This window comes from Lepidochelys olivacea (assembly GCF_965140295.1).
Source record: "Lepidochelys olivacea isolate rLepOli2 genome assembly, chromosome: 22".
NCBI lineage: Eukaryota > Metazoa > Chordata > Testudines > Cheloniidae > Lepidochelys > Lepidochelys olivacea.
Window position 1 is genome coordinate 15,743,209 of NC_140432.1, and position 122,351 is coordinate 15,865,559.

A 122,351-nucleotide genomic window follows, 5' to 3' on the forward strand; every position below is an offset into this window, starting at 1 on the left:
GAGGAAACTGAGGCACAGCACAGGGAAGTGACTTGCCAAAGGTCACCTGGCCAGGCAGTGGCAGAGCCAGGAATGGACCCCAGGAGTCCTGGCTCATTAGCCACTAGAGCATACTGTGGGGGAGCTGTTCAAGGCAGGACAGCCTCAGCTTTGGGGTTGAGGCTAACAGCCTTTCAGCCCATTTTCATCTCCCAGCTCCCCATAGACTGATCCCTGACTTGTTGTCACAGGAGCCACATTGCAGCTACGAGAGCCGAGTCAAACACGGGCTGGGCACAGAAAGTGACAGGGTGGTGCCCAGGAGCAAGGGAGCCACCAGTCTGGGGGAGCCGTGCCCTGTGGGGGCTCCTGGGACAGGCAGTTTTTGCTGGGTAATCACGGCCTTGCACAGCTCTGGCAGTGATCAAAGGCTCCTCCAGCCACATGGGCTCAGGCGCATTCTCCCTACCCGTACAGGCCTAAGAACAACTTTCCCACAGCCGCTGCACTGCACAGGATTCAACAGCTGCATGCGAGGCTTTGTGCTTTGGCTGAAGAGGGTGGCGGGGCGGGTGGGGGAGGGGACGAGGGCCAAAGGGGCTTTCCACAGAGCCATTGTGCTTGGCCGTTTCCAATCTGGAATCCGGGTGTTGCTGAATGAGCGTGAAAAGGAGAGATTCAGCCAATCTGGCATTGCTTTCCAGGCTGCCTCGACCCAGGGGCGGGCACCTTTAACAGGGAGACAAAGATGGGCAGCTTCACCACGATGCTGTGATGTAACACAGGAGCTTTATGATGTCATCTTGCATCACTCTGGGTGTACGGACAGGCCCTCGGAAGAGCAAACTCATCTGATTCTGCTTTGACACCCCCCCTCCCCCCCAGATAAATTCTGGACTCCTTCCTTCTGATTTTAAAAAGGACCAAGGGCTAACTCAGCCCTTTGCACGTGTCCAATGCACAGTTATTGCGTAGCGTCTGTCCTGGCCCACAGAGACTCCTCTATGCCCAGAGAGGCAGCAAGAGGCAAATTTCAACCCTGGCCTCTCAACACGATCCTACCTATCAAACTGGTAGGCAGATGCCCAGGTACCCCGCTGAAGTGGGCAAGAACCTGTCTGCAATCCAATGGCTGGGACAGTGTCAGGCAGTGGGAGTTAAGTGCTTAAATATCTCTGAAGATCTGGGCCAATGGACTTCGCAGATCTAAACAAGTGCATCTCTGCTGATGTCCGTGTGTCCAGAGAAATTGGCCAAGAGCTTTGGAGGACACTTAAGTTTAGTCCTATCCATAGGGGTAAGAGACAAGGCACTGTGGTTTTGAAGAACTTCCCACTGACCGCCAACATATCATTGTTAAATCAAACGCTTCCAGGGTCACTCAAGTCCCAAACGTTGGTCTCAGTAACAGAGGGAAGAGAATTTGGTTTCCGCCTACCCCAGTGGGGTCTGGATTTCATCTGGGACCTCAAGGCGTCCCTGTTATACAGATAGATAGTGATGGAGAGGAATGAGTTAGGGTGTAACAAGGATTAAGAAAGGGGAAAGAGGTTGATTATCAGGAGAAATGACCCAGCAAAGAGGTCTAATAGGTAGTGGGACAGTCCCCCAAGAGAAGAGGTCAGAATGTAACACACTGGCTTTGTGTTCCTTATCCCCTCTATCAATAGAGGATAACAGCCTACTACTGCTACCACAGCTAGCCCTTTACCTCTGGTGGTAGAGACAGTGCTGGGGATCCTGCTGATGACCCATGGCGGGAGGTGGTCATTACAGATGCCCCAACATTCAGGACATTTAAAACCGGACTGGGCGAACCACTGGCAATGGGGTTCTTAATCTGGAGGTTGCAAACAAGTTGTTGGGGATCATGACTACCACCCTTCTCACACTGCTAGATGGTAGCAGGGTCCCAGCTTGATGGGATGAACCCCAGTGTGGAAAATCAGATGTACATATCTTAAAGAAACAAGCCTACATTAGGCTCAGCTGGATAACCAGGGCACCCCAATGGGTTTTTTCCATCTCGGATGCCTAGGAGCCAGCTGCTACAAACTTTCCCTCTCCATTTGTAACCCCAAACCGGCTGAGCCATCCAAGCTGCAATTTTTCAGGCTAAATTGGAATTAAATCCCCAGTAACAGAGTTATAAGCACTTGAAAAACGGACTGTTTCCAGACCCAGTAAAGCATTTCCTCTAAGTTTCCAGTTACAGGGCTATTTATGAGGCTCGAGAGCAACCTGGAGACATGGGATTGATGTTATTTACTTATAGCAGAGACATGATAACTGTCTGCAGCTAAGTGCCGCGTGTGAAGGGGAGGAATGATTTAAGGTGGCGCACGGTGAGTATTAAGGAGCCGTGGGATGAAGTTAGGAAAAACTGGCTGGATAACAGGGAAAGCAGCGAGATCTGCTCAGCTGTAGGATGGTCTCAATGGAAGCCTCATTGCTTGGATTGTTTACTGTTTCAAATCGTGGCTGTGTTGAAGCAGCTTCACTGCAGATGCAGGCCCCATTGTGGCAGGTGCTGCCCAGACATATCAGGAGAAAGATTCCTCACCCCGGCAGCTTAAGTAGACAAGATGGACAGAGGATGGGAGAGGAGAAAACGACCCAAAATCTCAAAAACCAAAGCCTCTCGACTAGCAAAAGTTCAGCAGGAAACCATCCTGTATGGGCCCTTCTGCTGTCCGGTTCCTGCAGCAGTCTGGCAGCGTAGGGGCTGGGGGTTGCAACCAGACAGACTGATCTGTTTATTTGCAGCAGGCTAAGGTGCAGAGTCAAAACTGACAGGGCAACAATAAAAGAGGTGTCTGCAAATAGCCAAGGGAGAGCTGTCCTCTGGGCTGGGAACACAAGCCAGCTTAGGGGGGCTGGACAGACAACCCTGCATCTTCCCAGCCAAATCTGCAGCCACAACTCCACCGTTCACTTGGGGGGAAGGGGTCCCAGAACCAGAGCAAACCAGCTGCTGTGCTGAGGAGACTGCAAGGGAAGGACCATGCCTGGTTTTCCTGCTTGGAGGGAAAGCAGCGGCCGGGGGCCCTGGTAAAGCGCAGGCACCTTTGTGTCATTAAAGGGGTCCAGAAATACCCCCCCCCATCCCCCAGCGCTGGTCATTGTCTCCCTGGGACAGCTCCTCCCCCGCCCCCGCGTGGTGCCCCCAGCCCCGCTGGAGGGATTGAGCAGGGGGGGGCTGGAGATATGGGCTGGCTCGGTGCAGCCGGTGGCCCCTGCTTGGACCAGCTCCCAGTCCAGCCCCCTCCTCCCTCCCCCCTGACGTCAGCCCCTGGGCTTCTCCAAACCCGCCGAGCCGCCCGCTCCTCACTCTGCGGCTGCGGAACATGGCTCGGAGCGGGGCGGCGGGGCGCCCGGGGCTGCTGCTCGCCTGCGGGCTCCTGCTCTGGGGCGCCACAGGTGAGCCGGAGCGGGGCGCGCACCCACAGGGCTGCGGGCCGCGGCCTCGACCCGCCGGCAGATCGGACCCTCCGGCGGCGGCGGCGGCGGGGCGAGGGGGTTCGGGGGGGCGGGCGCTCGTGGCCCCAGCCCCCCCCGGGGCTTCGGGGACAGGTTTGCTGGGGGGGGGCAGTGCTTGTGTTCCCGAGGCGCGGTGCGCGGAGCTGGGTGGGCTTGTGTGCGGGGGTTGGGGGGGGTTTTGGGGGGGTAGCCGTGCGGTGCCCCCGGCCCCCCCCCCGTTGGTGAAGAGGGGGGCGCGGGGCAGTTTGCGGCGAGGATGCTGCGCCCCGCTGGCTTAGCTCCGACTCTTTGTGCCTTGGACCCGGGCGGGGGGGGGGCGTTTTGGGGGGGCGGGCTGTGTGTCTGAGACCAGTTCAGCTTGGGAGTTTCCACGTGCGCTGGGCTCGTGTCGAGAAGCTGATCCGAACCCAGCCAGCCCCCTGCCCCCCGGGTTGCCAACTCCCCCACCCCGGATTGCAGCACAAGGCTGGTGCATTCAGGTCCTCCTCGCACCGCTCCTTGATCCGGAGGGGTCAGCGCAGGGCGCGGCTCTGTGTCGGGGTGGTTGGGGGGGTCGGGTGGAAATTGACCTCTCCCCTGCGACAGCTTGGGTAGAGCGGTAAGTGCCTCTGGCAGCCCGGTTTTGCTCCATTGGGGTCAGTTTCCAGGGTGTGGGCCGATTCGCCCAGGTCTTCCCCCTCCCCCCGGAGCGGAGCTGGTTTGAGGGGCATCTGGGCAAAGCAGGGCTTAGGGGGCTGGGGAGCCAGCCCCTCACAGCTTTGCGCTCCTTGTAAAGTGAAGCTCAGGAAGGGGATTGTGCACCCAGAGCAGCTGTCGGGGAAAGGGGCTAGGAGCAGAGTGACCCTGGGGCGAGAGAGTGGAAGCCCTTGCCTCTTGGCTTTTGGGCACTGGACCGAACTGATAAATGGAGGGTTTCTGCCTATGCCTAGCGGGAGCCAGTTTCAGCTGGAGTTCAGGGGTGGTATGTGTCTCCCCTAATCTAGGGCCAAAGGAGACATGGGGGGTTGCAAATCACATTTCTATCTGAAAACTCCAGCCTGGTTTAAACAGGGAGCTATAGTGGACTAATAAAAGGTGTGATTTGATAGTGATTGAATTAATCAGGTGCGACTCTGGATGCTCATATCGGTTTGAACCTGATTTAGAGTAGTTTAGCTGTAAAGGGACAGGTTCAGGCTCAACCAAGAGAACCCGTTTGAAACCAATATGAGCAGTTTTCAAACTGATGTAGATTAAGCCAGGACACTTTCTATCTGAAGACAAGTCTTCAGTGCTTAACAGGGAGAGAGGAAAAACAATCGTGTTGCCCCTTTGGCCTGAGTGGGTAGCCAAAAACCTTGGGTTTGGGTCTTCCAGTTAGGAGGAGAAACTGATGAGCGAGTCAGGGATCTTTGATTCAACTCTGTTTATTTGCAAAGAATGGACAAAGTCCTGTTTCCCTGAACACAGCAACAATCAAACAGGAGACAGTTTCTTTGCTCACAGTTCCAAGCCCCTCATCCTTCCTGTACTCTGCCCAAAAGCTCAGTCTCTTGGCTTTTCGCAGAGCCACATTCCCGGTGCTTGGTCTGACTGTGCCAGGTGCTTCCTAGCTGTCTTTTATCTCAGCTTCTCTGGTCTTTTCTGCTATTTCTTCCCCAGACACAAACTTTCACGAAACAATAGCTAGCAAAATCCCTCTGCCCAAATGTGCCTTGGGTGCCTTTGATTTGGGTGGTGACAAGACTGTGTTTTGGATGGAGGCTGTGATTGTTTCAGTGACCTGGTCACATAAAGGCGCTTAATGCCAGTCTAGAACAATATTCTTGCAGTTACTTGTCCACCTTATATAGAGTTATTTTCACTGCTTCACATGTATGGTCATTTTCTCCCTTAGCCTCCGCTCCTCTGTGAGTGGTTATAAACCACCACTCAGGACATACTGTTTAAAGGCACCTCTTCTCGGATACATGCATTTCTTAACAATGAACCAATTTAAAAAAAAATCCAGTTAACGGTGTCCCTTTTAAAGTGTGCATTTCAAACGGCTTCCACACAGCACTGCTGGCATGCAGCCACCTCTGGGGTGGGGTATGGCAGCTATACAGCACAATAAGAGAGGAAACTTTAGCCAAGGAGATGAGAGCTAACCTGTGCTCTTATGAAATGATGGGGGGTCTTAATGGCCATGCAGACTAGACAAAGCTTGTGATTATTTCTGAAGGGTGTTTAGGAGACCCCACACGCAAAATTGCATGGTGTCTGCTTCAGAAGGAGGGTTCGGTCCAGTCCTGCTGGGATTCAAATTGCTGGTGCCAAAGAACCCAGGAGTTTCACACAAAGGTTTAGGCAGCCAACCCATCACTTCCATATAGACTGATCTCTTACCCAGCTACTGTGACCTCCTGAGCTTTCCTGTTAGGGTCACTGACACGTCGGAGCTGGCAGGGGGCGCGATGCCGTTTCCCCAAACACAGAAAGAGACGTGCTGGTTTAGGGCAGCGGGGGAATCCCTGTCGTTAGATGGAGAGAAGAATTTGCAGGCTCTTCCCATATGGCAAACGGGACCCTCGTCCCTGAAGCTGTGCTGTAAAATACTTCCCAAGCTTTGGATTCCTGTCTGCCGCAGCAGCACCTTGAATTCCGCTGCCTGCCCCAAATCCCCCTCGTATGATGGGGAAGGGCTGGAACTCTTCTGCTGGTGCTGCTGGGGGGGTCAGCAGAGAGAGATGGTACAAAGGAAACGTGCCAGGGCTAGGCTTTTCTTTTTCAGGGTGGTCTTGCCGTGGCCACCCAGACAACGAATCTGCGGGGACAGGGAAGCAGCTTCCTCTTTTGTCTTTCTCTTGCTGCCGACCTCCTCCTTGCAAACCTGGTGCCTTGAAACTCCAGCGCCAGGGTGGGCATGGGCGTGGCTGCCGCCACCAGGGCGTTGAGCTGCGTGCGCTGAGCTGGTGGCATGCACAGGGCCGAAATGTTGGAGCTGTGCTCTGGCCCCCTGCCCCAGCCGACACACGCGTCTCCCCTAGTTCTAGGCAGCCAAGCGCAGGGCTGCCAAATACCAGGCGCGTACCAGGCTTGGGGCAGAGACCTCGCCATACACAGCATGTGCTGCCCAGACAGGGCTCCTGGAGTGGGGGGCAGAGCACGGAGATAATCGGGGGCTCGTATTTTGGATAGGGCAGGAGCGGTAAGCAGTTCAGTCTGGAGATGGGGCAAGGGGGTGGAATGGAATAAGGGCAACTTCTTTTTATCATTCGCCCCCTTTTCCAGATGGTCCTGAGGTGTCTCTGACCCCTTCTGGGGCTGGAGGCACCCAGCAAAGCCTTGAGAGTGAGGTCAGAGCCGAGGCCACTAACGCAGCCACCTGGGGCAAGTTGCTTCTTTTCTCCATATGCCTGCTATCCCCACCTGTAAAACAGGGGGTTTCTCCCCTTCCCAGGAGAGTGGCTCATGCCAGCCCAGTGCTCTGGGGGTGTAGAGCACTAGCCATGATCCTGCTGGGCTCCTGCAATTGTTTGTTTACCCAGCTTGCCAAAGCAAGCAACCCCGGCCCGAAGAGCTTCCAGCCTCAGGCTCATGGAAAGGGGAGCTGTGTGAGCCAACACGAGGGCCATGGGGGTGGGGGGTGGCAGGTGGGCAGCGGAGGCTGTGGTGGGCCGGAGCATGGCGAATCTGTATTGATTCCCATCCAGGGCTGGTCGGGTCTATTGGGAGCTGGCCATGGCTTTCCCTTCTATGGAGTTTTCACCGGAGCCTTGTGTTTCTCTTGGCCTTTCTCACTTGTTCTTTTTTTATCCTCTCTCCTTGCTGGTTGTTTTTTTGTTAGCCTGTGTATGTTTGTGTATTTTTTCCCATTCCATTCACAGCTGCCTCCTCTCCCATCAGCCAGAGCTCAGCAGTTCCCACTGGGCCGGCTTGCCCCGTCCCCGGGTCAGCACTCAGCTGAGAGACGATCTCCTCCCCAGGTTGTGTCCGGGTATTCTGTTATCCAGCCCACGCTCTGGGCTCCATAGAGACAGTTAGCCGGGTCTGTGAAGTCCTGTCCCTTTGGCCTGGCCAAGTTTACATCCCGTCTTGCTCCCAGGCAAGCTAAATGTAGATAATCAAGGCACAGCCTCATGAACTCGCCTTGTGATTCAGGGTTTCCCAGGCTGCATTCTGCTCCCATGAGCCTGTGTGAAACCCCACCGCCAGCCCCCAAGCCATCGGAGCTGCACCTCTGCACGTCGTGGCTAGTCGGTCACCCAAAGCAGTGCAAGGGCTGGGAACCGGATAGGGAGCCTTTCCCCAGTTCAGAGCCATTACTGTCTCGCAGCCATTCAGTGGCTTGAGCAGAGTGATCGGATGGGTCCTGGTCCGGTCCTTGATGGGCAGTATCTGCTGCACTTTGTTGCCACCAGGCTGAGGACAGAACAAGCGGCAGAGACAGGCTGGGGGCACCCTTTCAGGTCAGGGCAGGGGCATGTTCCTCGAGGGGTAAGGTTGCCCGGCTGTGCCCCATGCGATATCCCATCTTCCCCCAGCATTGAATGCTGCTGCAGTGCCTTGGACACCTCTCCAGAACCCCCAGTACAGGCTCTCCAGGCCTGCAGCTGGAAGAACCCCAGCCCTTGTGTGGCTTGTTGCCGTTGCATGTGCATTCGGAGAGTTTGCAGGGCCCCTGCAGATTTAAAGGGCTGACACCGGAATGGGGGCGCGGGGGAAAGGGGGTGTGAACTGGAACTTGCAGTAGGGGTGGAACTAGTTGATTCAAGGGAGTGGGAGTCAGGATGCCAAACTTCTCCTGACTCCCGGTGTGGGGCAAAACGCTTCTCCTCCCTGCACCCTCCTCTGAGCAACGGGGCACAGCGATCCTGCCCCCCCTGTGTGAGATCCTGGGCTGGGCCACGCGGAGTGTTAAGGGCAGTGATCCGACAAGTAGCATGAAAGTACCAGCAGCTGCTTCATAGCAGCAACAGGAGCACTTTGGAAACCTCCGCTCCCACATCTGGCCACAGGCCCCCAGCGCACCCTGCTCTCCCAGGCCTGGAACTGTTGCGGAGTTGTTGTTTTTAAATGACCCAGGTGAGGAGGCCCAGCTAGGGTGTGGGGGCAGGGCTGGCGCCCATCAATCAGGGCTTTGGTTGATGAATATTTTTGTGGGCGAGCCTGGCCACTGGGAAGTGTTTCAGGACTCCTGTAAGTGCAAGGCTGGCTCCAAGCATCAAGCTGACCCCCCTGCCGGCCCACCTCAGCCCCGCTGGAGGGGGTAGGGCTCTGCAGGAGGAGGGGAGGAGGGGTACTTTTTCCTCCTGAAGTGTAAAAGGCCGATCTTTGTTCGTGTGCAGTGCTGGCTCCAGGCCAGAAGTTCGAGAGCCAGCTTGGAAGGCGCAGGAGCTAACCGCTCTCTTGCAATAGAAAGCTGTAAATCTGCAGGGCTCTCTTTGAAACCCTGCCAGGCAGCTGGGAGAAAAGGGTGCAACGTGCTTGCTGGGTCTGAGGCTTGATAGCGCTGCTGGTGAGCAGCTGACAGGCCATTTCCTGGGGGTTCTCTGCCTCTTGCCCATGCTGGTCCCATGTGTTTTGTGCAGGATCCATCTGGGAGGGGCTGGGAGCTCCCCATGCTCCTGCCCTGCTCCCTACTGCACCCTGAGCTGGGAGAAGCTGGGACTGGGGCAGCTGGGGGACAGGGTGTCCTGTGCATGGTGAAGGGCGAATGAGATTGGTTCCTTGCTGCTCAGAGGGTCCAGGGCATTCTCTGGTGACTGACATTATCGGTGCAGCTTTGAGGGGGAGGAGCCACCTCCCCTGGACCATACCCTTGGCTGACTGAGAGCCTCCCCTAGGGTCTGCTGGTGGCCTCCTTGGCCCGATGCCTGCTGGCTTCTCTTGCCCTCTCTCTGCTGGGGGAGGGGATGGGAGTGGGGGTGGGTTTTGGGAAATTACTGTTCCGTTGTGGGGGTGGCCTGAATCCCAGACCCCTTGGTGCAGGAGCCATTCCCACCCCCTTGTTCTCTGCCATGGGCCGGTGGAGCCTGTCGGGCACGAGTCCACACTCGGGGCTGCCGGGCACCAGGAGCCATGCTCCCGTCGTGCCAGTCCCCAGTCTGGTTTGTGGCCCCACTGGCCAAGCCATGATGGCTGCTGCCCCTCACTGCCCACAAAGCCTTTCTCTAGGGCTCCTTTCCTGGGCTCTCCCTGCGCTGCCTCCAGAGGTGGCTAACAGCAAACAGCTGTGCGTCTGGCCCTGCCCCCATGGCTCCGACTCCTGCCCTTGCCCCTCCACCGAGCCTGCGGGGCCCTGCTCTGGTTATGCCGCGCCCACCCTTACTGGCCTCTTCCCCAGGACTGGGGACCTTCCTCCCAAGAGGGATCCCAAGGATGGCTCCATGCAGGCTGCCGGCTGCCTTCGCCACGGCGGTGGGGGGCTGTGAGCCCCTGTTGGCGCCCTGCCCAGGCTGCGGCAGAGCCAGCATGGGGCCTTTGAATGTGCCGCTCTCCCAGGGCAGGGCCTGCAGGCCCGAGGCACGAAGGGCCAGAAGGGCCCAGTGCCCGCTGTGCTCAGAGCCCCGTAGGTCTCATCTTTAGGACTGGAAAATGCTCAGCTGATGCCTGGCAGCCTTAGGCGTGAGATGAGTCACAACCTAGGCAAGCTTGCCCCATGGGTGGCTGTGAGGGGAGCTCTGGGGCCGTTTAGCCCTTGGGCTCTCTGCTGAGTTGTGTGCTCGAGTCTTGGGGCCTCTTGTCCCACTGGGACCTGCCCTAAGACTCACCAGGCCGCTGTGGGTCTTGAGTAAGCCCCCCTCCTTCCCCGTGCCTCCAAGGCGGGGGAGTCAGGATCTCCAATCCCCAGCCGCCTTCCATTGTGTGCCTGACTCTTCAAAGCAGGGAGAGCTTGGCTTAGTGCAAACAAAGCCAGCTTTGCCTGCTTGGGTCCTCTCCCTTGCCAGCCCCCTCCAGGCAGATGCCCCAGCCTGCCCATTAGCCCATTCTCCACCACCGCTGCTCCAAATCCCTCTCCCCGCTGAGCGTGGACCCCAAAAGTAAGGAGACACCAGGCTGGTCCAGCTGAGTGGCCCTCAGTTACAGTGAAGCCATGCCCAGCGTCTCTCCAGCCTGAGGGGTGTGTGTGGGAGGGGCAGGGCGGTTAGACTGGCTGATGGATCCTCTCTGTCTGCTGGGGGTTTGGAGCGGGGAGCTTCCCTTTCTCTATGGGCGTGGGGGCGGGGTCTGCTGTGAGAAAGGTCTCTCTGTTCCCTGGGCTGCCCCGGCCATGCCCTCTGCCCTGCGCACAAAGTTCTCTGGGCTCCTCAGCACTGTTCCCTCAATGCAATCACTGTATCCCAAGGCTCCCGCTCTGGTGGTCAGGGCCTGGCTCCTCCTCCCCACAGCCCAGGCCTAGAGTCTGCCCCACACAGGGCCCTGGGCCCCTCCCCACCAACAGAAGGGATCAAAGCTGTGATGAATCCTAGGTAGGGGGTGGGACTGTCAACCTGAGTCAGGGAGCTGCTGAGCGAAGAGGTGGGGAGGCAGCGGGGTACATCCAGAGGTATCGGGGGAGATCCCCCACATGCTCCAGAGTCTTCCCCTGAGCCTGCCCTCCCCGCCATAAAGTCTCTCACCGTGGTGTTCAGCCTCTCTCTGTGCCCCGGGGGAGCTGGGGAGGATCCAGGGCAGTGGGCTCTCCGAGGTGCCGGCAGTGGGGTGCGGCACGTGTGCCAAGGCGCCAACAAAAGGAACGTTCTTTGCCTCATGGCGGGTGGCAGATTCCGGGCATTCTTGGGCTCTGAGCTCATGGCACTGGCTGGACTTCTCATCCGTGCCAGAGCTTGGGGGCTGGGGGGGGGGGCAGAGGCAGCTGTCTCTCTCTCTCTCTCTCAGCCTTTGGCCAGCAGCACCAGCTGGGTCTGCTCCTTCCCGCTTCCCCCAGCGTCCCTTCTTTGTGTGTTAGGCGGCGGTGCCTGGCACAGTGGCAGAGCCTGTAGCCCATCTCTGCCCAGGAGATCTGGACTTGGGCCCACCTCTCCCCACTGGGGTTTTGCAGCAGGCTGCCCTGACATGGATGGAGTCTCCTCAGGCTGCCGTCCCAGCCAACTGCTCTCGCAAAGGTGCAGGACCTGTGGCTTGAGGCGCTCATCCCCCCTGGTCCCCTGCTGGCCTCAGGGAGGGGCATGACCATGGGCAGCAGGTAAATGGGCTGTCTCTTTGCAGAAAGCAGCTCCATCCGGTCCATCAACCCCTCCCCCCACAGCTCTGGGGCACGGTCAGTCTCTTAGGCTTCCTCTGCAGCTCGTTAATGATTCCCTTCGTTTGCTAACCTCAGCTCATTACCTGCCCTCACTGCTTAATGTGCACTCAGCATGCACGGCCCCTTCCTATTCCAGATCAGTGCATTTCCATGCCTACGGTGGTGGGTTGGGGGCTCTGGTTTAGCAGCAGGAGTGCCCCCAACCCAGCAGTGGGCTCATCCCGGCTCCATGGGAGATGGGGGTCGCTAACAACCAGACTGCCCCAGAATCCGGGCAGGATCACTCCCCGTATCTCCCCGTTCGCCACCATTGGGCTGTCTGAAGTGACAGAGCCTCCCCTCTTCCCTTGGAAGCAGGAGAGATCTTGCTCTTGGGATTACTCCCATGGCTCCTGTTCCTTCCTGCAGTCCCTCTCCTGTGTGGCATGCTCGCTCTCTGGCTGGTTGCCTCCTCTGCCCTCCAGGGCTCAGCTAGCTGTCCTGGGCCGAATCCAGCCCTGCTGTCAGGCCCATTGAGTTCTCTGTCTGCGCCTTGGAATGGCTGGGCTGGGGGTCAGTGCCAGGGCCTCTCACGCTGGGCTGAACCCCCTTGTTTACATGCGGGGTTTGTTTACCGTCCCCAGGCCTGTCAGTTCGGGAAGCATCTCTGCTCCCCAGCTCCTGCCAGCGCCGGGTCGATAAGCCATTACATTTTCTCCAAAGCTCTGGAGCCCGGCCAGCCACTCCATTACCGCTGTGAGGCTGGGAACACGTGCCGAGGAACCCAGTCCCCGGCCCGCCACCTTGCCAGCATCCTTCATCCCCCATGCTCTGGTGCCATCTGTCAAGGTGCTGGGCCTTGGTCAGGCTGCTTTCAGAGCAGTACCAAGCGGCCTGAGCCATCAGGATTGGCCCCATTTTGCAGATGACGATCTGAGGAATACAGAGATTCGGACTTGCCAAGGTCACACAGGGCTGGTCCTGGCAAAGGCAGGGTGCAGAATCCCAGGGCAGGAGGGCTGGGGCAGCTCCCCCAATCCCCATTGGCCGCTCAGTTGTATTAATTTAGAGGGATTAAATGGGCTAAAACTGTTAATGTAACGCAGTTGCTGTCCAGTGGTAGACGAGGTTCGGGGGTTGGTATCCAGAGATCTCAGTGCCATGGCAAAGCCCCCATTAAAAACTCGTCCAACCTCTTATTAAAGATAAAGAAAAGAAGGAAAAACGGTGGCAGCCTTTGAAATGTAGGGTAGTGAGTGAGGTTTCATTGTAACAACAGCCCTGGCTTCTTTTCCTTCTAGCTGGGGAGTGTTTACAAGGAAGCCCCTGGGTCTGACAGTCCCTTGGCTCGTGCCAAAGGTGGCGATAACTGGCCTTTGCGGGGAAAGAGAAGCTGGGCTGGAGCTGCCATTGTTTCTGCTGCTGTTAAAGTCTGACCCTGTTTATTCTCAGGTGGAGCATGGGGCAGTATGATGGAGAAGCTTGTGCCAGCTGTTCTTTGTCTTTTTCCCCACAAGTCTCTTCCCTTAAGGCCCCGCAAAGGCAGTGATGGGTGGAATAGCCCATCCCCTCATTATCTGGCCATCGCTGATGCCTGATATAGGACACACCAATTTTGGGTTGTTAATTTCTCCCTTGCCCCTCCAGCATGGGCTGAGGGTGCATTCCCATGGGTTGCCCCAGGCTGCCTGCCTTTCGCCCCCATTTGTTTGGCAGCTGTAGAAAGTCGAGAAAGAGAAAGACCCACTCGGGGGCTTTGAAACTCCTGCCAGACTGGGGTGGGGTGGGGGAGGAACTTGCCAGTCCCAGGGGATAGGGTGGGGAAGCAGGGCAAGGCCTTGCAGCCAACTACACAGCCTGGGCACAAAGCCGTATGCCGGGCAACAGGCCCAGTTGCCTCGCAGGTTTTTAGTATGTTAGAAGAGAAGAGCAGCCAGACTGGGTCATCCCAGTGGTCCGTCTAGCCCAGGATCCTGTCTTCCGGCAGTGGCCAAAGCCAGGTCCTTCAGAGGGAATGAACAGAGCAGGGCAACTCTCAAGTGATCCATCCCCTGTCGTCCCCTCCCAGCTTCAGGCAGTCAGAGGCTGAGGGACACCCAGAGCATGGGGTTGCATCCCTGACCATCCTGGCTAAGAGCCATTGATGGACCCTATCCGCCATGGACTTATCTACTTCTTTTTTGAACCCTGTTATACTTTTGCCCTCACAGCATCCCTTGGCAATGAATTCCACAGGCTAAGTGTGTGTTGTGCGAAGAAGAATGTCCTTTTGTTTGTTTTAAACCTGCCACCTATGAATTTCATTGGGTGACCCCTGCTTCTTGTGGTGCGTAGGAGGAAAGAATGCCTCCTTACTCACTTCTCCACACCAGTCACGATTTTATAGACCTCTGTCATAGCCCTTCTTAGTCGTCTCCTTTGCAAGCTGAACGGTCCCACTCTTTTTAATCTCTCCACACACGGAAGCTGTTCCATATCCTTAATTATTTTTGTTGCCCTTCTCTGTACGTTTTCCAATTCTAATAGATCTTTTTTGAGATGGGGTGACCAGAACTGTACGCAGTATTCAAGGTGTGGGCGTACCATGGATTTAGATGATATTTTCTGTTTTATTGTCTATCCCTTTCCTAATGGTTCCTCACATTCTGTTTGCTTTTTTGACTGCTGCTGCACATTGAGTGGATGTTTTCAGAGAACTATCCGCATTGACGCTAAGATCTCTTTCTTGTGTGGTAACAGCTAACTTAGACCCCACCATTTTGTATGTGTAGTTGGGATTGTTTTCCAACGTGCATTACTCTGCATTTATCAACATTGAATTTCATCTGCCATTTTCTTGCCCAGTCATCCAGTTTTGTGAGATCCCTTTGTAACTCTTTGCAGTCTACTTTGGACTTAACTAACTTGCGTAATTTTGTTTTGTTTTCAAGTTTCGCCACCTCACTGTTTACCCCCTTTTCCAGCTCAGTTATGAATACGTTGAACAGCACTGGTCCTGATATAGATCCCTGGGGGACATCACTATTGACCTCTCTCCATTCTGAAAACTGACCATTTATTCGTACCCTTTGTTTTCTGTCTTTTAACTAGTTACTGATCAATGAGAGGACCTTCCTTCTTATCCCATAACAACTTACTTTGCTTAAGAGCCTTTGGTGAGGGACCTTGTCAAGAGCTTTCTGAAAATCCAAGTATACTATATCCATTGGATCAGTCTTGTCCAGATGCTTGCTGACTCCCTCAAAGTATTTTAGTAGATTGGTGAAGCGTGATTTCCCTTTACAAAAGCCATGCTGACTCTTCCCCAACAAATTGGGTTCATCTATGTGTCTAGAAATTCTGTTCTTTACTATAGTTTCAACCAGTTTGCCTGGTAATGAAGTTGGGCTTATCGGCCTGTAATTGCGAGGATCGCCTCTGGAGCCCTTTTAAAAATTGGTGTCACATTAGCTGTCCTCCAGTCATCTGGTGCAGAGGTTGATTAAAGCAATAGGTTACATACCACAGTTAGTAGTTCTGCAATTTCATCTTTGATTTCTTTCAGAACTCTGGGGTGAATACCATCTAATCCTGGGAATTTACTGCTGTCGTTTAGTCCCTAGCACCAGGCTCAGAGGGGGAGCACCAATGGGTATGAGGGGGCTGCATTCCCCCCTAATGCCAGGGTAGGTGTTGGAGACAGAGGGTGAAGAGGCTGTACTGCCCCCAACAGCCCAGGGCCCTAGTGCCAGGCTGGTGGGTGACTAGGGCAGCCCCCACACTTGTGCTGTCTGAGCTGGCTGTCCCCCTGGCCTGTGCCCTCTGCTGTGGACATAATGCCCCATTCATGCTTGCCCTTTCCCTGAGCTCTCTGGATCCCGTGGGCAGCAGGGGGCTGGTGACATCAGGATTCAGTCACCCCCCACTCTGGCCGCAGAGACCCAGTCATTGTGCCGCTTGCTTGAGTCACCAGGAGCTCCCTGACTCGGTTTCCTTCTCGCTGCTTTTCACCAGCGGGGAGGAGGTCAGGGGGCCTGGGACTGCTGTCACACTGGGGCATTGCCCCCCCCAAAGGGCCATGCTGCGGTCTCTGACGGGCTTTCGTCCCTCCCACAATCCTGCTGTGTTGCATAGGGCACCCCGGCATGAGCTGTAACCCTATGGCACTGCATGGAGCTGTGCTGGTACCCCTTGCCCCACAGGGCGGTGCCAGCGAAGGGGAGAACATGGCCTCAGCTGAGACTTCAAATCTGCCAGCAGCGCAGAGGCTGCCGGGGAGGAGAAGGTAGCTCTTGTGTCTGCAGCCCTGAGACTGCGTGAGGAGGCAGCTGGAAAGGGAGCAGAGCAGAGAGAGGGGTTTAAATACCAGAAGCAGAGCCGGTGCTGGGCATAAACCCATGACACAATTTCTTAGGGCCCCAAGCAGCTCAAGGGGGCCCCTTATCTGCTTTTTTAGAATGTGTTATGGGGGGGCCCCCAAATATTCCTGCCTAGGGCCCCCAGAGGGCTAGCACTACCTCTGAAAGGGCAGGTCGGTTTTGTAGGTGGTTCCTGAAATGATGGGGGGAAATACAGTGAAGTGGAACTGCTGCTCTTAGAACATAACGGAAGAATGGCCACCCTGGGTCAGACCAATGGTCCATCCAAGATCCTGACTGGTGACAGTGGCCAATGCCAAGTGCTTCAGAGGGAATGAACAGAACAGTGCAATTATTGAGTGATCCACCCCAGTCGTCCAGTCCCAACTTCTAGCAGTCAGAGGCTTTGGGATACCCAGAGCATGGCCATCTTGGCTAATAGCCATTGATGGACTTACCCTCCAGGCGCTTATCTAATTCTTTTTTTTGAACCCCATTATAATTTTGGCCATCACACATCCCCTGCAATGCGTTCCACAGGTTGACTGTGCATGGCATGAAGAATCATAGGACTGGAAGGGACCTTGAGAGGTCATCTAGACCAGTCCCCTGCACTCATGGCAGGACTAAGTATTATCTAGACCATCCCTGACAGGTGTTTGTCCAACCTGCTCTTAAAAGCCTTCAATGATGGAGATTCCACAACCTCCCTAGGCAATTTATTCCAGTGCTTAACCACTCTGACAGTTAGGACGTTTTTCCCTAATGTCCAACCTAAACCTCATTTCCTGCAATTTAAGCCCATTGCTTCTTGTTCTATCTTCAGAGGTTAAGGAGAACAATTTTTCTCCCTCATCCTTGAGATAACCCTTTATGTACTTGAAAACTGTTATGTGCCTTCTCAGTCTTCTCTTTTCCAGACTAAACAAACCCAATTTTTTCAATCTTCCCTCATGTGTCATGGTTTCTAGACCTTTAATAATTTTTGTTGCTCTTCTCTGGACTATCTCCAATTTGTCCATATCGTTCCTGAAATGTGGTGCCCAGAACTGGACACAATACTTCAGTTGAGGCCTAATCAGCGCAGAGTAGAGTGGAAGAATTACTTCTCGTGTCTTGCTTACAACACTCCTACTAATACATTCCAGAATGGTGTTTGCTTTCCCCCTCAAAGTGTTACACTGTTGACTCATATTTAGCTTGTGGTCCACTATGACCCCCAGATCCCTTTCCACAGTACTCCTTCCTAGGCAGTCATTTCCCATTTTGTATGTTTACAACTGATTGTTCCTTCCTAAGTGGAGTACTTTGCATTTGTCCTTATTGAATTTCATCCTATTTACTTCAGACCATTTCTCCAGATCATTTTGAATTATAATCCTATCCTCCAAAGCACTTGCAACCCCTCCCAGCTTGGTATCGTCCACAAACTTTATAAATGTACTCTCTATGCCATTATCTAAATCCTTGATGAAGATATTAAACAGAACCGGACCCAGAACTGATCCCTGCGGGACCCCACTCATTATGCCTTCCAGCATGACTGTGAACCACTGATAACTACTCTCTGGGAACAGTTTTCCATCCAGTTATGCACCCACCTTATAGTAACTCCATCTAGGTTGCATTTCCCTAGTTTGTTTATGAGAAGGTCATGCAAGACAGTATCAAAAGCTTTACTAAAGTCAAGATATACCATGTCTACTGCTTCCCCCCTATCCACAAGGCTTGTTACCCTGTCAAAGAAAGCTATTATGTTTGTTTGACACTATTTGTTCTTGACAAACCTATGCTGACGGTTACTGATCACCTTATTATCATCTAGATGTTTGCAAATTGGTTGCTTAAATATTTGCTCCATTATCTTTCCAGGTGCTGAAGTTAAGAAGTATTTCCTTGTGTGCGCTTTAAACCTGCTGCCTATTCATTTCATTGGTGACCCCTGGTTCGTGTGTTATGTGAAGGAGTAAAGACCCCTTCCCTAGTCACTCGCTCCGTCATGATTTCACAGACCTCTGTCATATCCCCACTTAGTCCTCCCTATTCCAAGCTCAACAGTTCCAGTCTTTTTATTGGTTTCAGAGTAACAGCCGTGTTAGTCTGTATTCGCAAAAGGAAAAGGAGTACTTGTGGCACCTTAGAGACTAACCAATTTATTTGAGCATGAGCTTTCGTGAGCTACTTCTCTCTCCTTATCAGAAAGCTGTTCCAGACCCCTCATCATTTTGTTGCCCTTCTCTGTGCCTTTGCCAGTTCTAATAGATCTGGTTGGAGATGGGGTGACCAGAACTGCTACTAGCCTTTAATGGACCTAACCTCCAAGAGTGGTGGCTTCCTCTTTGTGACTTGGACCTCCAGCCAGGTCACAGTGGTCCTGGGTAGCAAGGTCTTTTAGGGCTAACTGTCCCAAGCAGGCCAGTCTCCATTGCCTGCTCTGTGAGACTTGCCCAGGGGCTGGCATGGGAACCCAGGCTCACCCTCTACTCCAAGGTCCAGCTCTGGGACCCTCCGATCAACAGCCAAGGTCTGAACTGTTCTGTCCCTGGCTGCTTTTTCCCCTGAGCCTTTCCTACCTCTCTGGCTCCCCCCCAGTTCTGGATTTTCCAGCCCAAACTCCCTCCTGGCAAGGAGTCACTGCAGGCTAGTTTCCTTTGTAGCACCAAACACCCCTTCCTTCCCTCAGCAAATGACTGCAAACTATTTCCCTATAGACCCCAGCTGCATTCAGCTCCTGGGCTTTATACAGGCCCCTCCTGTCCCTGTTCCTGTCCAGCTGAACCTCCTCCCTAATTAATCCCTGCTTCCTGGCTGCTCCTCCAGATGCAGCCTGGGCCATTAATTGGCCCAGCTAGCCACCTTAACCCCTTCAGGCCTTGTGCGGAGCAGACACCTCAAATCATCTTCACACCCTCAAGCCTATAAGCCTTGGGGGTGGGTTAGTGCAGCTGCCTCCTGCCCTGCATTTGCCTGAGCAGGGCCGGCAGGGCATCCCTCTCTTGTTCTGCTTCACCCACTAGGAGACCCAGATTATCCTGGTCCTCCACAGCACCCGAAACTTTTCCCTTTGGTACTCTGGTTCTCCATCATCTATTGGCAGGGCCTGGTCCGTGGCTACTCGTTTCTCCTGTAGCACCTTCACTTGCCCCACAGGATCCCACAGCCCCCTTTCCCTCAGGGCCTGAGTTCCTACCATAGCTTGCTTCGCTTCAGTGGCAGTTCCTATGTTCCTCTGGGCCCCCTCCGTCCTAAGCATTTTATCTTCCAACTCCTACCACCCTCTTCTGGGTGCCTGGTTGACCACCTGCCGGGTCCACAGTCATCCCCACCCCGTCTACCCTGACAGTCTCCTGCATGCTCCAGTCCCCAGACACCCCCCTTCTTTTTTTCCCAATCTCACTGTGGCCCATGCCTTCCCCTTTGCTACCCCTTAAGAGGGCAGGGCCTTTTTATAGGGCCAACTTCACGGCACCCAAACCAGCCCCTTGTCCTTGCCTTGTCAATAGCCTGTGCTTCGCCCTTGTCTATTCCTGTCACAGTTCATACATGGGCATCTCCTTCTTAGGGGCCCCCGCTGACCCCAGGCAACACACGCCTGTCCCTTCCCTGTTCTACACACACGTTGGACTCTTTGGGGTTTCTTGTCTCCTTGCCTTCCGAATAAGGCTTCTCTCCCCTATACAGGCAGGGCTAGTCATGTCCTTCGCCCGCAGGTACAGCGCTTCCCGGCCCCAGGACCCTGTCCAATCTCCCTCTCTGTGCCCTTTGCTAATCTCTTTCCATGGGAGCTTAAATCAATACAGCTGCTGTTCAGCCAGCCGTGTGTCCAATAAGCATTGGCCTGGGCCTCTCACTCTCTCTGCGAGTTCTCCAGCACCTGCCTGCTCTTTGTCAGCCCCTTCCACAGGGGTGGCGACTTCGGGGCCCAGGCTTGGAGGATGCATACTATAGCTCCATTGTCTCCTCCCAACGTCTCCGACCCCTCCCTCAGGGTGTGTGATCTCTGCTGATCTGCCTGGAGAGATGTCGCCTTCACGTCCCAGACCCCTGTGGAGCAGGCTCTAGGAGAAGAGGTATTTCCAGGGAGCCAGGTGGCCTTTTGTCCAGCCCTGTTTGTTCAGCTCTCCTCTCTGGGGGCAGCTGGCAGAGCACACGCAGTCCTGGACAGGTGGGATCTGGCAGCTAGCGTGACCGGGGAGAGATCCTGCTGAGGGACAAGCGGTGCTGGGACGCTCAGGATGGGAGCTGGCACCGCTGGTCTGTAATGCTCCTGGGTTGTCTGCCCTTAGACACAACCTCCAAAGCCACTTGGCTAAGCCACTGCCCCATATCTGGGCTAGATCCTGCACTGATGGCCCTGTGGGGCGAAATGGCTGCCAGGTGCAGGGGTGGGGAGGGGTTCCTTGCCCTGTTATCCGCGGTTTCCTTCAGTACTCAGGAGGGGCCTGGCCCCATTTCCAGGAGCCCCAGGGGCAAGTGTTCCCTGGGGCCCTTCCTACTGACCCCCTCCCCAGCTGGGAAGAGAGTGAGACAGGATTAGGTGGCTCTGGGGGGCAGAGAGGCGGCTGGTCTGGGAGCTCTATCCAGCCTCCCGTCCCCTTCCACAGATCAGGATGAAGCCCAGCGGGAGATGGGGGCAGGGGGAGACCTGCAGGGGGATTATCTGCGGCTTCATGACCCCCACGCTCTCCTGTCCCAGTCCTCTAGGGGGGCACAGGACGATGAAACCCCCTGCCCTGGACCAGAGCATTAGGATCCTGTGGTTTGATGCTGGTGATGTGGTGCGGGACATGAGGGCCTGGCATGGGAGGTGCCAAAGGCAGGGGGCACAGCCCCGGGCAGGAGACTCGGGTTTGCTCTTAGCAGGTTTCGCTCCAAGCAGGTGCGATTTCAAAGACCTTGTTCTCGCTCTTCAATTAGGAGCCATTGGAGGTGGCCCCCTCTACGTCCCCTCCACTGTGACCCCATCCCCTGCTATAAATCCTGGCTGGGCCCCCTGGTGGCATCCCTTGTTCTGTGACCCCAGCCCCCAGGGTGTAGCCCCCGGGTGTGTCCCCTGTACTGTGGCACTTGGGGACCTCTGGCCCTAAGACGCGTCTCTGGCACTCTTCATAACCGGCAACCCCCACACACACCCTGGCTGCGTTCCCTTGGCTCTCCCCCGGCCCTGTGACCCCATATCCCCCTTGCTGAGTCCCAACCCCCACATATGAACTCCCGAGGCTGTGGCCAGGGCACCCTGGAACCCCTGCATTCAGAGCAGCCGCCGTGCGTAGCTCCCCCTCTGGAAACGTGAGTGGCCGGGCTGGGACAAAGGTCCCTTGTGTTGGGGCCAGTGCAGGACAAGGCGCTTCCTGTCTAGAGCTGCATGGCAAGATTTGGAAACCACTTCCTGTGCCAGGCGCGTGGCCAGCACCGGAGGGGCGGGTGGTGTTCCAGAGGGGGGCGCTCGCCTCTTGCCGTAACTGCCCCATGACCACTCCTCCGCTCAGCACCACAGCCCACTCCCAGCTGGGATCCCGCCTGGTGCAGCCCCTCCCAGCTGGGATCCAGCCCGTGGCTGATGGGGGGGGGTGCAATCTCACGGAGGGTATTGCTGGCATTTGGGGGTCCCCTCGCTAAAGAACGTGGGTCACTCCCTGCAGCAGGGCTCAGGATGACTCCTCATGCCAGGGGAAAGCAGACTGGTCCAAAGCGGTGAATCACTGAGTATCTCCTGCCTGCAGCCCTCTCGTCTCTGCTCCTGGGGGTGGAGGCTCTGAACTGGGGGGCTTTGGAGACAGGGTGTGACCTGTGGACAAGCCCTCTGGGGCCACGCCTGCCCGTCTCTCGCCTGTGGGGGGCCCGTGGCTGGCTGAATCCTCGTGGCCACCAGCCTGCCAGACACCCAGTTTTGAGAGATGTGCCTCGGTCGGTTCTGGGAAGCTGAGCAAGCTGGCGACCTGGGCGCCGTGCTGTGGGGGAGGCTCGGCACTGCCTCCCCCCGCCTCCCGTGTCGGGGGCTGCTGTTGGCGTGACTCATGGGCCGGGTTCTGCAGCAGCATCGCTGGCTCATCCTGGTTGCGTTGGCTGTCATCATCCATCACTGGCTGGGAGCACCAGCTCGGCCCTGCTGGGGAAGAGTCCCACGTGCAGCCCTAGTCGCTGCCTGGGAGGGGCAGCTGGGCTTAGACTGGACCCACGGGTGCCATGGGGCTTCTTCCCAGTGAGGGGTGAGCTGGTGGCTGCATCGTGGGAAGCTGGAGCCTCAGAAATCTCTCCGGAGCCCCCCATAGACGTTCTGAGGACCCAATTGTTTGGAGGTGCAGGGGGCTCCCTCTCTGCTCCCCATGGTCGCTGTCCTCACTCATATCAGGTGCCCTTCATGACCCTTTGCAATGTGGGGTGACCCCCACTCTGGGCACCCTGGCTGTGTGGGGCAGGCTGGGCTGATTCCTGGTGCTGTGCCCACCCTCTCCAAGCTTCTTCCCTGACCCTCCCACCCCCCAGGGGAGCCCTCTCATCTCTTGTTAATTGCAGGGCTTGGCGCTGTGCAGACCCTGAGGTTCTCCCTGCCCTGCAAAGGCCATGGACGGGAGAGGGGGCTCTGTTTGCTGGGCAGATTAATCAGACAAGCTGAGGTCCTGCAAGCAACAGATGGCACAGATCACAGCCACTTCCCCGGCAGATCAGAGTCAGTGCTGGGGAAGGCTGAGGCAGGATTGGCTGTGGGCATCCACCGGTTCCTCAGACTGTATCTGGTCCTTGCCCAGACCCCTAGCATAACACCCCCTCCCTGCCATCCTCTACCTATGCCCTGCCTAGCCCCCTGCTTTGCCCCCAGGGGAAGCCGGTAGAATTTCCTTGGTAGTGCAGCTGGGAACCAGGACCCCTGGGTGCAGGCTGTGAGGCAGAGAGGGGGCGTAGGTTCACAGTTGGAGGTGGAGGAGCCGGGACGCCTGGGTTCTGTTCCCCGTTCCAGAAGGGTGAAATCTAGGGGCTAGTACAGGAGATGGGGAATCAGGACTCCTGGGTTTTACTCTTGGCCCTGCCAGTGATCACCTGCTTGTCTTTGGGTGAGTCCCTTCCCCACACTGTGTGCCTCAGTGTCCCCGAAGGGGAGCAGGGTTAATGGTCCATATACCTAGGGCAGAGGGGCGAACAAGGGGTTCCAGCCCTGCTTACATGGGGGGTAGATTGGTGATTCCTCTGCCGGTTGCTCCATGAGCAGCCAGGGCCACAGTGGCTTAGACGCAACCATTCTGCCCCCTCCATCATAGGTGGGATGCAGCAGCCTCCCTCCACCATGGCCCACGCTAGGCCGGGCACGACCCCCTCTGCTGTGGCAGGCGCTGCCTCCTGCCAGTCTCAGCCCCCTGAGCTGATGGGTGCCATCTCAACCGGGAGCCCCCCTCTTCATGGCCAGAGCCCGGGCCCCTCGCTCCCCAGGCCTGAGGCAGTGGTGGCCCGAGTGATCCTCCACCTGCCGGGGCCGGATGAAGCTGCGGATGTGACCAGGAGGCCAGGATTTCCCCCACGGGGGGTGTGTGTCATGATCCCGGATGCCCTGCATGCCCCCCGTCCCCACTGCCAGCCAGGCCACCTCAGTCCTAGCTGATGTCCTAACAAAGGGGCTGCGGCCGCCGACTCGTGCTCAGCCAAGCACAACATCCTGCCCCAGAAGTGAAGTCATCCCAGAACATGGGGGGAAACTGGGGGCGGGGGGGGAGGAGCAAGGCAGCCAGGGCACCCACCCCCCCCATATAACTGTCCCCCTTGTGCTGCTCATTGCCTAATCCCCACCTGTGCTGCTCTAATCGGCATCTGGAAAGTGACTTACTGGGCTCAGCTGCCTTCCCTGTGCTGGGGGTTGGGGGGCAGAGGGGGAGCTGCTTTTTGCACCCACCCTCCTGTGGGACCATTCTCCTGACTCGATCAGTGCTGGGGGCGGGGGGACACCCAGCTGCAGGGGGCAGAGAGAGTATCATGGAGGGTCGGAGCTCAGATTCCAGGCCCCATTCAGCCATGGGCCCCTCTGGCTGGGGAGACTATGGAGGGGGGCCACCTGTGCCATTGGGAAAGCGACCGAGCCCTTCCAGATTTGTCCCACCCAGCCCCAGACAGCTGTGCTCCCCCTGGCCTCAGCTGGGTCCCTCGTGGGGAAAGGCCTGTGCCCCAGCCCGCTCCCCCAGCAGCCAGGCCCTGCAGCCAGGGCTGGATCGGAGCCAGCGCCCCTGAGAGGGGAAGGAAGCAGAGTGTTCCCCACACTCTGTGATGAGTTTAGTGGCCTCAGCTGCTATTGTCTTGACCACAAAGGTGTTCAGCTGCTTGGGGAGAGGCAGGGCTGAGATGGCCCAGCTGGGGTTAACAAGCTCTCGCTGGGTAAGTAGTGACCCCCACCACCCCACGCCCACCCGCTTGGGCAGGGCCGGGGCGACAAATGGGAATGGGAGGGGGTTGGGGACGTGGCTGCACATGGCAGGGTAGCTGGATGGTAGCAGTGACTGCTGCCTAATGGGAACCAGCTGGGGCGGTGTGCGGAGAGTAACCAGGAGCAGAGCAGGTCTAGCAGCTGGGAGTAGGGAGGATGGTATGGTGGGGGTGGGGGGTGCCTGGGAAGTGTGGGGCTGTGCTGGCTTGCAGGGGTGGGGTCCTGGGTTGGTTTGGGGTCAAACAGGGCTGGTAAGGTTTGTACGGTGCTTGGAAATTGCGCCCCGCTCTGGCACTCAGCTAGCATTCTCCTCCTGGGGCGCCCCCAGGGGTGCTGAGCTCACTCCAGGGCACTGGCAGGCAGGCCAGTGTTCGCACAGGGATCTCGCAAACAGGAGCCACGCCGCTGTGGGCAGTGGGGTCTGTGCGCCAGGCCATGGCATGGTGCCCCCAAGAGTGCCAGAGCATGGTGGGGGGAGCAGATGAGGCAGCTCCTGGGGGCAGGTTTGTCCCTTGTTGCTCTTTGCTGGGGGGCTTCAACTCCCCCCATCTCACCTGAGGGGCCAATTTTGCTGTTTGGCCCCAATGGCATGCAGAGTCTTGTCTGTCTCTGGGGGCGGGGAGGGGGGAAGGGGATCCGTTCTCCTGCCCCCCCCTTGCCTCAAGCACAGTGTTTGTGGGGCATCCCCCCCCCTCACCTTGTGCCCTGTCTCAGCAGGTGGGGCCAGCAAGGTGGAGGTCTCCCTGCTGGAGGTGGTGGAGGTGGAGTTGGGCCAGACAGCCAGGATCCCATGCAACTTCTCCCTCCCTGAGGCGAGCGACTACGCCTACATCAACTGGTTCTATGTGAGTACCAGCGCCCGGGGTGGGGGACTGACGGGGCAGGATCGGGGGCCCCCAGCGGGAAAGGTCAGGGGGGACAGCGATGGGGCAGAAGCAGGGGACACTGGAAGATGTAGGTGGGGGGCAGAAAGGAGGGACTCCCATGGGAGGGTTTTAGGGGAATAAGAGCAGCTTGGTTGCTAGCCTGGCAAAGGCTGGCGGTGGGGGGTCCTAGTCAGAGCGAGAGGGTCTTGCCCCCTCTCCCCGCCTGGCCCCTGGAGGAGATCCCTCCCCACACGCCAGTGTCCCAGCCACCTTGGCGCTGTGCTAACAAAAGCCTCCACCGCCACCCAGTGGCACAAAGCGGGCCCAGCAGCTGATGGGTCCTGGGCTGGAGTGGCGAGTCCCTCTAGTTCTCGTTCCCCTCTTTAGATCGACAAACGCAGCCGGACGAAGATCTACTACATGGTCCGTGGCCAGGTCTTTGAGGTGGACACGGAGTACAAGGGCCGGGTGGCCATGGAGGATGACTTTACCCTCACCATCAGCAGGGTGACCCTGCAGGACGCCAGGACCTTTGTGTGCCAGGTCGGGGCGGGCAGCTTAGGGGTGGGCGAGAACCGGACCAAGCTCCATATTTACAGTGAGTGCCACTGGGCCCAGAACCGGGGGGAGAGGGGGAGAAAGAGGGGCAGGGCGACAGCCTCTGATTGGCATCTCGGCCCAACCCCCTGCTCTGGATGCTGCTGCTCAGGGACACCAGACAAGCTGACATGCTCCTTTCCCATCAGGGCTGCCTGCCCCTGCCAGGGCTTTGCCCAGGGGCATGGAGGTTTGGAGGCTGATTTAAGCCGGGAGCCTAGGGCAGGGCAGCGTGTGCATGGCTCTCCCCATGCCGTAGTTCACAAGGCGCGGGCATTAGTGAGAGAGACGCTGCTGCCCACTCCAACCCCTGCTGCCATTCCCCGGGCCTGTGACATGCCCTGTAGGACCAGACATGCTGCCGTCGCTGGTTGCAACGCCTACCGGTGCAGTGGGAAGGCGGGAACAGGCTCAGGGCATTGAGAACAAGGGCTGGGTCTAGTTCCCCCTTCCATGGTGCTGGGGACTTTGCCTTTCCCCTCCCTCTCGGTCCACCTGGCACCAAACCCCTGCCTGGCATGCTGCTCTTTTCCAGAAACCCCGGAGCCTCCTGAGATTCAGGTGAACGACGCGGGCATCCCAGTGACGAGTAAGGAGATCCCAAAGGTGAGGGGAGCCAGCTGCGCCACACAGAGCCTGGCTCGCTCCAAAGGGGCCAGAGCACTGCTGGGGGGGAAGCTCACAATCATAGGTGCCAACTTGTCCGGCATCCGTGGCTACTCAACCCGCCCCGAGCCCCGCCCCGACACCTATGCTCACAAGGCTGGCAGGCACCCAGAAGAAGGTGGGACACTACTGGCAAGAAGCTCACAGTGCCAGCAGGGGTGGGGGGGATCCGAACTGCCTTGTCCAGGTGCAAGCTGCACCATGTGCTGTGTGTTGGGGGGTACTAGGGGGCGCTGGTATCGCGGGGACCTGGAGGTTTTCAGCACCAAGCGCTCCCTTTGCTGTCTCAGATCGCAGTGTGCATCAGCAAGAACGGCTTTCCGGCCCCCAACATCACATGGTACAAGAATGGGAGCCCCCTGTGGCAGGATGACACAAGTAAGTTTTGGGACCAGCTCCTTCTCCTTGGGCTGCTTAGGTACGTTGTAGCTTGGTGAGGCCAGCCCTGGGGAGCTGGGGTAAGGGGCCTGCCAAGGCAATTCCAGGACCACAATGCTCAGGATAATCCTGTATCCTGCTGCAAGGAAGCTCACAGCAACGGAGTGCCCATGGGCACAGTTGCGAGAAGCTCACAGCAATCCTGCTCAGCCCAGGGGTCGAGAAGCTTGTGCATCCCCATTCCTTCCTTCCAAGGGCTGGATCCTAGAGTCAGGGGCGCAGGGGTGGCTTTCGAGCCAACAGGGTCTGCAGGTGCCTAATCCTTCTTGGCACTGCCCCCATCACCTGCTTTCGCCCAGCAGAAATCAGCATCCTCTCCACCCTCATCAAGGAGTCCAGCGGGCTGTACACGGTGAGCAGCACCCTCTTTGCCCGTGTGAGCCGTGAGGACCGCCAGTCCCGCTTCCACTGCGCGGTCAGCTACTGCCTGCTGGGGGCCGACCAAACTGCCGTGTCCGAGAAGGTCAACGTCACCGTGTTCTGTGAGTCTGGGACTGATCAGCCAGGGCCCGGCCAGCCCAAGGGAAGGGGAGTGACTCTCCCTACTGGCAATAACACTCCCTGTGCTGCAGGGTTGATGCTGTAACTTCCATGGCCCCGCCTGAACGCCGTACGGCTGTTGCTCTGCATGGGGATGGTAGCGGGGGCCTGCAGTGATCCACCCCCCAGCTCCAGGTGTTGCCGGAGGTGCATGGCAACAGGTGGCATCTGCTCAAGTCTTGGCCCCTCACACTTCTGAGCGTGGATATAGGTGGAGTCACTCTGCTCTCCAGCCAGAGCAGCGCCCTGTCTATCAGATTCCCCCTCTCCTGTTTGCCTCTTGCTAGTTTCTCAAGGACCCCTGGGCTGCCCGCCCCACGGTCCAGGCTGAGCCGAGGCTCTTCACGTCTCTCTCTCTCTGCACCCCAGATTCCACGGAGAAGCTAAGTCTGGTGATACGCTCTCCCCAGCCGCAGGTGCGGGAGGGGGACGAGGTGACGCTGCACTGCGAGGGGGACGGGAACCCCCCGCCTGAGTACAACCTGCTGAAAGTGCAGGTGAGCAAAGGGGCAGGGCAGCTGGTTGGGGCAGGCTGGCTCTGGATGCCCAGGGGCTGACAGAGTGTGCCTTGAATATGGGGCTGCCTGACAGTCCCTGTCTGAGCTCCCCCCATGCTGTCTCTGTGCTCCCCGGTACACCGGGATCCTCACCCTTCCTGCGCTGGTGGGAGGGCTGCGGGTTCCACACACTTGCTACACCTGGACCTGCCCCAGTCTGGGAATCTGTTGCCGAGGGGTGGATGGCTCAAGGAAAGGGATAATCTCTGTGCCAGGGCACCGGTTCCAGCCCCGCCCCACGCAGAGTGGGCTTGATCAGGAGATGGGAGGCAGAGCCTGGCACCTCCCTGCCCCCCCCCCCACACACACACACTAGGGCACCAGTTCCAGCCCAGCCCAGGGCAGGGGAATGGACTACGGGGCCGCAAACCAGCAGCAGCTCCCCCCTGCTCCCGGTGCAAAGGCGAGCCACGCGTGTGCCCACGTACCCTCACTCCCGTCTGCCCTGTGCCCCTCAGGAGGGTGCCCAGGCTGAGGAGAAAGACCTAACCTCCAGTAACGGGGTGCTGATCCTGCGGAAGGTCAAGAAGGAGGACAGCGGCCGATACCTGTGCCGGACTTTCGACCTCGACTCCATGGCGAGCCTGGAAGCCACGGCGGAGCTGTCTGTGAACTGTAAGGAAGGGCCGGGGAGGAAGGCAGGGAGGTTCCCCTGGGCCCTGTGCTGTCCCAGCCCTTCTCCCATTGAGCTCCACATGAATCTGTGCCATGCTGCCTGCCCACCACCCACCCCCATCCAGCACGATGGGCTGGCGACTCAGGGCCCCGTGACCCCAGCTGACCGGACGAGCAGTTCCCCAGTGGAGGGGAGGTGGCATTTGAGAATGGCCGCTTCCGGCTGCCTCCACCCAGAGCCAGCCTGTGTCCATGCTCCGGGCTGGCTCCTGGGAACCAGCTTCTGTTCTGTACCAGAGACAGCAAGCCCTAGGCCACATGAAGGGCGCCACGTCTCATCCCCACGCTTGCCCTCTCCCTAGACCTCGAAGGGCTCAAGATAACCCCTGAGGGGCCCATCCAGCTGCAGCAGGGAGAAGGCTTAGCCCTGACCTGTGACGCCAGAGGCTCCAAGCCCTTGGAGTTGCGGTGGAAGAAGGAAAAGGTAACGAACAATGCGGACGGCTGGTCCCAGACAATGGCACAGTGCTCCCCTTCCAAAGCGGCGCTGGGACCTGGGCACAGTGCAGGAGAGGCCTTGGCTGTGCTCCAGTGACCTGCAGAGCTAGATGAAACCTCATTAATACTCACCCCGGGGCAGGACATTCCCTGCCCGCTAACCCCGAGGGGGTGAGAGTCTCTCCCTGACCTCCAACAGCAGGGCTTTGAGTGGAGCTGGAAAGCTTGGGAAGACCCAGCTACTCCCTCAGCCATGTGCTGCTCCCGGGCAAGAGGCGGGGCCGCAGCAGTCGGACACTAGCCTGCTCGTTTCCTGTTCCAGAAGGGGAAACTACTGGGGCACGGAAAACAACTGAAACTGAGCAACGTCACCCTTGAATCTTCTGGCAACTACAGCTGCGAAGTGTCTGTGGCTGGGGTTCCAGGGCTCTCCCGCTCCAAGCAGGTGTACGTCACCGTGCACGGTAAGAGCCAGCCACCGCCATATCCCCGCCCCCCCTTCCTGCACAGGCTGGGAGGGGACAGCTTCGGGCGGGGGGAGGGAATCCAGCAAGGAGCCCATGGAATTGCCCTCGTGGTATACACAGCCCACACCCGACTGCTTCCACCCCAGCCCTGCTGGTCCCTGGGAGGAATGAGCGGGCAGAGAGAGACGAGAGACGCAGCCTCCCAACATCCTGGAGGGCGTGGTGCATCTCCCCTCACCTGGTCAGATGGCTGCAGGGAGCCCATGTCACAGTGCTGGACAATTGCACCTGTATTTCCCCCTCCATGGGCCCTTGAGGGCACTCACTCTAGGCTCCTGGCTCCTCAGTTGTCACCTCTCTTGGGCAGAGACTCGCATTTCTCTCCCTCCTGACTTTTCCAGGTTTTTCCTCCTGAGTTTTTCCAGGCTGCAGTTTATTCCCAGCAAGCCAGAGTGCCTGAATAGGGCACAGTCCCTGCTTTGCTTCCTCGATAGAGACTATGAACAGCTGTCATTGCCAGTAGTCACAAGTCTGTGCACAGCTCTTTCTAAGCAAGCACATTTATTCTTAAGGTGAAAGCATAACAGAGAAAATCGATTACAAACAAGCAAAGAGCCTCTATGCAGAGGTCATCCCAATTGCAGCCTCAGGTTCGTCAAACCCCACACCTGGGTTTTCCCCACCGTTACAAGTTCATAGCATCTCAGATTCCAGACAACCATAAATAGCTCAGTCATTCCTTTGTACGTCTTGGGCTTTGATCTTGGCTTTGTGTACTAGGTGATCAGCAGACAATGGCTCACTTCACAGGATGTAGCTTCAAAAGGCTGCGGTTTTGCAGAACCAGAGGTGGGGAATTTGCATTCCCCCCCAAGCTCCCCCAGGAAAAGCACTAAACACATTTTGTTCCCAGACACTCTTCTTGCCTGACCCATTGTTCAGTATAGTCCTCTGAAACACACACACACACACACACCCCTCTGTCACATCTCCCCTCACGAGGTTGCACGCAATTCCGGCCCACAATAAGACAAACTGTTCATCGATTACAATGGGGCCCCAAAGATACAAAAATGTAATCCAATACAGTCTCCCAAGGACACTGCAGGAAATTGTCCCATCTGTCCCAGGCCACGCTGACACCTCTGCTTTGTGTTTCTTCCTCCCCCACAGCAAAGCCACAGATCAGTCCCAAGGATTCCCTGGTGCCCGTGAAACAGAATGAGCTGGTGACCCTGATGTGCAGAGCTACTGCCCTCCCTGAGCCCACGATCACGTGGAGCATCAATGGAACGGTGAGATCCACCCGCCGGATGCAGTGCAGGGAATGGACCTGGGGGCTCGGCAGTGGTTCTTGACCTCTTCCATTCAGGCGTCTCCTGTTACATATTTTTGGGGAACCCCCAACTAGGGAGGGCAGTCGTAGGCCCTGGTTGGGAACCCATGGGCTAGCAATCACTTCTTCCCCTCCTGAGCGGCATCCCTCATTCTCTTCCATCTCCCCCCAGGTCCAAAACCACATAGACCATCACCACGTCATCAGCAACTTGACCGTCCAGGTCACCCCAGAACTGCTGCAGTCAGGAGTCACCTGCATGGCCACCAACAAGCTGGGCACTAGCAGTCTTCACATTACGCTGCAGCTGAGTAAGTCTCCTGGCCACCTTAACGGGGGAAGCATCCCATGCGGGAAATCCCCTTTTCTCACTCCAGACCAGACTGGAGTCCTCCCCTCCTGCTTTAATTCACAAAACAGAGAGACCATTTTTTCTTAATGATTTTTTTTTTTAATTTCTGATTAAAAACAAAATACACAATATACCAAGAGCATCAGACAAGTCATGTAGCCTTCAATGCACGGGCCCACACAACCCCAATAGCGCTCAGCCTGCCTGTGAAAAGAGTCACGGTTCACCCAAAGATGGATAGAATAGGGGATCTGCAAAGGGGCTTTACATTCTCCAGGCCTGATGGTCATTCATGCCTCAGTGGCAGGGTATAAATGGGCCTCAGTGTAAATGAGAATTGGGCCCTTCTTCAGGATCAGAGCTGGTTTAAAAAAAAGTAATACGTGTTTTGTCAAAATATCAGCAATTTCAATTTTTTAAACAAAGCTTTGGTTTTTGGAGAAAGAAGTGACAGGGCACATAAAATGAAAGTGTTTCTACCTGCTGGGTCCCTCGAATTTTCAAAAATCAGAAAATTCTGCCCCAAATATTTTTGGAGAGAAAAACTCTGACGGTGATGGAGAAAGACAGACAGCACCCACCTCCCCCTGTCCATGATGATGGTTCCACTTGAGACATTTCAGGAGTAGCTGGTCTGGCTTGGTCTGATTTTGCTGAAGTTCTGAGCTTCTCTGCCATTTTTAAAATCTTAATAATAATCTCTTCCCCTTTCTGTCAAGGCCTAATCCTGTCAAGTGCTGAGCATCCTCTACTCACATTCATGTCAATGGGAGTTGAGGATACTCAGCACCTCCCAAGACCTGATTCTCAGTACATGAGTACTCCCTTTGACTATTCATGTGCGCCAACGTCACCTAACATGGCCAGTCAGGAGAGACGACGGGTCCAGGGAAAGCAGGATTGACAAGACCTGAATTGCTAATGGAGGAGGAACTTTTCCGTCTCTTTGTAAAAGTCAAGTTTTCCTCTCTGCCGTGAACCTAAATGTGCATAGAAAAGAGATCACTAATACCATAACAGGGAGGGCCACTTACTCTCTATTTACAACTAGTAGGAAAAGTACTCTGATTGTGGCACAAACCCACTGTGTCCTCAAAAGGCCAGAGTAAGTAGGTAACAAGGAGTTCTCACTCATAGCTGTTTTCACTTGAAGAGAGCTCAGCTTTGTGAAGAGAATCAGACATGTGGAGAGAATCTTTCTTCAATGGTAGGATTAAATCTATTTCCCTGGTCTCTTGCTGCACTGATGGAAGAACGTGTTGGTTCTTAAGCATTTGCTCTGGGTTCAGTTCCCTGTGGATTACAAATCTAAAAGCCAAGTCCACTTTGCAGGGTATGAAGCTCCCACCTACAAATTCTTCCATAAGGGCAAAACGTGAATTCTAGAGTTAGTGTTTACAAAGTCTCCATAGGTTATTACTGGAGCTGCTGTGCACCACAGTCCAGGATCAGGGCCCCAATGTGCTAGGTGCTGCACAAAGTGACATTCCCTGCCCCAAAGGGGTTACAATATTTCCTTGGTTGCCTCACGCCAAAGGGTGAGCTAAGGAGAGGTGACAGACTGAACTGTAAGATTTAAAGCTCGGTTCTACTTGAAAAGTGACTGTGAAAGAGGCGTGTGGGGTCAGGGCGGGGGGGAAGAGGGTTCATTGTAAAGTAGTGATTTTCCTAATTTGCAAGTTCAGCCCTGAACCGAAGAGCTGCTGGCTTTGATTGGAGCTCAGGCCCGATTAACAGCAGAGACTGGGCAGTCAGAACTTAATTTAATTAACGGCACTGTTGAGAATGCAAAAGCTAGAAGAGAGGCTGGGCAGGGCTATGGGGAAGACTGAGCAGTCAATGCTTATTCGTGTCCTTCAAATCAGCAGGTAGGATGCTGAATGCACACAGCTCTCCGATCTGAGCTGCCAAAGGACGAGGGGAATTCTGAGGCCAGTTGCTGATGGCCATTGGCCTGGTTTCAGGGAGGGCAGCTTGAATTCACTTAACACTCACTGACCTTTCCCATGTGCTGGCTAATAATTTCCAAATGTAGAGTCTCCTGCATGTTTCTTCCCCATGTCTCTCTGGGCTGGAGAGTAAGCCCAGCTGCTTGGCTGTAGCCTATGCTGCGTGATCCGTTCTCAGCACGATTTGTTAGTGGCGTCTGTGTTGAACATTGAGGTCCTAGAAAGTGGAGGTCCAAAAGATGATTCATCATCTCGTTATCGTTAGCCCTGGGTCCCTGTGGCGGGAGAGGTACTGTGCACACGGGTGAATCTGTAACTGGCTGGGGAAAGCCAATGAGCACGTCTGCAAGGCTGCCCAGGGGCAGGGAATGCTTGCCCGCTCCAGCCCCTGGCGTTTCAATGACACACTGTGCACAGACAGATGGTTCAAGGCTGGAGTCTCCCTCTAGCTGGTGGGATGCTGCTGGGGGCACCCTTCATGCTAACTCACTCCCAGCTTTCCAGAGAGGGGAGGAAATCAAATCAACCAGCCAATGTCTATCTTCATTACAGGGACGACAACTACGTCACCTCCTCCTATTGGCAACACTACTGGTAAGCGTCCCCAGGGAAAGTGCTGAATAATGGCCCCTGCAGTGGTCAGAGGAACGAGATCTCACCCACACATTAAGTACCCCCTGTGGAAGGGAAGGGATGAGACTAAGAGCCCAGAATGGCCCAGCAGTGCTGCCCGGGCCTCTTGAAGATGGGGATGGATGGGGAATAGTAGCCGCATCCCCTCAAGTCACCCCTTGGTGTCCTGGTACGGAGAGATGCCATGGGCACCTAGTTCTAAACTTCAGACCCTGTGAGCTGCCCTGGGGCACTGGGGTGGGCGGTTAAGTCCCGGAGCCAATGGGGTGAATGTCTGCCCAGAGCCTTCCCACCTCCGGGAGGAATGGGCCTCATTCAGCACTCTCTCTCCATTCTTTATTGGCATTCTAGCGGAACCTATCAAGAAAGGTCAGTAGCTACTGTACCCCACAGGACCCCCTGCCTCCCAGCTGGTCCCTTTCCTCTTGAGACCCCTGGCCTGCTTTCATCGTGTGAGCTCCTCGCACCCCTTCTTGTGGCCTCCAGGCACCCACTCCCAGCCTTCCCCTCTGCCTACAGCTGTGTTGATGGTTGTGTGTCCCCCACCGTTTGCAGAGTGCAACATTCACGTTACACCCCAGAAACAGGCACGAGCACGTGACTCCTTCAGGCCATTCTTCCCCTAGTTTCCTCCCCACTCTTTGACCTTCACTCAGCTGGGATCTCTTGCCCTCGGTCCGTGGCACTGGGTGGGTGGCAGATGCTGCAGAGGGAGGTCTAAATTAGAGTCTAAAACCCAGTATTTGGATGAGAAGTGCTTCCATATCAGCAAAGTGTTTCCGACCTGACTGAGGTTTTAGACACTTTATTTTAGATGCTGGGTGATTTTAGATGTGCCTAAGGCCCACTTTCAAAAGCGGCTTAAGCACTTAGGAGGCCAAGTCGCATCGAGCCTTAGGACCCAAAGTCACTGACGGCTTGTTGATACGTGGCACACTATTCAGCAGCACAACGGCTGTGCGTCAGGGAAGACATGACCTCCGTCAACAGGAGGGGCTCTCCCATTACTGGAGATGCTGCTTAATACACAGCACGTTACAAACATCCATTCGTTGCGTCCCATATTGTTACCCCCCAGCAAGCCAACAGCAGGGCCAGGAACAGAACCCGAGAGCTCTCCCAGTGCATTCTGCTAGCTCTGCTGCATGCATCCCCCTTCTCTTCCTGGTGCCCCCCAGCAACCCCCTGCCCGTTCTATGCCCTTCCGATGCAGCCTGGGGAGAGGTAAGCGTGCTGCCCACTACCGCGGCGAGTGGCAGGTGACGGGCGTCTCTCAGGGAAGCTGTGGGGTCAGGCAGTAACAGCACCTGTCTGTTGCGAGCAGAGCAAAAGACCCAGGAGAGCAAGGGCGTGATCATCGTGGCAGTCATCGTGTGCATCCTGGTGATCGCCGTGCTCGGTGCCGTGCTCTACTTCCTGCACAAGAAAGGCAAGATCCCCTGCAACCGCACCGGGAAGCAGGACATGTAAGCACAGCTTGCGCCCCAGCCACACCCTTCCAGCCCTCCCCCGCCTCCCAGCTAGCAAGGGCTTGGCTCAAAGACGCACCAAATCATTCACGCTTCCCATCTCATCCCATTCAGGCAGCTTGCTCTGCCCCCCACCCCCCTCGGAAGGGCTAGGATGCCTCACTGCCTTTTTCATGCCGGGGGGAGGCCTGGATGTAGAGTAGCCAAGAGCTTCCCAGCAGCAAAGGCTCCCGGCACTGCCTCCTGAAGCAGGCACTGTAGGGAGCCACAGCTGAGTTTCGCCATCAGCCAGCAAGCCCTCGTGTGACCACACTCCAGCAGCACTGAGCTTGGCAGCTATCCCAGGGCTCCTGCCCCTTCCCCTACAGCACCTCCTGCTGGTAGAGGCTGGAGTCATTGAAAGCTTCCCTCGGCCTGGGTTCCCACCATAGTTGGATTTTGCTCTGACTCCTTTTCCTTCCGCCCTCTGGGAGTCCGGAGCAATCAGCCAAAGGGCCCAGATTCCCACACCTCAGCCTGTAGGCGCTCAGGTACCTCAAACGTCTCTGAAAACTGTCACCTCCCTCCCCCTAGCACCAGGCCAGATGCCCGTAAAGACGAGATTGTAGTTGAAGTTAAGTCAGATAAACTTCCCGAAGAGGCGGGGCTTCTGCAGGGCGCTAACAGCGAGAAGAGACCTGCAGGTGACCAGGTAGGACAGATCTCCATGCAATTACCTTCCGGGGGCTGGGCTCTCCCTTGGCAGCCTCTGGCCAGGAGCAGCAGCGATGCTCGAAGGGCACAGGGGGTGTGTCTGCCCTACAGCTCACACTGAGGGTGGGCCTCCTCTGGAGCTGGGGAAGCAGCTGTCAACTGCTGTTCCCAGCACCCCTCATCTTGCATGGGCCTTCATCATCCATCGTCATCAGCAGTAAATAAGGGAAGTGGGGAAGAGACCTCATGGTGCCAGCCTTCATTGCACAACAGTCAGCGCCGGGGCCGAGATGTGGATGTGTTGCTGCATGCTCGTGGGAAGTAGCGGTGTTGAAACTGCTTTCCCTTCTGCAATAAAAACTTTCCCTTCCCCCTCCTTAGCTCTCTCACCGTGAACTTGACCACTTCCCCTAGCTCCCAGAAGAAAGCAGAGTTGCAGGCCCTTAGGTTTCCCTGTTCCCTCTTGGTTCGCGGTCAGCCTGGTCTGGAGCTAAGCGGTGTAGGTGTTACAAGCTAGAGAACCTCTGGCCTCCGCAAAGCCCCCGCGTAGGGACCTAGACTCCCTAGGCTAGGTATGTGCCTAAGAATGGGATCCACAAACACCAGGGCAGGGTCTGTCCTCAGCCATGGGACTGCAAGGAGGAGGAAAAGAAGGTAGCAGCCCTAACCAGTGGGTTCTGCTGCTAGGGAGTTTTTCCCTTCTCCCCGGGGAAGCTGCTTCATGGGGTATAAGCAATTAAAGAGGCAGCCCCCTCCCCCCCCACTGATATAGGCTTGTTCCTGACGTTTATCCTAAAGTGCTTTGTCTAGTTTTAATATGCAGAGGTTTCCAGTTGGACAGTTCCAGTTCAGCTAACATTTTCCTTGGTTTAATGCAAATCGGCGTATACGAGCACATGCCCCAGTAGCCTTCAGCTCATCCCTCAACCACAGAATGGTGTAAGGAGGAGCCTCCACTGCCAATACCCACTGCTCTAGGAGTCACACTTACCCGGGTTGGCTCTGAGCAGCTGGTCCTTTCATCTGTGGGAGGAGGGAGAACCTGCACTCTGATTGCCTCTAACTACTTATTTCTTGTCCATGGCTTAAAGGCAGAGAAATACATCGACCTGAGGAACTAGAATGAGGGACCCGCCATGTGTTTTTTCCCTTCAAACCTTTCCTGATCCTGGATCGCCGCCTCCCAACCCTGCTCCAGCCCCTTGGGAGCGTGACCAGAGACCTGGAAATGCATCACAGCGCTGAGACTGCTCTGCCAGGAGAAATACCTCACCCCCCAACCCCACCCAACATGGCCGTTACACTAGCCAAGGGTCTGAAAGATAACATGCTAGCAGCAGCAAATCTGGACTGGCTTACTGCTTCAGAGAGGCCAAAAACAAATTCTTGGAAACATCCACATTACCCTGACAGGGGAAGAATTTAAGGTCTTATCAGGAATGTTACTCTTCGCTTTTTATTGTTCCAGTTGTGTGTGTGTATTGAGAGAGGGGTGGGGGGGAAATCTAGAAGCAATTTTACCGAAAATTCACAGCAGGTAAGTCCCCCTGCCCTCCTGAAAGTAGGCTAGAGCACTAGGCAGTCTGGGTTTCTCTGGCTAGAGTTGCGCTTTTAATTGGAGCTCCTTCCAACTGAAAAAAACCCAACCCCACAACCCGTATTAAATTAGCAGCATTCAGCTAAGTCTCTGAACAATGGGTGCATAGTATGAATTACAGCTAGGGGGTGGAATTTACCTGGTGGGTTCTAGGATGCAAATGGTTAATTCTCTTAGCTTTTCCCTTAACTGTTCTTGTTTTGCTGGTTTAGATTCACAGCCTCTCAACTTGCACTGGTGAAATGCAAGTAGAGCGCTCCATTCTCGGAAGAGTTGATTTCGTTTTCCCAAGTGACTCTATTGAGAACAAGTAGCTGAAAGGAAAGGATCTCTGTTCTATGTGCAGTAAAAAGCAGGGCCTCCCAGTTGTTCTGAGGTTTTGGCAGGGACTGGACCCAACAGTACATTCATATGAAAGTTTTAAAGCTGCATGATGTGGCATTGCTTAGCTGAGGGCTTAGGCCTTGTTTCACACCTGCCACCTCCCTGAGGAACGTGGCTACCCTGGGCAGATTTCTAATTAAGCTGTACCGTGGCTGAAATGAGCAGGCCCTCCAGCAGACCACGTCTAAAGTCGAGGCTGATGAAGAGAGAAGCTTTATGCCATGCTTAGAAATTGGCACCTCTCTTAAAAAAAAACCCTCAAAAAACCCTAAAGTATTCTCACTAGATAAAACATTACATATCCTTGACTAAAATCCCACTCTCTGGCCTAGGCCAGGGTGACAGGTACCAACTGTGAACAAGAAGGGAAACTGACAGAACTGAGCTCCCAGACTATTGAACTGGTGCTATCTGAGAGATACCAAACAGACCACCACCTCACGGAAAACACCCAGCCTGTAAGCATATACCGCTGTTGCTTCCATCAGCCCTATGAGCTCTCCCTCATCCGCAGGCGAACACTGAGGAGATGAGCCCCTTGCTTTTCCTTCTCGATTCCTATTAGAGAAGTAAAGCAAGTTGCAGAACTTGTTTCACCTAGGCACACACCCCCATAGCTGCTACTTAACCAGCCATTTATTTTCCATTCCTCCAACACTTCAGCAACAAACAGACTTACATTAACACTGGGCAAAACGATAACAGCTCCTTTCCTATGCACCCAACTTCCTCAGTGGTTATTGAGACTCTCTGCGGCAGCAGATGCAACCAACTCATTAACAAAAAGGGTGAGCTGTACTTGTGAGCTAGAATTATCAGAAGCAAAAGCTTTGGTTATATATATATATATATATTTTTGTTGGTTTGTGTGTAAATTTAAGAGTTTGTCTGATATTTGCAGGGGTTTTTTTTATATATGTGAAAATAAAAAGCCAAAATACTTCCAGGACTGGCTGTACTTTGTCTCAATTCACAATGGTGAAGTAAGAAACTCAATTAGGGATGGTAACATTCCCTAGGTGCGGATTGTACACTTGGACTGTAATGTGTGACTTCATCTCCTCCTCCCTTCACCCCTCATTATAATATTTATAATATATGCTCACAACTGGGTCAGGAGCTACTACTGCATTCCTACTTAGACACAAGAACGGGGGCTCTTGTTTGTTAGACTGAATTTGATTTAGATTTAATTAACACAGGGATGGGCAAACTTTTTGGCCTAAGGACCACATCTGGGTATGGAAATTGTATGGCAGGCCATGAATGCTCACAAAATTGGGGGTTGGGGTGCGGGAGGGGGTGAGGTTGGGGGTGTGGGTTCTGGGGTAGGGCTAGAAATGAGGAGTTCAGGGTGCGGGCTCCGGCTGGGGTTGCAGACTCTGGGGTGGGGCTGGGGATGAGGGGTTTGGGTGTAGGAGTGTTCTCTGGGCTGGGACCAAGGTGGTCAGAGGGGCGGGAGGGGGATCAGGGCTGGGGCAGGGGCACGGGAGGAGGTCAGAGATGCAGGCTCCGGATGGCGCTTACCTCAAGCAGCTCCCATAAGCAGCAGCATGTCCCCTCTCCAGCTCCCGGCCAATGGGAGCTGCAGAGCTGGCGCTTGGGGTGGGGGCAGTATATGGAGCCCGCTGGCTGTCCCTATGCGTAGGAGCCGGAGTGGTGGACATGCCCACCATGCTCCTGCTTCCAGGAGCCGCGCCAAGCGGAGCAAGACCCTGACCCCACTCCCTGGCTGGAGCACCAAGGCGGGGCAAGCCTCTGACCCTGCTCTCCGGCAGGAACTTGAGGGTCGGATTAAAAGGTCTGACAGGCCAGATGCAGCCCGTCGTTTGCCCACCCCTCACTTAACAACTCCATAGCTGTGCTGCTGCCAGAGAGGAAGCAGACGCAAGTGTTTCCGGAAAGATCTATTGACAGTCCTCGCTCATAAGAGGTCAAGAGTACCCCCCCACAACTCAAGAGAGACATTTCTCATTAGTTTCTTATAAGAATGAGGCCTCTCAGATACCAGTTTGCATTGCTTAAGGAGCACATGCTTTCCTAGAATGCCAGCAGCTGGCGACAGGCCCTTTTTCCTATATTTCCCACCTTTGCTCAGAAGGGGCAGTGTTGACAACCCATGTGTTAGCAGAAGACCAAAGCTCTGTGAATGAGGAGGAATCCTCATTCAGTAGGGCTGTGCAGTTTAAGACAAACTTGCAGTGTCTCAAGGCTTGTCTCCACTAGAGTTTTGCTGCTTTAACTACACTGGTATGACTGACGCTGAAAAAACCCCTAGTGTGGACGCAGCTATACTGGGATAAGTGTTTATACCATACTCCAGTTCAGGAAGAAAAATACACCATATACCAGTATAACTTCATCCACACTAGGGTTTGTACTGGTATAACTATGCCAGTGGGGGAAAAATCCCACCTGTCACAGACAGTTATACTGGTATATCTTTTCTAGTGTAGACCAGCCCTGAGTTGTTCACCCTAATACCAGTTTGCATTAGGATGTACCAAATAATCGTAATAAGGTACCTTTTATCAGTTCCTTTGGTGGTAAGAACACCCAGTCAGCAGTTCTCAGCGTTTAATGTGCATCCCTGTTACATTGAATAGGCTCGTGACAGTTTCAAGAGCAGTACTGTCCATGAATCACAGTAAGACCACCTCACGGATATGCTACAACAAAGGAAATTTATTTAAAAATAAAACTTTGTTTTGTTTTGTATTTTTTTTTTAAACTGACACAGGTGCATGAAATTCAAAACAAAAAAGCTCTTTAGTGGGCTGCATACAAGAATGAAAAAAATTAATAAATAACATTAGTATAACTTCTAAACATTAACAATGTATTTGCAAAACAAAACGAGGACTTTAAATCAAATGAACCTTAAAGCTCAGCTACTCTCTGTAAGAATATTTACCTTCTGTTTTTCTTATTCTTTACAGGTCTCAAAGGATTAAATACTGCTAATATAAATTTTTTTTATATTAATGACACTATTATACTTAAAATATTTTGTGAAAATCTCAACATTTTAACACTGATATTATATAAATTGGTATTCATTATTCAAGAGAAATAAAGCTACTCTTCCTCCCCCACCATGAATTTCAAAAAAAGATTTATATTAGGAATTTAAAAAATAATAATTTTCTTGTTTCCTGCTCTGATTTTAAACTGGGGCACATTAAAAAAAGCCACAAGAATTGCATTTTTGTCCTTAGTCAGATAAAATGCACATGTACAGCAGTTACGCTGCCCCTAGATTAGCTGGAAAGATGTACAGGGTCTTAGTGCATAAAGCAATGTGCTGTTCCCCAACCTATCCAGCTGCCCTGGGATTTGGGTAGCAGCTAGGGACACATGGGGAAAGCTTACAAAGAAAGCAAAAGCCACTGCAAACCAGCAGAGAGGCACTAACTGCTTAATGCTTAAATCTGCAGCTCTTGCAGAGAGGAACAAGACAAGTGCAGGTCAGCAGGCAGATTTCTCCACCTACAGGAGTAACAGCATGGCTGTTACCTCCCTCCTGTGGGAATTGGTTGTCTTGTAGATTCCCATACAGTTGGAAGGGTGGTTAACGCACTTGAGGGGCTGGAAACTTGGAATGGGATGCACACATCTGCAGTCACAGCTACCTGCTGATTGTCACTTGGTGAAATACAATCTGGTCCCACTGCATTTTATTACTCCTCTCTCACTGGACTGTATGTTGCTTACTTTGTTTCCTGGGGTGAGAGGTGGGGGACAAACAGCATTTTTATGACCAGAACTCTAATTGGTTTTGTTAAAAGCAAAAAGAATCCTGTATTACAATTCTACTGTCTTCACACCAAGCTTATTACAGCACCAATCCAGACAAGTCACCGTTAGTAACAGGGATAAGGTAAGAAACCTCCACAGTTGAAATGCTACAAAACACAGGGTAATCTTTGAAGTGACTCTCCCCGATCTCTCTCTCTCTCTCTCCTCCCGCCCACCCTCCACTTCCATCCCCTTCAAAGCAGTTGCACTCACAGGCATCGATAAGGCTAGTCTAGTTGAGGCTCTAAGTTTTCACAAGAGGATACTCAGATCCAGCCTGGAGATGCAGCATTCTCTTAAAGGCACTAGACATTTGGCTTTTTTTTTTTTCCCTTCTTTCTTCCATTTCTTTCTTTTAAAGTAAAATAAAACGTTGACATTCTGGAATAAAGACACAGGGGTGGGATGGGGCAATCATAAGGTTACCTCTGCAAAAGAAAAGCAGCAAGGAAAATACACCACAAAGTGCTTCACTTTACTCCACAGAGAACCACCTCAGGAAGCGCTGTTGGCTCGGCTATGCTTCGGCAACACTCGCAGACTGTTACAAACATTCACGTGTTCAAGGAGAAAAAGCCACTTAAGTTTCTCAGATAAGTTTAAGACACAAACAGTGGGCAGAAAGGACACATGCATAAAAATAACATCAGAGATCCACGCCACAAGGATTGCCTCAAATCTCTAATCCTGGAATGATGTCCACAGGCAATGAACCTCCATGGCCGAACCCTGAAAAGAAGTCTGTCAAAGCTTTGCTAGGCATGATCTAATTAGCAACAGGACAAGCCTCTGAAAATGGACTGTCCACAAGGACTAGGACACTGCTGCTTTGAACAACAGGCTCTCTGCACAGCAGGACAACAGTTCAGGCTTTTTAGCTGGTTAAATTTAATTGCCGTGCAGCAACGGCAGAAGCACTAACCCTGCTGAAAATGCAGCCACAGTGCACATTGAAACACCCAGGCTGACCGTGCAGAGAAAGTTATAAGCGAAGTGGCTGCAAAACCAACCAGGAGTTAGTGGCAGCTTTAGAGACAGATACCAAGAAAGGGTAGAAAAGAGTAGTCTTCACGTCAGAAGGGTCACTATTTGCTTCTGAAGCACATTTTGGACAAGCACAGACCACAAAATGATTCAGATACTCCAGAAATTCCTTGGTCAGTATCAAAACTACCACTGCATCATGCAGATGTAATAAGAGAACAGAGCTGCCCTTGTACCAACCTCAGCTGTTCCTGCACTAAACCTGCAACCAACAAGGTCTGAAAGACATACTGACCACGGCCTGCTATGTATTATTGTCACAGCATTTCACACAAAAACAACAAGACATGACCTGTTAGTTGCCGTCTGTCATGTGCACGGGCAGAGGAACAGCAGATTAAGGTATATTCCATGGAGGGCAGACAATCACCCTTCCCTTTACAGCTCAAGACTTCACTAGGGCTGGACTCTGCTCTCAGCGATGCACATGCAACTCACGCTGAAGTCACATGGCTTGACTTTGCACTATTACAGTGAACAGTAAGCATCTCCCATCTTGCACGAACACAAACCACAGCATCAAGCTGTGTTTGCAAATTATACCTCTGGCGCTGAAACAGCAGCAATGCTGATGGGCAGTGATTGTACCGCACAGAGAGTTGCTCTCCCTAGCATTCCAGGCGATATTTTCTTTACCAAAGAAGGGAGGAAAGGAGAAAAGAGCAGACAGTTCATGCATTTATGTCACCTGGATCCCACTGCACATACAACAATAAGGGTGGAGATTCAGAGATAATCATTATGTTCCACATAAAATGAGAATCTAGTACTTTGCTCCCTTCTGTAATATTTGCTATTACTCTTGTTAAATTCCCTCTGTCGATTTCAGGCTCCTGATCTGATTACCAGATTCTATAAAAGGGATGAATTACATCAAACAGTCTTGCACCCCTAAAGATATTTCAAGCCATAAATAGTCATTTAGTCACTACTGCTGTTCATTCATACTACTGACATTCAAGAGCGAGCCAAATAATTCCGGGCACAATCTGAAAAGTTAATGTGCACTGAATACATGCGCATTTTGTTCATTTGTCAGACTATGGTCTCTGAATCTCTCTTTGATTTAATTCCTCTCTGAAAGAATCAGTCACTTCGCGAACACCAAAGACACCCAAATTGAAAGGGACTGAGTAAACAGGATACTAGCAAGTCAGGTTTTTCCAAAATAATAGTTGAACACCAACTTTTAAAGTCCAGTTTGATTGCTTCATAACTATACAATTTCCTCAGATCTCCTGTCTGACACAAGCTCTGACAATTCCCTGGTGTAACGAAGGGGAAGCAAGCCCCATACTATTGTGACAGACAGCCTCAGAGAATTTTGTTGCATTTTTACTACAAAGCAGATACGATACTGATGAGATACATCGGTTGCACCTACCTACTCCACAAAACCTGGCACACAGGTGAGTGGCTCCCACAAGCGCTCTCTAAAGGAGAGGATGGAATGTGTGTGAAGGCCACTAGTGTGCTATAGCCACCATGCAATTAAGATAAATAAATCATCATATTTACCAGATGCAACATTCCTATAGAAAGTGTGCATGGGAGTATCCAGTGGTAGCTACTCAAATCCAACACAGCTGTAAGCAAGTTGAAGCACTGAAGCACAAGATGCTCTGGGCTAAAAAGGTAAGCAGCAGCCAGTTCTCCATGCCTACCCTCCCCAAAAGACTCTCCCCCCACCCCGCTAAGTTCAACATATCTAACTCCCTGGATTCCAGTGCCAGCAATGCGATACATGGTGAGAGAAATCCACCTCCCAGCACTAAGGAGTTAAAAATACCTGACTGCTGCCAGTCACACTTGTATCCCAGCTAAAGGGGAGGACTTAAATTGTGAGCAATAATTATGGGTACAGGAGAAATGCCACAGTAAACGGAAGCAATCTAATCATCTCTTCCTAGATCTCCTATGTATTCCCAGCAGAGGGCCACCTACAGACTGCTCTAAAAATCCTGAGCCAAACACACAGCAGTGAACAGGTCCCAATCTAGTACCACGAACCACAGGACACACCACATCAACCTGGAGACATTTTCCGAGCATTCAGTTAGAATTCACAGCACAAAACACTCGCCCACCCCCAGAGCATCAGCTCTGGAATCACTTGTCATGATACCTATTTCTACCAATGCCCTTTGAAACAAATCTGTACTCCCAAACAAGAGGCGGGGGTGAAGGACTCCAAAACGATGCCAAGACACACACTGTATACACATCTATCCGCTCCGTTTCACTCCATTGCTTTGAAATCTGGAACCACAGAAACCTGATAACTGATTCTCTTAAGAGGCAGGGCTGAATTGAGCACAATGTCTCTCAAGGAACCCCTTCCTCCTTGCGGTTGCAGCTGGGCTATGGGCTGCCCAGGCCGTTGGTCCACAGAAGTTGTAGGCAGGGAGGTGATGTGCTATGTGGCCACGTGTGCAGGGGAGGAAATGGAGACAAATTCCCGGAGAATATTCTTGGCCATTTCGACATTGTTATGGGCAATGACCAGCGCTTTCTGAATGTCCTGATATGAGTATCCCTGGCTCATAAGGTTCTCAATCTCACTGGAAAGTTGGGGCGATGTGCTAGTGTTGGTGACAGCACCACCCTGCTGACAACTCCCGGCTTTCCGTTCAGAGTTTATCCTCCGCGGCAAGGGCTTCGGCGGCCTTTCTGGAACTTGAGAGCCATCGGAAGAACCTAGAGGGAGAAACACCTGGGTTATTTGGGAAGAAGACAAGTGCTTGTTGCGTGAACAGGCAGCTTTAGAACACTGTAGAACCCCACCAGCCACTTTTCCCAGCCAGCCCGTCCTTGCAACTTCAGTTTATCTCATCTCCTCTTCCCTGGTGCACAAAAATGGTTACAGAGGTTTAGTAAATAATTAGTAAACCCGACTGGTTTTGCTTATAGAAACAAGACCAAGCAAATGGGAGCTATTTGGGCAAGCGTGTGAGCAGACCTCAGACAGCAAAACGAGAGTAAGAAAGAGGTCTGGAAAAACAATGCAAGTATAAGGAATATGCAAAAGATCTCACCACACATCCCAGTATGTGTCTAAGGCTTGGGAAACCCCCCTGGTTAACCACTCACTTATTACCTAATTTATCAGGCTCTGCTCTTTTCTAATGAGACCTGGCCATTCTGGTCTCAGGGCCAGGTCTGTTCCTGCTTTTGCACTTCTCTGCCACATCCCCCACTCCCTCTGCAACAGGCCCAGTGGAAGGGTACCCTACCTAGCAACAGTAACCCTGCTACAGCAGATCAGCAAACTCAGCCTCTTCAGCCTGTCCTCACCATGAATTATTCCAGCGTCTACCTTCCCAAGGGCCACATGTTGTATCCTCTTGTGAAAAGGTAACAAAAAAATCAGTCACTGATTTGCCAGTGGAAATCTGCCCAGTGTCTAGGAACACTGCCCCTTCAGATATCACTGTTTGCTATCCGATGTTCCTTACCGTTGTCTTCTCATTTTAACCTTTGACAGCTGAAGAAAACATTTTGTCCTACTTTTCAAATCACTGAAAACTTTTCAACATGAATGCTGAACATCCTAAGAAAAAGTTTGATTTGCCTTTCGGGGTAACCCCTCAGGTGCCTGAAGATGGCATTTTCCAATAGGATAAACTTCTGCAAAAAGCGTACAAGCCCTTAGAGTAAGAACTCCCAAACAATCTAGTTTAAAAGGAGCCCGCCGTGAAGCACTGGTGTCAGGAAGGAAGCAGTCACCACGATGCAGGCTCTCTGAAAAACGTATCAAAAGCACAACAGGCAACCAATTCACTGAAGCTGCCTCATCCATCAACATACAGTTCAACTCACTAATCTTCCAGGAAAAACAAGCAGCTTAAAAACAAACAAAAAGCCTTTTGTACAATTGCGAACAGGAACTCCCTCCACAATTTGCCTTAGAAATAGGTAGTTCACCATAAGCTGGATCATGTTTCAGAGACAGCAGGTCATGCTAGAACAGTAGCCATGAGTACGGAGCCTTGTTACAAGTGTATAGAAAGCTATGTTTTACGGTACAGGACATGAGAGCAGAGTCATCCATAATGGTCCATCCCACCTAGTAGCCAGCCTCCAAAAAGAGCCAATACCCCATGATTCAGACAGCAATGAAAACTCCCCAAAATCATAATAATTAGCCCCCCCCCCCCCAAAGCATTTTTCATCTGTAGATCTCAAGGCACTTTACAAAGGAAGGACAGTATCATTATCTCCACTTTACAGATAGGGAAACTGAGGCACAGAGACAGGAAGACCCTTAAACCTATGGTTACACAGTGTGGCACAGCTGGAAACAGAAAGATGGCAGATTCTGCTCCTCTTTTATCCCACCCATGGTATTCTATGAACGCTGTGGGGCATTGAGAGGAGATGCCAGGAAGGGCATGTGTGGCAAACCTATTAAAGTCCTGCTGCTTTTCCCAGGGCTGGAGGAGAGCATCCTGAGGAAGTGGAAGCTGGAAGTCTGAAGAGCAGACTCAGGGGAAAGTTCTTGGAGGCTCTGCAGGAAGGAAAGCTGGAATCTGAAACTTCCAGGCAAAGAGCTGGAAGACACTGATCAAGGCAAGGAAGACACCCTCTGAAGGGTGTTGCCAGCAGAATCTGAGAGGCAAGGTGTTACTTTGAGCTGCTCTTTGCTTAGAGTCTCTGCTAGGTTAGAGGACTTGGGAGCAGGAAGCACTGTTTCCTACTTCTCCCTCTGAGCCCCTTGTCACAGCTATCACATCCTCTTCCTCTGGGGGTAGCCTTTGATTCCTGGGGGGAAATCAGGCATGCTGAACTCCTCACTAGAGTAGCCCCACAAGATGCAAGACTAATAACCCGAAGGTGGTCAGTGCATCCAACAGATGTGACTGGACAGTTGCAGAATAGAAGTCCCAGGCTCAAACAAGATTTTTGCACAGAGTGAGCCTTGATTTTCTCTTACCAAGTCTGTGTGAGCCAGGACAGCACTATTTTCTACAGCCTGGAGACAGAAACAACTAGCAAGTCCCTTCTCTCTACAGAGTAGACATCACCAAACAGTTTCAGAACATTATCTCCATCTGCTGGCAAAGAATGATACCCAAGAGTCTGACCTAGCACAAAGAAAAGGAGGACTTGTGGCACCTTAGAGACTAACAAATTTATTTGAGCATAAGCTTTCGTGAGCTACAGCTCACTTCATCGGATGCAGAAGATCAAAGATTGGTCTTTCTTACTACCTTTGCCTGCAGAGTTATCAATGTCTTTAGGGGCAATAACATCAGAAAGCTCAGTTTTAAGTCCAGCTATAGTCTGTGTCTTACTTCCCCTGCCAGTGTGTGCTACAGGTAAACCTAATTTCCACAGAGGAGTATTCTTGATGACCAGGTGAATATGGAGGGTTTTGCCAACTGCTAATCCAAACACCAAATGGTTTAAATGGCTAGTGCAGCACGTTAAGATCTAAATCAACCCTAACCCTTCAGGACTGGAGTACCTCTGGAATACAGAACTGATTCTTCTCTAGCATAAAGGCAATAACAAGTTAGTGACAGAGACGCTTCAAAGATGTGTACCAAATTATCACATACTGCTGCAAAATCAGGAGGTAAGGGTGTTCACCTGTGATGGGATCACAATCCAGAGACATTCGGCTGAAGGCAGAAGTGGCATTGGAGATATCAGACAGTGTGCGACGAGCTGTGGCAATTGGTAAAGGTGGTTTGGGGATATCATATCCATCTTCCTCATTCTCAGACTCTTCTGGGCCATTGCTAGCACTGGCTGCAGCCATATCCCCCTCATCTAGAAAAATACACACACAATTAGCTCCAAGTGCTTGAACAGAGCCTTCCCTTTCTTAAGACAGGCTGTATATTCCATTCACATCAGTCCACATGCCTTCGCAGAGCAGATAGCTAAGCGTCTCTTGTTGAAACCCGAGTCCAGAAGTTCTTTCCAGGAGGCAGTGAGTAAAAAGTATCACAGTGGAAAAGTTGTAAATACCTACCCCTGCCTCACATGGTACATTTTTTAAAAAACCCAGGTGTCTCACAAACACACAAACTCTTCAGTTTTCCTGCTTAATTTTAAACTTTACACTATGCTTGCGGAGAAATGCAGATGCCTTTAAGATCAAATCCACCTTGGCTGAGTGCTCCCTGAGTTTCTGCAGTTGGCATTCAACTAGGCAGAAAGCAAAAGGGGGCACGAGAGACACTGTACACTTTGTGTCCCGCCAAACAGCCTTCTGCGGGCAGGTCTGCGTGTGCAGCTGTGGGTTGTTCTTTACCTTTCTAGTAAAGTTAACTATCTATCTTCTAATGTATCAATCACAGTAGTATCCAGGGCATAAAAAACAAAATGGAATTCATCATTCTGCCAGGAAAAGGACACAAACACGCCATCCCTCCATCAATATATGTACTATCTGGAGCATGCTCATTCTTGGCTATTCCCTTCCAAGAAGCAATAGCCAAGTCATTTTGAAGCTGTGTTAATGTGGAGCACGGGCTGTGAGAAAAGACAGGTCTTGCATCAGTCCCCAAAAGGGTCAAGATTTGGGTTCACCTTGATCTCCAATGACAGAAAAATCCTTAGGACATCAGTGAGAATGTTGGCACCCCAAAAAATTTGCCCTAGAGACCTGCCGTGTGATATCTCCACTAATCACAACTGCCACATTGGTGCATAGGCCTTTGCCTACTCCATTGAGAATCAGCAACTTGAAATGGATCACACTAGAAAAGGAATGTGTCAGATACACACACAGGGACGAATTTCATAAATTCAGTAAAAATTACCAATAATAATGAGGAGAATTAATGGGAACAGCTGGAAACAGAAAGATGACAAGTCTGGGCTGACATTTTCCATTCCAGCTACCTACAGCAACTACCACTTCATACAAAAACCTTTATAATGATGATTTCTTTTAAACAACCGATGAGTGTCTTAAAGCCATGTTAAATTAGGTTCTCTTTACTGACATCCCAGTTTGCAGTCTGTAGGCAATGCCAATTGAACACTTACACATATGACAAACTATTTACCTTGAACACCAAGTGACACCTCTGTTAAATGATAGCTTAAATGCTATTTAAATTGGGAATCTTATCAATTCACTCCTACCCAATTTCTCTCATGGGTGCTTTATAACATGCATTGATGCCCACTCACCAGAAGTGTTGGTGGCCTCCAAGTCAGCGGATGTTGCCTGGGACTGAATGTTGTACATAGCTTCATACATACAGACATTATTTGGCTGATCACACTCCAACTCTCTGAATGAAAAGTGGAAAAAAGTGTTCCCTTAAGATATGCAACAATAGTTTCCTCCTCACCTACAATCTGTTACGTAGATTCCTCTCAGATGCATAATGTGATATGAAGCACAGCTCTGCTACCTACTTTCTTTCAGAGAATATTTGCTCTCATACACATTCTGACATTGTCTCCATTGCAACATAACAGATCAAAATGTAACTGGTATACCTGGAAAGTGAGGGAACAAAGCTGTACATGGAATGTCACATTTCTATGTCTGCTGGTGTCAAAGGAACAACAACAAAAATGGCCTGGGGGCAGGGGTGAACTGAATCCACTATAAAAGGACTCAGACCAGAGCAATGTTCACATTTCATTTACCCCACGACTCTAATCTAGATCTGGTCAATACCAGAGGGAACCAGGCAGCAGATAAACCACGGGACCAAAACCTCAGCCAGAATAAATGAACAAGCCTCCTTGGATAGGTGGGGTTGTAAATGCAGCAGACAACTATAATCTCACCGTAAACCGTGAGTCATTTCCAAAGGCAGCTTGATCTCTGTTTTTTGTTGGGCAGAACCAGGAGGCACCAGAGGCAGAGAGGATGGTGACATGTATTCAGTGTCCTCATCGCTTTCAGACTGCTCCCCCTGTTGCAGTTTTGGCACGGGCAGTGGTCTGCAGAAGGAAGAGGATCAAGAGCATGTGAAAACCAGTTCATCCAAACACCACCGCAATCAGTTTGAAAAACAGTTAATGCAAATAAAAACAAACCATGGTTAAGCCAAACAATTAAATCAGTTTGAAAAGCAGCTAATCCAAACAACAACAAAATGGCAACCATCAGCCCTCAAGCACTGAAAGTCAAAGCTTCAAGCCAGGCTTTTCAAACTGATTCTGACTGAAGCAACAACCTGGCTTATTGGAATTCCGAGCTATGTAATTGTGAGACCTGATTTGACGGTGAAATAATAAGCAAAAGTCTTGTCCAAGGTGCGTGGTAACAGTGCCATAGAGAAATCCTAGCCACTGGAGGATCTCACATTTCAACCTCATTTCAACATATACACTCCCTCATACCATATGTACTGCTGTGTCTAAGGCACAGGACACTGCACACCACGTTGTCTGAGACTGCAACAATTCTGGGTAATTACCATTCCAGTAACACTCGAAATTACCAGTTGTAGATCTAATACTAAGGATACTTGCTGAGAGATTTACTTTTCCTTGTTTGTATGTTCTTAACAATCCAGCGCTTGAATCCTAAACTCAGGCCATCTATATAATGTCAGATTCTAACCCTGCTACCAAAGAGTACTGAGATGTAAATAGAGATCCAGAAGTACATTTCTGCCCTCTCTACATCTACAGCAATCCAGAAACTGATTATCTCTACTACAAGAAAAGAGCCTTCATTCAAAAGTAACACACCTGACCGCTAGAGAGTAGATAGCATTGGCAGATGAAGAGGGTTTTATTTTGGGGTGCTCATATTCTGAGCCTGTTGGGGGGCCACTGTTCAAGTTCTGCAAAGAAGAAACCATAGGTTAGAAATAGCACTTCTGTCAGCAGATTCAAACAGACATCAATGTCTCATCACCCAAAGCACCAACTCTTGTCTGAGAAAGGAGAGCTTCTTTGACATTCTGAATCATCCATTTCAAGAAACCTTGTACCTGCAAAAGAATTTGTTGATATCTAAAAAGTACACTGGCTTTCAAACTCTGAAGAAACTTGGAGTTGGAGGAAGCAACAGATAAGGGTTAAAGAATGAAAGAAAGTAACATGTTCTGGGAAGCATTTCTTCTCGACTGAAATATACTGCATCGCAATGTGTTACAGATGGTGGTGGGGGTATCAGTCCCACACGCAACACAGACCCAAAGTTAACAGTGACTGTAAATTGCTGCCAACTGATCGCAACCATTTAAAATGAGCTGGGCTCTTAGTCCAGCTGTCAATGGACAAGGAAACCACTTCCCAAAAAAGCCCACCACAACCAGCACTACCTGACCACCTTCCTGGCCATCTCAAAAGAGAAGCCAAAGGACTGAAGCCTCCCCTCCTACAGACCACTCTGGGCTGGGTGTGATGCATAATGTCAGGGCAATGACATCCCATGGGAGTATTTTATTGCTCACAGCTCTTGATCCAGCACTTATAATGTGTATGAAAAATGTGAACAAAAATGACAGTTCAGCTTTATCATCACTTCAGAGAAGTCTTATACAAGCAGCATTCCCCGTCTCTCCCGCTCACAGGAAGCAGGGTGCCACCACATCAAGTGACTTACCACTGTGGTGTCTAAGCTGAGTGTACTCCCATGCCTAGGAGCATCAGGTCTGGAATCCATCTGAGATGGTAGTGAGAATGGGAGCGAGTGCCGGTTCGTCAACTCTCTTCCTGCCCAAGGGTCACTAGGACTGAGAGCTACAGACGGCGCTTTTGGAATTGGCCGCAGTGGCCAGGGCTCCCCCTGACGGCTGGAAGGTACGAGGGGTAATTTGTCTCTGGAAGGACAGTCTCCTGGTGTACAGGGTAAAGGACGTCTCTGAGGTCGACTCTCTGCCCCAATGGAATATGGCCTGTCTGGTGGGGGCGGTGGTGGGAGATCTCTGAGCGTTGGAGGTACCGGCAAAGGTTTATCTTTATGGAGGGGACCAGGAGCAGCCTGTAAGACAACATTAGACATTTAAAACCACAGCTTAACGAGCAGGAAGTCCAGCCCACTGCACTTATCCCAGTTAGGACGCTTCTTACACGAAATTAACTCTAGAGCAGCCGTAGAATGTGAAATAACTCCCAGCTATATCCTCCATAGACCTTTAGATACAACATTTAACCATTTATGGCTAGGAATACATACTAAGTCCCAGGTTTGCTTTCTTGCTGCCCACAATGGCCCCATAAAGGATCCCTACCAGAATTCTCACTATTTCATCGAACTTCTTGTACAGATTGAATTCACAAGTGAATTTTTATCAAACACTGATTAATAAGATTGGTTATTTTCCCACCTGAGCTTTCAGCACCAACCCACAGCCTCTCCCACCCACTCCAAAAAAAACCAACAACCACTAACATGCCCAATGCTACCAATACTGTGCTTCCTCCTTCTACTGGTCATAAAGGAAATATGACCATCTCTTCCTTCCAACGCCCTTCCCCTTCCCTAGTTTTCTCTCTGGAAAAAGAAATGCTTGGGGGAAAACCTGGAAAGGGAATATAAGAACCAACTTCACCCAGCTAGGCTAGTAGCTGGAACAAACACAGTTCCATAAATGCAGCTCCACGTGGAGTAGTCAGAGGCGTACTGGTTGAAGACCAAGAAGGACAAACTGCTTTCTGGGGGAACTGTGGGCCCTCCTTGGATGGAAGAAAAGAGCTGGTCTGAAATGACTTGTGGAGAAGAAGGAAGAAAAGGTAGAGTCTGAAGAGAGAGTCAGGACAGTCCAACACTTTTCCCATATCTCCTCTGCATTCAATAAAGGACCTTGGAGGAGGGTGAACAGAAGACTTCACCTTGGAAGTGGTCCCAGGGCTGGAAGCTCCAGAAGGGACGGACGCGCGTTGCTGCAGAAGATCGAGTCGTGGGGGTACTGGGGGAAGTGGGGCTTGTGGAGCCACTGAGAATGGAGAAGGAGGGCGCTCAACCTGGAAAGAGAAAATAAAGAAAATGAACAAAGAGCCAAACTGTAGAGAAGACATCCTATCTAAAGCACCACGCCCCTCTTGCCTTCAAGTTCTGCACCTCACCTTACCTTGCTGCAGCTTGTAATGAAATTACTACATTAACACCGAGCATGCAACACGAGGTCATGTTTGTTTCATAGCACTGCAGCATTTGCCTGAAACCAACCTTGTGAATCACCAACAGGCCCAACTCTGGCACTCAGCCACATGAGCACATACCTAAAAACCTCGCTCTAAAATGCTGATAAATTGTTTGGTTGGACCAACTATTCTTTAATACTGGTACTGGATTTGCAGTAGGCATATTTTCTTTTCACCATCAGAGGGCATGCTCCACTACATTAATGGCAGAGCACAGTGAGCAGAGTTATATTATAGAGGTGTGCAAGTTGTCCCTTTGCCATGATGGGACGGCACGGCACTTACAGCAATCATTAGCGTGCACCAGGAGCGGTGTCAAAACCTTCCTTCTTGTCCTTGGATAACTGTTTCACCACCTGACAAATCAGAACAGTCACTCCTTTTTTCCTTATCTTTATAAGAGTTGCTTTATGATACAGACTAGAGCATGGTAACTTTGAACAGCTTGACAGAATTTGTAAGTATCTGGTGCTGGCACATCCAGAGCACTTGCCTACTGCAAACCACAATGGAAGTCAGGTCATGTCAAGGGAACTGTATCCTGACCCCAAGAAATGCCAAGCTGCATAGCACTCATCTCCAAGACGGTGGCCTGGAACTTCAACTGCTGACTACAAAAGAATTTATAACAGGGATGAATCAATGCAGATTATCATTAAATCTGAACAGAGAATTCTTAATTAGAAGGCCCTATTTTATATAAAGTGGAACTAACTATTTAAAAAAAAGTCTGATTCAAAATCTTTTTCCCTAGGCACCAGAACAACTAACTGGTGATGGGCAAGTGGCAGCAATAAGCCAACAGAAAAAAAAAACCCACTGTGCAGTGATTCATAAAGAATGCCTTACTTGCACACATTTCCCTGGCAGGAAGCGGCATTGATGGAAGGCAGTCATCAGACCTTTATTACACAGATTAATCAGACAACATATTCAAAGATGACAGTCCAATTGACTTCCTCAGCAATCAGACTGCCCTCTACTTAGTTCAGTCATCAGCCCCTTGGAAAAACTTCTTCTCTAGCTGGTTGCTTATACTCAGCACTGAGGAAAATGACTTTCTGCTGATAAGGCTGATTACAGATCATAAATCAAAAGCAGCATCGCTCAGCACGCAGAGAAGTATTAGAAATATAGGTCTTGTATTTCAGTAGATGAATTATGTCACCCTGCTAATGGCTTGGACAAAGACCCACCTTCCAGGACAATATATACAATATCAGAGATTCTGGTATGTAGAACAATATCGCCTGACTGAACTGGTAAGTTTCAATAGTATGGAACTTACCATCTCTGTACCAACCGCAACCTGGAAATACAGAGGGCAGTTTCTATTCTGGGGCTCAACACCTCCAATGTGCATAGTCAACAAGACTCAAACCAGCTTACTCTGTGTCTATTGCCACATCCAGCAGCATGTGCCTAATGGGGCCTTTACCTTAGCACCGGCCAATTCTTTCATCATGAAGAGGGAATCATCTGCTCTGTCATCTTCATCATCATCATAGTTTGGGGAGGGAGCTCCCTCTGCACATTGCCGCAATAATCCTCCTCCTCCTCTGGGATCAAATGGGTCGACTACAATGGGCTCTGTGCCTTTGATTTCACAACGGCAGAAAGGACAGCCCTGACCTTCCGATTCCTGAAGGGGGTGGGGGGAAATGGGAAGAAACCTATTAAAACAACGGCTGTTATGAAAACAAGTAAAATGGACAGTAACTTATCAGACAAAGGAGTTTAGTATCATCTTTTTATTTGGTTTTATTTAGGTGTATTTTGGTGGAGGGAAGGAGTGAAACAGGAATTAAGACTGCACTATAAATACAGCATGATCCTTATCATTTGGAGTAAAACAAAAAAAAACAGGTTTTTAAAAAGCCCTCCCTCCCACACACACTATTCTTAAGGCAAGAAAGTAGCTGCTAGGGCACCAACAATGAAGAAAAGGTAGGAGAGTCTAGTGAGTAGAACCAGTTTTGAACACAGAGTCCAAAGTCTGCATCCTGTGGGGACAACACTCTAGCATCCTTTATTATTTTGCGGTTGGAGCAAGGCACAATAGATGTATTGATATGAATTTCACACTATGCTTTCAGCTCCACCACCAAATTGTCGGTACCCATAAGGATCTAGACCAGAGGTGGGCAAACTGCAGCCCGCGGGCCACATCTGGCCCCTGAGCTCCCGGCCGGGGAGGCTCACCTCCGGCCCCTCCCCCGCAGCCGCCATGCGGGCAGCGCTCTGGCCCACCGCTCCTACCAGGCAGCGCAGGGAGCGCAGCTGGCTCTGGCCGGGCGGCGTGCTCCTGCTGCTCTGAGCAGCATGGTAAGGGGGCGAGGGGGGGACCCGGGGGGGGCAGTCAGGGAGCAGAGGGCAGTTGGATGGGGCGGAGGTTCAGGGGGGCAGTTAGGGGACAGGAAACAGGGAGGGTTGGGAGTGCGAGTCACAGGGGTGTGGCTAGGGGTCAGGGCAATCAGGGGACAGGGAGCGGGGGTTGGATACGGGGTGGGGTCCCAGGGGGCGGTTAGGGGCAGGGGTCCCGGGAGGGGGCGGTCAGGGGACAAGAAGTGGGGGGGAGGGTTGTTGGATGGGTTGGGGGTTCTGAGGGGGGCAGTCCGGGGCAGGAAGTTGGAGGGAGCGGATGGGAGCGGGGGGCCAGGCTGTTTGTGTAGGCACAGCCTTCCCTACCTGGCCCTCCGTACTCTTTCGCAACCCCAGTGTGGCCCTCGGGCCAAAAAGTTTGCCCACCCCTGATCTAAACAGTTTGAGAAGGAAGGAAGGAAAAGATACATCACCCCAGCCCAAAGACAGACCAACTTCACTCTGAAAGAGTGCACAAATGGGGCAATTCCTTACCTGCCATGCAGTGAGACAGGAAGTGCACATCAGGTGGCCACATGGCTCAATTTTCACGTCCTTGTCATTTTCTGCACAAATTTTACACAGCTGGAACGTGGAGCCCATCTCGCAGTACAATTCATATTGTTCCTTGAGGGAAGGAAAACAGAGATAATTCACTCTGGAATATAACGTGCCTCATTAGTCGTAACTACAAGAAATCCACCCCAATATTCACACAGAGAAAAAAAATCATAAAATCACAGCATCAAACCACAGCTCAACAGAAACAGACACTTGCAAAGGTTACATTGCAATTTTATGTGCTAGAGACTTCCGTAAGCAATGCTTCTGTCAATCTCTGGGAAAAAAAATGGACTTGAAGCTATCCTAAAGGAGCCTAGAAGCCTTCCAGTATAGAGCTTCAAGTTCAACTTAAGGTCACATAGGTCAGGGATAAAAGACGATATAGGAGTTAGTGTGTCCTTCTGCCAGCACTATCATATTACTCTAAACAAGGAACCCAAAACTTATCAGCCCTAGACAGAGATGAAGTTTTGTTTGATGTTTTCAATCCGTCTTCCCCAACCCAACCATTCAAAGATTTTTGTGTCTCTTACAAGACCTGATACAGCTGCTTCATACACAAGGAACCAGTGTATTAAGCAGATGAGGAGGCCAGAAAATGGAGAGAAGTGGTGCTAGTTTGACAGGACAGAGCCCTCTTGCTCACCTGTGTAACTTTAATGTGGTCCTGAGGTGTAGGCTCACACAAACCGGTCAGGTCAGGATTTTGATTCCGACCATCAGGAAATAAATAACTACAACAAGTAAACATAACATAAGATTTAAAGAAAGGCACCTTCCTTTCTTTCTAAAATCCCTTTTTAAATCTCTTTTTAAAAATGCAGAGGACAACTATACTTGAACACTGATCACTCAGCAAAAGAAAAACCTACCTGTAGGTTCAGCTTGGGATCACCTCATAGGGGCACTTTTCCACGTAAAGACTGAGCATCTCAGTTCTTTGGGAATCCAAGGTGCTTTGGTTTGAAAAGGAACTTTCAAACCAGAGAAAGCCCCCTAATATACCACATTTATCAATACGCAAACAGGAAGTCTGTTTTCATGGTTTCCCTTTTGCCAATGATCAAATTATTCTGTTTTTTTTTTTTTAATAAAAGGCACTCTCAGCCCCCAATCTTCTCTTCTTATATGACCCACCCTGCAGTGATGTCTTAATGATGAAACTATAACACCCGAATAAAGAAAACTGAGGTCATAACTCATAATCCTAATTTCTGTGACATCAGTATAGGGTCAAATGGAAGAAGAGACTACATTGACAGGAAACTACAAACCAGACATGTACCTTCAACAGTGGCATTGGGAGTAGAGACAAGCAATGAAAAAAATGGCTCTCTCTATGAACATTCTTGAGAGTCAAACTCCCTCTTTTAGAACGCAGTTCAGTAAAACAATCAAGCTTGTGAGCAGTTCCATCGACCTCAACAGGACAACTAATAGGTTTACAAGTGCTTTGCTGATTCAGGGTGTAAATAAAGAGGACGGACTGCGTAATGCTCACCTGCACAATATCCCTATCAGCTGCATGGCTGCTGCAAAATGCTGCACATACCACCAGCCAGAATGACACGAGACTGAAACGTGATAGGTACGTTCTATCAGCCCACTCATTTCTAAAGGTACATTAACTAGTGGTGGGATTAAGGCCAGTAAATCATAGGGGCCACAGCAACAGGATGCATTGTACACTCACCGCAGACTGAAAGAGCACAACAGGTGACAGGCTGATGCAAAGTTACTTACAAGCCTTCCCTGAAGCCATCTATCAGTGCTTGAAAAAGAGGTTTGTTGTGGGGGATAGTCTGGAGAATGTTCCCATCTGCAGTGACGTAACCGATGGCCCACTGACCGAGTCGCGTACAGCTCAATCGGAATATGTAACTGAAAAGAGACAAAAACAGAAATTCGTTTTGGTTGGATCAGCCAAGAAAACGTTAAGAACCAAGTAGGTAGCCTCTGTCTAGCTATCTCAAGATGAAAGATAAAGACAAGCTGAAGTAGCTGGAGGATTTCTACCAGCTTTTACCACTTTGCTCACTTGTAGCGCAAAGGGAGAACCCTGCAGTCTGATACAAGTGAAGCATCTAAAAACTCGTGTGTGCGCGCACGCACAATTAAACACAGAATCCACAGCAATAAGGATGAGTGTCCTCACACTCACTTGCTGTTTCAAATTAAGTTTTTTAAAAGATTATACAAGGTTTCCATTTTTAAAAGTTTCAGAGTAGCAGCCGTGTTAGTCTGTATTCGCAAAAAGGAAAGGAGTACTTGTGGCACCTTAGAGACTAAGGTCTTAAAGTACACAAGTACATTCTACTCCTTTTATTTTTAAAAGTAGCATGCAACCAGTGGTCTCCAGAGGTGAGAGGCAGTAATCTCCTCCCCTGCCACAGCGCACGGTAACAGCAACCAGCAAAACACCGAGTAAGGCCCCTCTGTCAGACCGACCCTCCTCTGACACAGCAGGTGCTGCAAAAGTAACTAACTAGAGGAGTTAGCAAGAGTCCTCAAAAAGGCAACTGCTACCAAGCACTAACCTGCCAGGTTTGTGAATGAATTTCTGAAGCCGAGCTTTCACCTCATCATAAGTTAGAAATGCCATGTAACCAGGATGAGTCACTGCTAGGCTATTCCAGTTCCTGAGCAAAGAGGACCACGGCTAAAGAAACAACAAAAGAAATACCATTAACCATGCACTTCCAAGATGTACCCATGCACATGATTGTCCTTAATCCAAAGAGGTCAGTTCTTCAATAAACTGGAGTTCTTATTCCATTGTAGGGGCTAAAACTTATTTACAATCAAGCAGCATTAGGATTTGAGTATCACCCCCTGGAGACAACACAAAATAGCAACAGGATGGTGACAAACCATACCAACATGCAAAGTGTAGCAGCAACAAAAAGGAAGCAGTGAAAGCCAGAAACGTAGATAGCGAGGTGTTTCAGTTGTAGAGACATTGGCCCTTTCCCCTTAACTACACAGGAAAAATTTCCTTAGCTAAGTCTTGGCATCCCAAGAATCCATTTCCGCCACACCTCTGTGATAATTCAATCAGAGAGGCTACAGTGGACTTGCCCGTAAGGTGATGGAGCAACAAAAAGTATCGCAAAGCTTGGAGATAACAGTGTTATAGTCTGCCAGTGCAAGGCTATGATTGGTGGCCATCCCTGGGGGAGAAGAATGAGGTATAAATATTACTGTTATCTACTAGCGCTCACAGAAACAAAACTATGCAACTCGGTGTACTCTGTTCAACTAGCAACTGGACCAAAACACAAAATCAAAGAACACTTTCTGTATCCCCTTTAGATAGATGGAAGGATAGGCAACCTTAAAGGTGAGGAAGAATGGATAAATCAGAATGTTTACCAGGTAGAAAAAAAGGGGGGAAGAAACCACAAAGTGAGACATTTATCAATTTAGTAGTCAAACACCACTGGGACAGAAATCCCAGTCAATACACTTAACAAATACCAAGGGATAAGTCATTCTGCTCACAAGGAAGGCAGCCTAGGAATGGCTACCACTCACACCATTCTGGGGAAACTGAGAGGTGAGACAGGGATAGAGACGAGTAATTCAGAAGATTAAGCGAAGGATTACAAACCAGAAACTATGACTCGGCTCTGTCACTGACATGCTGCATGGCCTCAAGAAAGTGACTTAACTTCTGTCTCAGTTTCTCTGTCTGTGAAATATGGAGAGCGATACCTAATGACCTAATCTCACAAGGGTGTGGTGAGAATATTGTCTGTACAATGCTGTGACTGGATAAAGCAATGTACAAATGCTAAGTGCTGTTGTTATTAATGCACACAAAGTCAAGAGACTAAGCATAGCAGTTTACAATACTCATAACTATAACTCCTCCTAAACCACTCTTCACATACTAGAGTAGAGAGAAGTACACAATTTGACCAGCCGCACTACAACCCTGCATATGGGAATTTTCAGCTAAACACATCTTAATTACAACCCACCCTATCACATGGGGGAAAAAGGCAAGTCAGAGCCCAAGTAGTAAGTGTTTGTACTTGTAAATATCCAATTGCCCCATCAGAAGCTGCATTCTTTATCCAAGTACTACTGATGACACAGATTTATTTTAGGTTTTCACCCAAAATTAATATTGATTCCATTCAACAACAGAGATGTTTATTTTATATAGAAAACACGATATGTTTATATAACATTTTGGTTGTGGCAACTCAAAAGCCAGGAAATCTGAAGTTCTATATTGTCATTCCAACCTAAATACGCCCTCACAGAAAAAATATCCAACAATAAAAGGGCACAAGGGAGAGTTAGGGATGGACTGATTGAGTGAGCTTCACATTTCCTGGCTCACAGAAGTTTATCATAACCTCAGTTTTAAAACTGACCTTTAAAGTGGGAAAAATTGATTCGGGGAGGGATATTGAAAGTGTGCTACAATTACGATTTATTTTTAGAAGGCCTTTTTCTCCCCTTTGGCAAGAAATATCACACAGTGCTACCGAACAGCAGAGTTCTAAATCTTAAAAATATTTTTATATTTTCATTTATATATATGGGGGGAAAAGAAAAGTCTTATTAGTATTAACAGTGTTATTTTACTATTTAAGGCCTAGTGTAAAGGTCTATCTAAGCAGTAGGCTACATATATTTCCAAAGTGTTTCAAGTGACTCACGTTCCTCTGCCCTTACCTGAAAGAGTCGGGTAAAGATATCAAATTCAAACACTGAAATGTAGTCATTGCATGTCAAGTCAATAGTCGACTTCAGAGCCATGGCCTCTAGTCCTGAACTGATTGGATGCACCTCATGCAAGGCCTGGCGGAAGGTCTTCCATGGGACAATAGTCCTGGCAGGGGAGGAGGGGAAAAATCCGCAAGTGTGAAAGGAGCTTAGAAACATCATCATGCAATGCCATAGTGTCACACTCTATATATGATATATACAGATGTGTACACACAGGCACCCCCAATTAGAAAAGGAAAGAAAGACAAATCCAACTGAACTCAGAGAGAAAATTACTCATGTCAAGCATGAGGGAGAAACTTCCCTGCATCACCAGCAAGCAGCAGCAAACCAGCCATCTTTCAATTCACTACTCTGCAAAAAGTAAAATGTTGGAATTGCAAGCCCAGCTCTGATCTCTCTTTCCCCCATCCCATTAACGCCTGTGCAGCCAACAGTTCACACTGAAAAACAGCATCTACAGCACTTGCTGTCATAATTTGATCCATTTCATCTTTCAGCAGCAGGCACAGGAAGAGTTAATTTAAGTCTCCCTGGAGCAGAGACCAAGACAGTCAAATGACAGCACACAGCTATCTAGAGAGATGATTTGCCTGAATAAAATTTTCAAAAGCACCAAAGTAACTCACATGCCTGGGACTTAACCTTCTAAGCCACTCAGGTGCTTTTGAAAAATTTCCTCATTTCCATTGGGTAAAAAAATATACTCCTACAAAAGTTTTTGTGCTTTCCATAGCAGGCCAGAAGAACCAAGTATAGCTGGACTCCATAAACTAGATGCCTTCCTACATGCTGGAGACCAGAACCTGAACTTTCTATATAATTGAGCGTTTTTCCCTTTTGAAATATATAGTGGAAGTCTATAAAAAGATCCCTGAAAAGAGCTTACCAATCTTCAGGCTCCTATCTCTTGGTCAAGTCCAACTGGTTTCATTTTTTGACTCCTAACTGTTAATATATTCATTTAGTATCTGTGATGTACTAATTACACTGTTTACATGGTGTGTCTTGTTTAGTCAGAAGTCATTGTCCCATTCCAGTAAACCTTCTCCTCTAATATAGTGGAGTACATTTCTAAAATTAATACATTCAGTGTTTTATTAGATTTAAAAAAATAAATCTGACATTTCATTGGCCTGTACCTAAATATACATTGCACTTAAGTTTCTCCTTTATTCCATCTTAACTTGACCATTATGCAAACTGAGCAAGACAAGCAATACACAAATGCTAAATATTATTAGAGAAAAAAAGGGATTAGGAGACTGGAAAGACTAACTAAAGGAAAAGCTAAAATAACTTAATATGAACAGCCTGGCTAGCAGACAACTAATGTGGGGAGCACGATAACCATTTGCAGGCAGGAAGAGGAATTATTTAGGATGGCTGGAAGTTATGGGATTAATTAAGAAAAGGAAAGTTGAAGCTGAATGTCCAGGGAAACTTCGTAACAGTAAAATAATCCCCCACAGAATGTGGGGAAAGACCCATTACTTGACATATTTAAATAAAGACTGGACAAGGAACTGGAAAAATATAACATAGGGAACAATCCTGCACTGGACCTTGGAGAATAAACTAGATGATCTAATAGGTCTTTCCCATCACTAATTTTATGATTAATTTGACAAAAGATCATCATACTCCATAAAGCAGAAGTAACATTTAAAAAAACAATACATCTCTTATATTAAGCACATTTAGAAACTTACTTTTCCCCAAAAGCTTTTCTCCAGAACTCTGCAGCATCTGCCTTGGTGATCCGGAACGTATCTCCTTGGAAGAGGCCACTTGGGAAAATGCCTTTCAGTTCTGCCAGCATATGGCTGAATATCAGGGACAATTTTGTCAGGTTACGCCTGCAAGAGATTACAAAGGCAGAAGTTTCTTTTTAAAAAGAAAAATGTGACTTTACACTGTTTGTGGGCAAGTCAGCCAGATTCAGAAATAGCTTGAAGAAATCCAGAAACTATCCCCCAACTGAAAAATCCCCCATTGGGAGCATTTTTCAAACATACATTTATAGTTCTCAGCACATTTTGTCCAACACATACCACTTAAAGAGATTTACATTCTGGAAGTGCTGGATACACATAGACTAATTAACTAACCCTCACTACCATTCTGAGGTGGGGAATATTTTAAGCTTTGTTTTGTAGTTAGGAGAGAGGTTAAGAGACTTGCTCAAGGCTACATAGCAAGTCAGGTGGCAGAGCAGGATTAGAATTCAAGAGGTTTTGACTTCATGTCTCATGCTCAAGTCCTTACACCATGCTGCCTGTAAGGGACACCACTTTTTAGTTAGGCAAAACTAAACTAAGGCACAGCCTAGTTCCTCCCTTACCCCCAAAGTCATAAGTCTTATAGGAGAGCACACCCTCTCCTCCAAAGGAGTCAAAATAACACTCTTCCTGGCTGAGAGCAAGAGCCTAGATGAAACTGACAGTGATGGCATGATAGAAACGTAAGAGAGATGGCTCTGGCTGGAAGGGGTGTTTATTTGCTCTCTTTCCTCACCCTCACCTTTATGTGGGAAGGCTCCTTTTCTCTTCCTCCTCCCCACCACCACTGGGTGTTGGGAAGGACAGAGCTGCAGACTAGGAATGGGGGTAGTCCAGTAGTTTCTGTCCCTCTCCATATGGGAGATGGTAAAGAACTACTGGCATGAATGCTGGTGTCAAGTGGAACAGGGAGAGTGCTGCTTCAATTAATGCTTTTTCTAAAGACAATTTAGGCAGATTGCTAGCGATCAGTGGGTTTCAGCAGCAGAAGAGCTGCAGAGCCTGCTCAATGGCCACAGTAGGTGGCCTAACAAGCTCCCTCACCTCAGCACTAAAAATGCCTTGACTATTGAACCACAGTGGGAAGGGGATTCACTCACATGGAATCATTTTTTAAACATGTTATCTTTAAGGACACTATTGTAGGGCAATACATCCCTGAATGCAGTGTTAGTTTGGATGTACACTGGATGCACCTGCTATTTCTTCACTGATTTTGAATACTCATGGTTTTGATTAGTTCTGTGAAAGATGCCATCTGCGGTCTCTAAACTGGAACTATAGTTTTCAGCCAGATGTCCCCATTCTGCTCATGTTGCCCTCCTCGGTGAAATAAGCTCATTCAAGTGCAAGCTCTGCCATCCTGACTCACTTCAGAACTGGACTCCAGCTTCAGCCCATCAAGAGAGCCAGTTACTTCTTCACTTCCCCTTCTATTACCATTTGCAAACACTTCTCCATAGACCTGTGCCCCAAAATGTAGAATGAGACCATTTAAAACACATGAGTTAGAGTTTTCTTTTCCTCTAATATTCCCAGAATTCAAACCCAAACTGGAGCTAGTCTATGCTCACTTTATTACCCCCATAGTCACTCACCTGTTTTTTTAAATCCCCAATATTTTAGAGTTTTGTAAAGTCTGGAAAGAGTATTTCACATTCCACATAGCCATAAAAAGTCAAAATTTTGAGCCCCTATTTGGAAGTGTCATTTTTTGGCACTTTGTCCTGTTCTCATTCCTAATCATTTCATGTTCTGCCTTTGCTAATGGAGTTCTTTGGCACATGTATGGAACATGCTAGTTTGGGATTAAAGGCATCTGCTCTCTCCCACTTTTTATCAGGTGTGAGCCCAGCAGATGCTCAGGCTGAACACAAAGTACCAGCTGGAAGGTGCACTCAGGTGCTCTGCAGGAAGCAGCTCTCTCTAATAGTAGTCTCACAATTTTACAGTCTTATTTAGACCTATTACAGCATCCAAGATTTATGTTAAAGTAGCACAAACACACTGATCATATGGTTCTAGATGCTGCAAGTCTTTGTACAGTTTTCTTTATTGTACAGAGGTTGGGTAAAGGATACCTGAACAAGCCTACAATTAGAGGGGACTATAGAGTCACTTATTAAAGCCAAGACTATTAGTGTGTGTATCTTGCTTTAGTAGTGCAGTATGATTTCAGAAGGCATGGCAAGTGCAGGGAACTTACATTAACATTCAGCAGCATCAGTAACTCAACTTTGCATTTTTAGAAAGCTGGGCTGCCTCTGCAAAAGCAAGAATTTTACTGGCAGCATTTCTAAGGAAGGAAAATTGTCAGTGAAAGTCAAATGTTGTGGCAGTGCATAAAGATATTAGCTGATGAGGTACTACTCACTAACTGAATCATGTTTGGAACAAAGTAAATAGTGGAAGTTTCATTTAATTGAAATCAAATTACAAATGTTCAGTGATACAAAGAAAAGTTCGGAAGGTTTATTTTTAATGCAATGTGTTTCTCCTTTCAGCTGTTTGAGAGCTTCACACACTACATTCAACAACATACATGAAACGGTAAAAATATTAGGTTACAAGTACTCAAAAGGATAGTGAAAAGTACTTCACAGCCCCCACAAAGTATAAAATTTTCAGAAGCACCAAAGTAACGCAGGTGGCTGGGACATAAGCTTCTAAGCCAATCAGGTGCTTTTGGAAAATGTCCTCATTTCCATTGGGTAAAAAACTATACTCCTACAAAAGTTTTCATGCTTTCTACAGCAGCCCAGAAGAACCAAGTATAGCTGGACTCCGTAAACTAGATGCCTTCCTATATGCTACCAGGGGCAATGGGACTTGGTTTGAGTCCATAAAGAACAGTGTGGTTTGGGATTTGGATCTCTACTAACAATCACGACGAGTTCTTTTGTTGACAGACCCTAAAAACACATTGACTAATAGACATGGGACATAATGAGTTAAGGGGCCCCAGCCATGCAACTTGTTCCCTCCGACTACCCACTGAGTTTACTGATCTTCATCAGATGGTACACAGCATCTTTTTGATCAAGCAAATGCATGATTAAAGACATGTATCGGTTCACATCATACATAGGAGCAGCGTGTGGAGGAAAGGGATGCTTATACTGTTCAGTGTGAATCTGCATTTTATCGAGGATACACCTAGTTGCTACAGAAGAAGAGCATGTAACCAACTGAATAAATAAAAGCAAATGGAAAGTGAAGGACTGAACCAACGATACGTTTGTTTCTCCAACAGCCTAACATGGAAGAAGTAACCAAACTAATTCAAACCATCAGCAAATGCAGAGAACCTTCTTGTAAAGTTGAAGTGTAAATCGTAACAGGAAAAGTGGTATCTCACCTCGCTGCACGTCACTGATGGAAAGAGTTTCCAGAAAAGTAACACCATGAAGTTGAGCAAGGTGATTAGCTGAGCTAGCTTGGTAACACTAGATTTCTGCTACTAAAGCAGCACAGTTCATAAGTATGATTCAGGACATACACACTGTAGTTTATGAAGGGTTGGGGGAAAGTTAATGTCCCCAACGACTATGGCTGGCAGGCAGGGTTATGAATGTTTGAAAAGGAACACAGTATCCTGACAGGCTTAGGGGTGAATAACCAAAAGGCCTTGGAGCTGAATAAAGTTAAGTTTCAACACTTTTCAATTCTACTCTCAAATGCTGATCTACAAATTGTTTCCAAAACAATTCTACCAAGGTCTACGGATTTATAACTTCAGCTGCAGTCCAAGTTATTGCCATTTTCAGACAAGCATCACTTAAATCATCAAAATGAAAGAAGGGAGGGGGAGCCCTTCTTACAGCTTCTCTGAAGAGCCTACGGAAACTTACCATTCTTTGATACGTGGTGACCAACTGCTGAAATATATCAACTGCCAGTGCTTTGCAATTACACAAATTAACAGAAAAATTAAAAGCTACATCACCTTTGTAAAGAAATAACAGCCCAAATACATGTTAGCAAATATATGTTAGCTGTTTATGGCATATCAAGGTTATGGTTGTAACTTGTTTTTAGTATTGGTAACACTGACAACTCTCACCCTCACTGCTGCTTCAAAACAAAATCAAATAGTAAATATTCATCCAAAACAACTGGAAATGACAGTGGCAACTTGGGTTCTACTGATAAAGAGTAAAATTTTCAAAAGCTCCTAAGCAACTAACGTGTAGAAATCCCATTGAAAGTCAATGGGATTTAGGTATCTCACTGAGTTATGCATTTTAGAAAACAGCACCCTAAGACTGCAAACATTGCAGAAGTCAGATCTCTCCACTACTTGTAGTAGATTCAGTTGCAACCGTAAAAACTAAGCTTCAGAAGTAAAATTTGCATGATGCTTCTGTTCAGTGGTTACCATCAGGTTCAAACTGAAGTGTCTGCAATTTGGATAGGACACCACACTTCTGTTAGTGAGATTTTATACAGACAGAGAGACAGAGAACAGTTGACTGCTGGGAAATTAAGCAATCTAGAGATGGAAAGAAGAAAGGTTCAAAGAACTAACGACTTCTGCACTTACTAAAAAAGTCCAAGTACTTTATTAGCTAATAAACTTCTGCAGCTGTAGCCTGGAGCCTCCATTCTTTAGGTATGAACAGAATGTTTAAAGATAGTTTAATAATACATACAATTACACTTAAGTATTACTAAATGCAGACTGGGTAGTTGCAGTGTGAATTGTGCTTTTAGTTTTGTTCCCTTGAATACTGTCCAGTCCCCCAAGGAGCAAGCCTCAAGTAACTTTTGTAGAGAGACTAAAAAGAAATAGCATAGTGAAATACAGTGTGACCAGATAACTGAGTAAGTCAGACAATTAATATGTGCTGAGCCAATTTTAAGCCCCATGGAAGGTTTTTCAAGACCGAACAGATACTTTGCTTGATTCTCCTTCTCCTCCCCATCCCCTATGGTTATGCTACTTCCTTCCCACTTAATGATTATTTCTGCTCCCCGGGTCTCACAGGAAGTCAACAGGTCAATCAAGTACTTCCAATCCTACTGAAATCCTTCAGTGTGGCCTCCTTATGGGCCTCAGCTTCTCCCAGTTTGGTTTTCTGATGTTGGTCCCCTCTGACCTGCAGCAGGCTGTTCCTTTCCGGTTTCCTGTTTGTTGGATGAAAGCACTTTTCCACTGTAAGAGCTCAGTCTTGCAGAACAGTCAATAGTAGAGGCAGACTTTAATCTCAGTGGTTTTTTAAGTTACATTTTTTGCTTATTTAAATTCCACCGGGTTACAAAAAACCCACCTCTTTGCACAAATAGCCAATGACTGCTGCAGTTCATAAACTGCATTTATAAAAGCCTTCCTAAAACTAAGGTCACACTATCATCTTGCTACTTTCTTCCAATACTCCTTCAGTGCTAACAAGAGCCTGGCACTGGTGTAACATTATGTTTCGTGTGCAGCAGTCTGCACAGAAAGACTGTTCCAGAGGAGGATTTATATAGTTCTCACTGCGACGCACAGCTATAATGCTATTATAGTTTGAAGTGTGCATACAATACGATCATCCTGGGAAGCTTATTCCATTGAAAGTGCACCAGAGTTCCTGCAGCATGAAAGGAGTTAAAGGATGCAGCATAAGGTTAGCCAATGTCAGAGCTCTTCATTTCTCCTTTTTGAAATTTTCTTGTAGACTTAACAGTTGCTTACAGCCTGATTTTCAGAGGTGCTTAAGCATCTGCAGCCTCCATTGATACACACTGGGGTTGAGAGTGCTCACCACCTCTGAAAATTACACTCTGAGTACCCACCAAGGGACATTACAATACTTACTAAGTTGAGCAGCTTCAATAAACAGCACGCATTTTTACATGTGGCAATGTTCAAGTTCACATAAAAACTGAATATGTAATTACAGGACAATGTTGGCTGTCAAATAAAATCTAAACTAAAAGTAACCTGATTAACATCATAACTACAACCAATTTTAGTGTAGAATTCTCTTTAAAGTAATTTCATGAAATTGGCAGCAAAGTTTGAGGCTGGCAGAGATCTTAAGTCAGTAATTCTGACCCGAGCGTGGGGTTCTCTGGAGGGAAACACTTGTGAGGAATAAAAACAAGTTATTGTACAACTCCTGACTACGCAGAACTGAAAGGGAAAGGGGAGGCTTAATATTTTAAGTGGACCATTAAAAAGGGACATGACCTGGATAGGTGGCTAATGACAACAAATTAGAAGCAATGAGCAAAGTTCATTTGTGAAAAAGCTCCAGAAAAGAAGAAATGAGATTTGAGAAGAATTCACTTTTTTACTCTAATGAAAAGTGAAGAAAAGAAGCCTGACAAAATGCTGGAAGAGTCTGATCTCTAAATACTAAGTTCTTTAATGTATTTTTAAAGGCAACAAAGGAGCTTGAAAAAAACCTGATGCAATTCTAAAACAAAGATTTATAGGCTCCTTATTTATATTGAGGAAGACTCGGATACATATACTGGGGACAGCCCATCTAGTTGATTTCCTTCCTGCAAGCATTTTGTTTACACAATACAAGAGTCCATCATCAAAAAGGATGGCTAGAAAACCAGAAGAACATTTAGCCAAATAAAAAGGTAACAGCACTTGGCAGTCATTGTGCTATTTCCCAATATTACTGAAGACGTGTATTTTAAACAGCTTCTTGCAGCCCAGCTGCTCCTGCTCAGTTTTGAAATACTGCTTTGCAAGTACTGAATGATGTCTTGAATGTGTGACATTTTCTCTGCTTCCATAGAAGAATATGTGATGTTCAAGTTCATTGGTAATTACTTCACTGGTTGAGAAGTTCTTGCCTGCTCCTTCACAGTTTTGCTTAAGCAGCTCTTTGGTAAGAATTTATTCAGCACTTTACATGTCCAAATAACTAAGAGTTAACTTATCCTCAATAAACCTGTGAGACAAGGAGGTGTTGTTCCCATTTTACAGATGGGAAAGCTGAGGCAGAGATGAAGTGACCTGGCAAAGGCCATGCAGCAAGTTAGTGGTCAAGTACAATCACAACTCTTTCCAATTCCTAATTGCATGTTCATTCCTCCAGAGTATGAGGTACTTCTGGCAAGTACTGCAAGAAACCCGGTAGTTCTCAAGGGACTTAGATCAGCACCACACAATAAACACTAGATGGCATTTATACAAAGAAGTCTCAACAAGTAATATGGGTATGCAGCAGCACACACTCAAATTTAGAACTGCTACATCCAAAAGTACTCTTATCTTTTTGGGTGCTGTAAACACTGCCTACATGTGACGTTAACTCATACTCTGTTGTGCTTAACTTCACGCACAGCAATTGTAAGCAGTCATAGTTAATGGGTCAGCTGACTGCTTTGATCTGCCATAGCTTGAGAGAAAGCTACTCTTTACAGAAAAATTATGACGAAACTGGATTTTCCTGTGACAGGAACAGAGTATTGAAGATTTATAGTAGTAAAACTCAGCTTTCTCCCCAAATGTTTAATAAATACTTTGCAATTACAGAAACTTATCAGAGGATCCCAGCATTTTTTTAAAAAGCCCCCAATTGTATCAGCTGAGCTTCACAGCACCCAAATGAGGTCAGTGTTGCCCTTTTATAGCTGGGGAAAACTGAGGCACACCGAGGCTAATTGACGCAACTCAAGTTACACAAGGAGAAAAATAGAATTGACGTCTCCCTAACTTCCAGTCCTCTGTTAACACTTGTGGGTTCAAGACCCTAATATGTTTGGACACGTATAGAACAGTTAGTCCAGAATTTTTTTTAGGAATTAAGCTGTGTTGCAAGTTGATAGTTTGACAATTTAAGGATTCAAACATTTGAAATTACGTTCTTTAATCCTCTAACATGCAAGAGTGTGAAATACACTTTACAAATGCCATCAAAAAGGAAAGCTATCACATAACCCATACCCTGTCATATTTTAAAGCTTATATGCCAGATACTAATAGTCAGTCAGACTCAGATAAACGGCTGCACAGAATTCCAGGAAGAATAGCAGTATGCCATTTCCTAGCACTATGTCAGCCAACAACTGTGCTCTTAGTGTTAATATAACTGACCCTTACACACAAATACTGAGTAGGAATGCTTAAAGAGATCCTGAGATGACATTTATAACTCAGTGGCAGCTTCAGAGTCCTCTGCACACAGTAATCAGTTTTAAAAATAGATACAACTGAACTACTTTCGAGAAAGCTTCCAGCACAGGAAGTGAATGACATTCCATTTAACTACTACTGACTCAACAGCAGAAGTCACCTCCCAGAGTAATAAGAAAAGGAGGACTTGTGGCACCTTAGAGACGAACCAATTTATTTGAGCATGAGCTTTTGTGAGCTACAGCCCACTTCACCTACACTGGCACTTTCCCGGCAAAACTTTTGTCATTCAGGGGTGTTAAAAACAAAAAACAAAAAACCACCCCCACAGGACCAAAGTTTTGGCGACAAAAAGCACCGGTGGGAACAGCGCTTTGCCAGCAGGAGTGACAAAGCTGCTGCCGCTCGTGGGGGGTGGAAGTTTTTTTGTCGGCAGAAGCGAGCTCTCCTGCCGACAAACAGCCGCTACACTGCGTGCCTTTGAGCAGCATGGCTGTAGCGGCACAGCCATGTTGCTAAAAGCCTCGTGGTGTATCCATAGCCTTAGAACCGGCAGAATAGATGCCCACGTTATACTATTTTGAAGGAGTCGGCAGGCGTTGCACTGATTTTGTGGACTGATTCATTAAGGCTCCAATGGGAAAAAGGAATCTGGCACGTTAATTAGATGCAATAGGGCTGCTATCAAGAAAAGGCATAGGTCAAAACACCCTCCCTGCTTTCTTGTAAAGTTTTTACAAAAGATACATTAAAAGTGGAATATTCATTGTTCCATTCTTTGTACACTTACAGAAAGCAGTTAGTAACAATTTGTTTTGCATTTGTTCCTTCTCGTCACACGCTCCTTTTTTGTGCCGGACAAGACTGTAAGGGGGGACATTTAACAAGTGTAACACTAGCTATTTCTATTCTCTTTTTATACAACCCCCTTTTCATTGTGGCCACCAATTTCCATAGCTATAAAGAATCTTAATTTAATTGCAGGTCCTTGGCTAAAAAGTGACTGTTTACTAGTTCAAAGCTTTGTCTTCACGCGCAGCATTCAAAACCTTAACACCTACAATACATGCGTTCTAGTGCGGTTGGAAAAAAAGCACTCAAAAATAAAAGCTACGGACAGCCCCACTGAGCATTTAATTATAGCTTCCTAAGTTGTGTTTCAAAAGACTACAGACGCTTAAATAGGCTAATGCCTTTAATTTTACATATGTGCTATGAAATAAACTTTCTACAGAAATGAATATTAAATACATTTATCCCGATACATGCATGCACCCTTTCGATTCAGTCTCCTAAAGCAATCCAAGAAACTGTGTAAACAGCAACACTGAAATGCAACTATCTATTGGGGTACAGGGCAACAAATCACTTAACATATTACACACAAAATACTGTAAAACAATGGAGGTGGGACAATTTTGGCTCACATGTTATGTTTATGCATAAGGACATGAGATATCTGGAGCCTACACAGGACATCAGCTTTTAATAACTCCTGAACAACCCAGTATTCTAACCACAACATTGTGTTGGCTTTGCCTGGAATAACAAGCTCAGCTCCGGACTTTCTGATCCTGATGTTCAGATCACTTTTAACAGGCCACTTTGCTCTTTCTATGGTGAAGAGAAAAAAATATATCACCAGTTCATTTCTGCTGGATTTGGATATTTAAAATGCTTAATTATGAAGTGCTGAAGAGGCAGGGTTTAAAATGACTTAATCAGAGACTAGGCTAGGGAGTTCTACACTTCCTCAGAGGATTTGCAAGGATAAAGGACAATAGTATATCTTGTTAACAAATGTATTCCTTTATGGCGATCTCTGAAATATAATAGCAAGACTTGACCTCTGACGCTTGTATTATCTCTTAACAGCACCACTCCTCAATATACCTATCTTAGACCACTTACCCTCTGGATTACAGTCGGAACCATACCACAATGGAGTATTAGTGACTATGTGTTACAGTGCAATAAGTCATTAAAGCTAAAATCAATTCTGGATCACCTTCTCCCTCCCCACCCAGACCCCTCCACTTTTAATTCAAATAGGGTTCTCCTATTCCTGCCCAAAGCTTCTCCAGATCCTCAATCTTTTCTGCCCTCCCTTGAACTTGAGGATGGGTAGAATCTCCTCGTTCATGCACGATACCATTAACAGACTGCCTGAGGGATGCAAGTGTCATCCTTTCATTGAAAAGTTTCTTTGCCCATCTCCACTCTTAAAACCTCCATTCATTCCCTTTTCTTAAATCTTGTCAAACAAGTGAAGGCAAAACATTTTGCTACAGGGATAAAAATTCCCAAAGAATTTAAATCTACTTTATGTCTTTGAATGGAAATCTCTGAAGACCTGAAAACAAAGAATCCAGATGGCACAGAAACCTAGCGCCTGTGTCAACCTGCAGTCCTCCCCCTACACTAGGTTTGGAAACAACAATCCATTTTTGTTCATAGTGCTGTTTCCAAAAAAACTCTGCCAACACCACCACTATACTTCTAGCCACGCTTTTTAGAGACAGCCAGTGGTCAATGAATCACACAGCCAAGTCAGTGGTACACTAACTGAAAATGCAACCTTATCCCCATTTCATGAAGAAAGCAAAATGTCTGCAGGTTCATGAACTTGTTCTATAGGTCACAAGGTAGTGTTTCAAAATATTAGAACGGAGCTGTTCTAGTTTAGCTTACCACCTTTCATGAACTCAGCCAATTTTTCAGCAGCATCCTATCAGGCTGAAGTAATCTTCCTTTAGCAAAGGCACAATCTGATGTCAAACAGCACAATCCAAAACGTGACAATGCCTCACACAAGAAGTTAAGATGTACAAAACACAGATGTCAGACAGCTAACTGCACAGGTTCAAACCCCAAGAAATTGATCAACATTTTAACCAATGATCTGTGATCAACTGGATGATTGCTTCTGCAGTGCCAGCCATAAAACTAAAGTCCATGAGGTAAACTAATTTCCTAAAAAACTTATTTTAGACTCAGATACACAGAGGAAACACACCCAGAGATCAAAATCCCATCCATTTATTACTGTGCAAGAATCCAAAAGCTCAATTTCATTTATAGAATTGCATCTGCACGAAAATGTTATTTATAATGGGAGGAAAGTGAAAATAATGAAAGTTTATGCTATTACATTGGTAATAGCTGTAACTGGTTACAGTTTTGACTATGAAATTCAACACCTAATCTCTCTATTAAAGCCCAAATGTAAGGAACAGATTCATATTTCCCCCCAGAAATTTAAATGGTAATGGTTTCTCCTTGCAAGCAGGCAATTAGGGCTTATATGCCGCAGCTTGGCAAGGAAACCTTTCTTGTGGACAGCCTTTGAGCCTGCTCTTGTCTTCAAGATGTTCTCATTTAAATGCAGATGTAGGCTCCACAAGTATTGTAGTGTTGTGGGTTTTCTTTTTCTCCCCTTTTCTTTCTTTTTGAAGTGTTAGCTGCATCAGAAGGAAGTGACAGAAGGAAGGCTCTTTTGCACCTCATTCACTAGGTGTTTTTTCCCCTCATTTCTTTCCCTTTCCCCCTGAGTGTTAGGAGACATGTCTGTTGGTCCAGTAAGAAGTTTTCTTGTTGGACATTTTGTGGGTCAGAATTTAAGAATCAATGGTTTAAAGCAAACAAACCAAGCTTTTTTATATCTTTCTGTGGGATCTGTTTCCTTCCTCTTTTAGACACATGTAAGTACTCTCCTTTATAAAAGACAGTAAATATCTACAGCTTTCTTCCTGCATGGATAAGTAATTCTATACCCTGGAGCAAGGCTAGAGTATGAAATCCTACTGAGGCAGCATCACTAAGTCTTGCTGTCAGATAGCATGACAATTAAACATGTTCCAATTTCTCAAGTCAGCAACTTGATGTTAAATTCAGAGAATTTTAGCATCCTCGGCACATAATCTATCAATATATATTCTCACACAGAAAAGCAGGGGTTTTTTTAGTTAATGTACCTTAACTATATAGCAAGGTTTCAGAGCAGCAGCCGTGTTAGTCTCTATTCACAAAAAGAAAAGGAGTACTTGTGGCACCTTAGAGACTAACAAATCTATTTGAGCATAAGCTTTCGTGAGCACTTGGGTTCTCAAAATGGGGGTCAGGACCCCCCAGGGGGTCATGAGGTTATTACATGGGGGGTCGCGAGCTGTCAGCTTCCACCCCAAAGCCTGCTTTGCCTCCAGCATTTATAATGGTAAACATGTAAAAAAGTGTTTTTAATTTATAAGGGGGCCGGGGGGGGCGTTGTTGCACACACAGGCCTGCTATTTGAAAGGGGTCACCAATACAAAAATTTGAGAACCACTGCTATATAGCCTACCTGTGCAAATAGCAAAAATCAAGCAAACAATACTTGTGTCATTTAACACCTTATCTACAGTTGCTTTCTCAACTTCTAACGCTTCCCTTCCACCACACTGCCTCCTTTTCAACTTCTAACCCTCCCTTTCACTACAGAGCCTATATATATATCTCCATCCTCAGCCACTAAGAGACTATGGTCTGGTCTACACCTAAAGCTTAGGTCAACCCTTGAGAGATGCAGTTAAACTGACTTAATTCCTGGTACAAGCACTGCTAGGTCAGAGGAAGATTTTTTGTCAACCTATCGCCTCTTGAAGGGGTGGATTTACTACCGCGATGGAAAACCCCCTTCCGTCTACACTACAGTGCCACAGCTGTGCCTCGGTAGCACTTGTATTATACAAGGTTTGAAGGCTGAATTTTGTTTAAAAAGATAAAATGGAAATTCTATCAGCAGTGGACTGTCCTACCAACCGATTCGGAGGATAGAAGCAGAGCCTATTCCCACTACTTAGAGAGAATGTTAATACCCAGCAAATTGAGACACTTCATATCTACATTTATGGATGGGTAAATTATTTGCCTTTCCTATATTCTCCACCAAGCAAGATATTAGATAACTGCAAAAAGACAGTTCGTTAAGAGACATCTCTAGCTTACACAGCCAGGTGAGTTTATGAATCGCAACTCTTGTGTAAACTATCGCTTTCATTTCTACAGCAGGTACCTGTAACTTTCTGTGATAAAAATAAAGGAGTATTTGTGGCACCTTAGAGACTAACCAATTTATTTGAGCATGAGCTTTCGTGAGCTACAGCTCACTTCATCGGATGCAAATAAATTGGTTAGTCTCTAAGGTGCCACAAGCACGCCTTTTCTTTTTGCGAGTACAGACTAACACGGCTGTTACTCTGAAACCTGTGATAAAAATAAAAGCATTCCAACATGAACTGCAGTTAAGGTGAGTTAAAACTATACCATGAACAGTTGGGCAAGTTCAGCATTGCCAAGAAGAGGTACTATTGTATTAGATTAACTGGAACCACTAAACCTTGCATTGCTGCAGGAAATGCACTTTTTTTGGTTCCCACCTTCCAAATAAAAAGGAACATGAATGTTTTGGTGTGTGTTTCCATGCTTGTCTAGCCCCACAGAAGCAGTACATTTGCTATCGTGTATCCAAATTAGGCATTCAGGGTTAAAGTTGTTAATAACACAGATGTACCATACGCCACCTTTCTTTACTCTCCTGGGTCCCATATGTCCAGATATATAACTTGCAACCCACTAGGTGTTCATTACACAATTCAGTCTGTTTCAAACACAATCACTACAAGAGGATTCCACACACAAAAAAGAAGGGCTGAGATCTAGTAAGGACATAGGGGAAAACACATTGCAAGATGGCACAACTGATATGGCCTTTTTCCTTCTACCCCTACAACTAGAATTCTCATTCAAACTCCTTTTCCACCGTTTTGGCCTCCTTGTCACCCCAATGGACCCGCTTCGGTCCACACAAAATAAAACTTCTAAAAATTATCTTCTTTGCTTGATTCTGATCTACACTCCACACTCTGAATCTCAGTACTGGCTTCTCACTCTCTACCATGTTAAGTTTAAGCTCCTTGGGTGCTGCTTTCAGGACCCTGCCCATCCCTACTTATCTGCAGATCTCTCTCTTCACATCGCCCTTACCTCTTCTGATCCAATTATACAAACCTTGATACCTCACGGAGTTGCCTCTCCTAAAAGCATCTGAGTTTTCTTCCACATGCCCTCAATGCACAGAACAACCTTTCTGAACTCAGCCACAAAGCCTGTTGCACTCAAATCCCTTATGGAGACCCTCTTCTACGGTGAAACATGAGACTAACATGCTGATTACAGCAAGACTGTGGGGTACCTGGGACAGTCTAAATTTTTAGAAATGTATTAAATTGTGGACAGTCACCTTGTGATCACTTTACTTGTACAGTACATTTCACCCAATACTCTCTTTCCAATTTTTGGATTAAGCTCTGCCTTTTTGTTTGGGAGTGCTAATGAAAACAAATATAATCAGAAAAGTATGCCATTCCACAAAATGATGCACTATAACTGAAATGCCCCCCACCAGACTCCATCTTCCCCCCCATCTATGATCAGGAGATATTGTATATTCAGACAGAATAGGAACTGACTTTTTTCTAAAAAATGATCAACTCCCATCCCGGGGAACTTTTTGTTGGTCAGAACACAAAGAACAAATATTAACCACAAGAATCTAGCAATCCACCCTTATTTTCTCATGGGCATAGTATGACCAAAAAATCCAGAATAAGTAAACCTTTAAACACTAGTGGTTTTCAAAATCAGGGGCCAGCAGATACTGCAATTATGTTTTACTGAACTCCCAAATACATAATCTGTATTTAGAAACCTGGTTCCTGAGTAGCAAGTTCAAACTTAACCCACACAGGCCTCACTTCCCACAACTGATTGACTATATGCATAAGTGAGGAAGTGAGCTGTAGCTCACGAAAGCTTATGCTCTAATAAATTGGTTAGTCTCTAAGGTGCCACAAGTACTCCTTTTCTATATGCATAAGAGATGCAACATCCCCATAAGATTAAAAGCGTACTTAGGGACTTCTCATTTCTAAATTGAAGCACAAACTATTGTTCATTGCTTCCATGATCAGTGCCAATTCAAAAATATTCACGGCTTTGTACATACCACAGTTAAGTAGTGCTTGCATAGTTTAAAAAGCAGCCATGACTTTGCTGTAATCTTTAAACAGACATGTAAATTGAAGCAGAATTTAGATGACATCTTTAAGATGTCAGAACGAAATAGCTGAGTTAAAAAAACAACACCAAATATATAAATACTGTATAACAGTTTATGGAAACCAACAACAATTTCCACTGAAGCACTTTATACCAAACCACATTGCTGCAAGCTACAAAACAGCCGTTACAGTCCTAGGAAAAGCAAGTGCTATGAACACTGAGCACTGGAAGTCAGCTAAACCTCACCTTGGTTTTAGCCACCCTAGGAGGATACTTTCTGCATAACAATTGTTAGTATATAGCATACAAAGGTTAAATTCCATTTGATTGATTTTCTGATCACATCTAATGGAGCCCAGACTTTCAGCCACCATCCCTTAAACCGAGTGTTTCTACAAGTCTATTATAATTTCCTGAACACAACAGAGGAACAGGTGCATCAAAGAAAAAAGTTAGATATAATAAATACATCAAAGATTCGTGCTCTGATCTTTGAAACTTAATTTTCTAAACCCTTAAAATGTAAATTTAATCTCACTTCCTGCTACTACATTTTAAACTGAGCCAAGTTTTCATTTTACAGTAAACACTTAACAATTGGCAGCCATATTCTGGTTCTACACAACTCTGGTGTAAGCATCATATGTTGTACAGTGTACCATGAAATGCAAAGTGACTCCACGCTAGATGACACACAATGAAGTTGCTCTGTAGAGTGTCAGCGAAAGGTCTAACAAACTAAAAAGAAAATGCCAATCTGCCCAAGAAAGCCAAACATTACACTCCTCGATGTGCATCAAGTCATAACGCAGCACACATCTGTAGCCACTGTAACTCTACTGAATGGCACATGAACAACCAGACAGGCTCTCTTCATTTCTGCCTCAATCCAGCTCTTGGAAGAATTCATTGGGGATCATTTTAAGCTGCTTGGGGGGAACCCTGTTCCTTGGTTTGGAGATCAAAAATAGTTTGAATTCAGAAAGATTTAAAGAAACCTAGTTATCTTATCAAAAAGAGTGATTTATTTTGTCATTTGCCACTCGGTGTTGCATTTATTGGAAAGGGACACATGCACAGTTTGCACACGAGTTATGCAAATGTCCAAATACTTCATTTGTTCTAAACCATGAGAAATTTTGGGGAAGGAAACAAAGTGATTGCTAAATTCAGAAGATGGGAAGAAAGGTAAATGTTTAAATTGAGCACTACAGGAAACATGCAAACCAGGGTAAAGGAGAATATGGAAAGCAATAACATTTAATAGGCTGAATGATAGGAAAAAACAGAATGTTTTCAAACATGTTCTAACTGGCCGGGGCAAACAAACAAAGAAAGAGCAAAATAAGAAACATCTTTCCTTGCCAAGAGGATGTATATAATGCTACCTCATAACGGAAGTTCAACTGAATGCCAGACTCTTGTTCAGGGTTCCTGGCTTGTTCTAAAACAGCTGATGACAAACTTCTAGAACAATTGGGGGAGCTCAGCTTATTTTTAAAGCACAACCAATTTACCTTAAATCTCCTATGATTTTGTGGTTGATTTCCAAAATTTACAGTAATCAGTTCCTAAATGACACCTTACAGCAAGCTAGAACACAGTAACTGGCCTGATGGGCACAGTGCTGAAAACAGAGGGTTCAACAAGCACATCTAAAAGCATTCCCATCTGAACCAGAGAATCCATATTCTGTACACATGTGATATCCTGAGTTAGTGCCTGAATCATTCATACGTTATAGACTATTCTAACCAATCGTGCCTTTTTATCCATTGAATAAATATGGGACGAGTGAGAGAGCTACCAAGCTCATGACTGCCCACTGGCTAAAACATGCCTAAAGTGTAGTCGGAGGAAAACTGCTTAATCCACACAAGGGTGACTACGTCTTTCTGGGTTGAGAGATGGATGGAGAGTAGGGAAGGAGAAGGTGAAAGTAGCAGGGCTGTGATTTAGTTACACCAGCATGCTTACCAGTTCTGACAGGCCAAAAATTTTCACTTCTGTGGATGTAGTGTTTGATTGTCAATCCTTCAGAAGCAGAACTCTAGAGGGACTGCTAGTCAGATCCCATCTGGCAGACGGTAAAACTGACTGCAAAAGCACTGGTTTGTACCATCTTGTCAATTAACATGCTTTGAATATTAGTTGAAATAGGCATTTTTGTTTTAACTCTAAACAGTTATATTTTTTTTCCTTCTTTGCTTCTCTCATGTCAGTGCTATGGAACTATCTGAGGAACAGAAGTCAGAAGATCAATTCTTGTGACTAAAATTTTGGACTTAAACAATTGATGTCGCCTGTCAGTTGGCATCTGCTCAGAATGATGATCAGAATCCTGAAACAATCAACAGGTTAGTGTACTTTAGTGCATGTTCAGTACTGTACCACTTCTGAGCCTAGTACTGGAGGTGGATTGATCTGGGCAAGGTCATTTGTGATGGCACAGGAGCCCAAAGCAAGCTAGTTTCCAATAAAAAAAGCTCTTAACAAAAGGTTTAAAATTAACCTTACATTAAAGCGTTCCTGCAGTTCACTACACTGCAGAGCGGTTTACAGCCTTACATTGGGTTCACAGGTTGTCAGTGTCCCAAAAGGTTTTCCAGCAAGATAGAAAACTCCAGCAAAAGACCCAAAGGCCAATTTTAATTAAAATACAGTTTACACAGTTAATCCATGGTGACAAATGCTTCTTGCATCATGCACGTTTTAATTTGAGCTAATCGAAAATGACTGCAGTTTTACATTAAACATTCTCACTCCCATAATGTCATGCTAAAAGTGTGTTATCCCCGAGGCATGCGTGCTCAAGTCCCCTCCCCATTACATCCACTATTTTTTATAACTTTTCATGCATATTCAAGTGTTTCTAGCTGAGAAATCTTCCGTGCCCTACCCCCAGTTTCAATTCTGATATCTATGAAGAGTCAATCAGAGTCTAAAGAAGCAGCAATTTTCCCGTAAGGGACAATCTGGTCGTTTGATTTGGCTTCACTCATTATACTGGCCCCAAACCTTGAAATCCTTATACAGAAAATTGGAATTAAATTTTAAAGGCAGACAGATTTACAGCTTTGAAGCAAACTGTGAAAAGTAGCATAATCCTTGCAAATCAAAAATCACAAATTTGTCAAAAAGCCATGCTAAACAGCAGCTTTTAGTTCCATTTTCACCTCCCACATTCAAGAAATTACCTGAAAACTTGAAATGGCTATGAAGAGATTTTTAGTGAGGCAACATCTAAAAGTAAAATAACTTGACAGAATAATACTTAAACCCCTCAGTGGCCATGGAAAGGGGGAAATCAAAACAGTAATAATGAAGCCATATTACATGAACACATTAAAATAAAAAATCATCAAGAAACATTTATGCAAAGTGGCTCCATCACTTCCCATTTTGGTTTCAAAATATTAGAAGCAAATAGCTGCAAAGGCTTCATTCACTTAAGTCATTCAGCTGCAACGAAATTCAACTGATCCAGCTAGTTCCACATTTTTCTACTTACTTCAGTTTGTACATAAAAAATAAACTGTACCTATTCCACTACCCTAGGTGCCCTTTGAAAATAGTTCAATACAAATATACACTTTTTACAACTCCCTCCATTATCTTGTACCACCAATGGCTAAATAAATATAAATCAGCATTAACCCTTCCGCCCCCCATCAACCTCTTGCCACTTAAAGTGGCCATACCCCTCCTCCCTCCGTAAAAGCCAGAGAAAATAGATAACCTCCAAGGCATGCTGCAATGCCCTTCAGATTCAGACTATTTCGGTCCAAGTGAGGGGCAAGTTCCAAAGTCAAAGTGCCCACAAAGAGGACCTCCTGCTGGTAACCTTTCCACCCCCATCCCCAGCTCCCATTTCTTATACTTAGGGGACTCCAGCTCAAGTGTCTGCTGATCTCAACTGTGACAGCTGGGCACAAGGAAGGAGGAGGTACCTCACGTAGGCAGGCCTCAGTCTATTTAGAGTTTATAATTCAAAACTAACCACAAAAAATACACCCAGAAACCAACAGGCAGTCAATGCAGATCACAGAGCACTGGTGTAACATGCTTATGGTGAGATACCTCACTTAATTTGTGGTCTGCCAAATTCTGCACCAGCTTCAGTAATGAAGTAGTTTAAATTGAGGTAATAAAGGCATGGGTGACAGGTGTAACATTTGAATCCACAACAGTCAAACTCATGGTCATCTGCAGGTGGAGAAAAGTCACTCTTGCTGTGACTGACATTTGACCATGTAAAAGCAGCTAGAAGTCTAACCAGCCACCCAGACTGCAAGCAAACACATGTACACTCACTGACAAAGGAGCACATTTCCTCATCACATTTTATGGTTGTTTTCCAAGCCAACCAGCCACTGCCATATGTTTTATCGGACAGTCTAGCCCTCCATCCTTTTCTCCAAAAAGACTCAAGAAGTCACTATGTAAGGCAGCAAACTGAACTACTATAGCTGGGCCAGATGAAATGTAAAGTATCAGCATGCCAAAAACACCATGTTTCCTCAATAAACATTGCAACATCCATGTATGCAGATTAAATGAGAAGGGTGACAAGATGGAACCCTATAGAACCTGTGACAGCACTTTTAGGGAGGAGAAAAATTCCCCACCACTACCCTTTGAGAATCTTCAACGAAAAACAAATGGAGGCACCCAAGAGCAGCCCTGTCTATCCCTACTTTGTTGACGTTAGTCAACGAAACCTTGCTCTCCATTGTATCAAACAGCTAAAGTAGCGGCCATATATGCATACTACTTTTAGTAATAGGACATGTGCTCATGACCTGCATCCTTTAGGACACAAGCTGATAAATGAAGTGCTTCTAAAACCTTGAGTCTCTCAAATCATGACAATAGTCAGGACACCAGAGAGCTGTTGCAGTCCATCTCTAAACAGGCGTGACATGGAGGCCAAAGCGAGGGGGGGGGGAAATAATGTCTGGGGACAACTTAATTGATAGCCAAGGATAAAATAGCATTATAAAATTCTAAGCCATTGATAAAGTGACTTGCCAAAAGAACACTCCTCTCCCTCGGAGATCTCTGAATATGCTCAGGTTCCTTTAATTTCAAAATAGATCAATTATGTGCAAATCAGAGCTTCACCCTAACTTCAAATTCTAGTATGGTATGAAAGGGAAGTGAGAGAATTTTAGGACAATCTCATGATTTTCTTCCCTCTGCCTCCTATGCTACAGGGCATTTTTTTTTACTTCATCAAACCTCCAGAACTGCAATCAAATTAACAGAGCAGAGGTCACAACTCCAACTATTAAAGTTTGTAAAATTAAGTCTTTCAATATTAAGTACATAGTTTTAAACCTCAGAACAAGCTATTCTAAAGTCTTTACAGATTTACAGACAAAAGAACCTTATTGGTGCTCTTTACTTTGGCATGGAGCTGTACTCAGGTACACCTCATACATAAATTTGAAAACCCATTCAGAACATAAATAATCTTATTCTTTATACTAGTGCGACTCAAATGAAAGCTAAGCCACAGCCAGGAATGATCAGATCTGGAATATGAATCTCTCTTCATATTCATGTCCTCTCGTTGCCTTCATTCCAGCACAGAATAATATTTTACTTCAAACTTTACCCTCTCCAGCTAACCTTAAATCTCTTCACTGATTTCTTCCTTCCCACGTACCAACTACCAAGCTGTTCAGTTCAAGGTCTCACCCACTCGGCTCGCGTGGTGCTACAAGTATTTGTAGTAACTGTTCCCCATTACCTTGGCTGAGAGTTCTCCTCATACATCCTCTCCTTCCCTTCCTTAAAGAGGCTGATGGTCTGTTTGGTCTTCTTCATCAGGTTCTCCATGAAGACCCTGAAGTACTCATTTTCTCCTAGGGTCTCCATCTTCCCCTCATAACGTGACAGGATGGTTCGTAGATGCTGATAGGTATCAGGTAGCAGATCTAGAATATAGGGTGGGCTGTTCTTCAGTGCCAGTTTTGGGTTCTGACATAAACGCACCACCTGCAATAAATGAATAATGGAAAAAGGTCACCATTTTGAGATTTTAAGACTATTTAAAAATTACAAGTAAATATCGTTTAAATAGATGATCAGTGACATTGCTTTCTAATGGAAAGGTTTTCTAATTTGTATTACAGCAGTGAGATTATCTACACGTTCCTAGTTAGTAAGAATTTGAGTCAATTATTCCACAAGTACACTGTGCAAAACAAATTAATAGGTTTATCAGTAAGGAAACTTTTTGCCATTTTCTATGCATCTATTTTTGCTTCTACATAACAGGTTAGGCACCGTAACTGAATAGAAAAATTTCATTCAACCTGCAAAGAGAATGCTGATGCTGTAACCGTATATGACCAGACAGCTCTCGAAATGTTAGTGGTCTGCAAGAGAGCGACTACATGACAAAGTTCATGAAAACAAGTTTAATCAATAGGAAAAACAGTCTTAAAAAAGGATCATACACCTCACAGAGAAAGGCCTCATTTGTATCCAGAACAGCCAAGATTCTCTATTACCTAATCAAGGGAGAGAGAAAGCTAGCTACAGAAGGCATAATGCAACTTTTAAAGTTATTAGGGCTCTCTGAGCTCCAACCAAGTGCTGAAATACCAGCTTAGCATGACAAAGCAATTTCAGTGCTTTAATTCTAAAGCCATCTTTTTGAAAAGACAAAAAACAGGCAATTGGGAATAAGACTCAACTAACAGCTCTAGTCTTTGGCACGTTTACCTCAAACAAAAAAGGCTGGTGCAATAATTTCCTAAAGCTTTCTACTGTAGTATAAAAGCACTGTTTTGACTTCCTAATATCAAAAGGCATGACTGAGGTCTAAACTGGCACCAGTGATGTGCAAAAGAATATTACAAAGCAGATCTCATAAAAATGCTGCAGAAGATCACTTTCTTCAGAAGGCTTTAGGAAGGTAGATAAGAAAGCGCCAAGAATAACCCGGTGCTGCTATGCAGTGCATCACCAACACAAAATCTGGTAAAAAAACTACTATATGCCACCAGGTAACATTCTGAAAAAAATTAACTGGCTCTCTATATTACACACTTAAACACTTATTCCACTACTTTTGCCTCACAAGCTGTGACTGAACAGTAAATATTTAAACCAAATAACTAATTTAGTCTGAAATGGAACTCTAGCATTTCACTCAGCCTTTTAGGATAGGTGCAAGGAACAGTGTGGAGAGGTCACACATGTCTTCCAATAATGCATGGCTCCACTGAGAGACTTCGATTTCCATCAAGGGAATGACTGCCTGACTGCACCAAGTCTCACACAGGTGAATAGGATTCTCATAATTAGAAGGAATTACTCTGGAGGATCACCGAATGTATAAGGTGGGAAATAATCTAGACAAGTAAACTTCCCCTCCAGTCTGAACTGACAAATACTAGGAGGTCTAAACAAGGAGCGGAGTTATCACAAGAGTGGTGCTTCTTTCATACATCATAAAATTAACCTTATCAGGGAACCAAGCTATGACAACTGTATTCTGAGACCATAGTTTCACTTTGCAGCATGGAAGGATCCAAACCATGTCCCCAAAGCAAGCTACAGATAGCACCATTATTGCTCCTACAGATCTATTTTGTTATTTAAACAATTGGGTTTAAAACTATTCTTGGTGTGTTGTAGGGAAACCACATGAAGGAAGCAGACAAGTCAAAAACAAAGAACAGTCATTTCTCTGGGTCAGCTACAATAGGAAATGGCACAGGCTGTTATCTCTTGAAACTATCCAGCTATGTAAGAAGCAGACCTACTGTATGTCAGTAACTATACAGACTTATTTGATATTGATATTCATATCAGACATGTTTTCCCAGAAAAGCAAAAAATTCTGCAGACAGGTCGTATTCTCACAACCTCTATAATACTTTTTCATTAAAATACCCTGTATGAATACCCAAAGTAAATGGTTTACAGATCAGAAAAGCTGAAAAACTTTGGCTTTATTACCGGATGAATTTTAAATAAGTTTAATTATTCACCAAACGGACACCTATTTCAACAGCTGAAGTTCACAACTCCCCATACCTGGTTTTAAAAGCACCCAATAGCAGCACTCAGATATAAAGTTACTTGCCTACGAACTGCCTGTCATTTAACAAACTGACTTTTCTTAATACATCAGCAAAAAAAAAAAGGGTTTCACTTTGTTTACCTCTCTACCTGTGCACTTGCAGCATCATGACAACGTTAAAAGGAACGTTCACAGCTCTGGGAAACCAGCAGCGTATTAGCAAGTTACCATGCCCTCCATTCATTTTCTCCCCATGATTGGCGGCTACCAAAGAACATTACAGTGAGTCCAGAAAGACAGCAAATACCTTACATTAGGTATGCTCACTGTAAAGAGAAGTAATTTCTGCTTTTTTAAGTGACTTAAAAATAGGTGCAGACTTAAATGGACATTGTCAACTGAAATTTGGCCTCACTGTAAAACTATTTTAAAACTAAAGCTTTTACCAACAGAAATTTTTCTATATTTTTAATAATTTAAATGAAAACAGTTGTTTGTGAACACAAACTTTCCCAGGCAATGTTTTAAACTCTCAGAAAGGAGCACCTGAAAATTAAACAGACTACAAACAGTACTGAAATTGATTTTCCGTTTCCAAGCTGAAAGAAATGAAAAACATTAACAAGGAGCATGAATACCTACAAGTATAGTGGTCTCAGAGTGGTAGCCGTGTTAGCCTGTATCAGCAAAAACAACAAGGAGTCCTGTTTTAGCCCACAAAAGCTTATGCCCAAATAAATTTACTAGTCTCCAAAGTGCCACAAGGACTCCTCGTTTTTACAAGTATACTGGATTTTAAAATTTTCATCTAGCCTTGTAAAAGGAACACTGTAGGTTTACCATCATAGTTCCTATTTTTTAAATGTTTTTCTCTTCCTTATTGTTATATTAAAGACTCACACAAATAGGGGAACTATGACTAGAATGAGGAAACAGTGAAACTGACATCAACGTGCTGTCAAAAGCACGAAGTAAAAAAACTAAAAAATAATTTCTTCTCTATTCTTTATGACTTGTAACAAGGGTAAGTAAAAAGAGTTCAGAAGAGTGTGATATTTATGTAGATGTTAACAACACAGGTGCAAAAGTTTGTTTGCAAGTCATGATTTGACAGTAACCTTGAAAGAAAACGACAAAAAAAACCTAGGAGTGACGGATCTCTTTCTACTGATTTCTCAACTCCTATTTCTCTTCCAACGCTGTTTTCCTAAACAGGCCTATGAGGAGTCTGATGCTTTCTTCCTTTTAAAAAACAAAGCTACATAGCTCCATTTTTTGCCAAAGCCAAGCATTTGCTTTTTCCTTGAAACATCAGCAACTCAGTACATATCAACTTCTCAGCCTCCCACAAAGCCACACCTGACCACATCACTACTATTAGGGGTGACTTGCAACAAAATTTCTGAATTACATCCATATTTAGGTTACAGAGGTGTTTGCCATTTTAGCTCAGCCACCACCAGTTTCTTAAAAAGAAAAGGAGTACTAGTGGCACCTTAGAGACTAACCAATTTATTTGAGCATTTTCCACTAACGCATCCGATGAAGTGAGCTGTAGCTCACGAAAGCTTATGCTCAAATAAACTGGTTAGTCTCTAAGGTGCCACTAGTACTCCTTTTCTTTTTGCGAATACAGACTAACACGGCTGCTAATCTGACACCAGTTTCTTCTACATCCTGTAATGTGAAATCTACTATTCTTCCATCCCATCCAGTTACAAAACCCCTCTAAGTAGTTTAGAATTTCCATAACTAGTTCCTCAAATGCCCAAGAACAGCATTAGGTTATGTCTTCATTGCAGCAGGGAGTAAGCCTCCCAGCTTGGGTAGAAAGACTTGTGAAAGCACACTAAAAATAGCTGCGTGGACATCATGGTTTATCGGCAGAGTCTTGGGCGAGCCACCTTAGCTCAAGCCAACCCTAGCCCAACCCTCTGCCAGTGCTGCAACAACCACACAACAATTTTTAGCATGCCATCATGAGTCCTGCTAGCACGAGTTTGTCTGCCTGAGGTGGGAGGCTCACTCCGAGCTACACTGTAGACATACCCTGGATATTATTTGTATTATTCTGCTGCCTAGATTAGGTTCTGAAGATAAATCATCAATTGCATTATCCACAAAAATAAAGCAACTCCCTCCTGCCAAGACACAGCACTAACAAGTTACTTTACAGCATCAATACATTTTCTGATATTAAGCACTGCTTTAATTGCTTAACACAGTGAAAAGATGAGGAAATAGGATAAATTAGACTGACATCAGTTCCTCCCACTTTAGCCTAGTAAAAATGTAGAGGATGGCTACAGTCAGTGCAAAGAAGTGACTGAGATGCTTAGTGTGCTATTTGTCGCTGCACTTTGAAGGCTCATAAGACATCTAACAGCAGAGCCTCAAAGGCATGATTCAACCTCTAGATAAGAAAGCAAACTGCTGAACTGAGATGAATTTCATAAGTTGCCATCAAACATCTAGAATACACAAAGGAGTGAAATTTCAAGGTGACCAGTAATATACAGATGTGCAATATAACAGATGCTATATGCCAGAACTGCATATAATATAGCAGCATGTTTAATCTTGCATACTTGAATAGGCAAACTGTGTTTATAACCATGTTAATCAATCATACTCTAGTTCTCTTACAGAACAAAGACAAAATACTTGCCTAAGGAACTTAAAAGGTTTCCTGTCCTACTTTAGCAAAGTTTGAAAAACTGTACCACAACCTCATATTCCAGTATCCTACTTAATCACATCAAAAGACACAAACATACTAAAGGTATAAGGTTTTGTTATTTTCTTTAATGTTTGCCAGAGTGGGGCAGATATTCTAACAAAACTGTAGGTGGTGTGGCCCTAAAGAGTCTGACCTACATACTGAAAACTCTTTGGGATATGGACTGTGCCTACTTCTGTGTCTGTACAGCACCTAGCATGACAGGGGCCTGATCAGGGACTGCAGCTGCAATTAATATATAAATATTAATCTACAAAGTGGCCAAATATTTAAAGATATATCAGCTTTCAAAAGGACTGTTTTATCCTCATGAAATAGAACAGAAGCGGGTTTCAATGGGGAACAAAATTGTTCCAATCAGTGAAACTCTCTGTCAGGACAATGTCATTTTTGGTTTGGTTTTTTGGAAGGGGTAAAGAGGCCTAGCACAGCCCAAACACTATTTTAGCTCCTAAACAAGGTGCACCTGGCCACACAACTCAGACAAGCCTCAGCCTGCACTCAAGTGTGAAAATGACCTGCCAAAGGTGGAAAAGGAATGTATGAGTATACTTTCCCCGAAAGTGTGAATTAAACTTTGAACACCACACCCAAACCAACTATTTATCTGTCTAGTGATTTTACTTGTTATTTAAATGGCTGCTTTCACATAAGGCAGTGGGCTGCAGAAGTAAAGTCCAAATAAGCTATAAGGGTGCAGATGGCAAACCAACATAAGATTTCGCTGACAACTAAGGGTGTGTCTTCACTACCAACGTTAAAGCGCTGCCGCGGCTGTAAAAAAAACCACCCCCACGAGAGGAGTAGCTCCCAGCGCTGGTGCACTGTCTACGCTGCCACTTTACAGCGCAGAAACTTTCTCGCTCAGGGGGTGTGAAAAAACACCCCCCTGCACCACGCAAGTGGCAGCGCTGTAAAGTGGCAGCGTAGACAAGGCCTAACATTGACATACTAGATGCGCGCAGAATGCCATGAAAGGGATCCATCTAAAAACCTGGAAAGAGATTATCCAGTGTCCAATTTTTGTTTAAAGTGGTATGCTTATTTATTCTTGCAACTGTCAAACTTTGAGATTTACTGAAAACAGAACTTCCTAAGTACTGAAGTGTACTATTATATACTTGTTGCCTGTGCAGTAACGAGTCAAACAATTAGCTCTACAACTACAGTGTTTCTTTCAAATTTTAACAGATAGGAATGCAATGAGTTAAAATTTGAGAATCCTAGTTGATGTACCATGTTGATGAAGCCCTGGTCACAAGTCAAAAAACCCAATGCAAGCCTCACTACGGAACCCCACATCAACAGCCAAGGCATAAATAATGAGTAAAAAGAGATAACTGAAGTTGAACATCCAACTGGATATACGAAGGAGTGCTGCCCAACACTGGAGCTTTGGCCTCATTATGGGTCACCGAAAGGCAACTGTGGGAAGAACATGGGACAAAATTAATATGAAACAAAAATAAAACTTCTTCAGATGGAAGTTGGGCACATATCAAAATGTGCGGAGAGAATGGAATGGACAACTATTAGCTTGTGTAGGAAATTCATTAGCCACACCTGAAGAACAACAGTGCCTGAATGCTTTTGCAGGATACCAACTAATTTTATGGGTTAATGAATTTAGGTCACTGTACAGATACAAATACAGCAGGCGTCTGATCTACAAGATCCCTTATCATATGTGCACCCATCAACTATTTTCTTACACACCTATTTGAGTTTGTGTGTATTTGAAGTAGTCAGATAACTGACAACAGAAACGAAGTTTCACAAAAATTTTCACAAGTTCTTCCCACCTCCTTGCAATTTCCTCAACCAAGTCTTGGTTAATGGTTGGCAATTTGTGTTCAGAAGCAGATATTCTATTTTAGGCCCAATCCTGTAACAGAATGTGTGTACACAAACTGTTACCTCTATACAGTTTGTGTACAGTCTGATTTTAATATTTTAACTATTATTAAACACACAACTAGAGCTTTCAGCCACTATTTACTAACAAAGGCATTTCATAATGAGGTTGTAGAATTGGCAGCCAACACAAGTTCAGGCAAAATAAATTCCTCTAAATATTTTTGCAGCAACTGCAGCACCCTTGGCTTTACTTCACTGATCACAATTTCATGTTAAGGAAACTGCGTGTGGCCAAGACCTGACTATGCAGATCAGTAATGGTATTGGTACCCAAAGACGCCCAGAAAATGCTGCTTTTATACCGCAAGATGACATACCAAGGTAATCTCCATCTTTCCAATTCCATCTTTTTTTTAAGCCTTTTTTATTGCTTGACTAGTCTATGTAGTTGAGCATGAATGTTCATGGCATATACATGGGAATGGAGATTCACATTAGAACAAGTTTCAGAGTAGCAGCCGTGTTAGTCTGTATTCGCAAAAAGAAAAGGAGGACTTGTGGCACCTTAGAGACTAACCAATTTATTTGAGCATAAGCTTTCATGTAGCTCACGAAAGCTTATGCTCAAATAAATTGGCTAGTCTCTAAGGTGCCACAAGTACTCCTATTAGAACAAGTCACATCCAGGCATCGACAACACATCTGTATATGCATGCAGAAATACGCATATCTAACATCTTTCCAACATTTTGGTTATCACTTGTATTCTCTCATCTGTTCGCCCTCAGTATCGACAATGAAAGAAAAGGTTCTTGAAAGGTGCTTAGGTTATTACCTTCCTTTCTCCCATCCCTCCATGTATAGGAGAGCTCATCACATACACAGCAAATGAAGGTCACAATCAAACCATGCTTTTTGTATAGTCTGCCAAGAGAATTTTAAAGGGAATTTTTTGGCATAAATGTTTCTTACTGGTCTTTTTAAAAAAGGTATTTCTATTTTTCTTTTCAGAATGAACCGAGCTACAACATTTGCTACAGGAGATCCAGGGCTTAACATGCACAAATGCTGTCTGTTAAAAGAGGAAGAAAAATGACATGCATGGGTCGGCAGGCTTACTGTATGAGATATACCCATCTTGTCCAATAGGAGAAGGTGGATGGTGTGGCACTCCCCAAACTACTGCCAACTGCTTTCTAACTGCATTCATTATGCACTAATCTACTCTTTCAACTGAACCTAGCATTATGAAGCATGCCAGTCATTTTATACACGAATATATCTCAATCCCATACAAATTTAGTCTCATCACTTATCCATGGAAATTAACAACAGAAAAGTAAAATGTCACAACTAAGGTTACAGAAAACCATATATAATAAAGAAAATATATTCCCATTAAGCCTACCTCCTGGATTACTGTGCCCATTTGTGGCATGAAGAATAGTGCCAGAATCACTCATCTAGGTATAAACTAGGTTAGCAAAATTCTCTACAATTAAAATTAAGCACTGACTGGGGCTATTTAGAGCAGTGGCTCCTCTACTAATATACCCATCAGTACTAGGACTTAATTTACCACATTCCTTCAGACCATCAAGCCAACTAGTCCAGCGTGCCATCTCTGGCAGTACCCACTCCCTGATGCTTGGGGGCAAAAGAAATTAATGAACCTGGATATGTAGTGCTGGAAGTTGTGAGAGTGATTCCTTTCTGATTCCTACAGCAATCATTTTATGCCATGAAGCATGAGATTTCATTTCCCTTATTTTAGCATAACTCCTCATGTTTCTTACAGAGGAAATTATACAGGGTCTCATGACTGGTACTCACAACTCACAGCTTTAATAAAAAGAAAAGGAGTACTTGTGGCACCTTAGAGACTAACCAATTTATTTGAGCATGAGCTTTCGTGAGCTACAGCTCACTTCATCGGATGCATACCGTGGAAACTGCAGCAGACTTTATATACACACAGAGAATATGAAACAATACCTCCTCCCACCCCACTGTCCTGCTGGTAATAGCTTATCTAAAGAGATCATCGGGTTGGGCCATTTCCAGCACAAATCCAGGTTTTCTCACCCTCCACCCCCTCACACAAATTCACTCTCCTGCTGGTGACAGCCCATCCAAAGTGACAATTCTTTACACAATGTGCATGATAATCAAGTTGGGCCATTTCCTGCACAAATCCAGGTTCTCTCATCCCCTCACCCCCCTCCCAAAAAACACACACACAAACTCACTATCCTGCTGGTAATAGCTCATCCAAAGTGACCACTCTCCCTACAATGTGCATGATAATCAAGGTGGGCCATTTCCAGCACAAATCCAGGTTTACACACACAAACTCACTCTCCTGCTGGTAATAACTCATCCAAACTGACCACTCTCCAAGTTAGACTAACCAATTTATTTGAGCATGAGCTTTCGTGAGCTACAGCTCACTTCATCGGATGCAGACTAACCAATTTATTTGAGCATGAGCTTTCGTGAGCTACAGCTCGACTAACCAATTTATTTGAGCATGAGCTTTCGTGAGCTACAGCTCTCTTAAAATTCTTTATCTTTCCCTGTTTGCTGTAGGGGATGTTGATCAGGTGTTACTCTGAAACCTGCTTTAATAAAAAGTATCTATGCTGAGTCCCAGTGCATTGTCACTACTCATCCAATAGACCTCTCCAAACTGCCAAGGTACCCCAGACCTCTGTCTTGCCATCAAGAGAGCAGACCATGCTCAGCAGGGGGCTGGAACTCACAAGCAAGTGGGTCAAGCTCAGCAAAATACTTCCTCTGGTTACATGGGTAGGGTTTACCACAAATAGGTCAGAGGCACGAACATGTCTGCAATGGTGCCATGGTGCTGACCACCACTCCAGCCCCCGCCCCCCCACCACCACCCAACAAGCTCTCCGTCTTCCCCAGCGCCCTAACCAGCGCCCCCTAGAAATCCAGCCTTCCCTCTGACATATTCCTGAACACCACTACCATCTGCCCCAGCCTCTCCCCGCAGCACATACCTTTCCCAAATCTAATTTCCTCTCTCCCATCGCGAGCCCCCGGCCCCATCTCCAGCCCAATCCTGCCCCCCTCCCCATCCCCCAACCTTGTCCATGAGTTTCCAGCACTTCTCCACCATCTTCTTGTCCACGGCGCCGGGCTGGTGCGGGCCCAGGTGGTGGTGGTGCGGCTGGAACGCGTCCTTCATCAGCCCGATCAGCCCGCCCGGGCCCTTCTTCAGAGGGGCCGCCATGGCTGGGGGGCTGCGGGGAGCGGCGGGGGTCAGGGTGCCCCGCCCGCTGGCTCCGCGGGCGCCTGGCCGAGCCCCCCGGGCCGCTCCCTCCCCGGCCGGGCGGAGAGAACGGGACGGAGGAGGCGGCGGTTCCGGACTAGGAGCTGGGGCGACAGCGGGGACGCGCCTCGGTGCGGGGGGAGGGGGGGGGCGGAAGGAGGGCGCGCGCGACCCGGCCCCAAGAGGTTCGCAATGCCGCGTGCTGATTGGCTGGTGTGGGAGGGGCCCCGGCTCGCGCCCCCGGGAAGGAAGCACGCGCGCCAATTGGAGGCTGGGACGCAGCCCCGGCGCGCGCCCTCGCTAAGGAGGCACCCGCGATGATTGGTTGCCCCAGACGGCCCGGCGCGCGCTTTGAGGGAAGGGCTCACTCCGCTACCGCCCGGGGGTGGGAGGGAGCGTCCCTCTCACGAGCCGCCCAGCCGGCAGCTCATTTGCCTTGACTCCGCCCCCATTTCCCGGTGCTTTGCACTGCGCGTGCTCTCACCCGGCTGGCATGCGCACTGTGGCGGTAGAGGCCAAAAGGAGGCCATGATCAGTGTGGGCAGGGAGGGGAAAGAAGGAAGTGGGAGGGCTGGAGCTGGGGAGCGAGGCAGGGCAGCCTGGCCTGGCCTGGCCTGGCCTGGGGAACAGGGGCAGACTCCCCTTCGCACAGTGATGGAGCAATTTAGAACAGGGTGAATTAAATAACGCTGTAGTGGTGCCCGCAGCGGCTCAGGGCAGGCGGTCCAGAGCCGGGGCACAAACCCCAGCCCGGTGGCCAGTTCCCCAGTGAGCTTCCCCCAGCCGGTTATTGAGTGTAACCTCCTTAGGCCCTGTGGCAGCCCCGCCAGGGAGCCGCAGGCGCTCTCTCCCCCACCCCGCATAGTCTCTTACCCCGCACCCAGCGGAGCCTGCCTTCCTGAGAGATGGTCCCGCACACAAGGAACCAGAGCAATGCTCAGATTACAGCCCCTCCTGAAGGACCAGGCGCTTACCCCCGGCCAATTGCACTTCAGCTCTCACACCCAAGACAATGCCTGTAGGCCGGGGTGCGGAAAGCCGCTGAACCAAACTGTAAACCCTGCCTATACTGGAAAGCACTTCAAGCCAGGGGGTGCAGCAGCACCACCCCTAATTCCCGCCCCTATGCTTGTAGCCAGTCCCATAATAAAGATTAATGAAGAAGGAAAAGGAAAACGAGAGATATTTACAAGGTTGAAGCAGGTTAAACATACACACTCAAATGAGTTACAATGTTAAGTTTCAAAATGAAATAGAAGCTTCTATAGTAAGCAAGCTCTACATTAGGGCTAACCCAGCCTAAGCACCAGGAGTCTCTTGCTGATGGCTAAAAAATCTTGCCACCCAGATTCCAAGCAGCATATAGTTCCTTCTTGTTGGGGGGGTTTTATCCTCCCATCCATTGTGCTCTGAGCTGCAAGCTCAGCTGACAAGAGGAATCCTCATGCATGGCTCTTCACCAAGGGGAGAGCAAAACAACAAAGGTCTTTTATCCTCTGTATTGTCTCCCAATAGTTAATTTGCTGTTGATGGACCTTTCCTGTTGGGCAGGATGTAACATTTTCTGTTGGAGATCAGTACTTCGCACTAGTTAATGTGTCTTTCCTGTCTGGTGATTTACACAGTCACAGAGGCTCCCAATACAACCACTCAGATATTAGCTTACAATATGGGATAGAGATATTATAGTTAAGATTACGCCAGGCAGCAGCTAACAAACATTCCATAAAGCCTAACCACTAAACACATTCTTATAATTCTAATAGCTGTTTTAATAATACTCACATGCAGTTGAGCCAGTCTGATTCCAACCAGATATTTGTCAGTGTTCAGTTGAGACCTGGGGATCTTGGCATCTGATCTGCCAACATCACAAATGCATTTTTTAAAGGCAGGTTGAGATGCCACAGTTGTAAAACTAATGTGATTGCACCATAAGATTAAAGTTTAATTAACTATACCATCAGTTCTGTTTTTTTAAATAAATAAGTACTCCTCGTGGCTGGATCTCTTATTTGACTTTTACAAAACAAGAGCCCTATTTAAGTACACAGAAATAGTATTTTCAAGAGTGCTTGAGTGACTTGGGAGCATAAGCCCTGTTGATTTTAAACTACAAATCCTGATGAAGGAGCATAACCTGGTCAGTGCATTTCAGCTTAGTTTTTCTGGGTAAGTTTAATACATTAGAAGGTGATGTTGGTTGCAAATATAGCCCAGGCTATTTGCTTATGTGGGAGTCTCACAGAGGTTAGAGGGCCCAGACTTGTCTTTTTCAGCACTGATGACTATTTTAACTGTGAACCTTCTTAGTAGGAAGATAAATTTATGTAAAACCTGAACTTGTATTAACAATTAGAAAAATGAAAGGAATAAGTATGAGACATCCATGTTAGCAATTTGACTACAAAGTGAGTGGAAAGTAGAGAACTAGCAACCTGTGAGTAAAAACACTGATTTAAATTTGAAAATAATAATCCTGATTTTTATCCGCCCAGCCTGTGTGTGGGACACACCCCGTACCCTTGCAAGGGACAAATGGCTGACACACACACACACCCCCGCCACGTAATGCACCTTTCACTCCATCACAGCATCTCATGAGCCCCATATAACCAGCCACACTACCATGCAGTGACCTCAGGGGTGGAGGGCAACAGTCAGCACATAGAACTCTACAGGCCAGGAGGAGGAGGGGAAATGTTGGCCAAGAACTCCACAGCAAATGCCCATCCTACCAAAAAGTGCTGCATGGGATCATTAATATCCATGCAGAGCAGAGAGAAGGCTTGCACTATTACAACCTGGTTCCCAATGCATCTGCTTCTGAAGTGGCTCCAACATCCGAACCTGCACATTCCAGGGAATCAAGGTTTAAACCCTGATGCTTATGGCTGCAAGATATCCCCTTCCATTTATATTTGTGTTATGAAGGCAACAACCCAGAAAGGATTTGCTTGTTTTATTGTTGACCCCATCTCTCCCCCCATCTTCCTTTTTAGCAAGCAGAATTATTGTACAGACATAGCACCACAGCAGCATTTCCCTTTTTCAAAAAGCCAGGTTCCCTTTTCTTCAAATGGAGAATTTTCAGCGTAAATACGTAAAGAAAAGTCAGGAAATGGAACAAGGAGATTGCAGTCTCTCACCGGGTGTGGGAAATGCAAGGCTTGCAGGTTTACTTTGTCTTGGGAAACTGTTGACTAGAGAAGCTACTTCCTATTAAACTGAACCCGCGCCTTGAGACCCCCAGGCGTTGCTGGTGTGTTTATCTCTGACCATTCCTCTGTAAAGAATAAAGATCATGGTACCAGCATACTCAGCCATTCTTGTTAAAGTCATACACTTCCCTGATCTCATAAGGAAAGGAGGATTTGTGGCACCTCAGAGACTAACCAATTTATTTGAGCATGAGCTTTCGTGAGCTACAGCTCACTTCATCGGATGCATCGGATGCTGTAGCTCACAAAAGCTCATGCTCAAATAAATTGGTTAGTCTCTAAGGTGCCACAAGTCCTCCTTTTCTTTTTGCAAATACAGACTAACACGGCTGCTACTCTGATCTCATGAGGTTTCTCTCCCGCTGCCCCCCCACCCCCACACGTTGTATAAGAATAGAAACTGGCCTTCAGCCGTTGACACTACTGACCCTGCATCTTCTGCAAACAGAAACCTTTATGACCGCGCTTGGGTTTACCTTGTGACAAGCTGTAAAACACACATGTCCCAAGAGACTCTGGCTCCTCTTCTGACTCCTGCTGAACTTTGCTCCCACATAGAGTTCCCATGGGACTGCTTATGCTAGCAAAGTTAGGTAGGTCTGCAGGATCGGGATCGTCGTGCGTAATCCATAGTCCAATGCAGTCAAACAGCTTTGCATCAGGCCCCTCTAGATTCACCCATCTTTGTGTAAATGTGTGAAGTCTGTCCTACTCCAGGTCAAGTTGTGACTACTTTAGTCCTATGTGTGAGCACTTATTAGGACAAGTGGTCCCAGTGAAGCTAATGAGATCACTCTTGTCACCAGGGGTGGGAGAGTTCATAGTATGGTCCTCACTGATATCATAAAATGTGTATCTTTACACTTAAACAGTAAGTGTAACATTTTAAACAAGAAATTAATAAATCCTGTGCTGGGTGCATGACTGAATTCCACAGAGAACAGACTCAGTGATTGCCTCCGCCCTGCCCCCCCCCCATCCCATCAGGGAAACAGCACACAGGCCCGAGTCTCATCTCACAGCAGTTTTCTCCCAGCGGGAAAAAAACCCATAGAGTTTACTTCCACAGGGTTACCACTCCTGATTTGCAGCAGCACCACTGAGAATGAGAATCAAGCTAATTGCTTCCCAAACCTGTGTCCAAAGAATAAATCCTTCTGCAGCAAAAAAGCCAGCCATGGAGACATGGCTCCTGAGTGATGCCAGCGGTAATAAACACAGCCAGTTAATAAAGTGTTCTAAAACCAACATACTGGAGTCTGTCCCTGGTTTCTTTTAGGATGCTGTATTTCACAATGGCACTGAATTTCTCTGGAATTAATACATCTTCTTTCTTCATTCCCCCACCCCCTTCTGCAACAGGGCAGAGCAGGTTTGAATATGTGCAAAACAGAACTGAAAACACTCCAGGAAGATCACAGAGGGAGTTATGAGGGAGAAGAGCCAAGCTGGTACAACGGTGACTTTTGGGTGGTATTGCAAGCAAGCAAAAATCATGAAATTAGCCAGAAAAAATCATGTGCTTGTTTTAAAAATTGGGGTTTTTTCCTTTGCCTTCTGGTTTTTTGAACAGTAAGGGAGTGTTAGGGAAGTTTTTCCTCCACAGCCACAAGGTCTAAAAGTTTCGTTTTTGTTTTTAAATAATAACGGAGAGTCTCACCAAAATAACATGACTCCACAAGCTGAGGCTTTAAGGGGGAAAGCCCACCAACTACGGCAAGCTGGGCAATGCCGGTTTTTACAACTTAGTTTGAATAAATAATTTATTTACATCCTAGTGCTTGCTTACATTAAATGGTGTCCTTTCTGGGGATGTGGGTCTCTTCTGTCTTTGTAAAGTCCACTTTTGGAGTGTTCTGAATAAATGACTCAGAGCAGCACCTTCCTGTCTCCACTTGGAAATTCAATGATTCCATGGCAACGGTGGAAATGGCTTGCAAGTTAGCAGCGGCAGCAACTTCCCTGCAGGATAGAAAGGACGTGTACTGCTGCATAGTTTGTACAAGGGACGTGTTCAAGACACGCCATCTCAGAGCACCCTTTCATGCCATAGTGTGAAATTGGAGTTGCTATACCCCAGCTTCCCCACCATGCTCTTCAGCCTACTCCCACTCTAGGTGACTTGGCGCCAAAAGAGCCCCTCTGGAGAGACTAACCCCTTCCAGGGTAACAGAGTCCTTAGGCAAAAGACAACAAAAAGCACAAAACAAAGGACTCTTTAGCCCAGCCCCCTGCCCTCTTCGTTACCAGCAGGGCTCAGCTTCAAAAGCCTCTCTTAGGGGTACCTGGGCTCTACCCCCACCCCTCCTACAAAGAGTTGCGGCAGGCTACAGTCCTCAGATAGCTCCTAGAGACTTTCTAACCCCATAGGCACAGTCTATCTACTCTCCTCCCCAGTTAGCCTCAGCTGCTAGGCTTTCCCCCTCAGACCAACACCCCACACACATATAGCAGGGCAGTGCGACCTGAACAGGGTTGAGTGGCTGCAGCCCTCCTGGTTCTTAAAGGGGCAGGCCACCCTGTTACAGGACAGGTTACAACTTCCCTGCCATTCGGTTATATCACAACACTGTGTTGTGTGCCCACATTGTGTCGCCATTGCCTTATACCACAGTAATGTTTCACATGCATGCTCTGCATTGCCTTATATTGACACAGGTGTTGCCTACACATTGCGTGGTGGTGCACTGCTTATCCAGCAGCAACATATTGTGCAATTCCTTCCACCAAACCTGGAGCTACAACGGTTTCATTGCCGTAAGTGAAATTCCCCCTGCCCAGAAGATCAGCTCACCGTCTAAGCACCACTTCATTCTCATTAACCGCACGTTGACCTTCTGCTCTGGGGATGTTCATTCCTTGTAAAGATTCCATTTCATTCTTGATCTGATGCATTGTACCAACAGGCCAATGGACTGCTTTCAAACATTTCAGTTGCAGGGGGGGATATGCCAGCTAACCTCCTATAAATCAATGCACATTAACATGAAACTCACAAACTTTATTCCATTGCCCTTTGGGGGCTGGTAATTATTTCTGGAACAGGCAACTCCCGGCCTGGCTTTAATTACCTGGGAGAGTTTTCCTAAGGATTATACTGACTCAAATATTTCCACATTAATTGAGTGCCATGTTCTTGAGGCTTTTCCCCTTAGATACTCATGCATTCTGGCTAATATTCAAACCCATGTGACCACCACAGGGTGTCAGGGGCAACCCAATGATGCCACCACTTCCCAGTGACAGAACTTGTGGGGGTTAGGCTCTCTTTGTTGAGCAAAACATAACGACCACAATGGACCTGATCCAAACCCCGTTCAGATCCATGAAAAGACTCCTGTGGACTGGAATGGGTTTTAGATCTAACCCAAAGAGCCCAAACCCTGCAGACATTGAGTGACTGTGTTACTGACACATCTGCCTCTGGCATCATTCAGATCTCCAATAAGGGTCTTAACATTTAACCAGAATTAAAGTGAGGGTAGAGCTCTGTCACTGACCTACTTTGTGATCTTGGTCACTTAACTTATCCGTGCCTCAGTTTCCCCATTTGTAAAATAGCGGTCACGATGCTTGTAAAGTGCTGGAGATCTACATCTGAAAAGGACTACATAAGCACTAGGTACAATTATTAAACTGCTGCAGTACTTTACAGTAGCATTCAATACACTGTCAATATATGTATTCATCCACTGTAAGTATTATTGACTATTGATATAGTGCCATGGATTTATACGGTGCTTTGGAGACATGGACTAATACATGTTCCTTGCCCCAGAAAGCTTATGATGAAAGCTAAACAAGCCAAGACTCAGGGTAACAGTCTAGGAAAGGGAGGGTGAGAAGAGGCTACTTCTGTAGCTCACGAAAGCTTATGCTCAAATAAATTGGTTAGTCTCTAAGGTGCCACAAGTATTCAATAGTTAGGGTCTAGTTTTTTTCTCAGTTAGACCGCTGTAAATCAGTCATTACTCCACTGATGTGAATGGAGTTACACTGATACAAAATCAGTGTGAGATCAGAATATATTGGGCCAGATCCTCAACAAGTGAAAAACCATCAGCGCCGCTGGGCCGTTCTACAGCAGCTGGGGATCTGGCCCATTGGTTAGACAGAGCCAAGGCCTGAATTCTGATCTCACCCTGGCTTTACCCTGCTGTAACTCCATTCACGTCCATGGAGTTACTCTGCTTGACACCGATGTACGAGAGAGGAGAGCCAGGCCCTTTATACGTAAAACCAAGACAAGCAGATTGGAAGGCACCTAGAGGGTGGGAGGAAATGAGCTCAGAGATGGAGTGTTCCTGCATTCTCTGGGGCAGTGATTACGCTGTGGCTCAGGGGACACTGCCAAAAGTAATACATCCAGAGTTAACAAATGTGGGGCTCAGTCCTGAAGCCCCACCTCAGGCAAAACTTCTGTGATTTCAAACCAGAGTAAAGGCTTGGGTTTTGACCTATTGAGGGTAATACACTTACAGCCAGACTCTCAGGCAGCATAAGTACTCCTAGCTCTTACTCCAGCCAAAGAACTGGCTCAGATTGCATCGAACTTTGTATCTTCTAAGTGTGCCATGGACATTAATGAATCCTCACGCTTCCCCTGGGTGGTAGATGACTTTGATCCTCATTTGACACATGGAGAAACAGTAGAGAGGGGAAGTGACCTGACCAAGGTAGAGAGGGGAAGTGACCTGACCAAGGCCATATTGCACCGAAAGCAAAGCATGTTCACCTCTTTTGGAACCCCACTCCTGGGTGCAATGCTGTGTTTACGTGTAAGACCTAAAGCAAATGCCACCACTTTTAGCACAAGAATGATCAGTTTGAATAAAAAATCCCTCTAGGCTTTGATATTAGGGCCGTTCCTCTTTGTGGCTTTCAAGATCTGTTTCCTTTCTGGTCTAGAGGATTTGGCTGTATTCCATTACTGCTGCTGCACAATATTGCTCTGAGATTTCTGCAGTCACTAAAGGCCCCAAGAGCCGTGGGCCAATGCTGCACGTTGAACTGTAAAAAGTGTTTCAGTGATCACTCTGGTTACAGTGTGTATGGTAACACCCATTGTTTCATGTTCTCTGTGTATATAAATCTCCCCACTGTATTCTCCACTGAATGCATCCGATGACGTGAGCGGTAACTCACGAAAGCTTATGCTCAAATAAATTGGTTAGTCTCTAAGGTGCCACAAGTCCTCCTTTTCTTTTTGTAGAAAGTGTGTGTGTGAGCGAGACTGAGTGAGCATGACTGTGCATTCATGTGACGATGCATGTCACGGTATGCCGTTGTTGGACTGTTTGTATGAGTGTGTATGTGTGTGCGAGACACAGTGCGACACTGTGTTTGCCATGTCTTCTCCCATTTTACCGCCCTAGCTGTAAAGGACACATTTTCTCTGACTGCTCACAGGCAGCCTGGCTGCAAATCTGCCAGTTCCTGATTGTGCTTGAACCCTCCTGCTGGAGTCCATCTCTGCCAAGCTTCCCTTAGTCACCATAGCAGCAAATGGGCCTGCTGCCTAGCAATGTAAAGCCCCTGTATTGCACTGCCAGGATAGGCTCCCAGCCACCAAGCCACTGGTTCTCCTCACCGCTGATAGGCTTGCCCGGTGCTACTCACACAGGGTTGGTTACATTTCCTGTTGGATAACTGCGGCATATCAAGAAATAATAAGCTCTTCACTTCCAGGTATTCAGGGGGAGTTAATTGTATCTTGAGCAGAAATTACTGTTTAAAAGCCTTTTTCCCTTTGGAGCTCCACTGAGATCTACGAAATCAAAAATAGAAGCAAAATACTGATGCTTTTAAGGCAGCAAATGGAAAAAGTGTTTGCGTGTGACGAGCAGGAGGAGTGGATTCTAACGGTTAGAGCCAGGGTCTAGGAGTCAGGACTCTAATTTTAGTCCAGACTGATTTCCTTTGCGGCCCAACATGAGTCACTGCCCTTGTCTGTGTCTCCATTGGCCCCAGCTTATAGCAAGTGGTTTGAGATCTGCGGCTGAAGGGTGCTGCAGCACTGCAGAGAGACCACTGTGAAGGCTGCGAGGAGCTGGGGAGGCCACATTTGTGGAAGCTGCACAATCTAAAGTTTTCAACTGAATGTGTGTAACAGAGCTTGGGCTGAGCTCTAAGGGCTGGATTCCGAGCTGTGTCACAGCAGTGTAGATCTGGAATATATCCTTTGACTTCAGTGGAGTTATTTCAGTTTACACAAGAGAGATCAGAATCAGAGCCTAAAAGTGGGATGGAAGAGAACTGAACTGCCTTGGAGCCAGTGCACTGGGGCTGAGAGCTGGGATAATTACACTGATACAATGAGCTGGGGGGCTGAATGCAGAGATAATTGCTCTGGAGCAAATTCCTGCGGCTAGCGGTAGGACTGTTGTACTGGTTCCCTACCCTGGCTCTGAGTGCTAGATTAGTTGCACTGCAGAAGGAACATCAGCTACCCGCTCTGTAATTGTCTCTTTTAACCAGTGCAGAATGGTCAACGGACAGTTACTTTTCCTTTATTTTGAGTAGCCTTTTAGCTGTTCCTAGACCCCCATTCCCACGCCCTGGGAGGTGCAGCCTGGGCTCAGGGTGCATGCTGTGGTCCCACCATGCCTGGATCCCAGGCACAACGTACATTTAAGTTTGTGTATCTTAGCAGCACAGGACTTGCCAGATTGGATCGCTTCTCTAGCCCACTACCGCAGCTCCAACAGTGGCCAGCACAGACAGTTCTGCCCTGAGCTGCCCTTGGGGAAGACCGCAGAGCACAGGCGTTAATAGGCCTTGTCAATTTCTATTTGCAGAAAAAACGCAAACAATGGCCCCCAGGAACAGAGGGAAAGGGAAGAAAGGAGGGAAACAGAAGAAAAAGAAGAATGTGGCAGGTGCGTGTGGAGGCCCCCATGCAGTCCAGGAGATTCCCCCATCCCTGTTTCTGTCCCCATTTCTCCCACTCCCAGGGCCAGAGGCTGGCTTTGCCGCAGGCTCCAGGAAGCTCAAGCTGGGAACGCTGTTGATGGAATGTGTCAGTCCCCAGGGGGACAACAGCACTGGTGCTGTTTCATCCTCTCTCCCCCTGCGCCCTCGCTGTTGCAGCTGCTCCTACATTCTGATGAGAAACAGAAGGGCCTTTCCTAAGTAGTTTAATAACCTCCCAAGCAAGGCGGAAGCTAGGAATCAAAGAGAGTGGCCCTCCCAGGCCCCTACTTCTCCCCGTGGGCCTTTAAAATGGAACCATATGGCATGGTGTGGTAGGGACAGGATGCTGGAAGACTGCTAGGCACGCATTTTTGGAGGGAGCTCCTCAGGACTTACACGTCCAGGAGACCCTGCTTTAGCCAATGTCCGTGAAATACAGCCCCCCGATTCCGAGGGAAATGTTCTGGGTAATCCCAGGCATGCCACAAGGGGAGTATCGCAGACACATTCCTATCCAAAAGGGACACAGGAACGGTTAGAGCATTGCTCTGGCTTGCTCCCAACTGGTGGCCCAGGGGATCGTTCACAGGCCCTGGTTCCTACACTGAGGCAAGTCTGATTCAAATGCAAAACTGCTCCTCACTTTCACATGGCAGGAGGGTAGGTGAGTGCTGTGGGCCAGATTGTCCAAAGAGCACCCTCCTGCAGGGTGCAGGTCAGGCTCTCGACGTTTTGAGAATCTGGACCTAAGCATCATAGCAGGAGTCACTGGGGGCTGAGCTCTGTCAAAAATCTGGCCCTTATTTAGATGCCTAAATGGTAGTGGAGATCTTTAGAAAATCTGGCCCTGTTTGTTGTTACTGAGCCCTTGAAAATCCAGCTGCAGGGTGGGTGAGGAGCCAGAATTCCAATCCCATGCATGGCCATGCTTACCTGGAGCTTATCTCATCCTCTGCATAGATCAGCAATAACATTCTCTCTTTTGCTCGCTTGCTGCAGAAAATGAAGTGGAGGAGAAATACAGGAAAGCAGCCCTGGAGGTCGACATCCTGAAAGAGCACCTGGGTAAAAGCCTCATCTCTTTCCTCAGGACATGTGTCCTGCTACACCAGGGACTGGTAACAGGTGGAGGATAGGACTGAGGGGAGTTTTCTCCCTTCAGAGGGGAGACAGCTGCTGGGAGCCACCAAGTTTCCCATATGGGATCAATCACTATCCCCCTGCAGAAGCGTCTGCTTTCATAGTAATGAGCTCAGTACTGCTTTCAGTTACACCAATGTAAATCAGCAATAACTCCAGCGAGGTCAGTGAGTTCTGCCATTGTACGTGAGAACAGAGTCAGGCCCATTGGTTTATATCTCTCCAGCCCGTTTCAACTTGAAGGCCTTCCAAACTGTTTTATAGGTTATGCCTAGGAGTCCCTCCCGCACCCCTGGAATGCAGCCACCCCTGGGGTGGAACCCAGCCGCTGTTTCATGAGGTGCAGTGATGCTGTGCAACAGCTCAGGACAGGAAGTGAAAAAAAAATCCCATTGCTATTGAAACTGCAAGGGAGAACTTCAGGGAAGCAGCACGTACTTGGCCAAGGGTAATTAACCGTGGGAACAACTTACCAAGGGTTGCGGTGGCTGCTTTTCATTCACCAGAATTTTAGAAAAACACCCAGTCTTGATGTGCTCCAGTTTAAAACGGGCATTAATACAGGGAAGTTGTATGGCCCATCTAGCCAGAAGCTCAGATGTGGTGATCACAGTGGGCCCTGCTGGCCTTAGAGTCAATGAACGAATCTGTGAATTTGACCAAGCAATCAGGGTTAGTAACCTGGGCCCAGATCCTCGGAGGTATTTAAGTGCCTAACACCCATTGAAATCAGTGAACGTTACGTGCTTAAATTCCTTTGAGGATCTGAGCCCTAGTGCTTGGGAGCAGTGCACGGGCCCGTTGATGACCGCAGGTGGTCAGGACCTTGGTTCTCCATCAGTGCCGGAAGATGGCATGTCCAGCAGTACAGTGCCTCCCTCTCTCCATGACGTTGTGATCACAACTGGTACCTTGCACTGAATCACCACCATCCCAGGCAGCTCCAGAGGGCTCCAATGCAAGTGCTGTGAAGTTCAGTTCATGACCGTTAGCAGCGGCCCCCTGAGCACGAGGCATAGAAGATGGTAGAGAAGTGCCAGGTATTGTGGCCCGTTGTACTCCTGCTCTCACATGGAAGTGTGTAGGTGTGTCCCTTCCCCAAATTCACAGACTCCAGGGGCAACGTTGCCGGGTACCCGCCTGGGGGCAGCACGTCAGGGGAGGGGAGTAGGTTCCAGCCTCTCTGTTGAGCTATGCATCTCCGTGCCCGGCAGCCCTCCGGAGGGACGTGGCCAGGCAGGTGAAGGCTGACAGTGAAGGACTCAAGCAGAGGCAGCTGGAGCGGGAGCGGGAGCTGGAGATGTCACGGGACGACAAGAAAGACATTTACGAAGGTGAGGGGCTGGGGCTCTGTTGCCTAATGCTTGTGGGGTGTGGCATCCTGCTGCTTTAAGAGGGAACCCCTCCATGCTTCTTCAGCACCGCCTGGTGGGGAAGTGGCTGGGAGATGATAGCGGGCGGCTGCAGCTGGCTACTGGCCGAAGCTTGAGGGCTGCCTGAACCCCTAACGTTCCTCCTAGGCAGGCAGAGGCAGCTGCAGTCAAAGGCCATGTGCTCCATTCCCTCCAGACCAGTGGATGCCCCTCAATTGTCCCAGAGGAATGGAACACAACTGGGCTTGTGGACACACTGCCATTGCTCCCTCATAGCCCTCCCTACGTGGAGCTGCATTGTCCCTTGGAGGCTCCTCACATCCCACTCCACCCATCCCCACAGAGCAGCACCTCCCTGGTTCTATTGGGCCGTACGCACCCTGTGAGCCGGGGGCAGATGTGCCCCCAGCTGTGGACTCAAGAGCCTTAACCTTTGTCCCGAGGTCTGGAATCTGGGCTCCCCTCATGTGGAAGGCCTCCACTGGCCTTTCCCATTAGCAAACGCTTCCCTCTTCAACAGCTCTAACCCCTGCCAGGGCCTTTTCTTGAAGGTAAAGCTCAGCCAGTGGTGTGGAGTCTGAGCAGTATATAAACCCTACGCTGCTTTGGCTCCCTGCAGCTAGGCTGATGGGCAAAATTCCCCTCTGGGGCTCTCTTCTGCCCATACAGCCCTCCTGCCCTTTAGTGCTGGTGGGAGGGGTCTCCCACACGGAGACCCTCTGCAGGGCAGGGCAGGGAGGGACAGATGGTTCAGTGGATAACCTGAGACCTGGGTTCAGTCCCCTGCTTTGCCACAGCCCACCTGTGCGACCGTGGGCCTGTCCCTTAGTCTCTCTGTGCCTCGGTTCCCCACCCCCAAAATGGGGTAATAGCCCTGCCCTGCCTCCCAGGGTGAGGATCGAAACATTACAGAAGGGAGATAGCGATGGGCTCCGAGAAGAGCCTATGACAGACAGGAGGGGAGTGTGCCCGCTGGGTTGCATTTTTGTATCTCTCAAAGAGTCACCATGTTTGGCACCTTCCTCTCCCCACCCTTGTGCTCCTGGCCACTCAGAGATGATCCGGCAGTACCAGGAGCTCCAGCGGTAGACAGAGACCCGCATACAGCAACTGGAGACCGAGACGAAGCAGCTCCAGGAGCAGCTCGGTAGGACAGCCTGACACTCTGGGATGGAGGGAGGTGACCCAGGCCGGTGGGGCAGTTCATGGCCATGTTTCTGCCCTCCAGGAAGCGGGGATGTGCGTGCTGGCCAGCAGGGAATTTCTGAGACACATTGTCACCTGCTGAATGGCAATTCTGGGAATGTGCTTCTCTCTGGGACCAGCAGCATTTCCCCTGTAGGCTTAGTGGGGCCCTTGGAATCCAGGCTGGGACCTCTTCCATCCAAAGGGAACGCTAAACAAGTGGGATCCCATCTTTGATCTTGTAGTCTGGGCGCCTCTCAGCCCTGCACTCTCCGTCAACACCACTGTGACAAGATCTCTTCCTCCCCAACCCCTCACAGCCCCTGCAGCGCTAGGAGAGCGAGGGGATTCTGCTCCGCCTCATGCAGCAGCCATAGGGAAATCCCGCATGCAGAATCCACCTTCCCCGCTGGGCTCTCTGCTCAAGCACCTTCTGCTGCAGTCAGATAGCAATGAAGCTTTTGGTGGTGTGGTTCCTGGGGGTTGGAACTCCCCCCCTCCTCCCTGCCCAAAACTGTTTCATGCCGCTTCCCCTCCCCTTTTGGGAAAAGCCTCTCAACCCCTTCCCAAGGTGTGCTCTGGTCTCAATGCTGCTGAACCCCACGTGGGTGAACTCCTCACCCCTTGGCTGGTTCTGGTGCTGTTTAAGGGATGGCCTCTCTCCATACATTGCAAAGAATTTGATGCTGATACCCAGCATCCTGTGCCCGGTGCAGAGGGCACTTTGTCATTGACATAATCGCTGTGGTGCATTTACCTGCTCCTCTGCCCTCAAGGTGAGGCCAGTCCTGATTCTCCACCTCCTACCCAGGCCCCGGTGCTGGGCTCTGCTGCCTGCCATCCCCTGCAGCTATTCAACATTCCCACTCCACTGCCCTCCTCCTCTCACTCCCTGGTGTTCCTCTCTGGCAGCAACTTGCCATCCCCTGCAGCTATTCAACATTCCTACTCCACTGCCCTCCTCCTCTCACTCCCTGGTGTTCCTCTCTGGCAGCAACTTGCCGTGAGGCTATCCAGCAGGCCCGGGCGGAGAGAGAGCAGGTGCTGGGGGAGAAGGACCGGACCATCACAGAGCTGCAGGGCAAAATCGATGCCATGGAGACAGAGTATGAAAAGATCCTGCACGTAAGTTGCTGTGTCAGGGGTCTGGCGCCATGCCTGTGGGGTGGGCGAGCCCTGTCGGAGCAGGCCATGGGGTGGGCTGGAAGAATCTTCCTCTTCTTAGAGGAACCTGCCAGCCCTGCTCCACAAAGCTGGGGGTCCTATCTCCAATTAACCAGAGACACAGAGCGAAGAGTGGCTACCTGCTGGTATCTACTCTGTGTGTTCCCAGGGTGCCCCCACTGCAGCATCTAGGCACCCAGTTCCAGAGCCTCCCCACTAGGCCCCCAACAGCCTGATCCAGAGGAGGCCCCCCCTTAGCGGCTGTTCGTCACCTGTTACTTCTCTGCTCTCTCCCTCCAGGGCAGCCTAGACAGAGTCCTTTCCAAGCTGGCAGCCGCCCAGGGCTGCTGGGAGAAGGAAGCCACGGCCATGCACATGGAGCACAAGGAGAGACTGCGAGAGTTCGGGCTCAATCCCCTGGAGATCTAGGGCCCTGGTTTATGCTGGGGAAAAGGGCCGTGTGGACACCCCACCCAAGCACTAACCCCCCAGCAGTGGCAGCTGTGATGGGTTGCCTTGCAGGGCTAGCAGGTATTCTCCTAACTGTGGGAAGGACCTGTATCAATAGCCCTGGAGACTGGTGTCCTCTTTCCCCAGGGCAGCTCTCTCAACACCAGGCCCAGCTCACCTTGGCCTGGGGCCCCCCAGCTAGCAGTGAGAGAACAGTTCAGTCTCCATGCCCCCTTTGGTCCTTGGCTTCTCTGCTGAGAACAGCCCTTCCCGCTCTCCCTCCCCATCCTGCTCCTTCCCAGAGAGTCCCACCAGGTTCACTGCTTCTCAGACCAGCTTCGGTAATTTTTTAAAATTGTTTTAATTGTGTAAAATGAGAATAAGAGGAGGAAGTGGGAGCCAGCTCCTGTACAGCAGGAGGGATGGACGGCAGCTGCGGGGTGGGGCTTGCAGAAGGGAGGTTGCGGGGAGGGGGGGTCTATGCATGGCACAATACAAGGGGCCAGATCCTCAGCTAGCTGGGAACTTACACCATGGGGGTCAGGCGCCAGGAAAAGGGAGTAACTGTTTGGGGCCCTGCCCCCTGCATGCCATGCAACTGCTGACCCCCCCTGCCATTCCTGCCCCAGATAATTCTTGATTCTTAACAGAGAGCCCGGTCCATTGCACCCCTTCCTCCCAAGCCCATGTGCCACAACCTCTCAGGAGGCAGGGTTTTACTGCCCCTAACCTCAGCGTCTCTCCAAACTGTGCAGCTGGGGAGGTTAACTTGTAAAAGCCACAATTAGGACCCAATGCAGCAACTTTACTATCTCCAAACCTCCATGCTTTGTTGCAGCACCCCCAGGTACAGCTCCTTGGCAGAGCCAGTGCTATCAGCAAAAGGGGTGAAGAGACAAGATTGTCCTTCCGTTACACATGGTGCCACTGTGTCTGTTAATAAAAAGCCAGGTGGGTGATTGGTTTCCCTTAGGTGCAGGCCCCTGAACCTCCTTATTTCACTGACCGCACCTGTTCTGGTCCGTGCTCCCACACTGGGCCAGCCCTTAATCTCTGAGACCAATCACAGGAGAAGTGGCAGCTTTAAAGTCCCAAGATCAGCTGATTGGTGTAGCAGCTCACCAGAAAATAAAATCAAGGGAAGAATCAAAGTGCAAGTTATTGTGCGTGCAAAATTGCATGTCCAGGGTTGGTCTAGGCCATGGTTTGTAGCCGCTCCAGAGCTGGGATTGCGCTGAGCCCACAGGTCCAGCACAGAGTGGCTAGAATGACTGGCTCCTTCCCTTCCAGTCCTCACACCGTGGCTCCTGCGTGGAACGGAGAAGGGTCAGTACCAGTCACTTACATGGCCCTTCTGGAGACCCTGAGCATAGGGGCTGTCCAAAGGGAGACAGGGGAAGCAGCAGAGATCAGGGTTCCAGGTGACATGTGGTACAGGGAAGAGGTTCTTAGAATCATAGCACCACCTGCACAGAGGCTTCTCCCACTTTGTTCTCACCTGCAGCATCTCAGTTTGCAGGGGTGGGTCAAATACAGTTTGGTTACTTCTCTGTCACCCCTGGGATTCCCCCCATCCAGATATGCCCCGCATGTGACTTGGGGGCCAGATAGCAAGACAGGGACTCTGATCTCAATCTAATAACCATGTAAATCCAGAGCAACTGAAGATAATGGAGTGACTCTAGATTTACTCCAGGGGCTAGGAGCAAATTCACTTGGTGTTCCTGGCCTGGGTTCTGCTCCCATTTACAATGGTGTAAGTTGGAGTAACTACACTAACACTGAATGCATCCGATGAAGTGAGCTGTAGCTCACGAAAGCTTATGCTCAAATAAATTGGTTAGTCTCTAAGGTGCCACAAGTCCTCCTTTTCTTTTTGTGAATACAGACTAAACACGCAAAAAGAAAAGGAGGACTTGTGGCACCTTAGAGACTAACCAATTTATTTGAGCATGAGCTTTCGTGAGCTACAGCTCACTTCATCGGATGCATGCCGTGGAAACTGCAGCAGGCTTTATTTATACACAGAGAATATGAAAAAATACCTCCTCCCACCCCACTGTCCTGCTGGTAATAGCTTATCTAAAGTGTCACTTTAGATAAGCTATTACCAGCAGGACAGTGGGGTGGGAGGAGGTATTTTTTCATATTCTCTGTGTATAAATAAAGCCTGCTGCAGTTTCCACGGCATGCATCCGATGAAGTGAGCTGTAGCTCACGAAAGCTCATGCTCAAATAAATTGGTTAGTCTCTAAGGTGCCACAAGTCCTCCTTTTCTTTTTGCGAATACAGACTAAACACGGCTGCTCCTCTGAAAACTAGCTTTTAGGCAGTTACAGCCAGGCAACAGAGCAGAGTCTGGCCTGTTGCATTTGTTCTGACTAACGAGTCACTGATGAGCTGGAGGGAGGCCAGAGAGGAGCAAGCAATGAAAAACCATCCCAGGTGCGGAGGGAAGAGCTCGGCTGTTGAGAGCTCCTGCCATGGGAAGGGCACAAACGCCTTGCAGGGAGAAGAGTTAGCGAGCCCCAGGCCCAGAGAAGTGACAGAGGCCTTATCTGCACTGAGGTTTTAGCCCTGGGTGTAGCTGGTGCAGACATGAGTCACACCAGTGCAGGGCCATTTGTGGCACTCCAGCTCTGTCACTGGCTACAGGCCCCAGGGCAGGGAAGCCCTAAGGAAAGGAAAGTGGAACATTAGGCAGGAACACCCCTGGAATCATCTCCCGGCAGGCAGGGGAGGGAGCCCCACTGCTTGAGACCAAACCCCACAGCAAACCATTCTGGCCTGGCTCTTGGGCCTGCCTAGGCTAATACGACTCCTCCTGCTCTGGCTTCTCTGTGGAGTCTTGACCCCAGGTGAATGCACTGGCAGGGCGATGTGGAGCCTGGGGCAATACGTAGAAGGCAGGAGCAAGGCCAGCCTTATTCACATTCACCTGCCTAGAACTCAACAGGGCCTCGGCCCTAGCAGCAGCATCTCAGCCCTCTGGCACAACAGCCGTGATAGCGAGGCCCATCTCCCTGTAGCTCCTAAGCACCTCCTGCTCCACCCCCAGCAACGTCAGCTGTTGGCTACTCTCCTCTATCCTCCCCAGCACCTCTTTGTAGCTCTCCTGCTCCACGTTGCTCCCGTTGACCTCAATCACCACGTCCCCCTCCTTCAGGCCTGCTCCCTTCCCGACGCTGCCCCTGGCCACCTGGGAGACAGCAGCCATGCCGCTCAGGAAATACTCAGCCTTCACTGCCCCTCCAACTTCTCAGACGTGCAATCCAATGGGCAGGCCACAGAGCTGGGGCAGAGACCCTTGATGCTGACCATGCTCCGTGGGTGAGGCAGAGGGAGTCACTGGTTCTCCCTGCCTTGGAATATGGCAGGCGGGCTGCCTCAGCATTGTACAACCACCAGCATGGGGTGTTGTCTATTCAGGGCCTCCTATGCCTATTGTCCAGGGCAGGCAAGCTGTACTGCAGCCCCGGGCTCTGGGTGGCCCCACTTTTCCAGCTAACCCTTCTAATATCCGTACTAGGTGATTCTGCCCAGTGCCACCCAGCTGAGAATCCCACAGCACTTTACACACGGCCATATGGGCGAGTTAGTGAATGCAATGGGACTAGAAGCCAGGAGTCCTGGTTCCCAGCCCCCTGCTGTAACTACTCCCTTCCCAGAGCTAGGAAGAGAACCCAGGAGTCCTGGCTCCCAGTCTCCAGCTCTGCTATAACTCCTGACTCCATTCCCCTCCCAGAACTGGGAAGAGAACCCAGGTGTCCTGACTCCCCACCCCTCACCTCCACCAAACATTGCCTCCAGCTGGAAATGAAATCAGTGTTGGCGAGGCAGCTCAGGATGCCAGGCATGGACAGCCAGGGACACAGAGAGGCCTGTTCCCTGCCCAGTCTCTGCCTTGGGGGAGAGGGGTGCTGGGCAGGGAGTCTGAGTCCTGTGAGCTACCCATGCCAGAGTACAGTGCCATCTGGAGCCTCTAGCTCAGGCTCCATGTGTGTGTGTCGGAGTCTGACCGAGATTGTTTGGCCCACCCTTGGCACTGAGGTGAGGAGCATCAAGGGGAGTTACCTGTGTGATAAAGACCCCCGGCTTGTCGGTGATGGTCTGCAGCTGGAATCCGTACCCTTCCGGCCCCATGTCCAGGTGGCAGAGGCGGGGCGTGCCAATGGGTGTGCCGTTTCGCTGAGGCATGCTGGGATGACATCCTGAGGCCATGTGAGTGCCCGATGAAGGGTGCCCATCTTCACAGAACAGTAGCGGGGACAGCCCCATCTGGAAAACCAAGCAGCCTGAGGCTCACAGCTCCTGAGGCCCTGAGCCAGAGGAGAGCATCCCTGAGGCGGGAAGTCAGCTTTGCCAAGGCCTCTATCTCGGTATCCCACATGGCCATGGGCCTATAGTGACCCAGCACTGAATGGCAGAGGGTGCCCAGGGAGGAATTCCTGTGGGGCTGCTGCCCCCAAAGAGGGTAGGGTTGGCATCTCTCCCTGCTGCCCACCAGCCCTCACACTGTGCCGCGATCCTGCTGGGACGTACCAAGCTGTAGAATTTGTCTCCATCCGGATCAATCACCAGCAACGTCACCTGGTTGCCGCTAGCGCGGATCATGTCCACCACCTCCTGGTGGCACAGCCCCTCCACGCCCTCACCATTCACGGCCAGGAGCCGGTCTCCATCCCTCATCCCTGCCCTGTCGGCTGGCAGCCCGGTATCCATCTCACACAGGAACTGGCCTGCATGTGTGGGGGATGGACCCAGAGAGAGAGAGAGAGAGAGAGAGAGGAAGAAAAAAGAAAGATGGAGAGGAGAGAAAAGGAAAATTGTGAGTATGAGAGAGAGAAGTTAAAATTTCTTTACTGACAGGGTCCATACAGTGGGGCTGGTCCCGTCCAGCTAATGCATTGATCCTCATCGCCAGGCAGCGATTAGGGACAATATCCCCCTTTTACAGATGGGTAAACTGAGGCAGATGGGTGACCTTGGGCAAGTCCCTAAGAAGTCAGGGTCAGCATCAGGAACAGAACTCATTAGCTCTGGGCTCCCAGACCTGTGCTCAGGCCTCTACCTCTACGATACGCACCGATAGCCCTAGCTCCCCATCCCGGGCCGACTTACCCATCCTCCCTGAGCTGCCCCTCTCTTCCTTCAGCAGGAACCCGTAGCCATCTGGACCTTTCACCATGTGCAGTTTCCTGGCCTTGAAGGGCAGCGTGGCAGCATCGGCCATGGCAGCTATGACCCTGACACCCTGCAGCCGGTAGAACTCCTCCGACTTGGCATCTATCACCAGCAGGGTCACTTTGCTGCCACTCTGCTTGAGCTGGCTCCGAAAGAAACACATGCGCACAGAGAGCCACGTGGGCCTGGTTAGAATCAGCACCGGGCCCCCTGACACCCTCCCGCAGGGCATAGGCCATGGAATAGCCTGGAGACCGGGGCAGGGATGGACAGTCATAGGCATCGTGCCTTCACCACACGCATCAGAACTCAGAACATGGAGTGTGGAGAGAACTGGGCATTGACCTGGTGGGGCATCTCCAGGGTGAAGGGCCCTGTGTCCCCAGGGAACTGTCCACTACCATCTGCTGAGTGTGGGGCCAGAAGGTGACCGGATCTGTGACTTTGGACAGACAGACGCTGCCAGCCTTACATGAGGCGTGATTGTGAGGGGGACAGGGGGAGAGAAGAGGATGAAGGCTGTGGGGGAGGGACAGGCAGATGAAGAGGGAAAGTGGGGACAGGAGGACAGAGAGGTGAAGGAAGGACAGAGGGACAGTGACTGAGGAATGGTGAGTGGGAGCGGATAGGCAGACGAAGGGGGCCTGATGCAGGGCAGAGAGGTGTTCAGTGATGAGTGGGTGGGAGGGAAGGAAATGGGATCTAGTAAGGCAAAAGGCAGCAAGTGTCTGACAGACATGTTCCAAGGACCTGAGGGGAGATTCGGGCCAATCTGCGACCTGGTGGCCCCCCACCCTGGGGAACAGCCTGGCAGTGGGACGCTAGGCCTGGGCATGTACCTTCCTGGTGAGCAGTGCATAAGTGTAGTTCCTCACACTGGCCCCATTCAGCTCAAGCAGCCAGGAGTCAGAGGGGACACCCGCTTTATCTGCTGGGCCGTTGCTCGTCACGGACAGCCGGAACGTGCCCTTCACACCTGCATGGAGAGTAGAACAAAGGGATAGTGCTGGCAAGCCCAGCCACCATGGGGAAGCGCCCCGCGCCGGGAGGCCCGGCTGGCCCTGCCGTGGGGAAGCAGGTAGAGGAATATACACACAGGAAGCACTGGCAGGGTTTTGATGTTTTCTTTTACCTTCTGGAGCTGAAGCCCTGAAGCCAAAGCCACTTTTGTCCTTCACGACATGGCAGAGCCGCGGCCTGGTGTGGCCCGGCAGCAGCTCTGCCAGGTTCTTGTCAAGGGCTTTTGCAACTTCGTAGGCATTACCATCCAGGACTGCGACAGCGACCTGGTTACCACTGGCCTTGATCTTCTGCGCCACCTGCAAAAGAATCCAGGCATATGGGCCCAGGGCCAGGGGGCTCCAGACACAGGGTTTGGGAGGGATGTCGTGCTGGCAGAAGGTACTAAATTGACAGTCTTGGAGACTCTAGTCCTCTGTTTGGCCACAGGACAGGGAGAACCTGGGCTGCAGCAGAGCAAGCTTCCCAACCCTGCCCTGCCATGTGACTCGCCCCTGCTCGGACAGAGAAGGGGGCTCTGCAGTCATGGCCTGCTCATGCTTTGGGCTAATGCTGCTGGCAAGGGGCCAGGTGGAGTGGTTGTTGCTGGGCTGTGGACGTTAGGAATTGAGCTGAGGCCCAGCAAACTCATTTCACGGGAGCCACCCAACCGCCCATGGGACACTGACTTGAACCAAAGCCCAGATCCCAATACACTGGAGCTCCAGGGGAGTTTGGTTTTGGAGCCAGATGTTATGGCTCAGGCCCATGCCAGGTCTCTGCTGGCTCCTACCATGGACAATCAGAAGGGTACAGTGTGGGGCAGCCAGTGCCGCATGACAGTTCATCCCCCGTTAACCAGGCTGAGCTGATGGTGCTAGTCACAGACCTCGGTGCTCAGCCCTGCCCATGGCTTACCCTGAAGTGCTCCATGTTGTCCACGTATTCACCGTTCACCTCCAGGATCCGGTCCCCGTCCTGCAGGCCCCTGCGCTGGGCCATCCCCCCACAGGCAAGCTGCCGGATGATGTGCCCCTTGTACCCCACTTCCTCACGTAGGCAGAACCCAAAGCTCTCCCCATCGCCCTTGGTCAGCAGGTAGAATCGTGGCTTCCCTGCGTCTTCTGTATCTGAAGGAGAACAGAGCCTGTGAGTGCCACGTGGTACCCAGGCTGCCACTGTGGAGGGGGACATAGGTAGGCAGCATGTGGGGAATCAGTAAGCGTGTAGAGATATTAATGAACTGGGGTAACCTCCCCCCCCGCCATGCACCACACCCTCTGGGGAGCCTCAGTCATTCAGGTTTGCTACAGAGAGGCAGGATTCTGCCTCCTCCTGGCCAGGTGGGATTCTAGTCTGTGCACCATCTCATTGCCAGGCCTGCTCAGTCTTGTACCAGCTGGATGCTCACGTGCCTGTGTGTGTACCGGCCTGTGTCTTTGTGCATCTGTCCCAGGCACTTCTGCATATTCATACCATATGGATAGAGTCCACTTTTGGCTGTGCACCTGCCCGGATGCATCCCGAAGTCCCAGTGTGCCTGGGCTCATCTGTACTCAGGACACGTCCGTGTGCACACACACATGTCCACCTGTGCTTATGCACCTGCCTGGGTTGCTGTGTACATGCAGACACATACGGGTGTCATGTGTCTGTGCACGTACCTATTCGTGTCACACTGTGGGTGCATATGCACCCACATGCGCCTGTGCGCCTCCCTGCATGGGAATGCGCATCCCGCTGCACTTGCATGTGATTGCCTCCCAGCAGGGACTTTTCCCCTGTCTGGTTTCACCTCATCCTTCTGTACATGGGGGGAGGGTTATTGGGGTCAGGTCTCCCTCGGTTTGGTTTTGCCAGAAGCAAAGAAGAGACTCACTGAACCTCTCCCCCAACAAAAAGACAGCAGCAAAGAGACTGCATGCAGGCTGGCCTCCGTCCAGGCCTCTGCCCCCCGTTACAGAGGGGCGTGGGTGCAGTGCAGGCAAGGGTCTCCAATCCAAGTCGGGAGGTGGGGGGAGGGAAGGGGCTGTTGGCAGCTCTCTCAGACACGAGGGCTCAGGACGGGGGCCTTCTCCTTCTACACGGAATTGAAGTGCCCAAGAAGCATCAGTTATGAACAGTTTTAGTCACTTATGCAAGATCACATGCTGGTGGGTGGTCTCACTCTACAGGTCATGTCTGCCCCCCCCCGCCCCACCCTACTCCTCACACAAACACAGCACCCAGCCTGGCCTTGGAGGGGCGGAGGGATGCTGCTGAGCCTAGTTTCTTCTAAGTCAGTTTGCAAGCCCAGGGCTGCCGCTTACCGGAGTCCTCTGCCAGTGATAGGGCTGGGTTATCAATCCCGTCTTTGGGGTTGAATTCAAATTTCCTGAAACAATAAGAGAAGAATCTACAACAATAGATAAGAGACGTCAATCTACAGCAGCCCACTCCAGCTCGGTGTGCCGTGACATCGCACCCCAGCCACATGGGCTGCAGCTGGCCTGGGCACCTGCTGCAGGGAATCCCAGCCCTATCCTGTTGGGAGCCCAAAAATGTTAGGGGGGGCAGGCAGAAGGGGGCTGTATTTGCTGTCTCCTTCCTTGGGAGAATCTTGCCCACAGGCTCCAGTGTTCATATAGAAATGGAGGGGAGGGAAAGGGACCTGAATGGGACACTGGAGGGCAAGGCCGTGGGAAGCTAAGGGTATGAGATGATCATGTCAGGGGTCAGGAAGGAATCTCCTCACACCCCTGCCATACAGCATGGCACAACGAGCCAGGTGCTGTACCGCCTTTCCCTGTAGCATCAAATATTGGCTACAGCCAGAGGAAGCAGACCAGGAGTCCAGTCCTGCATGGGAAGCACTATCTTCCTACTGCAATGGGTGTCTGGCATGTCTGGACACCACTTCCCTCTGAATCTGAACTGCTCAGCTGTGTCTCATGGCCCCCATACTGCTAACAGCTAAGGGAGATTCTCCTTTAGCCTGAGATTTTGGAGCAAGGGGGGGGTCCCCACTGTGCCCGAGAAGTTCCCAAGAGCCCACAAGAACTGTGAAGTCCCACATGCCCATGGATTTGTCACACTCCCACACACAGGCATAGGAAGCAATTGGCATGGGACCAGGAAGGCACCCTAAGGAGACCAGCAAAACCCAAGTATACAGGAGTAGCTCAGCACTTACAGGGTTAACTCCTTGGTATCCTCAAGCCCTGCGAAAGAAAAGGCTCTGAGGTCAGACCATCTCTCTAGTAGCCCTGACATTGCATTGTGCAGGCGCACAAATCACCTCACCTGGGCTGCATTCACATGCCCACCCCCTGCCTGGGGCTAGCAGACCCTGCCCCAGCACATGCCCCAAAGCACTGCCATGCGCTCACCGAGGCAGGGCCCCCCACAGGGACACCGACCCAGCCTCTTGTGGCTGGTCCCCTTCCAGGAGCTGTAAGCAGAGCCCAGACTAGATGGGCACAAACACAGCTCAGGGGCCTCCTTTCCTACAGGCGGGACCCAGTGAACATTCCAGGTGGATGGCAGTTCCTGGGTTTGTCAGGAGGGGAGGGAGCCTTGTCCTTGCGCACCGTAGGGCCTACTTCTTGCCCACGTGAGGGGGTTGCCCTGGAGATGCACTTGTGTACAAGCACACTCAGCACAACACAGCTTTGGTCCATCCACCTCCACCCTCAACCAGGTGAGAGGGGGGGAGAGGCAGCTGGAGACCCAAGTTGGGATCAGTGAATCAGATGCATTTTGGAGGACCACAGCCTCCTGAGCCCCAGCTCTCTGCTGTGGAGCCAACTGTGTGTGCCTACGGGGGGAGGGGGAAGGAGTCAGGGGCATGTGTGAACACTTCCCTCCCACCCCCTGCAAGGTTTGTGCATTTGCTCAAAGTTGCATAGGCCCTGGAGCCAGTGGGGAAGAGGGGGTTAAGCAGCATTCCTCTCTGCTAAATCAGTATTGCTCCCGCTGCAAGGGCCTAACGCCACTGAAATTTGACCGGGCCACCCCTCCACTCAGACTGTCCAGAGAGAGGGGCAGGGGGTGCTGTACTGCCTTCTGCTGTAGCATCAAATATTACTCCCCTGTGCCCGTATGGCACAGCAGAGGGGAATGCCAAGAACATGACTTCTGGCAGCCCTGGATCATGCGTTGTGTGGGTAAGAGAGCGGGGATACGGAAGGAGACCTGGGGCCTCTGCGGGTGGAGGGGCTGGCAGGGGATGGAATTTGACCCCCCCGATCCTGCCCCAAGAAATAGCTGGCATGGTGCCACCACTCTCTGGCTAACTGAGGCTCAGTGCAGGGCATCCAGCCAGCAGGGAGGCAGCTCTGGGGGTGCAGTCCAGACCCGTTCTCGCCAGTGGCACGTACCTCTGCGTTTCTGAGCAGGAGAGTGAACCTCACAGCCTTCACCTCCACTTAACTGGGTACTTAGTACCCAGCCCAACCTGGCCTGCTGCTGCAGAAACCTGGCCATGGAGAGCGAGGGAGGTACGAGACAAGGCCTGAGCTGCAGTGCTCACAGCCAGGGACACACTGTCCTCAGGGTCAGGACTGGGCTTTTAGGGAGGCAGGACGAGAGGGCAATGGTGCTTAGGGAAAGGGCAGAGAGTAACTTGTCAGGGATAATGCCCTTGGCCCCCAAAATATAAGCCACACAGAAAGCCAGCCCTAGAGAACCCACAATCCCATGGAACTGGGGGGCTGCCTAGAACTCCCAAATGAAGGGTTGTCTGTCTCTTCGGATGTCATCAGGACCCTTTCCCCCGCCCAAGAACTCCTGCAGCCACCCAATCCCACCCCCAGCACCTGGAGAGTAAAGAAAGCCACGGGCCCTTGGTTACGTGTGTGGGGTAGGTTCCTCAGAATCAACCCCCTTTCCCCCCAGCTGCTTCCCACCCACGCCATAAGCCTCAGCTACTTACTTTGCTTTTCCTTCATGGCTGTGGCGAAGGTGCAAGGTACAGCGTGAAGTGGCGGGTGAAGCTGGTGTCCCCGCCTCCTCCAAGACTGCACCGGTTTAATATTTAAACAAGACAGGAGTCTTCCCCTGCACCCATGAGTCTCAGCAAGAGAGAACAGCTCCCCTCGGCTGACCCCTCCAGGTCACACCTCAGCCAGCCCAGCAGTAGGGGGCCATGGGGTGAATGGACTTGGCCACGGTCACGCAGCAAGTCAGTGGCGGAGCTGGGAATGGAACCGAGGAGTTCAGGCTCTCAGCCCCAGCCATTAAAACACCCCCCCACCCCCTTCTTCAATAAGGATAAGTGCAGGTTCAATAAAGATAAGTGCAGGGTCCTGCACTTAGGACGGAAGAACCCAATGCACAGCTACAGACTAGGGACTGAATGGCTAGGCAGCAGTTCTGCGGAAAAGGACCTAGGGGTGACAGTGGACGAGAAGCTGGATATGAGTCAGCAGTGTGCCCCTGTTGCCAAGAAGGCCAATGGCATTTTGGGATGTATAAGTAGGGGCATAGCGAGCAGATCGAGGGACGTGATCGTTCCCCTCTATTCGACATTGGTGAGGCCTCATCTGGAGTACTGTGTCCAGTTTTGGGCCCCACACTTCAAGAAGGATGTGGATAAATTGGAGAGAGTCCAGCGAAGGGCAACAAAAATTATTAGGGGACTGGAACACATGAGTTATGAGGAGAGGCTGAGGGAGCTGGGATTGTTTAGCCTGCAGAAGAGAAGAATGAGGGGGGATTTGATAGCGGCTTTCAACTACCTGAAAGGGGGTTCCGAAGAGGATGGCTCTAGACTGTTCTCAATGGTAGCAGATGACAGAACGAGGAGTAATGGTCTCAAGTTGCAGTGGGGGAGGTTTAGATTGGATATTAGGAAAAACTTTTTCACTAAGAGGGTGGTGAAACACTGGAATGCGTTACGTAGGGAGGTGGTAGAATCTCCTTCCTTAGAGGTTTTTAAGGTCAGGCTTGACAAAGCCCTGGCTGGGATGATTTAACTGGGAATTGGTCCTGCTTTGAGCAGGGGGTTGGACTAGATGACCTTCTGGGGTCCCTTCCAACCCTGATATTCTATGATTCTATGATACTCAGGACACAAAAAGAAGCTGGGAATCTGGGCTGCCTAGTTCAGGCTTGTCTCTCCGTATCCCTGGCCCATTCAATCCTTACCCTCTGCTGAGGATGTCAATGGTGGTTGGTGGGTTCTATGGATCAGCACTGGGACGACCCAGATCCAG

General features: G+C 48.9%; 4 protein-coding genes across 7 annotated transcripts; 2 read left to right on the forward strand and 2 right to left on the reverse strand.

The window, feature by feature from the left end:
• Positions 1–3,252: 3,252 nt before the first annotated feature.
• On the forward strand, positions 3,253–38,961 carry MCAM (melanoma cell adhesion molecule). Of its 3 annotated transcripts, none has more exons than XM_084611880.1 (16): positions 3,253–3,399; positions 25,109–25,236; positions 25,645–25,855; positions 26,390–26,460; positions 26,811–26,898; positions 27,261–27,440; positions 27,868–27,995; positions 28,514–28,670; positions 29,033–29,154; positions 29,491–29,632; positions 30,809–30,930; positions 31,144–31,282; positions 33,825–33,866; positions 35,230–35,371; positions 35,948–36,065; positions 37,159–38,960. In XM_084611880.1, the coding sequence occupies exons 1-16, from the start codon at positions 3,327–3,329 to the stop codon at positions 37,186–37,188; spliced, it is 1,893 nt and encodes a 630-aa protein (XP_084468006.1). In that variant the 5' UTR covers positions 3,253–3,326; the 3' UTR covers positions 37,189–38,960. The 3 variants fall into 3 exon arrangements, with proteins under 3 accessions (XP_084468006.1, XP_084468007.1, XP_084468005.1); XM_084611879.1 differs by having other exon boundaries at positions 3,270–3,399; positions 25,106–25,236; positions 37,159–38,961; XM_084611881.1 differs by lacking the exons at positions 35,230–35,371; positions 35,948–36,065; positions 37,159–38,960 and adding an exon at positions 34,257–35,220 and having other exon boundaries at positions 3,268–3,399; positions 25,106–25,236.
• Positions 38,962–40,787: 1,826 nt separating this feature from the next.
• Positions 40,788–94,621, reverse strand: CBL (Cbl proto-oncogene). Its single transcript, XM_084611963.1, has 16 exons — positions 94,344–94,621; positions 84,352–84,599; positions 63,347–63,493; positions 61,581–61,737; positions 59,429–59,550; positions 58,635–58,772; positions 57,538–57,625; positions 56,823–56,954; positions 55,405–55,608; positions 53,655–53,786; positions 52,426–52,803; positions 51,564–51,658; positions 50,652–50,807; positions 50,040–50,143; positions 48,483–48,665; positions 40,788–45,587 (listed from the first exon to the last, which is right to left on the reverse strand). The coding sequence occupies exons 1-16, from the start codon at positions 94,488–94,490 to the stop codon at positions 45,307–45,309; spliced, it is 2,712 nt and encodes a 903-aa protein (XP_084468089.1). The 5' UTR covers positions 94,491–94,621; the 3' UTR covers positions 40,788–45,306.
• Positions 94,622–103,316: 8,695 nt separating this feature from the next.
• DRC12 (dynein regulatory complex subunit 12 homolog) lies at positions 103,317–110,946 on the forward strand. The gene is made up of 6 exons (XM_084611693.1): positions 103,317–103,438; positions 104,548–104,628; positions 105,662–105,727; positions 107,017–107,136; positions 109,355–109,485; positions 109,825–110,946. The coding sequence occupies exons 2-6, from the start codon at positions 104,562–104,564 to the stop codon at positions 109,951–109,953; spliced, it is 513 nt and encodes a 170-aa protein (XP_084467819.1). The 5' UTR covers positions 103,317–103,438; positions 104,548–104,561; the 3' UTR covers positions 109,954–110,946.
• Positions 110,317–121,138, reverse strand: NHERF4 (NHERF family PDZ scaffold protein 4). Of its 2 annotated transcripts, XM_084611691.1 has the most exons (11): positions 121,070–121,138; positions 119,330–119,357; positions 118,467–118,531; positions 117,076–117,287; positions 116,291–116,477; positions 115,998–116,134; positions 115,096–115,300; positions 114,517–114,713; positions 114,049–114,252; positions 113,075–113,173; positions 110,317–111,281 (listed from the first exon to the last, which is right to left on the reverse strand). In XM_084611691.1, exons 1-11 carry the CDS (start codon positions 121,083–121,085, stop codon positions 111,237–111,239), a joined length of 1,395 nt encoding a protein of 464 aa, XP_084467817.1. In that variant the 5' UTR covers positions 121,086–121,138; the 3' UTR covers positions 110,317–111,236. The 2 variants fall into 2 exon arrangements, with proteins under 2 accessions (XP_084467817.1, XP_084467818.1); XM_084611692.1 differs by lacking the exon at positions 113,075–113,173.
• Positions 121,139–122,351: the final 1,213 nt, after the last annotated feature.

What these genes read in the sequence shown, in the direction of transcription:
- MCAM (XM_084611879.1), top strand. Translation starts at nt 3,327, where the DNA reads ATGGCTCGGAGCGGGGCGGCGGGGCGCCCGGGGCTGCTGCTCGCCTGC. An exon ending in CCTACATCAACTGGTTCTAT is followed by an intron (nt 25,237 to 25,644) that starts GTGAGTACCAGC and finishes TCCCCTCTTTAG; the next exon opens with ATCGACAAACGCAGCCGGAC. An exon ending in CCTGTGGCAGGATGACACAA is followed by an intron (nt 26,899 to 27,260) that starts GTAAGTTTTGGG and finishes TTCGCCCAGCAG; the next exon opens with AAATCAGCATCCTCTCCACC.
- CBL (XM_084611963.1), bottom strand. Translation starts at nt 94,490, where the DNA reads ATGGCGGCCCCTCTGAAGAAGGGCCCGGGCGGGCTGATCGGGCTGATG. An exon ending in GATGGCTTCAGGGAAGGCTT is followed by an intron (nt 57,626 to 58,634) that starts GTAAGTAACTTT and finishes TACTTGTTGTAG; the next exon opens with TTATTTATTTCCTGATGGTC. An exon ending in CCTGTCTCACTGCATGGCAG is followed by an intron (nt 55,609 to 56,822) that starts GTAAGGAATTGC and finishes CACCCCCTTCAG; the next exon opens with GAATCGGAAGGTCAGGGCTG.
- DRC12 (XM_084611693.1), top strand. Translation starts at nt 104,562, where the DNA reads ATGGCCCCCAGGAACAGAGGGAAAGGGAAGAAAGGAGGGAAACAGAAG. An exon ending in CATCCTGAAAGAGCACCTGG is followed by an intron (nt 105,728 to 107,016) that starts GTAAAAGCCTCA and finishes CGTGCCCGGCAG; the next exon opens with CCCTCCGGAGGGACGTGGCC. An exon ending in CAAGAAAGACATTTACGAAG is followed by an intron (nt 107,137 to 109,354) that starts GTGAGGGGCTGG and finishes CCTCTCTGGCAG; the next exon opens with CAACTTGCCGTGAGGCTATC.
- NHERF4 (XM_084611691.1), bottom strand. An exon ending in CAGGGCTTCAGCTCCAGAAG is followed by an intron (nt 116,135 to 116,290) that starts GTAAAAGAAAAC and finishes CTCTCCATGCAG; the next exon opens with GTGTGAAGGGCACGTTCCGG. An exon ending in GAGACAAATTCTACAGCTTG is followed by an intron (nt 114,253 to 114,516) that starts GTACGTCCCAGC and finishes TTGGTTTTCCAG; the next exon opens with ATGGGGCTGTCCCCGCTACT.